Raw genomic sequence first — 141,748 nt, 5'->3', positions numbered from 1 at the left:
TTGTAACCGTTAAACTCCAAGTATAATTTTACTGTTGGGTTTTATATCATTGGTTCATGAGACTTGCTCATTTGAGGACAGTGAAACATGCATATGAGAAGGGACCTAAGTTTGGAACCTTATAGGAGATGAACCTTGTCGAGCCCTTGGCACCTTCCTGGCACATGGTAAACAGTGAATAAAATAAAAATCAGCAAGTTGCAGAGTCAGGTATCAGGTACCGTGTTTAATTTTCACACAATCCTGTCAGCTAAATATTATGTTCATTATTATACCCATTCTGTGGATGAGGAAACTGAGGCTGAGTGCTGTTACATAATTTGCCTTAAGGTCCAAAGGGAGGTATAGGGAATCGGTCCAACGTCCGCCTCATTCTGAATTGCACACAATTGCCACTATCCCATCTGGTTCCCTACATGCTCCAATTCCAGAAACACCATCTCCGTTTCCTGTTGCCTTCAGAGAGCTTAGGTTTTGGAGTGGCCATGTCTGGTGTGCCTACTCTGAGTTCTGGACATTTCACTGCCTATCCAGATTATTAGACTAGGATGCTTTTCCAGTCTTTGCCCTGAGGCATGTGATGGTACACATCTGTCAACTGCCGGCAAAGAAAGAACTATAATCCCATTTCAGGGATTGAAGCTTGCCATCTGCTCAGGGCTCAACTGTGCCTTTGGCGATGTTTCAGTAAACTAATAAGGAATGTGAAGACATTATCTCAAATTTTGGCGAGCTGCTGTGAAGCCATAAATTACATGAAGCACGAGGCTGATGTTCTCACTATGAGACAGCAAGTTTCCTGTCTGGGTATTTGTCGGCTGAGCAATTCTTCTGGGAAGAGAATGAAAATTATTTTATGGATGGGGCTCTGTGTTCATCCCTTGTTGTATAAGACTAAGAACTTGGCATGTGTTCACATGTATCATCTGGTATTTAATATCAAGTATGTGGTTTTATTATCCACATTTTGTAACTGTACATTCCTTCCAGGTGTTCAATCCATCCCTGTCCAGAGAGTTTTAAAAATACAAATTCTAGTGTGAAAGCAAGCTATGGTTGTTAGAGAAAAATTTCAATGACAAAAAGTGAAAAAAAAAAAAAGAAGAGGATGCTTGTGAGGCTTACAAGTGGGTGGGCGAGAGGGTGCCTCCCCGAGACCTTAGGGGGCTACAGTTTTATAATCAAAGGAAAAGTGGGGAGCGGGAGAAGGCCACCTCCTTCCTCATTTTTTTTTTTTTTTTTTTTGCGGTACGCGGGCCTCTCGCTGTTGTGGCCTCTCCCGTTGCGGAGCACAGGCTCCGGACGCACAGGCTCAGCCGCCACGGCTCACGGGCCCAGCCGCTCTGCGGCATGTGGGATCTTCCCGGACCGGGGCTCGAACCCGTGTACCCTGCATCGGCAGGCGGACTCTCAACCACTGCGCCACCAGGGAAGCCCCCTTCCTCATTCTTGAGTAGACGTCCTGCTTTCATCATCAGCTCCGCCTCCAGGTTGGGCAGGGGAGGTTTTTTGTCCCTACATGGTCAAGGCAGGACTGTAAAAATTATTTTAGGTCTCTGTACGATGAGTACCTTTCCATAAATTATTGTTTTTTATGTGTGCAGAGAGCATGCCCTAGGGGGTCATTAACCTACTGAGCTCACTGGGCAGGATGTGGGTCTCACGCCACCATTGTTTTATTGTTTTGGGACACGTCTCAAACTTCTGTCGCACGGTTTTGTTGCTAGGCAAGCCTGCTTGGTTTTGTGGTTAAGTAAACCTGCTTTCTTGAGTGATCATTAACTTACAGGGGTCTCCCACACTTTTTTCTTTACTTACAATACCCTAGTGAGATTAACTATTAATTACCTAATTTGTCCTTTACTCTGTCCCTATCATTGGGACACTTCATTTAAAGGGAGAAGAAAGAGGGATTCCCTGGTGGCGCAGTGGTTGGGAGTCCGCCTGCCGATGCAGGGGACACGGGTTCGTGCCCCGGTCCGGGAAGATCCCACATGCCGCGGAGCAGCTGGGCCCGTGAGCCGTGGCCGCTGAGCCTGCGCGTCCGGAACCTGTGCTCCGTGGCGGGAGAGGCCACAACGGTGAGAGGCCCGCGTACCGCAAAAAAAAAAAAGGGGGGGGAGGAGAAAGAAGAAAAGTCAAGTTAAGAGGAAAATACAATTAGTCGGGACAATGCCAGCAAGCCCAGGTGGGCAGAATTTTCAGGAGGCTTTTCCATCATCAGAAGCATACCCTAGGAAAGTGGGCAGTAGTGGCCATAAAGTAAACAATGGGTCAGATTTCAGGAAATGGAGTGAGGATCTGAAATGAACCTCCTCATTTATGGTAACACGGAAGCATTTCATGGTCACGGGAAGGATAGCCATTAGAAGGGACTATCACACAAAATAACACTGAAAGAACTCAAGTCTACAAATTCATGATTGCACAAGAAAACACATTTCAGACTCAGGGAGAATGGCGATGCTTGGGAAATGAAACGAACGAAAAGTCTGGGACGAATCCTAAGACTGGTAAGAGGGTCAGATTCCTTGAATAACATATTCTCACCCAGCTATTCCTCCATTCATTCAACTCATCCGCCCATCTATACATCCATCCACTTATCCATATTTCCATCCCTCCCGTCACACCTGTATTTCCATATATCCATCCATTCTTCTGTTCATCTCTACCAGGTAAGGTTCAATTACGAAAATGGAAATCACTCTAAGTATTTAAGACAAAAGAAATTTAATCAGTAAAATTGGTTACAATTGGTAGAAGAGATGAAAAATTCAACACAGGACAATAAAGCAATCTTGAAATGAACAACAGCAGACCACCCAGGACAAAGGGAAGGGGCAGTGTGACAGAGCCCAGGGATCTGGACACCCAGAAGAAGCTGGACCATGGCAGGTCTTCCCCTTTGGGAGCTGGAGGCTCAGAGGGGATGCAGCCGCTGCCAGAGAGGTTGCACAATGCAAAGAGAGGGGAAGAAATAAATACCTTGGATTTTACATTTTCCTCCTTGATTTTAATCTCCAGCATTTGACTCAGTAACTGACCCTAGTTGGAAGCCAGCTAATGAAGGTACCTGGAAAATGTAGCCTGCAGGGGTAAATCCATCAGTACAGAGCAGTGTAGGTGAGGGACCGGGAAATGGTCTGAGAGCACACTGGCCAAGGACTGATCTGTCCATCCACCCATCCTCTCCCATAGGTCCAGTTCAGAAGACCAGACATGAAACTGGACAGAGGATATTTCTGGCTGAGAAAAGTCAGCAAGTATGACCTGATACACAGAGGTAAGCTGTGGTGAGAGAGATGCCTGGGAGACAGAGACTCTGTCCCTCTGAGCTTCTGTGCCCTGCCTTTCGCCATGTCCCGAGGAGAGAGAGCGGTTCAACCCACAATCCCAGCCATGCTCCTCTAGGACCCTCCAATTCTGTGGGAAATTGTAAGAGGAGGTTCTGGGCTAGGGCTGCGGAAACAGACAAGGCCACCCTCCCTTGGGATTTGGGGGCTCACGTGTTAGATCATCTGAGGAAGGGGCCCCTCACCTAGATCCAGGTGAATCCACAGGTGAGTACGAAGCTGGTCCCCATGAGGGTCCCCTGAAGCAGGGTCAAACCCAGAGGCTACAAAACACCTTTCTCTACAGACTTAAGAGTCATCTGAGCGAGAAGAGAGAATGAAGTTGAAGAAAGAGAACTGTGGAGATAAAGGGCCTTGGATTTTCAAGGTATGGAAAATAACCCTAAAAGGCAAGAGGAAAGGAGTGTGTATGGAAGTGTGGAGGGCAGAGGCGAAGAGAGGAAACCTTGGCAAGGTTATAGGTAAATATAAATCCAAATTAAACATAAACATAAATATAATTGTGTTCGTGTGCATACGTGTATACATGATGATACATACATTGTCAACCTAAATAAATGTAGGAAGCAATGACCAAGCAGAAAGCATTTATTTGGGATCAAAGATTTGCAATTCAGGGCACACAAATTCAGGTAGCTACCCAAACAGCGCCCCACATGGGAGTAAAAGTCAGGGGTTTTTAAAGGCAAAAAAGGGAGATTTGCACTACAAAGAATTTTTATTGGAGGGACTTCCCTGGTGGTGCAGTGGTTAAGAATCCGCCTGCCAATGCAGGGGACACGGCTTCGAGCCCTGGTCTGGGAGGATCCCACGTGCCGCGGGGGCGGCTGAGCTCGTGCGCCACAACTACTGAAGCCCACGTGCCTGGAGCCCATGCTCCGCAACAAGGAGGGGTCACCGCAATGAGGTCCGCGCACTGCAATGAAGAGTGGACCCCACTCGCCGCAACTGGAGAAAGCCCATGCACAGCAATGAAGACCCAACGCAGCCAAAAATAATAAATAAATAAATAATTTTTTAAAAAAGAATTTTCATTGGAGGCAGAATCTAGTCTTAGATGAACATGGTTGAGTGCTAAGGCTATAACTAGAGGGTGGAAAAAGTTCGTTGCAGTGACAAGTCGCAGGTGTTCTTGCAGTGTTCTTGAAATATCTGTGGTTTGATCCAGTTCAAAAGTTCATGGTTCCACCTGGTGGGGACGTGCGTAAGGTCCACTCCCTTAATGGCCTCCTGGATCCATTTTAAAAACCCTTGACATAAATGACTCCATTTAATTTCACATTTCACAACATCATATATAATCTCAGAGTTGGGAATGGCGGAGTGATAAGCAAAGCGTTATAAACTCATAAGCTTTAAAGCTTAAAGACATAAATTCAACTATATAAAATGAGATGTGGATAGCAAATCCAAGCTAAATGAAACCAAAAGACAATGACAAACGAGGAGGATATATTCATGGTCATGTTATAGACTAATGATTGTATTTCCTAATATAAAAAGAACTTGTCCAGGGGCTTCCCTGGTGGCGCAGTGGTTGAGAATCTGCCTGCCAACGCAGGGGACACGGGTTCGAGCCCTGGTCTGGGAAGATCCCACATGCCGCGGAGGAACTAGGCCTGTGAGCCACAACTACTGAGCCTGCGCGTTTGGAGCCTGTGCTCCGCAACAAGAGAGGCCGCGAGAGTGAGAGGCCCGCGCACCGTGATGAAGAGTGGCCCCCGCTCGCCGCAACTAGAGAAAGCCCTGGCACGGAAACGAAGACCCAACACAGCCAAAAATAAATTAATAAATAAATAAATTAATTAATTAATTAAAAAAAAAGAACTTGTCCAAATCCTTAAGAAAAGAAATATAGGCTAATAATGATGGAAACAGATATGAATAGTCACTTCATTGAATGGCTGAACAGATTAGAATGGAAAATATTAATCATCATGAAACCTATTTAAAAATGCTCACCTTCATGCCTAAAAAGAGAAATTCTAGTTAAAACTATGATGGGGTACATTTTTCATTGTTAAGAATGGAGAGATCAAAATCAGTGCTAATGCAACCTGCTGTTGAGGTTGCAGTGAAGCAGAGACTCTCATCACATTGCAGGAGACAGTGATGCAAATTGGCACAATTTCCTGGAGAGCCATTTGGCCATATCGATCAACACTAGTAATGCACGTGCCCTCTGAGGAATTCAAATTCATACAGACATTTCAGCAGACAGGCATACCTTGGAGATAGTTCAGGTTCAGTTCCAGACCACCACAATAAAGCAAAATAAAGTGAGTCACACAATTTCTTTCTTTTTTGGTTTCCCAGTGCATATATAAAAGTTATGTTTACACTATATAATCTGGTAAGTGTGCAATAGCATTATGTCTAAAATAAAGAAAAAAGGAAAAACAACCCAATATACATACCTTAATTCAAAAATCCTTCACTGCTAAAACATGCAAACCATCACTTGAGCCTCCAGAGAGCTGTCATCTTTTTGCAATAGTAACATCAAAGACCACTATCACAGATCACCGTAAAAACTAAAATGAAAAAGTTTGAAATACTGCGAGAAATACCAAAATGTGACACAGAGACATGAATTGAGCAAATGTTGTTGGAAAAATGGTGCTGATAAACTTGCTCATCGCAGGGCTGCCACAAACCTTCGATGTGTTTTTTTTTTTAAAAAAAAGGTGCAGTATCAGTGAAGCACAATAAACCGGACGCACAATAAAACGAGGAATGCCTGTATATAAAGAGAGAATACATCCTCAAGTGCTCTCCAAAAACCACATTACCATAACAAAGGACACTTTAAAGGCTCTCAAAACTAAGGAAATTTCGAAGTTTTTAGTTCTCTGTCAAGCTCAACACTTCTGGGCTCCCAACATGTCTCCTCTCTGGGCAGAGTTGTGCGAGGGACGAAGGGGCTGGATACCTGGATTCTGAGAGTGGGGCTTTAAATCAGTACAGAGAAAGGGTATTTTTCAGAATATGCTATGCTGTTTTCTCCTAGACCTATATGTACACAAGTATTTAATTGGTCCCTTTCCAACGCGGGACGACTCCAAGACTTTTTAGGAAGGTTGCCTGTTTTCCCTGCCTGTACGGAATGGAAGTTCTTTGAAAATGGCGGCCTCCTTATCATAATCCTTATGGGCGCGGCCATGTCGTCCTCCTGACACAGTCCCCGAAAGAAAACGAACCGCGGAGTAGAGAGACGACGTGACACGCCATGGTAACTATCAGCAGGCAGCGGCTTCAAAGGTTCTAGTGAGCATGCGCACAGTTCAAGTCCTGACCGGAATCCCAAACCGCAAGCGGCCCAGAGCGGCCATTTCGCTTCTGCCGTGAACCGCCTGCGGGATGCTGAGGTGATGTGGAGTATCAGCGATGCGTAATCTGTGGGGTCAATGAGGGGAGATCGGCTTGGCGTGAGTGATGTGGGCGTTTGGGGGCCGAGTGATGGGGGCCCGTGGGACGAGTGATGCCGGGTGTGAGGAGTGGTGGGGATCCATGGGGTGAGCGATGGGGTTCTTAGTGGTGGAGGCTATGGGGTAAGTGGGGTTTTCTAAGTTGAATTCTTGGCTCGCTGATTTTCACTCTTTCTTTGCCTAATTTCTGTATGTATGTAAGTACTTTTGTAACTTGAATTCCAAGTTTTTTTTTCCCCAAGTGTTCTTTAATGCAGATTTTATATTGTTGGGCTGGGAATCTTTCTCATATGAGGACAGTGAACGTGCGTCTCAAGAGGGCCTTGGTATGGTACCGGGAGCCATTTGGGGAAGTGATCCACAGCTTGGGGGGCTGTAGGAGGCAGTGGTTGATTGGGAGCAGGGGCTTCAGGGATCGGAGGGCTTTGAGGCTCACCTTGTGACACACGCAAGGGGGACAGTGATTGAGGGAGGATCTATGAAATAGGAAAGTGGGGTGCTAAGGGTGGCATATGGGAACCAGCGGATGGGAGACCTAGGGGGCCAGTGATGGAGGTTTGCAAGGGTGACAGCATTGCTTTTTGGGCAGTGGGTGTTGGGGTCCTTTGTGAATGGTTGAGTAGGTCCGTGTTGGTCTCCTCGGGTCCCTGTGGACATGGTAAGGGTCAGTGATTGGCTGTTGAGCAGATCAATGATAGTTTCCTACTGGGGTGCGTTATTTGGAACCCTAGGTTGGCGGTTATTTGGGGGGTCCTGTGGAAATCACACTCCCTTTGGAAACACTTATTGGCAGTCAGGGCAGTAATGATTTCAGAAGCCTGGCCGTGGGGTGACTGGGAGGCATTTCATGACCTTCTTTGGTCCACTCATTGGGGACTTCTAGAGGTCAGTGTGGTCAACGACTATATTTTGGTTGGGGCGGGGAGGGAGAAATGGAGAGGCAAGAAATGGTAAGTGATTGGGAGTCCTGGTGCATGTCTGCAGGTTTTCCAGGTGAAGGTGGAGTTCCATATATTGAATTTGAGGGGTTTTTTGGTCAGAAAATGCTGAGCTGTCTATATTATGGATGGGCACTGAAAAGGCCAGAGTGTCGGATTAGGCACTCCAGGTATAGACAGCTGGAAGCCTCAGGAAAATGTAAATGGAATTTCTGGAAATTGACCACGTAGAGGACCACACGGGATAGTGGCGATTGTGTGCACTTTAAAGTGAGGCGGACCTGGGACTCATTCCCTGTTCTTTCTGTAAGGTCGGATCTTAACGAACGGCACCGCGAAACAGAGGAAAGCTTCAAGTGACCTTTATTAGGGAGCGCTCCCGGGCGAGGGTTGGGCAAGATTTTATAGGGGGAGAAGGGAAAGGGGTGTGGTGAATCTGGGAGGGCGCAGGGTATTCCTTATTTGGTGGTCTTTTCGGGTATCCTGGGGGAACCGTTAGTCCCGCCCCTCGAAAGGCGGGAAGGCTGGGCCGGGTTCAAAGTCCCCAGGTCAGTTCCTGGAACTGGGTGGTCCGGAGAATTTCGGTCTGATGCAACCTGTGAATCTGATTGTGTTCCCCTGCCTCGGGCCAGTTGGCCTTACACTTTCCTTTGCACACTGAGTGACCTTAAGGCAAACTATGTAACAGCACTGTTTCCTCATCCACAAAATGGGTATAATAATGATCATAATATTAAGCTGGCAGGGTTGCATGAAAATTAAACAAGATACCTGATACCTGACTCTGCAACTTGCTGGGGTTTTTTTCAGTGTTTCCCATATGCCAGGCAGGTGCTGAGGGGACAAGCCTCCTCTCACGGAAGCTCCCCGATGCCTATGATAAACACCTTCCTTCTCATTTTGGAAACTGCAACTAAAGTACCATCTTCGTCTTCTCACGGTTAAAAGGTGTCAGAGCTGCAATGAAAGCTTCCTTAAGTTCAGCCCAAACCTCTTCATCTTTTCTCATTTTTTCCCCCAATAGCTAGACTCTTCTGAGTTTTGTCTACCCTCATCTTGAACACAGTGACTTTCACCTAATGGCCTCCAGAAGTTCATGTGGAGTGAATATTAGATGAGAACTATGTGGTCGTGGCCTTTCCAGGATTTCTGGTGTCCCCGCAGAGCCCCTGGCTCAGGCCACATCACTGAGGCTGCAGGATCTCCCTTCACAGCTCCAGCCTGACTCTTCCCAGCAGCTTTGATTGGAGCCTTCCGATGCCCACCCAGCTCCAGGCTCCTGGAAAGAGTGGAGCTGTGAGCAAAAGAGACCAAGAATTGAAGCCCGGAAAGGACATGCTTGCTGACGTGAATTTACCGCAGAGGCCCCAGGTCTTGGGTTCAGAAGAGCGGGACGGATCATGTGAGGTAAGCAGGAGCCCCACGGGGACAGTTCTCCAGAACCTGAGGGCAGACACAGGAAGCAGCATATTGGACTCCCTGTGTCTGAGACAATCTGGATTCTCCTGTGTAGAGCAGAGCACACGTGGCCAATGTTTCCTCATCCATGGGCACTGTGTGTCACAGAGGAAACTGAACTGGCTGATGAAGGAGGATGTGTAGTAGAAGAGGGCTGTCCCTGGGGCAAAGGAAGAAGAAAAAGGACATCCAGCCACAGGCGGGGAAATGCTGATTCCTTCCTTCTCAGCACAGGCGAAGATCCTGCATCTTTCATCCACTGCTGGGTCTTCACTGTCTCAGCTGGTCCCCACCTGACTCCTCACCGGAGACTGGCTGGTTTCCCCTTTGTCCTCGTAGTTTATAGTCATTGGATACTAGAGCAAGAACTGGCTTTTAAGGACCATGTTGTTTTTCCTACTTTATTAGATGAATAAAAGTGCCAGAAAATAATGTTTCCAAATTGCCCACAGATATTAATATTTGATATTTTGGAATGAGAAAGCAGGGTTCTTCAGTATACTCAAGATTTCCTGAAATTCCAAGTTATTCTGTGTTTTTCATGACACTTTATTTGCATGTTTTTAAAATAGTAATGACCCACTCCGAAGACCTCATTTTAACTTTGTTACCTCTTTAAATACCTTGTTTCTCCAAATACAGGCACAATTCTGAGGTCCTGGGGGTGAGGACTTAAGCATATGAATTTCGGGTGGGGACACACAGTTCAGTCCACAGCAGTGACACTGTTGTAGAAAAATGTCTTTCATTTAGTACTAAAGTTGGCTGAATTGTTGAGAGCATTTTCAAAAGCACGTTCAGTTATGTGTTAAGATACATGATACTTATTAGCCTTGTTCCTTTTTTAACGTTGAAAATATTTTGTTTGCTTGCCTTGATTCTGCTTTTGCTCGCTGAGATTTTCGAGCAGTTTCTCCGTTCACGCTAGAATGTTCTCCAACAACATTCACATCATCTTGGCTTTGCAGCCTTCCCTCTACTCTGGCCAATACTGTGTTGTTAGGTTTTTTTTCGGTTCTTTTTTTGTTTTTGTTTTTAAATAACTGCTAATTTAATCCAAAGAGATATGTCATTGTTGCTTTGATTTGTATTTTTTTTACAAGCAGGATAATTTTTTTCCCGAAGTTTTATTGGTCAATGATTTTTCTTTTGTGATTTACTTTTCTTGTCCTTTGACAATTTACATTGTAGTTTGTCTTAGCCTCTGGACTTTCAAAGATGTATTATATATTAATAACCCATTTTTCTGTGCATATCTGTGTAAATTTCTTTTACCACTGTTTCCCTTTGAAGTAGTTTTTGGTTTTATGTGCACATGGTTTTGCTGGGCTTGTAAATAAAACAGCTGTCACCACTGTCTTTTCTTCTGAAATCCACCTCCTTAGAGGCAATCAGTTTTTACCTTTTTAACTAAATGTTTTGGTACTTACTTCCTAATCCTTTAACGACACCCTAATATAGCTCCGTCTCAGATTCCCAGGTTTATGTTTGGCCCTCTGTCATATACTCGCACCTGCAGCACTCACACGCATGCTTTTCATGCTTACTTTTCCAAGAGGTGGGTTAAATTTTGATTAGCTCAGTATTCCCTGAAATCAATTTACTTCTCCTGTGTGTCTCTCTCTACATAGAACACCACTTCTGACACTTATGGTCACCAAATGTGCAGGGATTTTTCCCACCCCAAGCAATTCTCTGTGACACCAGCTGGGTGTCCTACAATTCAGTTCAATTCTGATACTGTCTACCTGGAGACAGTGTCAGATCCCATACGTTGTTAAGGGCTCAGTTCTTCAAGACTCCCCCCACCCCCTTTCAAATGCCAATGGCACGTCCACCTGTGCTTCTGACCTATCGGCTATAAGTCAGAGGTTCTCACAACTCCCTCCTTGGGTTCAATTAATTTACTAGGGCGGCTCACACAACTCAGGAAACCAGTTTACTCACTAGATTACCAGTTTGTTACAAAGGATAATTAAAGGACACAAATCAACAGCCAGATAAAGAGTTATATAGGACGAGGTCTGGAACAAAGGAGCCAGTTTGTCACGCGGCCCAGCAGTGAGGCCAGGTAAGAATCATGGGATTAGAGATGTGTGCAGTGTGGCCAATATTCAATTAATAAGTCACTCAGTTTATTGCACACAATTAGCACACAACACAGGTTAGTCAAAATAGGGAGAAAGGGGTGGGGAGTAAGGAGTCACTTGGCCCAGTGCGCTCATTATAAGGAGTCTGTCAGTAGGATGTAATGGTTACACCCCAGGGGATCTTGTCTCGCCCAGTTGCTCCTTCTGTCCCAGTAAAGTCGTTCCTTATCTACCCTTAGTTTATCACTCAGACGCTCCCAGCCCTACACCAGACATTTCGCAACAACTAATGCGGAAGTTTGCATTGGCCACTGTGACTCCATTCTGCACTATTTAACATAGCTTAAATCCTATGAATTTCACACAGAGGAGTAGGAATCATAAAAGAAGTCACATCACTGGAAAGCCATATATATCATGGCGAAAAAAATCATTAAAAACACACCCTTGGGGCTTCCCTGGTGGCACGGTGGTTGAGAGTCCGCCTGCCGATGCAGGGGACACGGGTTCGTGCCCCAATCTGGGAGGATCCCACGTGCCGTGGAGCGGCTGGGCCCGTGAGCCATGGCCGCTGGGCCTGCACGTCCGGAGCCTGTGCTCAGCAACGGGAGAGGCCACAACGGTGAGAGGCCCGCGTGCCACAAAAAACAACACCCCCTTGTATGTAAGTGCCTGTTCACCAATGATGACTAATTCTCATTGAGCTTGGGTATGTTGTTACAGGGCTCCGTATCATTTGAGGACGTGACCATAGACTTCAGCAGGGAGGAGTGGCAGCAACTGGACCCTGCCCAGAGACGCCTGTACCAGGATGTGATGCTGGAGATCTACAGCCACCTCTTCTCCGTGGGTGAGCACATCTGACCTGGGACTCTTGGACGGGCCTCCTTGAGGAGATGTCTTTCCTTCTTGTGGCGTGCAATGGGACATCTGAAGAATGTAGTCAGTTTGCCCTTGGCTTGTCCTAAACTGTTCATTCCTTTTGGGCATCTTTGAGTGTTCCTTTGCTCCTAGTGAAGGGTGTTGAGTTTTCTGATGTGCCAATAAAGCTTCACTGAATGGCCTCTGAAGCCCAAGACCGCGTCCGAATGCAATATCCTTTCTTATTCACAGGGTATCACATGCCCAACCCAGAGATCATTTTCAGGATGGAAAAGAGAAAGGAGCAATGGATGAGGGAGGCTGAACTCCCACGTCAGAGGTATCACGGTGAGTGACTATCAGGTCGTGAAGATCTGAGGGGCCGTTATTCAACCCACCACACTTACCCATTCCCCCAGTGGTGGACACAGGTTACCTCCTACTCCTAGTTTCTAAGGCTAATGCTGCCAAGCATTATTTTGTAAATGTCCCGTAGGGGCCAACATAAGCATTTCTGAGGTGAAGAGTCAGGAGTGGGGTTGCCTGATCACTGGATATGCCTACACTGAATTTATAAGTAAACCATGGGGCTCTTCAGGGGGGCTTCACCATCCACACTGTCACGTGGGAATGCATAAGGATTTGCATTTGTACATCTTGCTTGCCAGCATTTAATATTTACCAAATTTCTCATGTATGGCCTATGTTATGATAGAGCTGTTTCATGTTTTAATTTCATTTTTCTAATAACAGCGTCTCATCATTATGCTACCTGACAGGATATTCCATCTGTATGTTGCTTCTTTGTCATCTTGTTTTATCCCTTTGTGGAGTTTCCTGAAAGCCTTTTTTATTCCTTTTCAGTTGCCCCCTGAATTCAGCAATTTTTTTCCTGTGCTGGATCTTTCTTCGTTACCCCTTAACTGCGATGCCTCCAGCTTGGGCCTCTGTACTTCCCTCTGGTCATCATAGAGGAATTCCTTTAAATTCCTTAAATTTAAAGGAATTCCTTTAAATTCCTTAAATCCCTTTAAAGGGCCCTTCTACTCTCAACACTTAGGCCTACAAATTTTTTTCTGATGATCCCTTTATCAACCCCTCCAGGCCCCGTGCCTAAACTGTGTTCTCTTATTTAGCTACATGGTGGACAGTTCCCATGGGATGACTCACTTCCTTATTTTGGGGAGCTCAGAAACTGGAATCATTACACAAATCAGAAATTCTTCTCGCCTTATACATTTTTTTCAGATTCTTCTGTTTCTTGGCTCTTCCATCTCAGTCTTCTCATTTTCTTATTTTAGAAATTCTGTCACTTTTTTCTCGCCACGCCACTCGGCTTGTGGGATCTTAGTTGCCTGACCAGGGATCGAACCCACACCCTCGGCAATGAAAGTGCAGAGTCCTAACCACTGGACCGCCAGGGAATTTCCCCCATTTTTTCTTTTTTTTTTAAAGGTATTTAAAAAATTTTGTTTATTTTATTTTTGGCTGCAGTGGGTCTTTGTTGCTGTGTGCGGGCTTTCTCTAGCTGCGGTAAGCAGGGGCTACTCTTCGTTGCGGTGGCTTCTCCTGTTGTAGAGCATGGGTTCTAGGCACCCGAGCTTCAGGAGTTGTGGCTTGTGGGCTCTGGAGTGCAGGCTCAGTAGTTGTGGCGCATGGGCTTAGTTGTTCCGCGGCATGTGGGATCTTCCTGGACCAGGGCTCGAACCCATGTCCCCGGCATTGACAGGTGGATTCTTAACCACTGCACCACCAGGGAAGCCCCATTTTTTCTTTCTGAAAGTACAATTTAATTGACCCTTTTCGTTAATTCCACGGGTATCACCATAAACCAGCTCCCTATTTTCTCATGCTTGGGTTATTTTGTTCCTAATGGGATTTGTGGATTCCCGGTCATCATGAGTTCGGTCAAGATGCCATTGACAGATTTTATTACCCCAAAGATTGGTATTTTGTTTCTTTTTTCTCAGATTTTAATAAAAAGAAATATATATATATACACACATATACATATACACACTGAAAGTGATTATAAAGAGCATTCTCATTTTTTAAAAATAGTGATAGATGACTGAGGTTTGGGGACAGGACAAGGGTCTGGGATACAGTTTATCCAAGTGATGGAAAGAGAAAAGAAACAAGACGTGATGGTCTTATCATACTCAGTATTTATCTCTGGTAGGATAAAGTAATAGTAAAATTTAGCCACTTTTTTTTTTTTTTTTAAAGAATCTGTTGTTATGTTCTTACTAACAAATAGGATGATCAGTGACTCCCATTCTTAGGAAAAAATGGCATATTAAGTAGCATAAAGCTGAAAGTGATAACAAAGAGACCAAGGACCAGTATAATTTCCCTCCTATAAAACACTTATAAAAGGCAGGTCAGCAGGAAGCTTTACGTTTTGTATTCATTCGGGTGTTGAAGTTTTTCTCTTGTCATTGCAGTACCATCTTTTATGATGTCACTCTGTGGGACTGAATGCACTGCACCCAAAGCCAGGTTCTACTAGGCAGAAAAGGGGTGGAGGGTATTGAGAAGCTGTGATACATTACCCTGGCCAGAAGTGGTGCATAATGTTGTATGCACATTCCATCAGCAAAAACAGTGTCTGTCACACCTCACTGCAAGAGAAATTGTGAGCTGTTACGTGGCTTGGCTGCCCTGTACCTGGCCACAGTTAACCTCTGTGGAAGAAGGGTGAAACAGATTCTAGGGGACAGCTTGCTTGTCCAGTCTTCCGGCGTACCCTTCTTAGGATATGCATATTCCTAAGTTCAAGAAAACGAACTTCAGTTTCATGGAGAGTTGCAAGTTTGGGTATAGGTATTCTTTCAGTGCTTGGCTATGTTAGGATTGATACTTTAATAGGATTTCAGAGGAATATCTAGGGCTGATGGATTTTGTATTGTTTCTTACGAGTGGGAGGAAGCTGGGAGATTAGTTACAATTTAGATCTGAAAGCTAATGAAGACCTATACAGATGGTCCCTGACTTATGATGGATTGACTTATGAATTTCTCAATAATGTTGCAAAAGCCATACATGTTCAGTAGAAACCATACTCTGAATTGTGAATTTTGATCTTTTCCCAGGATAGTGATGTGCAGTACCTTACTCTTGTGACGCTGCGCAGCAGCTCCCAGTCAGCCATGTGATCACGAGGGGAAACAACCAGTACACTTGCAACCTTTCTGTACCCAGATAACCACTCTGTTTTTAACTTTCAGTATAGTATTCAAGAAATTGCATGAGATATTCAACGCTTTATTATAAAACAGGGCTTGTGTTAGATGGTTTTGCCCAACTGTAGACTAACGTTTAAGTGTTCTGACCACATTTAAAGTAGGCTGGGCTAAGCTACGATGTTCAGTAGGTTAGGTGTATTCAATGCATTTTCAACTTATGATATTTTCAACTTCTGATGGGTTTATCAGGACACAACCCCACTGTAAGTCGAAGAGGCTCTGTACTCTGAGCCCCCTCCTTCAACCTTGGGCTATCCACAGATGCTGCCCTATGACATACTTGACTCTTTTATCCTGTAGTCATCCCACTAGGTCTGGGTATCACGACTGCCTACATGAGTGGAGCCAGTCTGCCCTTGTTCAAATCTAACTTTCCCCAAGGCTGAGCAAAGTGTTTTTGGGTAATTACTTAACCATTGTGTGTTTCCTTTTCTTCATGTGGAAAACCAGGATAATAAGTAGATAGCTTCTGGGGTTGTTGTGAGGATTAAATGAGCTTATGTGTATATCACGTAGAACACTGCCTGGCGAATGCTAAGTGCTATACAGATAAGTGCTTGACATATAATAAGGGCTGTGCAACTGTTTTCTCTCATAATCACCATCAGCACCACCACTGGTATCTGACTCAGCAGTTTCCCTGTGCACAATCTCAATCAGCTCCATGTGACTTTTCCTCTATCCTTTGCTAACTGTTCACTGTATCTATTTCATCTTTTTCTCCTTCTAGAAGGGGAGTCTGGGCTTGAAACCCTACAATGGGAAATTTCTGAAACAGCTTCATTTCACAATGAGATGTTGGATGAAGTCACAAGAGATGGCTCATGGTGTTCCATTTTAGAAAAGCTGTGGGAAGAAGCTGACCAAACAAAGAGAGATCAGAAAAATCAAAGTAAACCTTCACATCAGGGGGCTTTCCTCAACAAGAAAAAATTGAACACAGAGAGGGACTGTAACTATAAGGACCCTGGAAAAATCATCCGTGCGAGGCCCCACCTTGTTTCTTCACAAAAGAGACCTCGTAAACGTTGCTCTCGTGCAAAAAGGTTGAAACCTAACCTAGAAGTAAATCATCAAAATCAAAATCAAAGCAACACCACAGAACACCTTGATGAGATGGTTGAATCTGGTCAGCTATTCACCCATAGCTCTTCCAGTGCCAGCTGCAAAAATACTCATACAGGAGAGAACTTCTGTGAAGGTAATTCATGTACAAAAGGCTTCGGCCATAAACAGTCATTCACACAACATCAAGTTCACACTCAGGAAAAACCAGATAAGTGCACTGAGTGTGGGAGGGACTTTACCCAGAAGTCACACCTCCTTGAACAACAGAGATTCCATAGTGTAGAAAACCTCCAGGAATGTGGTAAATGTGGGAGAGCCTTCAACCCACAACCAAAACTCGGTGTATATGTGACAGATCATACAGGTAACATACCGTATATATGTAAGGAATGTGGAAAAGTCTTTGTTCAGAGGCCAGAACTGGTTACACACCAGAAAACTCACACTAGAAAGAAGCCCCATAAATGCCATGAATGTGGAAAAGCCTTTTTCCAGATGTTATCTCTCTTCAGACATCAGAAAACTCATACTAGAGAAAAACTCTATGAATGCAGTGAATGTGGGAAGGGCTTCTCCCAGAATTCAACCCTCAGTATACATCAGAAAATTCATACCGGCGAGCGACAGTACATATGCAGTGAATGTGGGAAGGCCTTCACCCAGAAGTCAACACTCAGCTTGCACCAGAGGATCCATTCAGGGGATAAGTCTTATGTGTGTATTGAATGTGGCCAGGCCTTTATCCAGAAGGCACACCTGATTGTACATCAGAGAAGTCACACGGGAGAGAAACCTTATCAGTGCCACAACTGTGGAAAATCCTTCATTTCCAAGTCACAACTTGATATACATCATCGAATCCATACTGGGGAGAAACCTTATGAATGTAGTGACTGTGGGAAAACCTTCACCCAAAAGTCACACCTCAACATACACCAGAAAATTCACACTGGAGAAAGACACCACGTGTGCAGTGAATGTGGGAAGGCCTTCAACCAGAAGTCAATACTCAGCATGCATCAGCGAATTCACACCGGAGAGAAGCCTTACAAATGCAGTGACTGTGGGAAAGCCTTTACTTCCAAGTCACAATTCAGAGAGCATCAGCGGATCCACACTGGAGAGAAACCCTATGTATGCACTGCATGTGGGAAGGCTTTCAATGGTAGGTCAAATTTCCATAAACATCAGATGACTCACAGTAGAGAGAGAACTTTTGCCTGTTACAAGTGTGGACACACCTTCACCCAGAAATCAGAGCTGATTACACATCAGAGAACTCATATAGGAGAGAAACCTTACGAATGCTGTGACTGTGGGAAGTCCTTCAGTAGGAAACCACAACTCAAAGTGCATCAACGAATCCACACGGGAGAGAGACCTTACATGTGTTCCAAGTGTGGGAAGAGCTTCAACAACAGATCAAATTTTAATAAACACCAAACAACTCATACCAGAGACAAGTCTTCAGTTCCTAATATGCATATACATAAATGAAATAAACTGAATTTCTTGAAGAAAAAAATCTTATGAGTCAGATTTAGTCATATATTATAGAATTCATGCTTCAGAAAAACTCTAGGGATGCACTGCATGTCACCAAGTTACACATTTTATGCGAAGGAAGTTACTCAGGAAAGAACTTTTAAGAATGAGTGGAAATGTCCATATTTGTACTAGCCTCATTAGAAGTTATAAAATTCACTTGGGGAAGAAACCCTGACTAATGTAGAGTATAGTATAAGACAGAATCTTTAGGTCAGCATATTTATGTATATACACACATACACATACCCTCAATTCTGTAGTGTCTGCTATAGAATTCACTGCAGAACAGGAGGTGTCAATAAATTATATATTTTTTAAAAGAACCTAATATATACACAGATGAATGTACATTTTTTGGTAAGTGTATAAATGTGATTCTAGTCTTCACAGTGTCATTTTTCTCTTCTTTCATGATTAGTTCAGCTCTACCCTCCTCTTTCCACCTCCCCCATCTATGGTGAAACTTTTACTCTATGGACTATCGTATTTTTATACACGCTCCTAAACCATTTAGGCCAAGAGTCAGCAAACTGGCCATCAGCCAAATCTGGTTGGCCACCTGTGTTTTTTAAATAAAGTTTTATTGGAACACAGCCATGTTCATTTGTTTATGTATTGTCTGTGGCTGCTTTTGTACCAGTGGCAGAGCTGAGTAGTCATGGCAAAGGCCGTATGGCCTGCAAGCTGAAAGTATTTACTCTCCGGCCCTTACAGAAGTCTGCCAACACTTGTTATCCACACACACTCATTACTCTGCTCATAAGCATACACCTATATAGGTACTCTTCCCTTTGTTTTATAAATATCAGACCATATCATATACATATGTGCACTTGTTCTTTTCACGCTACAATACAGCTGTTCAGTGACTACATTAGTATTCTGTCAGCATGTGGACATGCTGTAATTTATTCAACCATCCTCACATTTTTTATTATTCATTCTTTCCCCCACCTTTTTTGCTACAAGAAAGCAGAACAGCATTATCTGTCAATGGACAGGCCCAGGAGTCAGGTTTCTGTACTTGCTTCTACATCAATCAGGCAAGATATTTAACTCATCTGTCCTGGTTTTCAAAAGCAAGATGACAACAGTGCTACCCCACGAGTCCTCATGAGAAATAAATGGGTGAATAAGCCTTAACTTTAACTGTGTGGAGAGAACCAGACCTTGGTGAATTTGAGTAGGGCCCTGTGTGACCAAATGAATGGAAATGAAAGGATGGGGGTTAGGGATGGCAGAGTGGAGAAGCAAGTAAAATAAAGCCTCCTTTAATATGAAACCAGGTGCGATGGGTGGGAAGGCTGCCCTGCAGCCCTGGTCTCAGGGATTCTGTTCCTGCCTCCAGATACCCCTCAGCCTGGCACTGGGGCTCCTGGGGATGAGAGGCTGATGTCCACAGTGAGGCTGGTGTAGAGGGGCTGCAGCTCCTTGGGAGAGCAGCCTGTATCCCAGCGAGCTCATGCCATCGTGCGAGGGATCTGGGCCAGAAGGCCAGGACTAGGAGGAGGGGCAGGAGGGGCAGCCGTGTGAGCCGAGGGCTCGAGGGCTTGGGAACAGGCCCAGGACTGGCTACCCCCGCCCCCAACCCTGACCCACCTCTGGGGGCTCTGCTTTTGGCTGCAGTACTGCCCCTCCAGCTTATGGTAGCAGCCAGAGCAGATGGGGCCGTGAGAGGAGCATCCCACTGAGTTTCAGCTTTCCAGGGGAGAGGGCAGGGAGGCCAGACACCTGTCTCCTCTGATAGAGTCCCCATGCCACACCCGGCCCCTCAGGCCAGAGTGGCTTGCGCCTCCCGCAATCCGACATAGCTCGTGTCCCCTCTCAGTCTAGGGCAGCCTGTGTCCGCCACACCATGGAGGGACCTGCTGCCCCCTGTGCTAGGCTCCCTAGAGCAGGGCCCCCTACCTGCAAGTGATGTCATCATCCTCCCGATTCCAGCCCCAGTATGTGTTGGGGAAGCCATTGATCCTGACTTAGTGAATGGGGCGCAGGGCAAACACCCCTCCAAGGTAGCCCCGGTAGGGCAGCCTGCAGAGGCAGGGAGAGTTGGAAGCCCAGGGAATTTCAGGGAACGGTCCCTGGCCCTTTCCTGGCCAGGATCACAAGGTTGACTTCTGGGTTAGCCCTTCTCCACTCGCCCCCATGGGAACCTCTCCCCTGACCCCTAGGATGTCTCCATGCCGGATTCTGGGGCAGTTCTTCCCCTGACCCTTGAGATGGCCCCTCACCTGACCCTGGGAGATCCCCTCCCTGAATCATCTGACAGGCCATTCTTGTGACCCCATTAAGGGCCCCTCCTTTTTTAAGTTCTCCTTCTCTGACCTCTGGTACAACCTCTCTGCCTACTGCCTTATTAAGTGCATCCTGATTCCCCCATTGATAGCCAATCCCACTCCCATCTGACACCCACACCCAGGAGGAAGGTTCTTCACCGTCTACAAGGCCTCTCCTCAGGCCGCATCATCCTCTGCACCATCAGCACCAGGGACCAGGGCCTGGACTACACAGACAAGTGGGGCAAGGCCCAAGGAATTGGGGGCCTGGCCCAGAGTCTCCCACAGGAGGTCCCCTCCCTCGACCTACTTGTACTTGAACCTGTCAATGGTAGGGAAGACGTCACAGATGTAGAGGTTGCGGTCGTCCTTGGGGAGCAGGTTCACATCGTGGAGGAAGACACAGTCCCAGTCCTCCTCCTGCGCGGCCTCCCAGAACCCCACGTTGTCACAGTCCCAGTCCTCCTCCTGCGCGGCCTCCCAGAACCCCACGTTGTCACAGTCCCAGTCCTCCTCCTGCACGGCCTCCCAGAACCCCACGTTGTCACAGTCCCAGTCCTCCTCCTGCGCGGCCTCCCAGAACCCCACGTTGTCAGTCCCAGTCCTCCTCCTGCGCGGCCTCCCAGAACCCCACGTTGTCACAGTCCCAGTCCTCCTCCTGCGCGGCCTCCCAGAACCCCACGTTGTCAGTCCCAGTCCTCCTCCTGCGCGGCCTCCCAGAACCCCACGTTGTCAGTCCCAGTCCTCCTCCTGCCCTGGTGGAAGGCGGTGTGGTTCACCTGCGGTGGACGGAGATGCTCGGCGCTGCCCTCACCACAGGCCGTGGTGGCCCTGCCACCTGCCAGGCCTGTCCTCTCTCACCTTGTCGAGTGCCATTCTCCTGCCTGGAACCCCTTCTTATTCCCACTGTGGAGATGGAAAACCCAGACTTGTCCAGGAAGGTGCAGTTCAAAGGTGACCTCCCCTGAGAAACTTTTCTTGGATCCCCACCCCCATCCTGGTCAGTCAGTATCCTTAGCCTCTCAGCTCTCCCTCCTCGGCCATCTTCAAGGTTCTCAAGGATCATCACCTTCCAGAGGCCATCGGAGGAAGGCAGAGGTCAGGAGTGATAGGGGACCACCTGTGTCTCTGTTTCTCCTCCTACTAGAGAAAGACTAATCATCCCTTATGATTACCATGATGTTCATCATCAGCATCACCACCATCATCACTATCACCATCTTCATCATCTTCACCATCACCAACACAGTCACCTAACCTCCATCATCGCTATTACCAACATCATCACGACCATCACCACTGTGACCATCGCCACCATCATCACTGTCAGCAGCAGCAGCAGCACCTTAGCGATCACCATCATTACCACAATCACCACCATCAACACCACCACCACCGTCATGATCACCACCATCATGATCGCTGTCACTTACTGAGCACCTACTGTGTGCCACGCATTGGCTTCACCGCTTTATACTCATGAACTCAATGAATCTTTGTCTCATGAATGAGAGAACAGTGGCACAGAGCATAAATGCCCCAAGTTTATACACAGTTATACTAAGTAACAGTGTGCTGAATGAATGGCTGGATAAATGGATCGATGGATGGATAGACGGACGATCGGTCCCAACCTCAGATCACACAGGTAAAAATGGACAAGGCCAAGACTCAAACAGGCACCTAACAGACCCCAAACCCAGTGCTTTAATTTACCCCTTAGGTTAACTGCCCAATCTGAACAGCCCTGGTCTCAGAGAGACCCGGAGTCACTGGGATTGAGCCCTTCCCTTAGCTAGCTATTCAAGCTGATTCCAGACTCAGCCAGTCTAGACCAAACCTACAGCCTTTGGTTCTGGTTTCCCCCAGTGCAAGTTCTTCTTGACTCATCAATCCTACCCCCTGGATACTCTCTGGCCCAGACGCTCTCAGCTCAGAGACTGGCAACTCCAGCCCTGACTCTCCAAGGCCAGGTGCAGACCCCTCTGCTCTCTTGCCCCTGCCCCTCCCCATTCCTGCCACACCTGGTTCACTACATAGATGGCGTAGTGCAGTGGCTGGGGCTGCAGGAAGGGGCGCAGGTGGAGGAGCAGGTGCTGCAGGTGCTGGGCTTGCCCGCGGTAGGGCACCACTACCACCATGTGGTGCTGTGTCCAGCAGTCAGGTGGCCAGTATTGGCCTCCCAGCTCCACCAGGGCGTTCTTTTCCACCACCTGCTCCATCGTCAGGTTCTCTGGGATCACCATCTTCAAGGGCCCACCTGAGAGAGGCAGAGGCCAGGGACGGTCAGGGACCCACCCCAGAAACCCCACCACCCAGCTGTATTGGGTTAAATCACGCCCTCCACAAATTCACGTCCACCCAGAAGTCCAGTATGTGACCTCATTTGGAAATAAGGGCTTTGCGGATATAATTGGTTCAAGTGCGGTCATACTGGTTGACGGTGGGCCCTAAATCCAATGCCTGGGGTTCTTATAAGAAGGCCATGCAAAGAACCAGAGAGAAGGTAAGTGGCCACAGAGGCAGAAATTAAAGTGACGCTCCTCCAAGCCCAAGACTGCCAGCAACCACCAGAAGCTAGGACAGAGGCACAGGATGGTGTCTCAGAACTTCCAGAAGCAACCAGCCCTTGACCACACCTTGATTCCAGACTTTTGGCCTCCAGAACCGTGAGGGAGTACATTTCTGCTGCTCTAAGCCACCCAGCGTGTGGTACTTTGTTATGCCAGCCCTGGCACACTAACACGCCAGCCCGAAGGGCTCTGAGCTGGGCCCAGTCCCTTCGCCTCCCCGCACCTCCTTCTGTGTTCCTCCCCTCGTCTCTCCCCTGGCTCCCATGCTTCTCTTGTTCCTCCCCCAGCAAGCTCATCACCTCCTGTTGCTTTTCTCCCTGTGGGCCCTGATGGTCCTCAATCTGTCTCCTGAGCTCCAACCCCAACCTGCCTCCCAAATGTCTCCTCCAGGGTGGTTCTCCGGCCACCCACTCTCCCTACATCTCAACCCAGCCTTCTCAGTTCCCGCTCTCACTGAGGGCTCCACCGACCACTCAGTCGCCCCCAGCCGTACCTCTTCTTTCGGCAGCGGACCATATTTTTTGCCCAAGATGGCCACAACAGTATCGCATATCCAACAGGCCCTTCTTTTTTTTATGGCGGGGGGGGGGGCCACCACACGGCATGTGGGGTCTTAGTTCCCTGACCAGGGACCAAACCCGCACCCCCTGCAGTGGAAGCAAGGAGTCTCAGCCACTGGACCGCCAGGGAAGTCGCCAACACGCCCTTCTCACTGTGGCTCTAACACTCTTCCTGCTTATTGAGAAGTGAGTCTCTGTCCCCACCCCTTAAAACCGGGTGGCCTTTTATGACTGTCCCAGTGAATGGAGGATGGCAGAAGTGACAGACGTTATGTGGCTTTTGAGACTAGATCACATAAAAGTCCATTTGGCTTCTGCCTCGTTTCCATGAAGCCTTCAGCTGCCATAGAAGCTCTGAGGCCACCATGCTGTGAGGAAGCCCAACTAGCCTGTGTGGAGAGACCCTAAGATCACATGAAGAGAGTGAGGCACCCAGCCAGCTCCTGGTTCCTTCTAGCTCCAGCCTCATCTCACAACTGCGTGAAAACGTGGACCACAACTGCCCAGCTGAGCCCCTCTCCCAAATTCCTGACCCCGCCCCCACACTCTGAGAGTTCATGATTGTCTAAAGATGATAAGTTTTGGGGTGGTTCGTTTTGATGCAGCGACAGATAATACATAATCCGTTGTCCCCAGCCACCAAGCCCGCTGCCTTCTGCTTCCTGGTCCTGCCCTACTCCTCAGGGATTCCTGCCAGCTCCCCAAAGCCCGAGGTGTGGCTGGGGGTGTAGGAGGCCCCTGCAAGCTTACTGATGTAGGGAGAGATGATGGGGCAGCTGGGCAGACCCTCCTCACCGATGTCCACAGGGTGGATCTGGCTGAGGTTGGAGTACCCGTCCTGGTGAGGGATTTCCGCAGAGGAGACCTGAACCAGAAAAAGTAGCCCTTCCCCTTCCTCAGGCTTGTCTTGTATGAGGAAGCGCAGGAAGGAGGCGCAGCCGTGGCGGTGGTGGTTCCAGTAGAGGAATGCCCCTGCCGGCAGCAGCTGTACCCCCAGAAATAAGAGGAGCCCCACCGCTGCACCTTTCTGGGAAAGGAAACAGAAGGTTTCTGCTGGAACAGATGTTTCCTCCCTTCTTGCAAACCCCTCACTCTGGCCCCGGGTGGCTCGGTCCCCATCTCCTGCGCCCATCCTTCCCCAACTGGCTCTGCACACGGCACAGAGGGGAGGCCAGAGGAAGAGACTTGCTGAAGCCACTCAGGGCCACCTGCCATGCGCACATCTCCAGCCTCATCCCTCCCACCTCTGGTCACACTGCACGCTGGCTGGGCTGCTCCCCTGGGTGAGTGACCCAATCTCTCTAAGACTCGAAGTCTTCGTCTATGAAAAGGGGCTTATGGCTGGATCAGACTCGCTGTGCGAGGACACGCAATGTGCGGGAGTCAGAGGGTGACACGGACTCAGCATTTTCCCCGGAGTGGGCCAGGTTCTCTCACATCTCCAGCATCCTGTGACGGAAGGGAATAACCCCACTCCTGCTCTTTCTGGGTGCCCTCTCCCCTCTGCCACCACAAGCACCAAGTAGCCCCTCGCAGCTTCCACGGCCCCTGTATCTCCCTCTACCACCATCTAATCATCCTGGATCGTGACCGTCGGTACCAGCCTCCCTCACCAGACGAGGGGCCTGCTGAGAGCAGGGTTCAGGACTAACTCAGTTCTAGGTGCCCAGCATTTCCCGGCACAGCAGGCCCCAGGAAATGGATGCATGAGTGAATGAATGAATGAATGGGTGGACGGATAAGATGCTATTCACCACCTGCTAAACCCTTCCTCCTCCTTCAAGAGCTCCTTGTCTAGGGACTCTTCTCCAAGTCCTTCACTCTCGTCTACACTCTGTCTGGCCTCTCCTGGTCCCAGGCATCTCTGCTGTCACAGCTCTGGTCAGCAGACCTAGACAGATCCGAGTCCACTCGCTCTCCCTCACCCACCCGGGAGCTCTGGGAGGGCAAAGCTCGGCATGACTCCTCTCTGGGTCCCAGCATCACCCAGCACATGAGCTGAGCGTTCACCTATTGATTCAGCCGGGTTTACGAAGCACCCACTCTGTGCCAGGCGTTACAGCGGGAACCAATGAAGCAGCCAGAAAGACAGTCAACGAAAATCTCCACCCCTCCCCCGCCTCCGCCCCCATGAAACCTACACTCTGGTAGAAGAGAGAGGCAAGAAAATGGATAATTTCAGAGAGCGATAAAAGCCTATATATGAAAGAGAGAGGAGGAAGGGGAGTAGAGAGTCAAGATTCAGAGAGGTGACCTCAGCCCTGGTGGCTGGCGAGGCAACATTTAACTGAGCCCTGGAAGACGGGGCGGAGGCAGCCACGGGGAGTGTCTCTGGCAGAGGGAACAGCAAGTGTAAAGGCCCTGAGGCAGGAAGGGGGAGAATACCGGAAAGAGTGGCAGGGGACTGAAGCTAGATCAGAAAGTCTCTTCTGTGGTCTTCCCTGGTGGCGCAGTGCTTAAGAATCTGCCTGCCAATGCAGGGGACACGGGTTCCAGCCCTGGTCCGGGAAGATCCCACATGCTGTGGAGCAACTAAGCCCGTAGGCCACAACTACTGAGCCCGCACGCCACAACTACTGAAGCCCGTGTGCCTAGAGCCTGTGTGCCACAACTACTGAAGCACACGTGGCTAGAGCCCGTGCTCCGCAACAAGAGAAGCCACCGCAATGAGAAGCCTGTGCACCGCAATGAAGAGTAGCCCCTGCTCGCCGCAACTAGAGAAAGCCCGCATGCACGGCAACGAAGACCCAAGGCAGCCCCAAAAATTAATTAATTTAATAATTTTAAAAAAAGAAAGGCTCTTCTAGGTCACGGTGAGGGGGGAGCAGGACAGCGGTGTGATCTGGGTCACACAGATAAAAGATTGCTCTGGAGCGAGGGTTCGCAACTGGGGAAGTTTCTGTCCCCACGCAGAGGACATCTGGCAATGTCTAGAGACATTTTTGATTGTCACAAATGGTAGGGGGATGCTGCTGGCATCTGGTGGGCTAGCAGAGGCCAGGGATGCCCCTGAATATCTTACGGTTTACAAGATGGCCACACCCACACCCCATAAAACCAAGGATGTCAAGTACTGAGGTTGCTAAACTGCTCTACAGGCAATGTGGTATGTTCTTCAGCAATGCAGGGTGACCCAGCGGGGTAGAATGCCTTGGTCTCTTTGTTTCTCCCTCCCTCCCTCCCTCCCCTTCTTCTTCCCTCTCCCCCACCCCCACCTCTCTCTCTTTCCCCAAAGAAACTTCTTGGCCTTGAGACCTGGGTCGCTGTCAGCACTGGTCCCTAAGGAGGACTGGGGAGTGTTCTCATTGCCTGCTCTCGCAAAGACTCACTGATGACAAGGACTGATTCATGGACCGAAGGCTTCCCTCTGGCTGTAGCATGAAGAACAAATCCTGGGGTTTTTTTCCCCTTTCCTTTCTGTGTTTCAAGGGCTCCCAGCTAATGGATGACGAATCCTGTTTTGAATTTACACTTGGAAAGAAGTGGAAAGTGGGGATCTTGCGGAAAGATGGTAGAGAATGAAATGGGATCAGGGGAAGTTCTGCTCCCCAGGTTCATCCCAGGGGACACCTGTCGGCTGGAAGCAAATGGGTCCCATGAACAGAAATGGGTAGGATTTGCACTGGTCCATGCTGGTCCCCGTGATCATTCTGAAGCCAAAGGTGAACAATGTGAATAGAAGCATCAATGAGCTTATCGAAAGGCGCTGAAAAGTTACATACAGGCTGACGTCCTTGTCACTAAACTGGCGCGTATACTTTTAGATGAACTACAAAACGATCTCGTTACAGAAGCAGGCTCAGGACCAAGTCTCAAATGTGGGGCAAGACAGGATGTGATCAGGGATAGACAATCCTCCAACTTAAGGAAACAAGAGCATTACGGAAACAAGAATCCAATCTCGGTAGCAGATTCTGTCGTGGGACAGGCATCAGGTAGAATTTCTCCCAGCCTTTCAGCTGGAAAGGCAGCTTTCAGAGGAGCGCTGTTTCAGAGAATACCATCCAGGCTTTTGAGTGGCACATCTAGAATTAGACACCCATCCTTTAGGCAAAACGAGAACTAGACCCCACGTGTATGGTGGAACTGCACCCTGCTCACACACACACACACACACAAGGTAATCAATAGCCAAAAACATCTCAGGGGCTTCCCTGGTGGCGCAGTGGTTGAGAATCTGCCTGCCGATGCAGGGGACACGGGTTCGAGCCCCGGTCCGGGAGGATCCCACATGCCGCGGAGCAACTGGGCCCATGAGCCGCAACTACGGAGCCTGTGCATCTGGAGACTGTGCTCTACAACAGGAGAGGCCGCCACAGTGAGAGGCCCGCGCACCGCGATGAAGAGTGGTCCCTGCTCGCCGCAACCAGAGAAAGCCCTCGCACAGAAACGAAGACCCAATGCAGCCAAATAAATAAATAAATAAAATGACTTTAAAAACAACAACAAAAAAACATCTCAGGAACTTCAGCCGGATTTGGTGCTGTCCTTCAGAGACCAAGACCAGTCTTTGAAATACCCTGGTAGAGTCAGCCCAGCAGCCATTTATGGACGCGTTTGCTGGGATGAAAAGAGCAGGGCTCATGACATTCCCCATGTCCCAGCTGGGGATGCTGCGGGTGTGGCCCACGCCTGAATCATGCCACACGGGCCAGTGGCCAGCTGCTCTGTGAACAGGGGGTGCCAACAAAGCCTTGAAGGCGATATCTCCCGCTCCGAGGCAGGGCGTCAGTGAGCTCGGAGGAGTGAAGAGCCTCAGGTGGGGCGTGTCCCCTCAGGAGCCTGATTCTTCATGCAGGAGCTGGATGCATCCGTCGTTTCCGGGGAGCCACCAACAGAGCAAGTGTGTTAGTTACACATCACGCTGGTTCCAGAGTTCAGACACCCAGACTCACCTTCCCAGATGTCCTCCTCATGCTGGGAGGGAAAGCCCACTGCTATTGGAAGTGTGGTTTGTCTCTTGGAAAACCCAGTAAAAATGACCCTCAGATTCCACAGGGTACGTGAGAGGCACTTCTAGAGCCTGAGAGTTATGTAGATTTCAAAGGATTGTTTTTTTACTCCTGGTTTTTATAATTAATCTCTATTGTATCCATAGGGATTATGATTTAGTGCGACACAGTGCTACTGTATTTGGGGCTCTTGATGATGTAAGTTTAATTATAAATAATCATTAAAAAAAAAAAAGAATTTGCTAATCCCAAACTCTAGTCCTCAGTATGTCTGTGAGTCCGCTTCTGTTTTGTAGATAGGTTTGTGTCATAGTTAATTCCATATATAAGTGATATCATATGGTATTAGCGGATATAAACTATCATATATAGGACGCATAAACAACAAGGTCCTACTGTATAGCACAGGGAACTATATTCACTATCCTGTGATAAACCATAATGGAAAAGAATATATAAAAAAAGAATGTCTATACGCGTATAACTGAGTCACTTTGCTGTGCAGCAGAGATTGACACAACCCTGTACATCAACTATACTTCAATTTAAAAAATTTAAAAAAAAAAGAATTTGGCAGTATTATCATGTGACTATAGTTGTGGAAGCACAAAGGTGTATTCTTATTACTTCCTCAAAAAACAGAAAAGATTCCATCTCACTACCATTGAAAGGTAAACCAGGTATGATAAAATCAATTTTATGTTTTGTTTCTCAAAGTTATGTAAGATTTCAGGAAAAAATTCTGATGTCTTAAACTAGCAGCAATGTTCGTGCATGGTACATGATTCAAATTAGTAGCGTGTACACCCACATTTTCCAGCTGACACGGTACTGTTTGGTCTAATAATAATCTTATACTTTCATTTGTAGGCAAGAGGGAAGGTGTGGAAAGCAAACCATTGAGAAGCCCCTCTCTCCAAAGAAAATCTCACATTAGAAACATGTCTTCTTTAAGAATGAAAGCCAGGGCTTCCCTGGTAGCGCAGTGGTTGAGAGTCCGCCTGCCGATGCAGGGGACACGGGCTCGTGCCCCGGTCCGGGAGGATCCCACATGCCGCGGAGCAGCTGGTCCCGTGGGCCATGGCCGCTGAGCCTGCGCGTCCGGAGCCTGTGCTCCGCAACGGGAGAGGCCACAACAGTGAGAGGCCCGCGTACCGCAAAAAAAAAAAAAAAAAATGAAAGCCATTTTTTTCAGTCAAAAAAATATCTTTCTGCCTGCATCTGTTAGGTTCAGATATACATGCCCCAGATCAGATTGTGCTTTTTGCCCTAAGGCAATCCCTAAACTCCCTGACCTCCAAGGAGGTAAGAATTGTCTTTGGGGATCTGGAAGCTGTTTCAGCTAGCAAGGTAGAGATCTTCCCAGCGGGGTATATACACAGAACTCCCTGAGGCGGTGGCGTGTGCTTCAAGTCTACTCATTTTGATGAAGGTGAAGCTTGGCTCACGTTGGGATGGTCTGTATTTAGAACAACCAAAAGCATTATAATTAGTGAAGCTGATTTTTTTAAAAGTTTAACTGGAATGTTTTCAGGGACAAATTTTTCAAGTTACACTGAATACAATATCCAGGTAAACTGGTTAGAACTGGTGCACACTATTCTCTAAGATAATTAAAACCTATCTGAGTCATGTCACGAAATATTTATTCCATGAACAGCCTACCCTCATCTCATGTCACCTTATAAGACGTGTGGTTTCTACCTGTAACGATAACAAAAACTTGTTAATGTTGAAAAATTTCAGGTATCAACTTAAAATGAGTTAGGTGGTGGTACAAAGCTTTTCAAAATGGTTTTGGGGTCTCCCAAGCAAAAGTGTTTTAAGATGACTATGATATATGCCACACACACACACTCATTCAGACTTCTTACATCTTAGCTAGTTTCAAGACTTATGAAAAAGTATTTTAGCCATTTTCTAAATCGTAAAACAGAGGCTAACGGGAAAATTCATTTACTGCATCATAAGTACACATATTAAGCTTCTTGGTTAAGGTCCCTTGTCTTGGGGAGTAGAGCAGAATGACTTTGCTATTTGCTAAGACTTACTTTAGTCCAGAACAGGGCTATCCAACACAATAACAGGTCACAGATGTAATTTAAAATTTCCTACTAGCCACATTTGTCGAGTAAAAATAAACAAGTACAATTACTTTTTAATATTACACTTAACCCACTGTATAAAAATATTACCATTTCAACATGCAATTCAGATAAAATATTTTAGTGAGGTATTCCACATTTTTTTTCACATAAAGTCTTCTCATCTGGTAAGTATTTACATTTTCAGCACAGCTCGATTCAGACTATTCACAGTTCAAATACTCATTAGCCACATGTGGCCAATGGGTACCATTCTGAACAGCCACCCCTCAGACGTCTGTACATAGTTCTTGTGCGCCTGGCAAAAACCTGTATGCTCACATCGTTCGGTCCCATTTCTGTCCATGAGTTCAAGCTGGTTAGTGGTCTTGTTCAAATTTTCCACAGCTTCATTGTTTGTCTACTTGATTAATTACCGAGAGAGAGAGGTAATAAAATGTCACAGTGCTTCTGGAATGTGTCAATTTCTTCCTGCAGTCCTGTTAACTTTAGTTTTATTTCTTCCGGGACTATGCTGTTATGTGCATCCCAGTTTAGAACTGTTTCATCATCCTAGTTGTTCCTTTTTCCTCTGTGATGACATTTTATTACTGATAGTGCTTTCTGACTCAAAATGTCTTTTGGTTGGTGGTTAATGTGGCTAAAAGATTTCTCTGAGTTCTTTGTCTGGTGTATCTTTTCCATCCTTTTACTTTCACTTTCTGAGTCTATTCATTACATGTGGACCTCGTGTATATAGCATATAACATCTTTTTTTCTTCTTAATTCTCTTGGTGCTAGAGAAAATTCTGCTTGTTCCTATTTTTTTCTACAGCAAAACGTATTTAAAAACATATTTCTTAACGATTTCCCTCAACCTAAACCAACGTAAGGTAAGCTTTTAGGTTTTATTGACTATACATTCCACAGTGGGAGTCCTGACATGAATCAAACACTTCTCTGGTGCTGGTCCATTTCATCCTCAAAGCCACCCTTTGATTTCACAGAAAAGGATACTGAGGCTCAAAGTCACTCAGGTGTGAGAAAAGAGCATGAATCTGAGTCCAGGCTCATGTGTGTGACTCCCAGGGGTCCCCGCTTAACTGAGGGTGCGTCTTAGGGGGACACGGGTGGTAGAGTTCATGGAAGGCTTCCCCAAAGAGGTAATATCTGGTTAGGTCCTGAAGGATGAGTAGGCATTCAAGCCCCATTCAAAGTGGGCGAAGGGTATTCTGGGCAGAGAGATGGAGGCAACAGAGAGCTTGGTGTATTTAGGTAGTGACGGTAATGGTAGCTAATATCTGCGGAGTGCTTACTGTGGCCCAAACACTGTTCTAAGCACTCAACGTGTACCTCTTCCCAACCTCAGCACTACTGACATTCTGGGCAGGTTAGCTCTCTGCTGGGGAGGCTGTCCTGTGTATTAGAGATCTACTAACATTGCTGGCCTCTACCTACCGGATGCCAGTCCCCCTCAACCCAGTTGTGACAACTAAAACTGCCTGCCAAATGTCCCCTGGGGGACAAAAATCATCCAGGTTGAGAACCACTGCTCTACTCCTGGACTGCACTATTTCATCTCTATCTTACAGGTGAGGAAACGTAACTTGTCCACATTTACACAACTAGATTGGTCATCCGAGGATCTGAACCTCCATCCTTAACCACCACATCCGACAGCAGCAGTCTCCTGCCCGAGCTGAGTGTTCACTGGGGCGCAGATAACAGGAGGATACAAGAAAGGAGAGGTAGGCTAGGAGCAGCTCAGGAAGGGCCTTGAATACCTGGCCTGCTCTGTTCCAGGCTTTCTGCCCAGTGATGCTAGGGACCCAGATGCAAATCCAACCAAACCCTTCTCAAAAAGCACCCAACCCGGGACTTCCCTGGTGGCGCAGTGGTTAAGAATCCGCCTGCCAACGCAGGGGAAACGTGTTTGAGTCCTGGTCCGGGAAGATCCCACACGCCGCGGAGCAACTAAGCCCGTGCGCCACAACTACCGAGCCTGCGCTCTAGAGACCCCGAGCCACAACTACTGAAGTCCACGCGCCTAGAGCCTGTGCTCCGCAGCAAGAGAAGCCACTGCAATGAGAAGCCCATGCACCTGAAGACCCAACGTGGCCAAAAGTAAATTAATTAATACATTTAAAAAAAAAAGAAAGAAAAAGCACCCAACCCAAAGAGATGCTGAAACAGAGGCAGCCACAACCCAAGGTGACAGGGCCTCTGACAAAGTAAGGGACCAGGGGCGTGGGAGCCCAGAGGTGGCTTGTTAACCCAAGGCAGGGGAGAAGGGATCCTGTGGACTTCCTGGGGGAAGTACATCCAAGTGGCTACCTGGAGGAGAAACAGGAATCAGTGTGGCGGGGGAGGAGGAGTGAGGGTTGGAAGGTCTTCAGGAAGGGGAGGGAGCATGTGCAAACACCTGGCAGAAAAAGTTATTTCTCCAGCAAAGGTGGGGACCTGCCAGAGGTGCAGGGGTGAGAGATGAGGCTGCAAAGTCATCAGGGGCCAGGTCACAAACACCAGGCTGAAGGACTCAATCTTCACCCTCTAACTGACAAGCAGTCGACACCAACTCAGTCTCTCCCCTTAGAAACTAAGTTAACATGTTACCACTGCTGCCCCAGGGGAATGACATAAGGAACCAGAACACTGCCCTCCACTCTTTTCACAGCTCTTGCTAAACACCAAGCCCTGTCTTGAACGCTTTACATATATGAAATCATCTAGTTCCTCCAACAGCTGCTCTTATTATCCCCTGAACAGAGGAAGCCCAGAAAGGTTAAGACACCTACTCAAGGTCACACAACTAAGCAAGTGGCACACGGAGTGACGCGGGCAGGCTGGCTTTCACATCCTCTTTTTTTTCACTGAAGCCCAGTTTAAGACGAACCTTTTTTTTTTTTTAAACTAACTTCTCACTCAATATGTGTGAGTGAGTGGTGTGGAGATCCGCTTAAATACTCAAATAAAGAAACTTTCATAGCGAGGGACTAAAACCAACACAGCAACACCTGAATGTATACTAATTTGGGGATAGAAAACCAGGCACAGCAGAATGCCACTTAAGCCAGGGCCTCTCAGCTTCGGCACGACTGCTATTCGGGGCCCGGGTGATTCTTCGCTGTGGGAGGCCATCCTGTGCAGAGTATGCTTACCAGCATCCCTGGCCTCTGCCTGCCTGATACCAGTCACACCCTTCCCCTTGCACCCCCGTCGTCACAATCAAAACTGTCTCCAGACATTGCCAAATGTTCTCTTGGGGATAAACTCACACCCAACTGAGAACTGCCTTAGCTTATCTGTAGGTTGCCTGAGATTTTGAAATTCCCAACTCACGGCTTGCTTTAAAAGAAAACTTAGGCCTAGCCCCCCCAACCCCGAAAAGGCAGCCATGCCTGGTTATGAGACTTTAATGGACGAAAATTATAAAAGTTTATGGCTTGGTCGATAAACACTTTGCTGTTAACTCATTTATTTTCACACACACTCTGTAAGGCAGGTACGATGATTATCACCTCCATTTTACAGACGAGGAACTTGAGATGGTGCAAGGGAAGTGCAGAGCACCGGTGTCTGGCACGTGCTAACTCCTTATTAAGTGGCCCCCACCCCCCATGCCCTGGTTAGCAGCACCTGTGATCTCTGGGCTCCTGCAGCCCCTGACATCTGGAACCTCCACATCAAACTGTGTCGTCCTTATCTCCCCAACCAGGCCTGGTACACCTGTGTCCCAGAGAATAGGACCTGGCACACAGAAAGCCTCAGGAAATGATTAACAAGTGAGTGAACCCGATGACCAGGCTTCAACAAATAGGTCCAGACACCCAAATGTCCCCCATCACTACTCTCTCAAGAGCTTCACAGGAGTAGAGACAAAAGGATCTCAGAATATAACATGCAGGAGAGGCGGCAATTAGGGGGCTGAGGGCTTGGACCTGGGAATCAGGGCTCCGGTAGACTCTTGGGAAGGTGCTCCGTTTTTTGGTTTGGGGGGACTTGTTCCCCGGGGAACCCTCCGTCTTACGGGTCTCACGTGCCCTCCATCCCGAGTTCTGCCTTCAACTCCACCAGGCAGGAGGCGTGAGCACTGGCTCCTGAGCCAGGTGCGCGCATGTCTGCTCACCGCGTTTATGCCCCGAACCCGCGTAGAGAACCGCAAACCACTACTTTTCGGCTCCGCGCAAGCATAACGCCCCCAGCGCGCACGACGGCGGTCCTCAGCCGGGGCGCACACCCGCTCTCACGTCAGTGGGGGCGCGCGCAAGAACCCAAACTGTATCTCCGATCCTTGAAACCGGTCCACCGCCCTCGCTACCTCTCCCTTTCGCACCCCTATCCCCTTCGTACCCCGCCCTGACGCCTCTCCACCCCCACCACAAACTCCACCATGCTCCCACAAGAGCAGAAAATCTAAAAAACATACATCTGTGGAATAAACCACAGCGCGCAGCGCAGGTCAGCACCCAAATCACACGCCTCACCAGCTCCTGCGCAGGCGCACTCGGAAATCGAGCCGCACTGGCATGGAGCACTCTGGGAACCGTAGGCGGGAACGAAAGACAACACCGCGAGGATCGCCGGGAGTTGTAGGCCCAGCTTGTCCGAGAGCCGTAAGCGCTCCAGGCCGAACCGCCGCACGGGCACCTGGGAGTCATTCGCGGGTTGACCCAAAGCTTTCTGGGAGTCGTAGTTATCTTACCTGCTTCCGCGTTTTCTCTGAGCCTGGACCGTCCGGCGCGGGCTCTACTCAGGTGAGTGCCTCCTCCCGCGGCGGGTCGATCTCGGCCCTTGGTCGTGCTGCCGTGGAGGAGTTGATGGTCTCCATATTTCTCTCCCACGCATTCGGTAGGCATCCCTCGGGAGATGGCACTCCCCTCCGTGATCCCCCCAAAGCCGGTCTACCGCCGGCCCTCCACGCGGGAGTGCCCTAAGCCTCTGGTGTCCCTGCTGACCCGCTTTGGACTCTGCCGGCCGGGTCTGACTCCTTGTTCCCACCGCCCAAGCTGGGTGCGGTAGGAGCGCACCCTCTTCTGTCCTGATTACAACCTTAGAGTGGTCAGGGCTGGCCTTCGGTGAGAGTCAGACGGCCGTGGAAGCCCAGAGGAGGCGCCAGACCCAGGCCAGAGTTCTGGAAAGACTTGCAGAGCAAAAGACCTCAAATCTTGCCATGCCCAAAAGAAATTCCAGATTCTTTGCCATAAGCTTACTCCTCTTACAATATTTCCCCAGTCTTCCCTAACCCCCACCACCTCTTTACTAAATGGTCCCGCTACCCTTACAAGTGCTCAAGTCAAAACAAAAGTTGGAGTTGTCCTGAGTCCTCTGTTTCATCCACTGCCGTCCCCCAAGACTTGGCAGAGTCCCATCTACTCTGTCTCCGGAAGCGATCCAGAATGTGACCACTTCTCTCCAATTCCACTGTCTCCACTCTGCTCCGAGCTACCACTGTTGCTTACCTGGATCACTGCAGGAGCCTCCTCACCGGTCTGCCCATGTCTGTCCTTGCCACTCTCCACCCCTCTATTCACACGCAGCCCAAGGGATCCTGTTAAAATAGAAATTAGATCCTGTGACTATACAGCTTAAAACCATCCAACGGTTCCTGTTTCAGTCAGAATAAAGTCCAAGCTCCTCACCCTGCCAATCTCCAAGCCCCCGACCCTCTCCAGTCTTGAACCACCCACACACCTTCCACCCAAAAGAACACAGACAGGACCTGCCCTTTCAGGTCCTTTGCATTTGGTATTAACTCTATCCGGAAAATTCTTACCACCTTGATCTAATGCCTAACTCCTTCTCTTCCTTCTGGTCTGAGCTCAGAGGGTAACCTATTTATATCTGAAAACTATTTTGGGTCGGCCCCTCCACTAGAACTTAGTGCCTGCAACCCTTCCTGTTTTACTCCCTGCTGTGTCCCCAGTGCCTAACCAATGTTGGGCACTTTGGAGGCACTGAGTGGATATCTGTTGAACAAATGAATGAAAGCTTAAACTGAGACTTGAAGGTGCCAGGCCTGCACAGCGCTGAGGGAAGACTGTTCCAGACAATGGGTTTACTCTGGGCACTATTTAGGCATTCTGCCGGGAGGCAACGACCCCTTAATCTGGAATCCACGTGTAACCCGCCTCCCCTCTCCACCCATCCAGGAGAAGCCAACCCTCCCGCCTCGCCAGGACCCCGCGATGCCCGCCCCGCAGTGCGCCTCCTGCCACAAGGCGCGAGCCGCCCTCCGCCGTCCGCGCTCGGGCCAGGCGCTGTGCACCACCTGCTTCTGTGCCGCCTTCGAGGCCGAGGTGCTGCACACGGTGGTCGCGGGCCGCCTGCTGCCGCCCGGCGCTGTGGTGGCCGTGGGCGCCTCGGGCGGCAAGGACTCCACTGTGCTGGCGCACGTGCTGCGCGAGCTGGCCCCGCGCCTGGGCATCTCGCTGCACCTCGTGGCCGTGGACGAGGGCATCGGCGGCTACCGGGACGCGGCGCTGGCGGCCGTGCGGCGGCAAGCAGCACGCTGGGAGCTCCCGCTCACCGTCGTGGCCTACGCAGAGCTCTTCGGGGGCTGGACGATGGACGCCGTGGCCCGCAGCACGGCCGGCTCCGGCCGCAGCCGCTCCTGTTGCACCTTCTGCGGGGTGCTGCGACGCCGGGCGCTAGAGGAAGGGGCGCGCCGCGTGGGAGCCACGCACGTCGTGACGGGTGAGCGCAGGCGCGGCACAGAGGGGCGCGGTGGGAGGAACGGGCGCATGCGCGGGCGAGGGGCAGACACTGTAAGTCCACTGAGGCGCATGCCCCAGAGGTCGTAAAGGAGACTGCGTGTATCCTAATTGGAGACGCTAAAAAAGGAGGAGGGGCTGTGCATGCACACTGAAGGTTCATAGTATGTGCATGTCCTTAGATTGGGCATGGTAAGCTTTTGAGTCACTGCCATCATCTTTGTACACACACGCTGGCAAATAGAGGGGTGGTAGGGTACTCTCTAGGGGCTAGGGCTGTGGTTCTCTGCACTTTTTTTTTATGACATTGTGTCCCTTGTCACAAAAGGAGGGGTATGAAGGGGCATCTCCCATCAGAAGCATCTAGTCTGAACGCAACTGTGTCCTTTTCTCTATTCGCTTCTCCTCTTTGATAACACTTTCTCTGTACCAATCATTACTTAAACAAATAATTGTTGACCATTTATTGTGTGCCAGATGCAAGCTATATAGCCTAGAACAAACTACCTAACCTTGGTTTCCTCTTTTATATAATAGGGATATTAATACTATCTAGGTCGTAGAGTTACTGGGAATTGGATGAATTATGGGAATTACGTATGACGCACTTAGACAAGACACTGAGAAACGGTAAACATATAAATGTTTGCCGTTATGATGATGCACAACACAGTCTCTGCTCCTGTCCGTTTCTCACATATGTAATTATAACCTGATTATAATTATTTCCTGTGCCACTAAGGAAAATGACACAGGAGGACCTAGTGAAGGGAGAAACGTGGGGATTAAGGAAGCGTTTCCTGAGTGAGCGGAGACCTGAAGCCGAGTGGGTAACTAGGTGAAGGACAAAACGGGGGTGGGAGAGGTTCTGAGCAGAGGAAACAGCTTATGCAAAGGCCCTGAGGAGGGAAAGTATGGCCGACTTAAGAAGCCGTAAGACCGGTGTTTTACTATAGACTCAAGTATAAGGTGACAAGTTGCAGAATAAGCAGAGATTCAGCTGCAAATTTATGGTGACTGTTGTGTAACTATGCACTTACTTTCTCCCTGGTCCTTCTAAATACCATAATCTGCATTCCCAGAGGCACTTGTGTCAACAGCCCACTTGAGCATCTCCATCAAATGCCATTTTGATGTCTGTGCGGTCTGAAGTACACTTCACTTGACTGAAATTATATCTGCAGCGTAAAGCAGTGTTACTCACTACCTGAAAGGGCACCGACCACAGAGCCTGGTTTGCAATAAGAGGGGGGCAAATGAGGGCATCCCAAGTTGCTCCACGGGAGCCTGGTGTGTTCCCCTCTCCTTTCTCGCGGGGTTCACCCGCAGCCTCCCCCGGCCGCCCCACGGTACCGCGGGGTCTCCTCCCGCGGACCCGCCGGCTCCCGCGGACCCGCCGGCCCCCGCGCCCCCTCCTCACCGGCTCGCGTCTCTCCCCCAGGACACAACGCCGACGACATGGCGGAGACGGTGCTCATGAACTTCCTGCGGGGCGACGCGGGCCGGCTGGCGCGCGGCGGGGGCCTGGGCTCTCCGGGCGAGGGGGGCGCCCTGCCGCGCTGCCGCCCGCTGCAGCTGGCCTCGCAGAAGGAGGTGGTGCTGTACGCGCACTTCCGCCGCCTGGACTACTTCTCCGAGGAGTGCGTGTACGCGCCCGAGGCCTTCCGCGGCCACGCGCGCGACCTGCTCAAGCTGCTGGAGGCGGCGCGGCCGTCGGCGGTGCTGGACCTCGTGCACTCGGCCGAGCGCCTGGCGCTGGCCCCGGCTGCGCGGCCCCCGCCCCCCGGCGCCTGCTCCCGCTGCGGGGCGCTGGCCAGCCGCGCGCTCTGCCAGGCCTGCGCCCTCCTGGAAGGCCTGAACCGCGGCCGGCCCCGCCTGGCCATCGGCAAGGGCCGCCGGGGGCTGGACGAGGAGGGGTCGCCGCGGGAGCCACAGCCGTCCGGACCCCCGACTTCGGAGCCCATCCCCGGCTTCTAGAGACTCCAGTTCTCCGCTGGGATCCGACGATGTGGGAGTGCGGGGCCGCCTGTAAATGACACTGTGAAGGAACCCGAGTTACCTTAGCCCGGGCTTCGGTGTGAGGTTGGGAAGGGGTAGGAACCCCTTACCTGTGGTCCTGCAGAAGCTGGGGCTCTGGGCTCCTGGGGCTGCGGAGGACTCCTGGGTGTCTGGGGGACCCCTGGGCCTCAGAGAGGAGAGAACTGTACAACTTTGCATTCCTGAGCGAGTGGGAATTAGGGGGCCTCTTGCCTGTACCTCTGTGGGGCCCTGGGCGTGCTCAGATAGTCCTAACCCTTCTTGAGCGCCTACTGTGTGCCTCATGTTTCATGTTTGCCTGCAGTGGGATAAGCAAAACCATGTAACGTGATGGGCACGTCAGTTACAGCAATCGTGATGCTTCTGTGTGAGCGCTGTACACAGGGCAGGCCGTCTCATTTCATCCCCAGCATGATCTCATTGGCTGTAGCCTTGTTACCGAGGCCAAGCTCGCTCTGCTCCCCGCACCACAGGCCAATAAATCGGAGAGGAAGTGTTGAGGCAAGGAATACGACTTTATTCGGGGTTTGGTTGCCAGTTTCTTTTACAGCACAGAGAGGGCGAGAAGATGAGGAAATAAAGTAAAAAGGCCATAAGTTTTGCAAATATCTCCTGGAATGGCCAGCCTCGGGGAGGGGGTGTGTTAATTTCTTCTTTCTTGCAGCCATTCACAGGTGGACAGGGTCCGGATGTTTCCCTGAACAAAGGCACTTTGGTTTAACATTCCGGCAGAGGGGCAGGGTTCCCCGAGGCAGGCCATTATGTATAGATAGTATCCTTTCAGTGAACAAAAGGGGCGGAAAGCAAAGGTTAAAGTAAAAGAAACAGATCCCACACGTAGTCAGAATTGACTCTTCCCTGTTACAGCCTGAGGCCAACTAGCCTGAGGTCACCTCGCTGGAGCCCCAACTAGGGGCTTACACCCAGGGCTGCCTAGGGCTCCTCAAGACAGTGGATTTAGTCCTTACCGTCAATCTCTGTGTGATGGGTGGGGAGCCGCTGGGTGAGCTCCCCAGACCTCAGATTCTAGAGGCAAAGCTGGGTGAGCCTGGGTCAGTGACTTAACCTCTCTGGTCTTCCATTTCCTCCACTGAAAATGGAATCAAAGCCTCCTAGCGAAGCACTGTTGTGAGTATTTGGTAATGGTGTCCGACTTGGTTGTTCGTATTAAAGTTTGGCCACCAGGGGGCTCTGGGTTGCAGGGTTGCCTCCCTGCCAGTCCAGACAGGTGTGAGGCTCAGAAACCTCTTGCCTGACCCCTGGGGAGACTTGGTGTCCTCGGTCCCACCTCCGAGCTTTGCTGGGCTGGTCCCTTGTCAGGAGTGCCCTCCTTTCCCATCTTCTGGCTCACATCCTCCAGGGGACTCCCAGAAGCCTCCCTGATTCCTCCCATCTAGGTGAGGCCGTCTCCTTCCCAGAACCAGCAGCCATGAAGTGGATCTGAGTCCACCTGAGCATTTTGTGGTGGAGAAGGTGCAAGGATGCAGAGCGTCTGCATCTTCACGACCATAAGGTGTGTGTTGGGGGGACTCAGAGACACCCCTTGCCAGTTGTTGGGGGCCCTACCCCGTCAGGATTCTCTTGTGCCCAGATTCCAGGGTCCCCAGGATATAGATGTCAGGTGTCTGGGTCAACACTGGGGCGGGACAGAGAGAACAGGAGCTCAGAAAAGTATGACACTGGGATGAACCTCACGCCATCTCCCAGTGTCCTGCTTGCCCCCATCCTGGCATCTCTGTTGCTCACAGAGCAGTCATAGGAGGAGGTTCTCAAAGAGATGGAAAAGGCCCACGGTCCTTGATCGTCCCTTGCAGCTTTTGACCTGGTCTGTTTGTGGGCATAGGAGGATCGTGGTCTATGTTGGCCCCTTCCATAAATCAGAAGATGTAGACTCTTTTAGAGTAAACCTAGAAATTTCAGGATGAGAGAAGGTCAGAGCATGAAGAAGCACTTTGTCCTACACAGTGTCCCCAATCCTTATACCTGCAGCTCCTACCCTTTGTGCTTCTCCAAGTTGTACCCCAAAGTGGAGACCAAGGACCCTGCATAGAGTCACGTGTTGCAGACCACTTACCCTGCACACTCACAGCCAGGGAAGTGGCAGCAGCTTGGACTTGGATGGGGCAAGTCTGGGATGACTGACACCACCAGATCAGTTCCTTCTATCTGGAGATCAAGGGCAGCTTCAGAAGCAGCAGTCATCCAGAGACTCTTTCTGGACTGGACTGCCCCCACTCCTCCCTCTTTCAGGAGCTCCCCTTCTCCCCAGTGATGACCAGGGAAGTAAAGGCTGAGCTCTTCTTATCCCAGGTCTGATGATAACCTGTCAAGGTGGTTCCTTCCATCCAACTCTCCACTCATGTTGCCTCCCCCAAGTGTCCATCTCCATCCCCTTCAGAAAATGGATGGACTGTGGTCTCTCGCTGCTCTCCTCAAATTCTCTCAGAGCAGGGGAGTGTGGGGGGCACAGGACCTACCTGAAACAGAATCTTCTCAGTCCTGGCTCTTAGCCCAGGCCTGATCACACAAGAAGCTTCAACAAGGGATGGCTGACCTCAAACTCACCTGCAAGGGGCTCCTTCTGGTCAGAGGCTGAAACAGAGCTGGGGTGCTGGGTCCAGACCCAGAACTGGGCGTGATGTGCAGGTTTCTGGTGTCAATTTCAGTTTAGAAAGCCACTGGATTTGCATGTGGCTCTCAGTCCATTCCCAGGTTTCCCATGAGCCCCGCACTCACACCTGCAGAATGAGTTCTAACTTCTGTACAAGCCCTCCAGCCTCAGAAAGTCTGCCCTCCTTATGGTATCTATCGAAGCTTCCTGTCCTTACCACACTATTACTTTTTCCAGACCTCGCCTGGCTTCCTCTGCACTTCATGATAACTCTCTCCATGCTGTGTTCCACTGAGGCCACAAGATCCTCTCCCCAATCTGAAAATTTACCGTTCATGGAGAATAAGGAAAACTTAGAATTTATTTCTGTGACCCATCAGCTAAACCAGACTTCTGATTCCTTTATTTGAGCTGAATCAGGACGTGGCAGAGCACCAGGCTTAGAAAATGGTCATAAACCACGTTCTCCGTCATCCAGAGTTCCATGACAGTATGAGAAAGGGATTAAAAACAAGAACAAACTAGCAACCTACTGGAAAGTGAGGGGAGAAAGGGGAGGAATCTGACACAGGGAAGATTTTCTGCAGGGGGTAGAGTCAGCCCCGAGGGGCAAAGAACTGTGAGAAATGCATTGTGTCTCTGAAGCTAAGTCCCCTCTTCCCTAGGATGAGGAGGTTTTCAGGGGAGACTGAGGAGTTGGCTGTCCCCTGATGAGCACCTCTGTCCTGAGGGACAGAATGTCACGACTCCCATTCCTCCAGCCCTCTTTCCTCTGCAATTGAGACAGGTCAGGGATCTGCCCCCAGGGGGCACTCCAACCACCCTGCCAGACCCCGGGGAGGTCCTAGCTGAACGGTTGACGCTGTCCATGGTTCTGGATCATAGCTGGGCACCGAGTTCAGGAAAACCCCAACTCCGTCAAGGACCCCAGTCCACAGACACAACAAGGTCCTGAGCCTCAGGCCAGCAGGGCACCTAAGTCGGAGGGGCTTCGGAAGGCTTTCTTTTTTAATTAATGTTGTCATAGTATCTAATTTTGTCTGCTTTTACATTTGACCTTCTCTATCCTTATAATTTAGACGCATATATTGTAAAGAGCATACACTTGGAATAAGAATCCAGGCTGACGCTCTGTTTTTAACGGAAGCATTTATCCAGTATCGTCAATGTAGGTACCCCACGTTACATTTTATCTTCTATATGTGCCACCAATTTCACATTATTTTATCTCTCCATTCTTGTCTTCTTTTGATTTACTACGTTCTTATAGGATACTTTTAAAGACTTCTAGTTTGTAAGTCATACATTCTGATTCTATTCTTGTCGTCATTACCATAAAATTCCTGCATGCATAATTAACCTACTAAAGTAAATGAAAACCTCTATCTCCTCCTGGATAATCTGCAGATATTAGGAAATGTAAACTCCACTTGCCTCCCCCCTCCCCCAGCTTTGGACTTAGCTGTTGTTATTGTCAGGAAATCTTTTTAAGTTTTTGGTCGCACCCCACAGCATGTGGGGTCTTAGTTCCCTGACCAGGGATTGAACCCATGCCCCCTGCATTGGCAGGCAGAGTCTTAACCACTGGACCTCTGGGGAAATCCCTACTGTCAGGAATTTTTAAACTATCTTCTATTGTTATTCTACCGGTAGAGAACCTCTCGTGTATTTGTTCTAAATTGTACTGCTTCCTCATTTTTGAATCATCTTTACAGAGTATAGGTTATAAAATTATATTTCAAGACAGTATTTGCTTTCTTCTGCTCTCCATGGTGCTACTTGATAAGTAAGTCAAACTGCTCTTCTTTGGAAGGTAATTGGTCTTTTTTATATATAAATTTATTTATTTAATTTATTTGGCTGCGTTGGGTCTTCGTTGCTGCACGCGGGCTTTCTCTAGATGCGACGAGCGGGGGCTACTCTTTGTTGTGGTGAGCGGGCTTCTCATTGTGGTGGCTTCTCTTGTTGCGGAGCACAGGCTCTAGGCGCACAGGCTTCAGTAGTTGTGGCACGCGGGCTCAGTAGTTGTGGCTCTTGGGCTCTAGAGCACAGGCTAAGTAGTTGTGGTGCACAGGCTTAGTTGCTCCGCAGCATGTGGGATCTTCCAAGACCAGGGATCGAACCTGTGTCCCCTGCATTGGTGGGTGGATTCTTAACCACTGTGCTACCAGGGAAGTCCCCGTGAAGGACTTTAAATGCTGGGACAGATGCTTGCAATGTACTAAGACCAGGAAGCCACAAACAGGTTTGTGCAGGAGAGTAAGGGTCAGCCCTCTGGCTGTTGGGAAGATCCCTTTAGGGTCCATAAATGAGATAGGGAAGGGACTGGAGGTCAGGAGATGGAAATGTGCTGCAAGGATTGACAGATAAAAGTGAGGCAAGGGGCTTCTCTCGTGGCGCAGTGGTTGGGAGTCCGCCTGCCGAGGCAGGGGACACGGGTTCGTGTCCCGGTCCGGGAAGATCCCACATGCCGCGGAGCGGCTAGGCCCGTGAGCCATGGCTGCTGAGCCTGCGCGTCCGGAGCCTGTGCTCCTCAACGGAGAGGCCACAATGGTGAGAGGCCCGCGTACCGCAAAAAAAAAAAAAAAAAAGTGAGGCAAGGAGATAAAGATTATGAACCGAATGTCAGGCTGAGGGGCTGATCTTTCCCTGGGGAGGCTTTGAAGAGTTCTGGGAAGGAGAATGACATCAACAAGTTGCCACCCTGTCCTCTGTGCCTGGTGTACAAAATGAATAAAATGAAGCCTCAGTTTGATAGAGTCAGGAGACCAGAGGCAGACCTCTCACTGCCCGCGATGAGTCGAGCCCAACAGGAAGAAGAAAGACTGCTCTCCTTGCCTGGCAAGGACTCTGCCAATGAAAAGCCAGGGACTCTGTTTACTCTAGCCCCCGACTTCCTTCGCCCCTCTATAAAAGCGGTCTCCTTCCCTTGCTGTGTCAGAACTTGCCCGTGGCTCATAACGGCTGCAGACCCCAAGTTGCCACGCTCAGCTAACGCCGGATAAACCCATGTTTGCTGGAGAAATGTCTGAGGTCAACACTAGTCACCCCCAGCCTCAGGAGAACTTGCCAGGAGGACCTTTCTCTTCAAGGAAGAGAAACCAGCAGACACTCAGCGCACGCCACATGACGGGACCTCTGTTGGTTGATTTTGATGTGTTCTTTCTTTAATTCTCACACAGCTTTGAGGTGAGACACATGATCTCTGATTTACAGACGGAAAACTGAGACACAGAGATAAAGTGAATTGCTTGCTAACGATGCCTCAGGAAGTGCTGGAACCAGCATTTGATTGAGCCCAAGTCTCTAATCCTATCACCTGTCTTCCTTCTGCTCTACCTGGGGACACTCATACAGTAGTTAATGCTAATACTGCCACAAAGGCTTCATCAACTAGTCCCTGACTTCTCCTTTTCCCCACAGAGGCTGTGATTCCTCCAGCCAGGACCAAGCTCTGGGCGAGTCCTCATTAGCTTGTCTTGATCTCTGAGTACTCGGTGGTGCTGGTGGCCTCCTGGTCCAAAGGCTCGCGAGACTTCATCCCGCGAAAGCTGAGGGAGGCGTAATGGAGCTCCTGTTGCTCCCCTGAAGGCGGGGCATCCTCTGCAGGGGACGACGTCTGGTCTGGGGGGCCGTCTGGCCAGGGCTTTTGCCTGGAACCCTGAGTAAAGGGGAGAAAAGGGAGTCAGAGAAGGAGTAAGGCAGGCACTTTCCCCTCCAAGGGAAAGTCGGCCTGAAGGGACATTTATTCATTCATCTTCTCATTCCACACGTGTTTCCTATGAACTCAAATATTCACTCATTCATTTACAGTTTTGTAATACTAAGACTGATTAGGCCACATCAAGGGCTTACGAATCATATTTAACCTTCACAGAAAGCCGCAGTATGAATGATACTCTCATTATCCCCATTTTACAGGTAGGAAAACTGAGGTGGGGAGAGGTAAAGTAACTTGCCCAAGGTCACTCATATAGTAAATGGCAGAGCCAGGACTCAAACCCAGGTCTGCTGTGTTACTGACAGTGTCTCCCGTGCCAAGTCCTGGGCGAGGGGCCAGGTGGACTGTGTGAGAAAACAGACATGGACCCTGACCTCAGGCAGCTTAGTCTGCTAGGAGCACTGGATTAGAGACAAGGAAACAAAGCAAATTTCTAACTTCGTGGTGTACTGTGAGATAGCTTATGCAGAAACCAGAAAAGAGATGGCAATTCTGGTTTCCCTGGTGGTGCAGTGGTTAAGAATCCACCTGCCAATACAAGGGACATGGGTTCGAGCCCTGGTTCAGGAAGATCTCACATGCCATGGAGCAACTAAGCCCGTGTGCCACAACTACTGAGTCTGTGCTCTAGAGCCTGCGAAACACAACTACTGAGCCCGGGTGCCGTAACTACTGAGCCCGCGTGCCACAACTACTGAAGCCTGCATGCCTAGAGCCTGTGCTCTGCAACAAGAGAAGCCACTGCAATGAGAAGCCCACACACTGCAATGAAGAGTAGCCCCTGCTCTCCACAACTAGAGAAAGCCTGCACGCAGCAACGAAGACCCAACACAGCCATAAATAAATAATTTTTAAAAAGAGATGGCAATTCTGGATCCTGGGCCTGGGCTCCATAAAACAAAAATGAAAATAAAGCAGGACCCCCAAGTCTCCCAGCAAAGATGGTACCCAGACACTGGTAAGCCATTCCCTTTTCTCTCTCAAGTCTACCCACACCCCTACATCATCATGCTATAGAAGAGAGTGTTGAAAGCAACATTAGCCTTCAAAAGTAGCTCAGAAAGAAAAAAAAAGAGTTCCAGGTTAGGAACAAATGGTTTTATGACCTCAGCAAAAAAAATAGAATATCCAGACAGAGCTGCCCGTATTAGACATGAGCAAGGTAAAATGAAATGACAAAGCAGCTAGGTGTATTGACGCTACTGCAGCCAAAGAGGGAGAAATAAGGATGTGCGTCCATTAATAATAGCCTTACCATGTATTAAGAAGGGATTAAATTGGTCATCATAAGGCAACATGCAGCTCAGATGAATAAACAGGAGAAAGTGATATGTGCATTCTTTCATTCAATACCTCTTTGCCGAGTGCTGGCTATGAGTTAGGTGCCATTCTTGCAAATGAGGACATAAGAGGAACTGAAACAGCCCAAAATACCTGCCTTCATGCAGTTCCTTATTAGAGGGGGGAATAGTAACATTAGGTAACGGTTGTAAGCAATTTCCCCATGACCTAGGCACATTTCTAAGCATTTCTTGTAACAACCCAATGAAACAGTTACCGCCATATCCACAGTCTTATTTCCAGAAGAGAAAATAAAGAAACAGAGAGGTTAACTAACTTGTCCAAGGTCACACAGCTTGGAAGTGGTTGGATCGAGGACTTGAACACAGGAAGTTGAACTCCAGAGACTATGAAGCTCATCGCTTTACTATTCTGCCCACAGTATGAAAGTTACAGAAAGGTTGAGAGTAAAATAATGGGGAAAACAAAGCTCTCTGTCACAGTTCTGTCAAGATAGTGAATTCACACATGCCACTGGCTCTATTCACCAAGATCCAGCAAAGAAGTACAGATAGAACTACAGGATGACAAAATTTTATAAATCAATTAGTCGATTGCTTGATAATCAGTTGATCACACTGAAGTCCCTAGGGGGAAGTAAAGGCTAATGTGAACAAATGGGGTCGGGGAGGCGATGTGCTGCAGCCCAGGGCTGGGGAATCTGCCTTGTTGATAAGAGGATGTTTCCCCTCAAATGTGCTTGAATTCTGCTCCTTTCTCTCTGCTACTCTTGCCTTGGGACAATCATTGCCTGCAGAATTTAGACAGCGTTGGACAGGACGGTGATATGCAGGTGGCCAGAGGTAAGTGCTGCATCAGCACCGTAGCTTCCCTGGAGTGAAGAGAAGGAGAGCAGAGATGGAGCCTCACTGGCCTCTGGGATTCTTGTCATCATTTTCTCCTTTCCAAACTCCAGAGTCCAGTGGATCAAAATCCACGAAGAGTCCCTGCCCAAAGCTCCTTCTCTCTGAGGGTCAGAAGGCAAAGGGGCGACTTAAGCTGCTTTCTTGGGGGGACAGGAAGTGGGAATGATGGGCAGTGGTTTTGGTGCCTGGGGGAGCTCCACCCTGGGGCTGGTCCCCGTTGCTCCTTTGAGCCGACACAGACTATCATCTGCCTTTCACCTTCACCCAATCAATACTCCAGACTGAGTAACTAACATCGCCAGGGGAATATGCCCTCCCAGCTCACAGAACTGGACACCCGTGGAGTGTAAATGTCCCGGAAGGAAAACAAGCCAACGGAACCTGGGAACTTCCTGTACCTCCAAAGCACAAGTATTAGAACACTTTGATCCAGGGTTTAAACTAAGCACGCTAAATGCACTAAGAGAAGTGAGTGATGATATTACCATTGTGAAAGTGAGAATAAGAAATTAGGTACATCAGTCAATAACTCTGCAATATCTTTGTATGGTGACATATTGTAACTAGACATCATGGTGATCATTTTGAAACATACAGAAATAGCGAATCACTGTGTTGTGTAACAGGAACCAACATAGTGTTGTAGGTCAATTATACTTCAATAATGAGCAAACAAGAAAACTCATAGAAAAAGAGATCCGATTTGTGGTGATCAGAGGCGGGAGACTGGGGGAGGGGGAATTAGATGACGGTGGTCAAAAGGTACAAACTTCCAGTTATAAGATACATAAGTACTAGAAATGTACAACAGGATAATTATAATTGACACTGCTCTATGTTACATACGAAAGTTATTAAGTGAGTAAATCCTGAGTTCTCATCACAAGGAAAAAATTTTCTATCTATATGAGATGATGGATGTTTGCTAAACGTACTGTGCTAATCATTTCATGATATATGTAAGTCAAATCATTATTCTGTACACCTTAAACTTATACAGTGCTGTATGTCAAATATATCTCAAAACTGCGAGGAAAAAATGGAAATTATATACATCAGAAATTATGTACATAAAATGTAAAACAAGAAGTCACGTAATCACGTAAATTATGTGAAAAGGAAATGTGTATGCAGTTCTGTAAAAAGTGGAAATATTATGTCTGAAAAGTAGAACAGGAAGAACCCAATGGCGGAATGAAGAATAGAATGAATACAGTTGAAGACACGTCAGTGAGCTGGAAGGGCCTTTGACGTCTCCCCTGGAAGGAAGTAGGGAAGGATGAAGCACACAACATATGAAAAGAATAGTTGGGACTTCCCTGGTGGTCCAGTAGGTAAGACTCTGCACTCCCAATTCAGGGGGCCAGGGTTCAATCCCTCTTCGGGGAACTAGATCCCGCATGCATGCTGCAACTAGAGCCTGGCACAGCCAAAATAAATAAATATTTTTTAAAAAAAGAAAAGAAAAGTTACAATAGATAGAGGACAGAAATAGAAGATCTCAACTCAGATTATAATAGTCCCCAAATGATATGCTTTTTTTTTTTTTTTTTTTTTGGCCACGCCACACGGCATGTGGGATCTTAGTTCCCCAACCAGGGATCCAACCCTCCGCCCCTGCATTGGAAGCATGGAGTCTTAACCACTGGACCGCCAGGGAAATCCCAACAGTCCCCAAATGAGATAAAAAGGAAATTAAAAGAAGAAGAAATATTTGGACAAAAATAGTGGAGATAAAATTGCCAGAATTAAAGAAAAAATGAACCACTTCAGCTCAAAGGACCCCACAGACACAAGGAAAAAAAAAAAGGAAAAGCCCACATCCAAATAGAGTATTCTTAAAAATATCAAAACCAAGGAGAAACGTATAAACCTTTCCAGGGAGAATGAGTGGATTACCTACCAATGTGCGAGCCCTAAGATTTCTAACAGCGATACTGGGTACAAGAAACAATGAATAAAGTGTTCAAAGCATTGAAGCGAAATCACCTTGATCCTGGAATCAATATCCTGCCAAATGACATTCAACTGTAGGGGCATAAAAATATTTTCAGACACAAGTCTTAATACAGGAAAACCCAAATGAGAACATGTTGGGAGGAAGAATTCAAATAAAAAGAATTCAAATAAAAATAACAAAACTAAGAAGCCACACGCAAGAAATATAGGATACAAAGGTGCTCAAACACCTCAGTAAAATGTGTACCTGTATATATTTTTTTAAGAAGACCAGAGAACGGAAAAATGTTAAGTGTGTTCATAATTACCCAGAATGAAAACTGGAGATCTAGAAAAAGAACCAACATTACAGTAGAAGGTGGACAGAGTGGAAACCAATAGATATGAAAGCACTCGAGTTCTTTCTGTTAGGTGTAAGACAGAGATATTAAATGTTTAAATAAGAAAGGAGAAAATGAAATATTGAAAAAAAATGGAACCAAACAGAAGGGAAAGGTAAAATGGTACAAAGAAATCCACATGTATCAATAACCACAATAAATCCAAAAAGAGTGAACTCAACAGGGGATGTGAAATTGGAGTTTTTAAAACCTGGTTATATACTATTTAAAAGAATCACTGCCAAAGCATAAGTAAAATGTTGGAAGGGGGTGGGGAGAGGAAAGGATGGAGAAATATTATCCTTTCTAACTGACCAATGACAAATTGGTGTATCTGTTTTAAGATCTAACCAAATAGACTTTAAAACAAAAAGTATCAGTAGGCACAAAGACAATCACTACATGTGATTAAATGTGATAAAATGTTCAATTCACTAAGATACAATACTTCTAAAATATACAGTTTTAATTTAAAAATACATCAATTATAAGAAATACATTTGATAGAACTCCAGGGAAAAATTGACAAGTAAACTATCATAATATAAGATTTCAAATATTGACAGGTCAGGAAGACCTATTAGGAAAGATATGGATTTGGATTTGAACAATACAGTTAACACACTGGCCTACTGATCTTACCTGGAATTTATGAAATAGGAAATATTTTTTTTCTGAAGCATATAGGAAATATTTACAAACATTCATCACATACCAGGCCACAGATCAAGTCTCAACAAATTTAAAAAATAGGTATCATAAAAACCATGCACTCTGAGAAAAAACTCAATGTATTTAGAATTTAAGGATGGAAAGACGTTTTAAGATCCCCATACATTTGGAATTTTTTTTAAATCCCCAATAATTTAAGATTCCAAAAAGAAATCACAATAGGGTTTTAGCAATATTTAGAACTGAATGATATTAAAATAACACATTTCAAAATGTGTGGAATGAAATTAAAGTCATATTCTGAGAGAAATTTATCCAAAAATACTTTTATAATGAAAGAAATGTGCTATATATTAATAAGCTAAGTATCCAGCTTAAAAACATAGTGAAAGAGGGCTTCCCTGGTGGTGCAGTGGTTGAGAGTCCGCCTGCCGATGCAGGGGACACGGGTTCGTGCCCCGGTCCGGGAAGATCCCACATGCCGTGGAACGGCTAGGCCCATGAGCCATGGCCGCTGAGCCTGCGCTCCGCAACGGGAGAGGCCACAACGGTGAGAGGCCCACGTACCGCAAAAAAAAAAAAAAAAGTAAAAGGAGCAGCTCTGTGTGGACAAATGGTGGGGAAATGAAAAGAAATTGACTACTGTTCAAACAACCTGCCCACGATCTGAAGTGTCACACGGACTTCCATTACCACACGAGGCAGTCTTGGTGCGCTCACTTCCCCATCATTTATTCAGGGGAGTGAGTCATTTGTTGAAATCTGAAACCTCTCAGAAGAAAAATACACCTGCAGGGGTTGCAGGAGGCTAGGCGTTTCTTCTTCAGTACCTGAAGCCCGAAAGGACCAGCTGATTCTTGAAGGAAACGACATTACATGTGCATCAAATTCAGCTGCTTTGATTCAGCAAGCCACGACCGTTAAAAACAAGAATATTACAAATTTTTCAGATGGTATCTTTATCTCTGAAAAGGAATGGTTCAGCAGGCTTATGGATAAGATCTAAGAATTTTCCAGCTACCAATGCAACACGATTCTAAATGGCACCCAAGACCAATTTGTGATTTTTTTAAATTAATTAATTAATTTATTTTTGGCTATGTTGGGTCTTCGTTTCTGTGTGAGGGCTTTCTCTAGTTGCGGCGAGCGGGGGCCACTCTTCATCATGGTGCGCAGGCCTCTCACTATTGCAGCCTCTCTTGTTGCGGAGCACAGGCTCCAGACGCGCAGGCTCAGTAGTTGTGGCTCACAGGCCTAGTTCCTCCGCGGCATGTGGGATCTTCCCAGACCAGGGCTCGAACCCGTGTCCCCTGCATCGGCAGGCAGATTCTCAACCACTGCGCCACCAGGGAAGCCCCTGTGATTTTTTTTAATTACAAAAACAACCTCATATGTTTTGAAAAAACTTTTTTTTTTCATTCTGCATACCAGCAATGAGCAATCAGAAAATGCACTTTAAAAAAGATAGCATCGGCCTCTTGCCTTCCAAGATGGCCCACACTCTATGGAGTGTGTATCTCCCTGAATAAACCTTCTTTCACTTTGTCTTGCTCTTGAATCCTTGCCTGCGCAAAGCCAAGAACCCACACTGGGCGGCCATCCCAGGGACGCAGACATGACTTGGGATGTGACCATCCTCTCGCACCCCACTCTCTTTCCTGCAACATCTTTCCTGGCACCCAATGCGGGGCCTCCAAGGCCATAATCTCGATCCGCCTACTGGGCTATGGCTCCCCTCTGAAGGGTGGCTGGGACTTACCCTGAGCCACGTAGATTCAAGTAGTCCGTTAAGGGGCAGCTGACGTCGCCTGCAGGGTCTGCCAGGGACCAGTTCTCTGGCCGTGAAGAAGCGCACTGAGGCCAAGGCTTTTCCCCCTCAGTCTTTCTCATTCTCCTATTGCTCTATCTCTTCGGACTTGAAAAGATGCACGCAGACAACCACCAAACATCCAAATTAAGACTGCGCAGCAAGTAATTGACAACCTGGTTGGGTCTAAAGAACTCCTGCCAGGGGTTTTATCTGGTGGCGCAGTGGTTGAGAACCCGCCTGCCGATGCAGGGGACACGGGTTCGAGCCCTGGTCCGGGAGGATCCCACATGCCGCGGAGCAACTAAGCCCGCGTGCCACAACTACTGAAGCCCGCGCACCTAGAGCCCATGCTCCGCAACAAGAGAAGCCACTGCAATGAGAAGCCCGCGCAGCGCAACGAAGAGTAGCCCCCGCTCGCCACAACTAGAGAAAGCCCGCGTGCATCAACGAAGACCCAACGCAGCCAAAAATAATAAATAAATTAAATAAATAAATTAAAAAAAAAGAGATTCAGAGCAGTGGTTACTGAGGATGGATCAGGGAGCAACATGGGTAGATAAAAGTCATCATCAATGTTTGAAGTCTTAGGTTGGACGGGAGGTTTACATTTGCTTATCATATTATGAAAAACAAAGCGAACACTGCATGTTCCAGTGATAATAGCTCGGTCACGAGCAAAGCATTTTGGATAACTCCACTTAGGGCAACGCGAACCCAATTTTAAAAAAGAGAAGGGGGGTCATGCTGGACAGGGACAGTGAGAGAAAATTACAACCCCTGCCCTCTCAAGGACTTTACAAATACGATGAGAGGGTGGAGACAGGTAAATATAGTGATGTTGTGTGATGTGACCCTCAGTACAGGGGTGGACACAGAGCTCTGGGGATATAGAGAAGGGAGGGATGGGCATTGACAGGGAGGGAGAGGACAAAGGTTTCCCAGAGTAAGAGATGTTGATATTGGAGCTAGAAGGAGGAGGCGAGGTGGTCTGGTCGAAATGAGGAAGGAAGGGCATTTCAGGTAGAAGGAACTGTACATTCAAAGGCTCCGAGTCATCAGGTAATAGATTGCTATGGAGACAGTGAGAAGGCCAGTGTAGCTGGACCCTAGGGCAGGACCAGTGGCTGGAGCGGCCATCAGGGGAGACCTCAGGAAGGACTTCGTATATCAGACCAAGGATTAGGACTTGATTCTCTAAGCAATGGTAGCAAACAACAGCTTTGAAACTCCAGAAGGGCTGGAAAGTACTGGTTTGGGGGAGATGGTTCTGGAAGGCTGTATCTGGCAAAGAGGTGAGGTTGGCTCAGTGGTCAGCAGAGCGCCATTGCGTCTGGGGGATGGAGGGGAAGAACAGAAGGGGAGTCAATGCCCAGGTGTCTGCCCGGGGGACCAGGGAGGAGCAGGAAATACTGAGGAACTCAGTCTGGACCCACTGAGTGGACACGCCCAGGGCTCCCACTGCAGGAGAAGACGCCCACATCACTCACCCAGGCGATGGTACCCATGACGGGGTCTTCACCATCCACACCCTCTGGTCTCCCGGCTGCCTGCTTTCTGCGGGCTTTCACTCTAGGAGAAGAAACCAGTGGAAGAGAAGAGAAGAAACTGCAGAAGGCCGGCTCGGGCAAAGACAAGCAGGCTGCCCTCACTCCCTGGTAAGACAACTCAGGCATCCGGACCCTGGAACCGGACTCGGAGGCCTTCCTGACGGGCAAGTGAGTGCTTCATCCTCCTGGATGACCAGGACCTTGGCCAAGACTGAATTTCCATCCCTAAAGACCCCGCTTACACATGAAAACTTGTACGTGAATGTTATTATTATTGGCAAATGATAGCCAAAAAGTGGAAGCAACCCAAATGTCCATCAGTGGATGAGCAGATGGGTAGAAACGTGCTCCATTCATACCAGGGAACATTATTCGGAAATAAAAAGGAACAAAGTACCGACACATGCCACAACGTGCACGAACCTTGAAATCATCACGCTAAGCAAAAGGGGTCAGTCACAAGGGACCACATATTTTATGATTCCACAATGTCCGGAATAGACAACTCTAGACGGACTCAGATTCGTGGTTGTCTAGGGCAGGGGACGGATCAGATGGGATGACAAGGGGTGTGTGTTTCCTTTTGGTTTCATTTCAGGGGCTAATGAAAAAGTTCTATCAAAATCATGGTGATGGACGCACGACTCTGAATAGACTGAAAGCCAATAAATTGTACACCTTAAACGTATGGGAATTCTATCTCACGAAGGCTGTTACCTATTCCCCCCCAACCCCGCAAAAAAAAAAAAAAGACCCCCTCTGGATCTAGTCTACTCAGCGCTGCCTTTCTGGGGTTAAATGACCGTTCTCTGGACTGCCTACCACACACACCCCCCTGTGCACCTCCCCAAGAACACAGGCTTACATGCAAAAGAAGATAACACACAAGCACAGTGACAGCAGGGCCATGGCACCGGCACCTGCAAGGGCCCCACCAACCACTCCGGTCAGGGATGCCGGTTTCCCTGCAGAGGAGAGGGCTGTGAGATGAGCTCACTCCCAAGATTCAGTCTCTTGCCTTCCCACCTCCTTGCAGAACTTGCTGGAGAACCCCTTCAGGTCTGAGATGGGGCACCCTGTCCTAGCAACCACCTTCTGTCCAGGCCCCAGCCCCTCTCCCTCCAAGCATCATCTTCTAGGACCTTAACTCCTTTCCCCCTAAGCCTCTGCCCTCAACAGGTCCCCTAACCTGGCAGCAGCAGGACAGTGGCGCTCTGGGCCCCGTGGACGTTCTGGGCCTCGCAGCTGAGTCGGAGGCCAGAGCTGAGCCCCTCGCGGAGGCTCAGGGAGCTGTTGGCCCAGGGCCCAGCTGAGCTGAAGGTGACCTTGAAGGAGGCTTTGCTGAAATTCCCCTCCAGCAGCCCCTCCCCCAGCCGCCAGCGCAGGGAGGGGGCCGGCTGGGCTCGGGAGGAACAGTCGCAGTGCAGACCCTCCTCCTCCTGGGAGCAGGAGGGTCCCAGCAGCTGCGGGGGGTCTGTACAGAGGGAGGAGTGTCAGCGGTGCCCCTCCCCTCACCTGGGCCCAGGTGTCCTGCCCCCAGGGGTCCCCGCACTCACAGACCACCGAGAGGCTCAGAGACGTATTCTGAGAGCCCAGAGGGTTCTGAGCTCTGCAGGTGAATTCTCTTTCTGCAGCGCCTAAGCCTGGCAGCTCCAGGATCTTGGTGCTGGAGATGCGGGTCGCGTTCAGGGCTGGGGACGTCCGGAACCAGCTCAGCTGGGCAGGGGGGTTGCTGTCAGCCACACAGAGCAGCTGCAGAGCCTGGCTCTCCGAGATGAGAAGGGATGAGCTGTTTTGTAGAGCCTTGAGGGCTTTGGGGGAAAGTGCAGTGAGAGCTGGGGAAGGCTGAGGTCTCATCCCTCCCGCCTTCCTAGGATCTAGTTGGCCTCTCCCTCTCCTCCCCTGGCCCGCTAGCTTGCTTCGGTGTGGGTTCCAAGGCTGGACCCTCACACCCTAAGGAGGTTGACACAACGTGTCTGGGCCTTGTATCTTCAGGGGAAGCTCAGTGTCTCAATGGGACATGCCTGGGCTGTTTGGTGGAAAGAGCACAGAGAGCCTCAAGCCTTGGGAAACTGCTTCAGTGAAGGCACCAGGAAATGGGACGCAGGCGGTTCTGTGGAGGAAAACCACAGAGCACAACCATGGTGAAGTGAAACGGGCTTTGAACAGAGTGTGTGAGTGCGTATGTGTGTGGTGCGTGTGTGTGTGGCCTGTATGTGTGTGTCCATGCGTGTGTAGGTGCATGTGCGTCTGTGCATTTCTGTATGCATCTGTGTGGATGTGTAGAGATGTGGATGTGGATGTGTGTACGTGCATGTATATATGTGTGTGTGTGTATGTGTATATGTGTATTGAATCTGTGTGTGGACTAGCGCCTGGGAGGTGGGGGAGAGGGTGGTGATTTTTATCCTTGCTCTTCCCATATGTGACGGCATTCAAGCCCTAATCCCACCCTCTCTGCTTGGAGGTGGTCCCAGGAGCTGGACCCAGCCCTGGAGAAGAGAGGTCCTTTCCTACCTGTGACATTTCTGAAGCAGAGGTTGATACTGAGGTTCCACGGAGCATCTAGGATGGAAAGATATGGCCTTGCTTCAGAGCTGAGCAGTGGGATGGAAACTGACCCAGCACCCAAGGAAGGAAACCAGGAAGGGGGCATGGCTGTCCTCATGGCCTCTCCCCACCTCGGCTCCCAAGGCGCAGATCCATAAAAGAGTGAGCTGGCCCTCGTTCTATCCCTGCCCTCTACACACACACACACACACACACACACACACACAGCCGACTGCCCTCAGGGACCCAGCCCCCCTCCAAACTCACATGACACATTGAGTCGGATGGTTCTCTCCATGGTCACTTGATCTCCTTGGAGTTCCACTCGACAGGTGAGGTTGGTGCCGTGGTCCTGGGGCCTCGGGGTGAAGGTGAGCACCGAGGAGTGGAGGGTCTCTGGGTCCATGGCATCAAGGGCATCCCCCGCCCAGGAGAATGAGAAAACTCTTCCCCCATCACAGACTAGTGACAAGTGGCAAGTCAGGTTTGTGGGGCGGCCGGACTCCAGAGCCTCCAGAAAATGGATGTCAGGTTTCTCTGTTGGGGCTGACGAGAAGAGAGGGAGATGCCTGGGCCCCAGGGGGGTGGGGGCCCAGAATGTGACCCTGAGAGGGACCAGTGCTTCAGAGCCACGTCTCACCCCAGGTCCTGTGTCTCTTCTGAACCCCTAAACCCCAAGACCTGGAGCAGGGAGTGGTCCTGTGTCCTGTTCCTGTTCTAATACGGGAGTCTCCACGTCCCAGGGTCCTCTCCTGGGCCCCTGCCATACCTGTCACCTGCAAATTCAGCTTCTTATCTCTGTAGCTGTATTTCCTATCACCTCTCTCCACTTGGAAGACGTAGACTCCTGTGTCGCTCATCCTGGCATCTCTGATGTTCAGGGAGCAGTTCTTTTTCCTGCGGTCCCGGAGGAGGTGGAATCGGCCCTGGGTCTCTGGCTTCACTTGTCTACCTGGGTTGTTTGTGGCCACAGGATCACTGCGGGATACGTTGTCCCCTTCCCGGAACCAATAGACGAAGGGTTCTTCATAGGGGTACCACGAACTCCAAGGGTAGGAAAAAGAGCAGGGCACGTAGACATCCAGGCACGCCTGCACCGTCACTGATTCCTGCACTAGGAGCCGGTACCCCCAGTCCTCCTGCAGGGACCCTGGGGGACACAGAGGCTCCGCTGAAGCTCCAGCCCCTCCCCCACCCTTGCCGCCCCTCCTCCCTCGGCCCACTCACCCCCCCAAAGCAGGGGCAGCAGCAGCAGGGGCACCATGTCCGCGTCCGCCAGCGCAGAGCCCGGGTCCAAGTGCCTCAGTCAGGGAAGGAAGCGCCGCGAATGTGGGGAGCAACCGCGGAAGCCCCAACAGGAAGCCAGTGGGTGACAGCGACAGCCTTGGCCAATCAGAAGGGGAACTTGGACGCCACAGGCCACAGGAGGGGGCAGGTCTCTTCCATTTGCAGCTGCAGACTGCGAGCTACTGAAATGTGAGGCTTGTCTAGGCACCCAAGGCCCCACAGCTGTAGCCCTTCCCCCTGCACTGTTGTCTACACGGGGAAGAGAGCATCACCTGTCCAGCTCCCTGGGGATCAGGGCCTCTGGGAGGTCAAAGAGCAAATTCATTATCACATGTTGAAGGGAGCCCAGGCTGAGGGTCCAGGTGATGGAGGCCTGCCCCCAAGTCAGGAGAAAGGTAAGTTCTCAGCAACAAGCATGTCAGTTGGACATGACTCGGTCCACAGTGGTCACAGAGCTGTGGACACCACCAGTCACCCTGGAGCCTCCTGACCCCATGGAGTTAGGTCCCCGTTCCCATCACTGTCCTCGTCCCAGGCAGCCTCAGACTCTGGTCCTGGTGTTGATGCCCAAAGCAGACCGAGCACAGGGTGTTTCGAATGTGGGAGTTGAAGGCAAGGAGTGCCCGGGTTGGAACCCAGACACCTGCCTACCTACCAACTCACCTGCCACCTGTTCAACTTTACCAAAGTTACTTAGCCTCTCTGTGCCTCAGTTTGCTCATCGGAAAAACAGAGACACTAGCAGAAATGCTGTGTGAGGATTAGATGAGTTCATATGTGTCAAGCGCTTAGGACACAGCCTGGCACTGATACTCGCTCATTCAACTAAGGCTTTGAGGACACCTGCTGTGTGCCATGCCCCCATGCAGGGGCTATGTAGGGGCTGGAGATATAACACAGGATAAGCTCCTAGGGTGGAAAAGGTGAGTCAAAAATCTGAGTGGGGAGACTAACATTTAATAAGAAAATTAAGATACACAGTCTCAGGGCTTCCCTGGTGGCGCAGTGGTTGAGAGTCCACCTGCCAATGCAGGGAACGTGGGTTCGTGCCCCGGTCTGGGAAGATCCCACATGCCGTGGAGCGGCTGGGCCCGTGAGCCGTGGCCGCTGGGCCTGCACGTCCGGAGCCTGTGCTCCGCAGCGGGAGAGGCCACAACAGTGAGAGGCCCGCATACCGCAAAAAAAAAAAAAAAAAAAAAAAAAAAGATACACAGTCTCTTGGAGAATAATGTAGTCTGAGGAAACAATTAAAATCAGGAAAGCAGGAACTCGCCTGGTGGCGCAGTGGATAGGACTCCGTGCTCCCAACGCAGGGGGCCCAGGTTCAGTCCCACAGGGAACTAGATCCCACATGCATGCCACAACTAAGAGTTCGCATGCCACAACTAAGGAGCCTCCCTGCCACAACTAAGACCCTGTGCAACCAAATAAATAAATATTGAGAAAAACAGGAAAGCAGAAGAGGAATAGTTGAGAACTGCTGAAAGTTTTAAAAACGTGGCTGGGGCAGGCCTCATGGAGAGGGTGACGTCTGAGTAAACACATGAAGAAAGTAAGAGAATGACGCCTATGGGTATCCAGGCAAAAGTGATCCACCCCGAAGGAAGAGCGCATTCAAAAGTCCCAAGGTGGGAGCCTGTGTGGTGTGTTTAGTGCAGCTGGATGACGGGGTAGCAGAGTGATTAACAGGGTGAATAAGGAGAGTAGGTCTGAGAGGTATCATAGGTCAGATTATGAAGAAATTTTGAGACTATTGTAAGAATTTGGCTTTTACTCTGGGTGTATTAGGGTTCTCTAGAAACAGAACCAACAGCATGTGTATACATACATAAAGAGATTCATTATAAGGAACTGGCTTGTGTGATTACAGAGGTTGACAAGTCCCAAGATCTGTGGTCAGCAAACTGGAGACCCAAGAGTGCTGATGGTGTGGTTCTAGTTTGAAGGTGTGCAGGCTTGAGACCTAGGAAGAGCTGTTGTTTCAAGTTCGAAGGGAGGAAGAAAACTGATATCCCAGCTGGAATGCATTCAGGCAGGAGGAGTTCCCTTACTCATGGGCGGGTCAGCCCTTTTCTTCTATTCGAGCCTTCAACTGATTGGATGAGGCCCACCCACATTCGGGAGAGCAATCTGCTTTACTCAGTCTACTGATTTAAATATCAATCTCATCCATGGGGGGTATATATATATATATATATATATATATATATATATATATATATATACACATGATGGAATACTACTCGGCCATAAAAAAGAACAAAATTTTGCCATTTGTAGCAACATGGCAAACATGGACTTGGAGGGCATTATGTTAAGTGAAATAAGTCAGACAAAGAAAGACAAATACTGTATATCACTTATATGTGAAATCTAAAAAAGAAAACAAACTAGTGAATATAGCAAAAAAGAAGCAGACTCACAGACATAGAGAACAAGCTAATGGTTACCATTGCGGGGGGATATAGAGGTGGGGGAGCGGGTTCGAGCCCTGGTCTGGGAAGATCCCACATGCTGCGGAGCAACTAAGCCCGTGCACCGCAACTACTGAGCCCGTGAGCCACAACTACTGAGCCTGCGTGCCACAACTACTGAGGCCCGCACGCCTAGAGCCCGTGCTCCGCAACAAGAGAAGCCACCACAATGAGAAGCCCATGCACCACAACAAAGAGTAGCCCCCACTCACCGCAACTAGAGAAAGCTGGTGTGTGGCAACAAAGACTCAACGCAGCCTAAAAAAAAAAAAAAAAAAAAGGATGTATTGTGCATTATGGAAAATATAGCCAATATTTTGTAATAACTGTAAATGGAAAGTAACCTTTAAAAACTGTATTAAAAATTTTTAATTTTTTCAATAAATAAAATTAAATTAAAATGTAAACAAAACAAACAAACAAAATGCAAACAAACAAAAATCGGTCTCATCCAAAAACATCTTCACCGAAACACCCAGAATAATGTTTGACCAAATGTCTGGGCACCTCGTGGCCCAGCCAAGTTGACACATAAAGTGAGTCACCACACTGAGTGAGTTGTTATGATTTCAACAGCGATACTGATGTGTGTGTGTGGTTTTCTTCCACATCACCAAGCAATTAACTCAATTCTGACGCCACCTCCCTAAAGATAGCATCCGATCCCACAGGTTAAGGGCTCAGTCCCACAAAACTGCCTCAACTTCAGACACCAATTACAAGTCCAGGTTGTCACCTGTGCTTCTGATCCACTGGCTATAGATCAGAGGTTCCCATGATCTCCTCCTTGGGTTCCATTGATTTGCTAGAGCAACTCACAGAACCCAGAGAAACCAGTTTACTTACTATCTTACCAGTCATCTAGGTTACTAGATTATTACAAAGGATATTAAAGGATACAAATCAACAACCAGATGAAAAGATGCATAAGGCAAGTTATGCGGGAAGGGGCATGGAATTTCTACGCTCTCCTGGGTACACCATTCTCCCTGAATCCCTACCTGTTCACCGGCCTAGAATCTCTCCAAACCCCATGCTTTCGGATGTTTTGGCGACTTCACTACATAGTCATGATTGATGAAATCAGTGGCCATTGGTCATTGATTCAACTTCTGGGGTCCTCTCTCTTCCCTAGAGGTCAAGGGCATGGGACTGAAAGTTCCAACTCTCTAATCACCTCTAGGGCTTCCCTGGCAACCAAGCCCCATCTTAAGTGCGTCTCAAAAGCGGCTTCATTAAAATAACACAAGACCCCTTTATCCCTCTCATTACTTAGGAAATCCCCAGGTTTTTAGGAGCTCTGTGCCAGAAACAGGGATGAAGACCGAACGTACATATTTCTTATTATAAATCACGATATCACAGGTGTGAAGGCAGTTCAGGGCTTGAGAAGAAAAGGGGCAGGCTCTGATTTACTTTCGCCTGATCACTCTACTACTTGCTGTACGGAGCGTAGACTCCTCTGCCAGGGCTGTTGCAAATGCCTGGGATGTGAGATGGGGGTGGCCAGGTCAGACCAGGTGGAGTTGGTGAGAAGCAGACCAGAAGCTGAACGCCAGAACCCTTTCAGAAGCAAAGGGTCTGTTGTCCAGGAAGATCTGGAGCTGAAGCACCCGTTATATATACCTTACCACAAATGACCTCCAATCCAGACCTCCCCTATCACTGGTTCTGCATACCAACCTCCTCCCCTAATTCATAAAACTTTGACCAAACCCCACTTGGGGAGACAGATTTGAGCTTTGCCTCCTGTCTCCTTGCTGGTCGACCACTCAGTCAAGCTTCTTCTTTTCTCAAAAGCCGGTACCATCATACTGGCTTCTAGGTGCATCGAGCAGTGAGCACTTGGCTTGGTTACAGTTGCCGACGTGAAGCCACCATTGCCACAGAGGCAAAAACTTCAAGGGATTTTTAAAAAATATTTATTTATTTATTTTGGTTGCTCCGGGTCTTAGTTGCGGTCTGCGGGATCTTAGTTCCCTGACCAGGGATCGAACCCGGGCCCCCTGCATTGGGAGCACGGAGTCTTAACCACGGGACCACCAGGGACGTCCCTAAGGGATTTTTAAAGAGGATTGGGCGCTCTACTGGGAATGTGTGGAGTGAGAAATGCATATTTGACGCACAAATGGAGAATCAACAGAAGGTACTCATTCTATGAGTCTGGAGTTTAAGGAAAAGTTCTAGCTGGACACACAAACTTGGCCTGTCACCATGCAGACAGCATTTCAAGTCATGGGCCTAAGAGAGATCAGAGAGGGAGCGAGTTTAATTGGAAAAGATAAGGGAGTTCCCTGATGGCGTAGTGGTTAGGATTCCAGGCTTTCGCTCCTGTGGCCCAGGTTCGGGGAACTGAGATCCCGCAAGCTACACTGCGCGACAAAAAAAAAAAGGAAAAGAGATGGGGACCATCTCCAGGGGCTCTATGAGCTGCATATCAGACCCAGCTTCCTGCTGAAAATAACTAAAATCACAATTTCATTTTAAAATAAATAATCATTGTAACTGTTCTGAAAATCCTTGAAGCGCTGGCAGGAGAGAGGAATTTTCAGTCCGAAATCTAGGAGAGGGTGGAAATCCAGAGAGGGAACCCAAGTCACACATGCCCTGGGGGAACTCTGAACATGAAAAACTTGAATTTGGGGCTTCATGGACATGAGGATCAAAGTCAGACTAGACGTCAGGGAAGGGAAAAGCGTGGGACTCGCGGTCACACATAGCTTCTGCACACTCTCAGGCTCTGTCTAGGCGGACGGAAACTAGAGCAGGGCCAGCCCTGCAGGTGGGCCTGCACTCCGCACTCCCCCCCCCCATCCCCGGGGTTACCCAGTCATTAGTAGGGAGGGCAGAAGTACCTCTAGGCTGGAAGGTCAAGACCCTGCCCTTGAGACACTTGGTGACCTGGCATCTGGAACCTGGGACCATTTACTGAAGTGCTTGCACCTGAAGAAATGTCTCACTGAGCAATAAAATACAAAGAAACTATAAGGGACTAAAAATAACTGCATGCATGGGCAAGTGGGGCAAATTATGAACAACAAGATACAAAAAGACCAAAACCCAACTGCCACTTCTGAGGTGTGGGGAGCAAAAGCAGGGTCCTGCGCACGATCCCTGCACCCAGCACCACCAAGGGGGTGGGCGGACCACCTAAGCTACACCTCTGGCCCGACCTGCCGATCTGCCCCTACCCTCACCCCCTTTAAGGGACCAGCTTGCCCCCCTAGAGAGTGAGCAAGGGTACCTTTCTGCAGCACAATAAAGCCCAATACAGCCTTACCTGAATTTCTCATCTGGCCTCTCATCAATTTCTCTTTCTTCTTTTTAACGATTTTTATTTATTTATTTATTTATTTTGGCTGCCCTGGGTCTTCGTTGCTGCACGCGGGCTTTCTCTAGTTGCGGCAAGAGGGGGCTACTCTTTGTTGCCGTGCGCGGGCTTCTCATTGTGGTGGTTTCTCTTGTTGCGGAGCATGGGCTCTAGGCGCACGGGCTTCAGTAGTTGTGGCACGTGGGCTCAGTAGTTGTGGCCTGCAGGCTCAGTAGTTGTGGCACACGGGCTTAGTTGCTCCGCGGCATGTGGGATCTTCCTGGACTAGGGATCAAATCCATGTCCCCTGCTTGGCAGGCGGATTCTTAAACACTGAGCCACCAGGGAAGTCCCTCATCAATTTCTATTGATTAAAGGGTCTAAGGACCTGGGTCTACAACACCCTGGTATTACTTCATTCTCTTACCCCATGTTCTGATTCATCTATCAGGAATGGGAGCACAGACACAATCGGTGAGCGGGAAGGAAGCTGCAGCGCATGGACGGAAGGACTAGACGGAAGGATGCTGACTGAACAGAAAAGGAAGTTTCCCCATAACATTGTTACCAAACGCAAGTTCATGTGCCCGATGCACAGTGAAGGCAAACCCGAAAGTCAGAGTTTGGAGAAAGGTTTATTCCAGGGCAACGCAGGGCGATGGGTGACTCATGCTTAGAAAAACCTGAACTCCACGAAGGGTCTCAGCAAAATTTTTTTTTTTCTTTTTTTTTTTTGCGGTACGCGGGTCTCTCACTGTCGTGGCCTCTCCCGTTGCGGAGCACAGGCTCCGGACGCGCAGGCTCAGCGGCCATGGCTCACGGGCCCAGCCGCTCCACGGCATGTAAGATCTTCATGGACCAGGGCACGAACCCGTGTCACCTGCATCAGGCAGGCGGACTCTCAACCACTGCGCCACCAGGGAAGCCCTCAACAAGGCATTTTTAAAGGTCAGGTGAGTGAGGGGTGTCCCAGGGTGTGTGATCAGCTCGTGCACAATTCTCTCATTGGTTGATGGTGATCAGTACTTAGGCACCAGAAGGGGGCTACAGAGCTCCTGATCATCAGGTAGTTAATTTCTCCCATTTGGTGGTGGTCTTTAGCATCCGGAAAAACTCAGGAAATATACATGAGATACTATTGTCAGCGTACTTCAGAGAAGAGCTACAGCGGAGGGTATGGGGGAGGGGTCTTTCCCAGGAAGGCCCCGTAGGGTCCTGCTCGGTTGCAACATCTCTGGGGAAGGAAGAGGCTGGACTGGACATCCTCAGAGCTCAATACTTGGCGAGAGCCTGCCTGACAACAAGGCCAGCAAAGCTACAGGGTTAATGATTCTCTTTTCTTTTTTCTGTTTTTGGCTGTGCTGCCTGGCATGCGGGATCTTAGTTTCCCCTCTCCCCCCACCCTCTCCCACTCCCACCCTCGCATGGAACTTAGATCCCTAACCAGGGATCAAACCCATGCCCCCTTCAGTGGAAGCACGGAGTCTTAACCACTGGACTGCCAGGGAAGTCCCAACAATTTCTTTTTGAAAATGGAGTTCGATGACACTGACCAAGTCCCGAAACCCTCAGTGCCTGAAGCCAGTATACTTCAGAGCTTTTCAAGCGAAGCGAGGCAACACTTGGATTTGTTTTGTTTTCTCCATCAGGCCAACTTGGGCTGGAAAGATCTCGCGTGTGCCTAACACAACCTCGCCCCTCACTGTCAGGCACACACACCCTTATCTACTCTGTCTCAGCCCCTGAAGCTGCCCCAAACCTCCCCGTGAGACTTGCTTTCAATGTCCCCGTTCACAGCCCTTCTGTGGACTCCTGGGAAACACGCTGACCTATGTTCATAGTTTTTAGCAACTCCTTCTCTGATGCCCATTAATATAAAATAACAATGACCAAAACCTGCCGTAGAAATAAACAAAGACCAACGTCTTCGTTCAGGCTGCCATAATGAAATACTGGGGGGCTTAAACAAAAGGAAGCTATTTCTCACAGTCCTGGAGGCTGGAAAGTCCAAGATCAAGGGGCAGGCTGATTCGGTTCCCTGGTGAGGAAGACCCATTTCCTGGCTTGCAGGTGGCCACCCTCTCACTGTGTCCTCCTGCAGCAGGAAGAGAGAGATTGAGAGAGCAAGCACTGTTCATTCTTCTGATTATAAGGACACTAATTTCGTCATGGGGGCTCTACCCTCATGGCCTCACTTAATCCTGTTTACCTCCCAAAGGCCCTACCTCCAAATACCATCACTTCGTGGGTTAGGGCTCCAACATACAGATTTGGGTGGGGAAACAAACATTCAGTCCAAAACAACCAAACAAATGAGAACAAGCAGGGGCTACTTAGAGCTTGCTGTTGTAACCGGAAGTGGGGTCCGGCTGCTCGCCCCTCAAAAGCCAATAAAGAGGTGAGGTTGGTGGAAAGGAAAGTTTGCTTTATTTATTTATTTATTTATTTATTTTGCTTTATTTTTGATGCTGGTGGGGAGGACACCTGTCCAAAGGCCGACTCCCTGCCTCTGACAATCAGGGGGTGAGAGCTTTTATATACAGAGGGAGGGGGCTACATGCAGAAAGAGCGCTGTCAGCTCGGACAGTCATCTTGAAATTGGTCATCGGTGGTCTGACCAGCATCATCTTAATTGTTTTAGGTAAAGTTAATCTTCAGTTCCAGGGTCGGTTTGTTTCCATTTCTTTGAGGCCAGTTCTCGGAATTGTGGCAGCTTAGGTCATGGCTACAGTCTGGTCATCATGTAGTTCACTTCTGCAACCTGGTGGGGCTTTCAGTATCTATAAGACAGCTCCCAGGATATGGCTCAGAATGTTACCTGTAGCCCTTCAGGAGGAACTAAAGGTCCTTGACTGTGCTTAATGACTAAACTATTATTATTTGGTCTCCTTTGACTGTCTTCCTTTGTTTCTGCATTTTCTCACTTCTCTGAATAAACTTATTATTTGGCTAAAGTTTTTCCACAGACAAAAGGCAGGTGGAGGACATGGCGGGCATAAACCATAGGGTCCTGCCTCATTTCAAGCAGGGGCTACTTACCCAGAGCTTGCTGTGACAAGGGAGTTGGCCACCAGCAAGTACGTTCTGGCAGACACTCAAAGGCAGACAGAGGAGTGGGGAAGATTCATAGAGGAGGAAAGAGAAGGCTTCAGGTGTGCTCTGATTGGGGCTGTGGACCTGGGGGGCTGCGTAGAAGTGGCGCATGCTCTGTGATTGGTTGGGGGTACATATCTGGCTTGTTGTGATTGTTTCTAACTTGGGAGCAGGGACAAAAACTAGGGAAACTGCCATCAAGTTCTGTCCGTCTGGGGCTGATTGATACAGGGGTTGTTGTTTAGCTTCCTGAAAGGTTGCCAGAGATACGGTCTGACTTTCTACAAGTCTGACTTGTTGATAGCAGGCTGGCCTCGTGGGCTGGTTTCGGTAGATGATGGGTTGGTTTCCTGGGCTTGGTGCTGCCCATGGTGCGTTAAGGTTCTATTCTGACCTATGGTCTGAGGTCATCCATTGGTCTATTCAGACTCTCACAGTGTTGTAGAACAAACTCCACATTCCAGAAGAGCTGCAACATCATCTCAGGGCAAGGACCTACACGCTTATGTTTTCAAAACAAATCAGTTACCTTCTTGAATGTCTAAACAGAAGAGGCAGGACTAATCTGGTGGTTGAGCCAAAGAACAGGCTAAAATTTCTCTGCCTGGGCTTCCCTGGTGGTGCAGTGGTGAAGAACCTGCCTGCCAATGCAGGGGACACATGTTCGAGCCCTGGTCCGGGAAGATCCCATGTGCCGCAGAGCAACTAAGCCTGTGCGCCCCAACTATTGAGCCTGCACTCTAGAGCCTGCAAGACACAACTACTGAGCCTGCGTGCCACAACTACTGAAGCCCGTGCACCTGGAGCCCGTGCTCCATGACAAGAGAAGCCACCACAATAAGCCCACGCACTGCAACGAAGAGTAGCCCCTGCTCACCGCAACTAGAGAAAAGCCTGCACGCAGCAATGAAGACCCAACACAGCCAAAAATAAATAAATAATTTTTTTCTTTTTTTTTTTTGCGGTACGCGGGCCTCTCACTGTTGTGGCTTCTCCCGTTGCGGAGCACAGGCTCCAGACGCGCAGGCTCAGCGGCCATGGCTCACGGGCCCAGCCGCTCCGTGGCATGTGGGATCTTCCCGGACCAGGGCACAAACCCATGTCCCCTGCGTTGGCAGGCGGACTCTCAACCACTGCGCCACCAGGGAAGCCCTAAATAAATAAATTTTTAAAAATTTCTCTGCCTAATTAAATTATGTGAAGCCTAAGATTATGGCTTAGGGAAAAAAGGCTGGGCAGCGTTGGTCTCAGTGGCAATGGATGGTGGGGACAGGAGCTCATCTTCTTTCACGAGAGATGAGGTCCCAGCAGCATGGTGACAGGAGACTCACAGCTGGTATGGGGCTTCATGGCGTGGAGATGGACAGTGGGGATTAATATCCCATTTAAGTTGCTTCATTTTTTGTGGGGTCATTCCCTGCTGCAGTCCCCAAACTTTAAGTATGTTACACATAATCCCATTGGACTCATAGTGCTGGAGAATGCAAGAAAGAAGTTTTTGTTCCCATATTGGGAGAAAGGGCATGGCTGCAGATGATAATTAGGAGAATGATGTCATCCATAGAAATCCTCTCAAATAAGATGCAGGGCTGGCAGTCTTGCATTTCCTGTACTTTTTTGGCATGGGAACTTCAGTTATATTCTCCCGATATTAAAATCCTGGAGGGGGGCTTCCCTGGTGGCGCAGTGGTTGAGAGTCCGCCTGCCGATGCAGGGGACACGGGTTTGTGCCCCGGTCCGGGAAGATCCCACATGCCGCGGAGTGGCTGGGCCCGTGAGCCATGGCCGCTGAGCCTGCACGTCTGGAGCCTGTGCTCCGCAACGGGAGAGGCCACAACAGTGAGAGGCCCGCGTACCGCAAAAAATAAATAAATAATAAATTAAAAATAAATAATAAAATCCTGGAGGGCTGCAAGATTTGGAGGACCTCGTTTCGTACCATGCATGATGTTAAAATCCCTGAGGATATCGATCTGTAATATGACAATTTGGACATAATTGAAGGAGGACAGAAGGAGAACCAAGAACAAAGGCATAAGCACTGTCTGAGGACATGGTATGATGTAGTGAAGTTAAAGAGTGGGGAGGAAATTATGCAGGGCTCCATTTAGCAAGGATGTCAACCGTGGGAAAGATGGCATCCACACTCAAGCAGCAATGACTCCAGGGCTGAGGAAAAAACGGGGCACCTGTGAAGACCTAGCTCTGATTTGGCTTCTGGTGAACAGGCAAGGTCTATCTCATATTTGTGTTTCATTTGGCTGAAACAGTTTGGAAACATTTTAACTAAAAAACGTAGAATATTTAAACATTGGGAAATATCTCACCATAACATGAAAGCCTTCTTGAAAAAATCGGAAGGTCTGATATTCTCACAGAGTAGCCATCAGCCGAGGCTGAACAATAAATGATCTCCTTTACTTTGCTGTACTCCCCACCATGCACTATTGCATCCCTCCACTGAAGCCAAATCCAGGTACCATTTGTCAGAACACGTGCCCAGTTGTCTTCCTTACACTAGTCTACTTCACTCATTTACCATAGCTGTCTTGTCCACGTAGAGATTTGATCTGGGAGGCCCTGAACCTACCAAACAAAAATCCCACAAGCTGTAAGGTGTCTCTAACTGGATTTAGCCAAGGTCAAGCACTCCTTGAGAAAGGGGAAGAAACCAAAGTTCAAGGGCTCCCCCTGCTGGACTTGAGGAACTTAGCATTTTTAACATATTTCAGAGGTTAAGTTTAGGGAAACCATGTTCCCAACGTGCAGATGTGATAGGCCCAGCCTCCAACAAAAAGATGACACACACACAGAAAGAGAACAAAAATGACATAGCAAGAGGACTTCTGGTTTCAGTCCTAACATTAAAATTGTTTGGAAGTTGTCAATCTCATTCTTACAATGAGAAAAATGTGAACAAACTGGGAATCAATGATTTTTCTCAGACCCATCAGAGAACTGAGATCACAGAGCAAGCCACCACCTGAAAGCTAGAGAGACTGGAAAATCCAGAAAGTTACAACTGAGATCTTTCTCTTCACTTCTGCTCAGCTTTGCTGTGAACCTAAAACTGCTCTAAAAAACTGTCTATTATAACAACACCACTACTACGGTCTAAAGAGACAAACCAAGCAACAGAACAAGACTCTGAAATGACCCAGATGTTGAAATTATCACACAGGGGATTTAAAATAGCCATCATTACTATGTTAAAAGTTCTAAAAGAAAAAAAAATAGACAACATGCAAAAACAGATGGTAATGCAGCAGAGAGATGGAAGCTCTAAGATAGAATCAAAATGAATTAGGAATCAAAAACACCGTTAACAGAAATGAAGAATTCCTGGTCTGTCTGACTGACAGCAAAGTAATACCTCCCCTGCAACACTGAGACGTGGGTGCAGGAGAGAAAATCCCTCAGCTCCTCGGGTCCTGGCTTGGGGAAATATTGACTTTTTAAAAATATTGAATATTCTAATTCATGAGCACGCTGTATCTCTTATTTAGGGTTTCTTTAATTTCTCTCAGCAACATTTTCCAGTCTTCAGAGTAACAGCCTTGAAACTATTTGTTAGTTTTACTTTTAGGTATATTGTGGATTTTCATTCTTTTTCAAAAGATATTGTATTTTTAATTTAATTTTCTGCTGTTGCTAATATGGATATAGAAGTTATTTCTGCGTATTGATTTTGGTTACAGCTACTCTGCTAAATTACCTACTAATTCTAATAGTTCGCTCGTATATTTTGTTTGTTTTGACTTTTGGCCACGGCACGCAGCTTGAGGGATCTTAGTTCCCCGACCAGGGACTGAACCCGGGCCCATGGCAGTGAAAGCTCAGAGTGCTAACCACTGGACAGCCAGGGAGTTCCCTCACTTGCATACTTTGTGTTTTCTCTGTACACTGTCTTGCCATTGGAAACAATGATGTTTTGCTTCTCTCTTTCCAATCACTATGCCTTTTATTCCTTTTCCTGTTTCACTGCACCCTCTAGTAATTTCATTACAATGTTGAATAAAAGTGGTTGGAATAGACATCCTTGTCTTCTTCTTGACCTTAGAGTAAAAGTGTTCAGTATTTCACTATTTAATATAACTGAAAGCCCATGTTACATAAGTACAGTGAATCCAGGGCTACTCACCAAAAAAAAAAAAATTCTAGATCATAGTTTGTATTTAGTTTACATACAGGTTTTAAAAACTGTTTTAATTCATCAGTCACAGTTTAACACTTGGAGATATCTCGCAACAGTCTGAATGGCTAATGTCTCTTGAAAAATTTAAATATCTGGCATTCCCAAGCGACAGAAATCAGCTGGGGCTGAGTGGGAGCTGCCCAGTTTTATTTTGCCGCATTCTCCCCTGCTGTGGTCTCCCCTGCATGGAGGCCAAAGTTCAGGTACCATTTGTCAGTATACTTGTCCTGTTGTTTTTCTAACCCCAGGCCTCCTGCACTCACTTTTTTAATATATATTTTTAAATTTATTTATTTTCTTTATTTTTTTCCCGCTGCGTCTGGTCTACGTTGCGGCCCGCGGGCTTCTCTCTAGTTGTGGCTTTTGGGTTTTCTCTCTCTAGTTGTGGTGCCCGGGCTCCAGAGCTCATGGGCTCTGCAGTTTTTGCGGCACGCAGGCACGCGGGCTTGCGGACTCTCTCGTTGAAGGCGTGTGAGCTCAGTAGATGTGGTGCGCGGGCTTAGTTGCCCCGTGGCATGTGGGATCTTAGTTCCCTGACCAGGGATCGAACCAGCATCCCCAGCACTGGAAGGGGGATTCTTTACCACTGGACCACCAAGGAAGTCCCTGCACTCACTTTTATACCTGCTTTTCTACTGTGGGGACTTAATTTTGTATCTCCTGGCAAAATAGATGCACTGACCCATCAAACAAAACTTCCTCCAGCCAGAGGCTTACTCTCTAACTTCATTCCTCAAGAGTGGATTTGCTCAAGCTGAGGTAGGAAAACAATCAAAGTCTAAGACCGCCCCCCTGCTGGACAAGGCTCACTCAGCAAGCTTGACTGGTAAATTCAAGGAGAGACCAAGATCTCCAATTTCTTCCAAAACCCTTTTGACAAAATTCTTTAGAAATTTATTTTATTGAGGCATAGTTGATTTACAATGTTGTGTTAATTTCTACTGTAAAGTGATTCAGTTATACATATATATATTCATATATATTCAGTTATACATATATATACATTCTGTTTCCTATTCTTTTCCATTACGGTTTATCACAGGATACTGAATGTAGTTCCCTGTGCTATCCAGTAGGACCTTGTTGGTTATCCATTCTGTACATAATAGTTTGCATCTGCTACTCCCAAACTCCCGATTCATCTTTCCCCCACCCTCTCTCCACTTTTTACAAATAATAAAATATAAAAGGAATATAGCATGAAAAAATTAGAGAGTATTTTAATTGATTAACTGTATCAAACAAAAAATGGTAGGCTGTAGCAGGTTCCCACTTATTGGAAATTAAAGAAAATGTTCTTTTTAGATATAAGCAATGATAAGACACCAAAATCAAAAAAGAACTAGAAAATCTAGGGGAAATAATTAAGGAAAAACAATGACAATTAAAAATTGAAATGGACTTAAGAGAATAAAATACAGTATTTGGCACACAGAAAATAAAAACCAGTGGCGTAGACTCCAGGGTTGGGACAATCACACAGGATGCGGGGGAATGAGCCAAGCGTGAAAATGATGAGAAGACAGGGGATAGCTCTGGAGGAACATAATTACTCGGAGAATTCTTTGTTCGGTTCATTGTTAATAACTAGAAAATTGGGGATAAATGGATGATTTTTCAGGAACATGTAAATTTCAAAAATTCTCAAGAAGAGATGAACATATTAAATAAATTAGTAACTATAAGATGAACTGACAGAATCATTAAATTATTTCAAACTAGCTACAAACAGACAATGCTGATTCAATGTAAACTAAAGATAAAAATGAAAAGTTGGGGACTTCCCTGGCGGTCCAGTGCTTAAGAACCTGTGCTTCCACTGCAGAGGGCGCCAATTCCAGCCCTGGTCGGGGAACTAAGCTCCCACATGCCGCAAGGCACAGCCAAGAAAAGAAAGAAAGAAAGAGAGAAAGAGACAGAGAGAGAGTGAGAGAGAGAGAGGGAGAGAGAGAGGGAGAGAGAGGGAGAGAGGGAGGGAGGGAGGGAGGGAGGGAGGGAGGAAGAAAGAAAGAAAGAAAAAAGGAAGAAACAAAGAAAGAAAGAAAAGAAAGAAAGGTTTCCCAATGATCTGTATAGAGCCAGCATCATGAAATATGAAAACCTAATATGGTAACATGAAAAGCGTTAACTACAGATGAATCTCCCTTTTGAACATTGATGGGGAAATTCCAAAATAGATAACTAGCAATAGAAAACTCCAGTAAATTAAAAATATATACCGTGGGGAGTTCCCTGGTGGCCTAGTGGTTAGAATTCCGGGCTTTCACTGCAGAGGCCCAGGTTCAGTGCCTGGTCAGGGAACTGAAATCCCGCAAGCTGTGGGATCACACACACACACACACACACACACACACACACACACACACACACACACATATATATATCATGGCCAAATGGATATTACCTAGGAATACTGACATGATTGAATATTCGAATATCTATTAAAATAAATTTTCATTTAAATAGATCAAAGGAGGCTATGCATATCACTGTGTTACATGCTGAAAGGGAGCTATTAAAATTCAGGTATCATCTGCAACAAAAATCCCCTTATATAGAATTATTTTCTTAATCTAGAATTCTATTTACCTACCTACCTATCAAGTCACATAAAACCAAAAACAAGCTAAATGCTTCTATGTAAAACACTGAAAAAAAAAAAAAAAAAAAACACTGTATTGGCCTACCCTGGGATTTCTCTTTTCAGTCTTTACTCATTTCCAAAGCAACCTCATCTAGTCCGAAGGCTTTAAATACTATCAAATATTGACAACTCCCAAATGTATATCTATGTATATCTTCATCCTAGCCCTCTTTGCAGAGCTCCAGACTCATAATTTTTTTTTTTTTTTGTGGCTATGTTGGGTCTTCATTGCTACATGCGGGCTTTCTCTAGCTGTAGCGAGTGGGGGCTATGTGGTGCACGGACCTCTCATTGCGGTGGCTTCTCTTTGTTGCAGAGCACAGGCTCTAGGCACATGGGCTTCAGTAGTTGTGGTTCGCAGGCTCTAGAGCGCAGGCTCAGTAGTTGCGGCTCACAGGATTAGTTGCTCCACGGCATGTGGGATCTTCCCAGACCAGGGCTCGAACCCGTGTCCCCTGAATTGTCAGGCAGATTCTTCTTTTGCGGTATACGGGCCTCTCACTGTTGTGGCCTCTCTCGTTGTGGAGCACAGGCTCCGGACGCGCAGGCTCAGCGGCCATGATTCACGGGCCCAGCCGCTCCGCGGCATGTGGGATCTTCCCGGACCGGGGCACGAACCCGTGTCCCGTGCATCGGCAGGCGGACTCTCAACCACTGCGCCACCAGGGAAGCCCTTTGGCAGGCGGATTCTTAACCACTGGACCGCCAGGGAAGTCCCTGTAGATGTATTTCTGATGTATTTGTGGGGGGAGATGAGCTCTACATCCTACTACTCTGCCATCTTGATTCTCCCCCCACTTCTCTTCCTCTTCTGATCAGTAGAGCTCAGGTGTGGCAGAGCAAGATAGATACCTGTGCAGAGAGGTGACCTGAAGTGCAGTGTCTCAAACAGAGTGAGGAGAGTGTCTACCCAAGAATATCAGAGAGAAATGTCAGAACCTCACCTAGGCGAGGAGGGCATTTGCATGTTGAGAGCGTCAGGGTTGGGTGGGGACATCCCAGTAGGGGAAGGGAAGCCAAGCAGGATAAGGACCCCTGCACTGGGAAGGAATAGTGGCTGAGATGGGGAACTAGTTACACTCAGAGGAACTAATCAAGGGAATTCCCTGGTGGTCCAGTGGTTAGGACTCCAAGCTTCCACTGCAGGGAGCACAGGTTCAACCCCTGGTCGGGGAACTAAGATCCCACATGCCATGCGGCAGCCAAAAAAAGAAAAAGAAAAAAAAAGAGGAACTAATCAAATAAGTAAACACATTATGGCTAAGGGGAACAGATTTCCCTTTCTCAGAGAAGGGATTTACACATATGGGAAGGCAGAAAACCAGAATGACCCAAGTGGTATTGGGTAGGAACTAGAGGTAAAGGAGTGAACTCATGAATTTCAATATGTGTTTTATGAATAGATCAATGAATGTGTGCAGACGAGAGACTATTTCCAACTAAGTCAGGAACGAGACAATAAGCTCCCACTGACTGTCACAATTATTATTTAACATTCTAACCGTGGGGTTCTTGGTTGTGAAGGAAACCAATTTGGGTTAACTTAAGCAAAAAGGGAATTCATTCATAGGACATTGGGCAGCTGACAGATAGGATGAGAAAGCTTTAGTTCCAAGTTTAGAAAATGGGTCAAAACCCAAGGAAACAATGGAAGGAGAATCATCGCCAAGTTTGCCGAGGGACAGCCTCGTTCAGTGCCAAGGCCATCAGAGAGAGCACAGGACCCTTCATGATGTCTTTATAAACTCTCAGTTCATTCAGACACGTGCACACTAGCCACTAGTTTCAGGGAAAGCAAGTAGCTAGCCTTCAAGTCCTTGGTGGTGGGAAGTAGAACCTCCCGCAACGATGGAATTCCCAAACAGAGAAATATAGTTCAGCTCCTCAGTGCAAACTATATTTGCACACCCTCATTGTTCTGAGAGTGCTAGCTAAATGCAATTATAAAACAGAAGCAAATAAGAGGTTTAAATACTGGGAAGGATGTATCCTTATTATTTGCAATTAGTGTGATTATATACCTAGAACATTCAAAAAGTAACTGGAAATCTATTAGAAGCATATGATGACGCATTAAGGTGTCAAGTTATACCACAGTTTTTCAACTTTAACACTATTGATATTTGAAACTGGACAATCCCTTGTTCTGGGGGGGGAGAGGGAAAATGTCCTGTAGGATATTTTGCAGATCTCTGTCTTCCACTCACTAGATGCCAGTAGCATCCCTCTCCCCGACTCAGTAAGGACAAGCAAAAATGTCTCCAGACTTTGACAAACGTCCCCTGGAGGGGGAACAAAATCACTCCCATTTGCATCCGATTAATTAATTTATAAAAGTCAATAACTTTCATCCATTAAAAAAGGACCAATGGAAAATTATTTTTGTTCTATCTGGAGTGACATTGTGTATGGTGTGAGATAGGGATCTAATTTTACTTGTTGTTTCTTCATCAGATCTTGATTAGTGTATATAGCTTATATCTTGCCAAGTCAAAGAACTTGATAATGAGTTGTGTTTTTCTGTAAATTCTCTTGGGTTTTCTAGGTAGGGGATCCTATCATCTGTAAAAGATGACAATCTTGTATTTTCATTTCTCACTTTTACACTGCTTGTTTCAATTTCCTGTCTAGCTTCCTTCCCTGGTACTTCAGGAGCAATTATAATTGTGTTAATAGAGAGACCCTGCCCCAGTGTTCATAGTAGCACTATTTATAATAGCCAACACGTGGAAGCAATATAAGTGTCCATCGACAGATAAATGGATAAAGATGTGGTATACACACACACACACACACACACACACACACACACCCCCAATGGAATACTACTCAGGCATAAAAAAGAATGAAATAATGCCAATTGCAGCAACATGGATGGACCTAGAGATTATTATACTAAGTGAAGTAAGTCAGAGAGAGAAAGACAAGTATCATGTGATATCGCTTACATGTGGGATCTAAAAAAGTGATACAAATGAATTTATTTACAAAATGGAAAGAGACCCATAGACATAGAAAACAAACTCATAGTTACCAAAGGGGAAAGGGGAGGGATAAATTAGGGGGGTGGGATTAACACATACACACCCCTATATATAAACTTGATAAACAACAAGGACCTACTGTATAGCACGGGGAACTGAATTCAATATTTTGTAATAACCTATGAGGGAAAAGATATAATTGAATCACTGTGCTGTACACCTGAAACTAACACGACATTGTAAATTGACTATACTTCAATAAAATTAAAAAAATAAAAATAGGGGCTTCCCTGGTGGCACAGTGGTTGAGAGTCCGCCTGCCGATGCAGGGGACGCGGGTTCGTGCCCTGGTCCGGGAGAATCCCACATGCCGCGGAGCGGCTGGGCCCGTGAGCCATGGCTGCTGAGCCTGCACGTCCGGAGCCTGTGCTCCGCAATGGGACAGGCCACAACGGTGAGAGGCCCGCGTACCGCAGAAAAATATATAATAATAATAAAAAAAAAAAATAGGGACTTCTCTGGCGGTCCAGTGCTTAAGACTCCGCATTCCCAGTGCAGGGGACACAGGTTCAAATCCCTGGTCAGGGAACTAAGACCCCACATGCCGCATGGCGCAGCCAAAAAAATGAAATACAATAAAGTAAATTTAAACAAATTTTAAAAATAAAATAAAATAAAAATGAAAATAAAACTTTTTCAAAAGATGAAAAATAAAATCTTAGATTCTAATCAGCTCTGTTGGGGGATCACAAATGAATGAATGTTCTGTTCGGCCCGTATTGGGTCACATGCCCAAGCTATGTGTTTTGGGGGAGGGAGGAAGGGCGTTTTGCTAGAATATTCTTGTTAGAGTCACCTGGAGTGGGTGTCTCACAGGAAAGACAGGCTCTATTACCGGAGGAAGGGGAAGTGGATGGCTTGAAAAAACGGTACCCACTCCCACTCCAGTCTCCTTGAACCTCAGAACCACCTTCCCTCCGTTTTGCTGAGATGTGTAGAGTGGAGCGGCTGAAGGCTTTCGCCAGATGACTAGAAGGCATGGCCCTAAGGGGAAAGAGTTAGGCTGTGCAGAAACCCTCCCTCAAAAATCACACCAACTCCCCAATCCAGGAAAGGGTTAATAGCGGGAGTAAGATTTGTCATCTTCGTCCCACCCACCCCCACCACACACACCAAGGAAAGGTGGCCCTGTCCCCAGTTCGTGCAAGTCCACCAGGGCAAACTGCCACTTGGGATTATTTAACGGCACGATGGGAGTATCTGTTGCATTTGGATCCTCTGGTATTTTCGTGCTCTGCCAGTCTCGGGATCATCGCACCTGCGGGGATTAAGTGGTGCTGCAGGGGATTGTCTTGACTTTGGAGTTTAACCCTCACATGGCAGCACTCTCTCACGGTGCTGTAGGATTATGTCCGGTTGGGGGTTGATTCCTCCCGTGGAAGGCTACTCTGCTACTTGGAAGTTCTTCATAACCTGGTGCCCCCTTCTCTACAGCATTAACAAAGGAGTCCTTGATCCAGACCTACTTCAGGGCAGGTTGAAATGTCTTTCTGGCTAACAGCTCCTGTTCCAGGAATTTGGGGATGGCCTTATGAAGGGTGGGGTGTTTCTATTTTCCATTGGCTTGCTGTTCTGAAGGATAATAGGAAAGGTGGAACTTGTGTCTCAGGAGTTGATGGGAATGGTGGTCTACCTGTATCTTAAGGGGATGGGAATTATGGATGTTGGGTACCAAGGTCTGACAAGAACTGTAGTACTTGTGTGCAAATGTCAGATGGGAGTGGTGGATCCCGAGGCTCAGGGGCTAATGGGAATGAATGGTGAATCCTGAGTCCCAGGGGTTTATGGGAATAGTGATCCTGAGTCTCAGGGGCTGATGGGAAAGATGGATCCTGAGTCTCAGGGGCTGATGGGAAAGATGGATCCTGAGTCTCAGGGATTTGTGGGAATTGCAGTAGCTAAGTCTTAGGTGCCAAGGGATTTGTGAACCCTGTATATCAAAGAATGATGGAAACAGTGGTTCCTGTGAGTCACTAACCAATGGTAATGGAGGCCTTATGTTTCAGGAACTAATGGGAATTATGTTCTTTCATCCCAGAGGCTTAAGCAAGTCCCAGCCTAATCCATAAACCATTTGCTTTTCATCGAACCCTCCATTCATTCATTTAGCAAACATTTTCCTGAGTCTCTGCTCTGAGCCACACCCTATGCTGAGTGATACTGAAAACAGAGATGACTCAGACCTCAATGTTGCCCTCATTGAATTCTCAGAGACAGACCCAGACATCGAGAATTACAGCACAATGGCGGAGGGCGGGGTGGGGGGACCACTTCCCTGGCAGTCCAGTGGTGAAGACACTGCACTTCCATTGCAGGGGGCGGGAGTTCGATTCCTGGCAGGGGAACTAAGATCCCACATGCCACGTGGCGCAGCCAGAAAAAAAAAAAAGAGAGAGAGAGAGAGAAAAAAAAAATACAATGGGATCAGGGCCAGTACCAGGAGACAGCAGGGTGATGCGGTTACTATCCTGACCTGACTGCAGGGTATCTGGGGTGAGTGTAGACTAACAGTAATTCTGGATACCAAATCAAGGTACAGGGTGTGACAAAAGGTCCTTTTATCAAACGTGAATTTGTGTGCATGACAAGTCCAACCTCTGCTGGAGAGCAATCCCAGGTGAGCAGCACATTTTCCCAGAGGCAGCCCATCTCCAAAGAAAGGGCATAGAACTTGGAGCCAGAGAGGCATGGGTTCGAATCCTAGCTCTGCCGTTCACTTTGTGAGCTTGGGTAACTCACTCTTTAGAACTCAGTTCCCTCATCCTTACATGAAGATAAAACAGTTCCTAAAAATAAGACTGCTGTGTTAACTGAATGACATAATGCACAACAAATACCCAGCCCGGGGCTTGTCCCTAAGTAGACGTTCAATAAAAGGTATGGTTGCATCATTATTATTCCTATCATTAGTAATTAATGACAAAATTTAAAGGCCCTAGAAGTATTTATCAAATATCTGGGTTCAGCAGCTTAAGAGCATTGTAAGAAATCAGTTCTTTAAAAAGCCCAGTAATTTGAATATTCATAAGCATTAGTTTCTTTATGTAAAAAAAAAACCCTCCTAATTGATTGAATAAGTAGGGCTGAATAAATTTATACAATGGAATACTATATAGCCGCTAACATGAACGAGGTACCTCTATAAGCTGTGTAGATATAGGAGGATCTTCAGGATATAGTGTTTAAAAAGAAGCAAAGTATAGAATAATATGATCCCACCTGGGGACAAAAAAGGCGGGGTGGTATAATATATGTGTGTAAATGTATAGACTTTCTCTGGAAAGATACACAAGAAACTGGTAAGCATGAGCTGTCCCCAGAGAGAAGTGGGTGGCCAGGGACAGGGTGGGAGGAAACTGCATTTTTCACCGTCTGAGCTCCAGAACGCTATACCCACCACATGTCTTCCCTAAATGTCCTCTGGCCTTTAATGTCGACGAGGTCCCAAGCTGCACACAGCATCTTCCCTCTCCTGTCCTCCCTTCTTCCTCTTGGTTCCCCATCTGGAACAACTCCTGTCCCCTCAGTTTCAGGGCCAGACTTCCGGCTGTTGTATCTTCTTCACCTCTTCCATTACGCCCCTCACGTTCTCTGCCCCACCACCTCCTCTGGGTCCCTAGGGTCCCAGCCCATGATCAAGCGTCCTCCTCCCCAGCCTCCCAGCCTCCAGTAGTCTCTCCCCCTCATCTCATCCCCCACGGCCCTCAGAGGGGTCTTTCTGACACCCAGCTCTGACCCTGTCCCTCCCCTTGCTCACAGCCCTCCAAGGATCCGGGTCACCCTCACGGGAAAGTTCCCAGACCGGCCTTCCGAGCGAAGAGGAACCTGGCCCCGCCCACCACCTCGGCCTCCTCTTCCAGGCTCCTGGGCTCCCGTCAGACCTGACTGCCTGCCCTTCCCCCAGAATGGCCCCTGGTTTCCTGCCTTTGGGTCTCCGCTTGAGCTGTGCCCTCTGCCTGGAACGCCCTTACTGCTGTCTCTCTCTCCCTCTCTCTCTCAACAATTCAGATCTAACTTCTCCCAGGTCTTGGAGGTCACAACCACGGCCTTCCCTGGAGGTCCTTTCCTCCCACAGACGCTGGGTCCTCCCTCTGTCAAACCCCGACCGCCCTGAATTGGAACTGTCTGCGTCTGGGTCTGTCTCCTCCGTAAGACTGTGAGCTCCGTCTGCAAGGGCAGATCTGGGTCTGATTCACCCTTCTCTCCCCAGTGGGTGGGTGGGTGGGTGGAGAGCCCGAAGCCGAGGGAGGGGAAGGAGGCTGGGAGAGCAGGAAGGGGGAGAGAGAAGAGGGGGGAGAGGAGCAGACCCTGATTGGGGGGGGGTTGATGTAAGGAGAAAGAGAGAGACGCGGAGACGAGACAGAGGGGAACGCACAGGGCCAGGAGGAGGCAGGCGGGCAAAGAGAAGGAAAGGGAGGAGAGGTGGAGGGGACGAGAGAAAGCGGAGAGAGAGGAGAGAACCGGCCCCGGCCGAGGGAGGAGGGAGGAGGGAGGAGTGCGAGCGCTGCCGGCTCTGCAGCCTCCCGGCCCCTTTTGTCCCTTCCCTCCTCCCTGCGTCACGCTCCCCGGCCCGGCCTCTCCTCCCTGCTCCCTCCCCCGCCCCGCTCCTCCTCCCCGGGGCTGGATGGAATTTTTTCCCCTGGACCGGGGCCAGCTCCGGGGCGGGGGGGTGTCGGGGGGGGGAAGCCAAGCCGGACTGGGCCTGGCGATGGGGAGGGGCCGGGGCGGGGGCCCCCTGGGGAGGGGGCTGGTCCGGCGGGGTCCCGGGCGGGGGAGCCGGGCCCGCAGAGCCGGGAGGAGGCGCAGGCCGGAGGGAATCGGGGAGGAGGGAAGGAGGATGGCGGGGACGCCGGGAGGAAGAGGAGAGGCCGTCGGGCGGCGGAGGCGGGGAGAGGATGGAGAGCTGTCGGCGGCGGCGGGGCCCGGCTCAGCCCGGCCTGGGCGCTGCCCACCGAGACCCCTTCCCCCCGACGCTGGAGCTGCGGAGCCGTGAGTCTGCGGAGACGGAGGGGGATGGGGCCCGGGACCCGAACTCCAGGGTCCCTAGGAGGAGGAGGCAGCCGGGGGCCTGGATTTCTGGGTTCTTGGAGGAGGAGGGGGCTGGGAACCCAGACTCCTGAATCCTTGGAGGAGGGGACTGGGGGCCTGGATTCCGGGATCCAGGAGGAGGAGCGGGCGGGGAACACCTCCTGGTTTCCATTGGGAGGAGAGAGATGGGGCTGGGGTAGCTGGGTTCGGAGCTGGAGCCGACTAGGGCGAGATGCCCTCCCGCGCCCTCAGGGGAGGTGGAGGGAGAGTCTGGCTTTGGAGGTGCCTGTGGCAACGGAAGGGTTAACGTCTGGCTGGAGGGGAGGGGGAGGGGCAGGGAAGGGGCTGCGGGGCTTTGAGGGGTCAAGGGTGAGCCGTGCAAGTGGGAGGGGGCTGCAGAGGAGTGGGGGAGGCTGTCTGGGCTGCCAGACAGGCCAGGGTCAGCGGCGGGGGCAGGGGATGTCTGGCGGAGGAGAGGCCCAGCATCCAGGCTCCCCTGGGGACCCGGGATTCCAGGCCCCAGCCCCCTCCTCCCTTAGACCTGGGAGTCCGCGACCCAGCCGCCTCCCTCAGAATTCCAGAGTGCGAACCCCTAGCCCCCTTTACCCCAAGATCCAGGAGTCTGGGCCTCCAACCTCTCCTCCCCTCAGACCTGGGGCTCCACGTTCCATCCCCCGCTCTCCACGAAAGCCCGGTGTTCGGGCCCCCAGCCCCTTCCTGCCCAGAACCCAGGAGTCCCCACCTCCTCTTTAGCCCCAGCTGGAGTCCAGCCCTCTGGGGGTTAAGAGGGCGGGGCCAACTGGTTGCCATGGTGCCAGACTGTTTGGGTCTGCTCTCTGACCCTTGGGGGCTCCCCAGGGTCTGCAGAGAGGGGGAGGGGGACCCAGACCTGGGGGAAGTCCAGCGCCAACCTTTTCCCCAAATCCGGCCTATGGGCCCAGGGAGTTCGGGCCTCCACCAAGGCCTTGTCCAGTGACCTTGAACAAGTCCTGACCCTTCTCTCTGGGCCTCAGTTTTCCCGAGGAGAAATGTGTGGGAGGAGTGGGGAGATGCTCAGGTCCTGCAAATCTTTAAGATTCTCAGCTTCCCCTCTGCTCTCACCCCCCTCCTCAGGCCCCAGGCAGCCCCGGGGCATGCTGGGAACCCAGGCCTGGGCTCTGGGCCAGGTTGTTGGGTGGGGGGGCGGCGGGGGCAGCCTCCTCCCTTCCCCTTCCTCCCCACCTTGGCCTGACTCTCGCCCCCGCCTGAGGGTCTGGGAGGTTGGGAAGGAGGGAAGGGGAATGAGAGCTGGGACCGTAGACCCGTCTCTGGCCCCTTCCTCCCCCCTTGCCGCCTCCGCCCCCTTCCCGCCTCTCCTCCCCCTCCTCAGTAGGTCGCTACCCCGGCCCTGGGCCCCTTCTCCAGCCACCCCAGCTCCAGACCTGGCTCCGAGCTGCTGCGAGGGGGAGGGAGAGAGGGAAGGAGAAAGGGAGAGAGAGAGAGAGAGAAGGGGAGGGAGGGAAGGAAGGAGAGAGACCTAGGAGGGAGGGAGGGAGGGAGAAAGGGAGAGAGAAAAGGAGAGAGACAGAGACAGAGGGGAGCGAAGGAGACAGAGGGATGGAGAGAAGGCGGGCAGCGAGAGGGAGGCAAACAGGAAAAAGGGGGAGAGGAGAGTGAGACAGGGAAATTGAGGGAGAGAGAGAAGGAGAGGGACAAAGACGGGGTGGCAGGGAGAAGAGGAGGGTGAAAGACAGAAGGGAAAGGAAAAGAAAGAGAAAAGAGAAAGGAGAGAGAACCAGGAGGCGGGGAGAGGAGAGAGAGAGGACTGAGCAAGGAGAAGGCCGAGCTGAGGGGGAGGGTGGGCAACGCAGAGCGGGGAGAAGCGTGCAGAGGCTGGAGGAAATGGAGACCAGGTAAGACGGAGACTGAGCCAGCGGCAACACGGCAGGATGGGGAGAGAGAACCAGAAAGATGGAGATGGAGCCGGAGACAGTGAGAGCAAGACAGACGAGCGCTGGACAGAGGCGGAGGCTCTCGGGTGCACAGACTCAGCCCAGGGGTGGGGAAGCGTGGGTGCTGGTCCCGCCACCTTGCGGGCCTGGCCCCTCCCACTCACCAGCTGACTGGGGCTCAGCCTTCCCACCTGCAAAATGGGGGTGCTGATGGCACCTTGAGCCCCTGCCTGCCACATGACAGAGGCCTGGGGCGGTATCAGCGCTCAGGGATCCTAGCTGTCAGTGTTGTGCGTGATGAGAGGCCAAAGGAAGGGAGGAGAGAGGGGACACAATACCCAGAAAGGCATGACGGTTTCGTATCCCGTGGGCGGTCTCCACACCGGTCCTGGATTTCTGAATCTGACAGGTAGGTAGGGAACTGTCTTGTCCAAGGAACCAAACTCCAAAACAGGTGAGGTTCCCTCTGACCCGGGATCCAGGAAGCCAGGCTGTGTCTTCTCCAAGGAGGCAGGCCTGGCCGGACTCCCAGGTCTGAGGGAGGGGGCTGGGGGGCCTGGCTTCCTGGGTCCCCAGTGGAGAAGGGGGCTGTGGACTTGGACTTCTGAATCTGGGGGAGGAGAGGAGGCTAGGGGGCCTGGATTGCGGGGACCTGTGGGGAGGAAGGGGCCTGGGGCCTGAACTCTTGGGTCCCTGGTGAGGAAGGGGCCGAGGGGCTGACTCCTGGGTTCCTTGGGGAGGAGGGGGCCGGGGGCCCGCATTCCTGGGTCCTGGCACCCACCCGTAGAACCGACCTTGCGGGGCCTTCGCCGCACACAAGCTCGTGTCTGTGGGTCCGTGTCGGGGGCTCACCATCGCGGCTGGGGCCTCCCCGGCCCTCCCCGCCCTCCCTGGCCCCCGTCTGTCCGTCCAGTCCATCCGTCTGTCTGTCCACCTGCCGCGCCCCCCGGGCTGAGGTAGGAGGTTGTATAGTTGAGGAGGACACCCACGGAGATCACTATACGGCCTCCTAGCTTTCCCCAGGCTGCGCCCTGCACGGGACGGCCCGGCGGGGACCCCTGACCCCGGTCCCCTGCCCCACCCCGCCAGGCTGGGGAGAGGGGCTGCCGCAGGGATCGTGGGAGGAGAGGCTGGGCTGTTCCTCGTGTCCTCGTCCCTACATTCCTTCCTGCCCCTTCCCTCAAAGAGTTTCTCTCCCATCAAGATATCTCTGTTTTGCTTCCTCTCTGTCTCTCCATCTCCGCTGGGTCTCTGCACAGTGACCTCTGAGACCCTGTCTCCATCTGTCTCTTATGGTGCTTTCTGGGTCTCTGACGCTCCCCATGTCTCTCCATGGCTTGGTTTCTGTCTTTCGGGCCCTCACGGTGTCTCTGTGCCATGTCCATTTCTGCTGCACCCCACTACCACACCCCAGGGCTTGGCGGGCCCCCGCACACCGTACTGCCGGCCTCTGGGTCCCTGAGACCCTTTAACCTGTGAGGACGTCCAGGGTCACAGGTGAGGTTCTTGGGAGCCTGGCATCCGGCCCAGCCATCAGCCTGGGGTCCGACCCCTGACCCCTGACCCGACACACCCTTCCTCCCTGAAAACCCTGGAACCTGACATTGGACTGGAGACTGCAACCTGACCTCTGACCCTGTATCTTGAGCCCCTCCCCCACACCACTGTGACCTCACAAAAGTCTCCAGCTTCTCCACAGGCTGAGACCCTCCGCTATGGCCCTTCTGGCCGCAGGGAGCGCTGTGCCGTCCGCCCTGGTGGCCCTCACGGTCTTCCGGGCCTCCGCCTGGGCCTGTCTCCTCTGCTTCACGTCTTACAATGAGCGCCTCCAAATCTGCCAGATCTTCGTCGGCCTGGAGAGCCCCGACCTCGAGAAGTGTGAGGAGGCCTTAACAGATGCCTTTAAGGGCCTCCAGGACACTGAAATCAGTGAGGAGACACCCCACATCCTCCAGGGCCCCGAGGGGGGCATGTGGAGGGAGGGACCAGAGAGGCCTGGAGAGACTGAGGGGAACAAAGTTTCAGAGACGGGAGGATGGAGACTTTGCGGGGGCCAGAGACTCAGAGACGGGAGGACAGAGGCTTTGCGGGGGCCAGAGGCTCAGAGACGGGAGGACAGAGGCTTTGCGGGGGCCAGAGGCTCAGAGACGGGAGGACAGAGGCTTTGCGGGGGCCAGAGGCTCAGAGGCGGGAGGACAGAGGCTTTGCGGAGGCCAGAGGCTCAGAGAGAGGCAGAGGAAGGTCCACTTTGGGGATGTGGTGTTGGGGAACCGCTTCGCCCCAGCTCCTGCCTCCGACCTCCAGACTACGAGGAAAGGAGCCATCTGCACGACGCCTTCACCCAGATGACCCACTCCCTGCAGGAGGTGGCCGCCGCCCAGGGTGAGTGAGGCGGGGCCGGCAGCGGCGGGAGATGCGGGCTTGGAGCCCCCAGGAGATGGATGTTTGTGCGGGGAAAGCCCAGAACTTGACAGCGATCTCGCAGGAGGTGACGCTTGGAAGCTGAGGGAGCTGGGCAGCCTTGTCGGGGAGAGGAGATGGGCAGGGGCTGGTGGAGACAGTGCAGAAGTAACTTAGAGTCTCAAGCCAGCTGGGATCAGGGAGATGTGCGTTCTGACCTCACTGTGTGGCTTGCCCTCTTCCTGGCTATGAGATTCTGGATGCATCATGGCTCCCCCGCCCCCCCGGGCCTCAACTTACCCATCTGAGAGATGGGACAATCTCCTTGCCTCCCAGGGTGGCCTCAGAGCTCAGTGAGAGGCAGGGCTCCCCCAGTGAGACAGACTTCAGGGAAGAGATCTTCCTCTAGGATAAAACACACATATTCCCTACAGTTAACAAAGTAATTCCACATTTTTGACATGTGAGGCTATTAGGGGGCCGGAAGACAGGTAGGAACAGGGAGAGAGAGGATGATTCAGGTGACAGCTGTGAAGGGAGACAGGCACACGTGACAGCCTTGGGGTGGGTGAGACACACACTCTAGAGAAACACATGCATGTGCCGGTGGGGAGGGACCTCAGGGCTGGGGCGACCCTTGCGGCCGAAGGGCAGCATGAGCAGTGATCGCATCAGGCCACCGTGGTCACGTGACACAGGATCCCCCACCCCACCCCCATGCCCGCAGTGTGCTGGAGACTGGGGGTGGGAGCGCTCACTGCTTTGCAGCATAAACTGGCCACGTCAGTGGTCTGGGGGCTCTGCACTTATTTCTACATCTTAGCTGTTACTTCTTTCGCTTCCTGCTCTTGCCACGGAGCTTCTTTGACAAAGATCCCTAAACGTGAGGCGGTTCCCATCTATCCAGGGGGCTCCCGGGGGGTCCAGCATGGAGAAGACTTCAGCTGCGGATCCCCCACCCCCAAAGGGAGAGCTGAGGAACTCAGAGCTGACTGGGGAGGAGGGAGGAAGATTCCAGGAGATGCCTGTTCTCCCCGGTTTAGGCCAACTTGTCACACAAGGTTTTGAAAAGAGCAGAAACAAGTCCAGCTCTGAGTGTAGAAGACCCTGGCGAGGGCTGTGTGTGGGACCGACTGGAGCAGGGGAGAGCGTGGAGGCTGGGAGGCCTGGGTGGAGGCTGCTGTGAAGGAGGCCAGAGCTGGGGTGGGGATTGTGAAGGTGGAGAAGAGGGAATCGGGTCGAGAGAGTCAAGGGCAGGAGGGATGGGGCTTGGATCTGATGAGCTGTTCAGGAAAAGGGGAAGAGGAGGATTAGGGGCCGTGCCCAGGGTCTGCCTCCATGCCTGAGGGGGCAGTGGGTCATCCCTGAGACCGGGAGCCTGGGAGGAAGAGCAGGGGTGGGGGCAGATGGCCAGCTGGGCGAGGATGTAATGACTGCGAGGGGCCTGGGGGACATCCAGGGTTCAGCTGGGAGTCAGGGAGACTTGACACTCTGTCCTGAAGGAGCAGGGCTGTGAGCCGGGGAAGGGCAGGGTCAGCTCTGCGTGTAGGAAGATCCTCTGGGGCCACATGGAGGACGGACTGGAGGGAGATGGGAGGCTGGGAGAAGCTGGTACTCCACAGATATTTATTGAATGTGCCAGGAACACCACCAGGGACACAGCTGTGACCAAAACTGCAAGCCACCTGCCCTCAGGTTGCTTATGTTGATTATTAAACATAACAAGTGAAATGCCATTGATGTCAGTTGGTGATCTGTGCTGTGGAGGAAAACAGAAGGGGAACAGAATGGGGTGGCCATTGGGGTGATCAGGAGAGTTGCAAATGAGAAGGTCCAATTGAGCAAAGACTGGAACGAGGGGACAGTGAGAGCCACGCAGATAACCTGGGGAGAGAGCTTCCAGGCAGAGGGGAGAGCCAGTGCAAAGGCCCTGGGGCCAGTTGTTCTCTAGCCCCACAGTGTATGTCAGACTCTCCTGGGAGCTTATTAAAATGCAGACTCCTGGGCCCCTCCCTCTGTTTCTCAGCAGTAGGTCTGAGGTGGGGCCCAGAAATGGACATTGCTAACAAGTTCCCGGGAGCTGCTGCTGCTGTTCTAGGGACACACTTTGAGAACCACTATGGTGGGCCCTTGGTCTGACCTTAGCCAAGGTGGCTCCTCTTTCCAGCTTATACTCAATGACCATCACTTTAGCCAGTCTCTTCGGCTTTTGCTCTTGATATGGGGAAGCCATTGGAAGATTTTAAGGAAGGAGAGGGTCTGATTAAGGCCACGTGGGTCAAGGGCAGAAGCAGAGAGACCAGTGAGGTCAGTGGTGGCTCGGACCAGACGCAGTGGTTCAGGTGGGCCCAGACCAACCTGCCCCTTATATGGAAGATGCTGTGTTTTGTTTATATATTTTTTTGCTGGCCACGCGGTGTGGCATGCGGGATCTTAGTTCCCTGAACAGGGATCGAACCCGTGCCCCCTGCAGTGGAAGCTCAGAGTCTAAACCACTGGACCACCAGTGAAGTCCTGGCAGAGTTACTTGTTAATTATCTTCCTAAAGGATATCCTTGTATCAGCCCTAGGAGGTGGAGTTTTATAGCCCCATTTTCCAGATGGGCAAGTTGGGGCTCAACTAGACAGGGAGGATGGACCCAGGAGATGTCTGGACCAGTCATATATGGGGTGAGGGGTATGGGGAGAATCGAGGATGACTCCCGGGTCTCTCCCAAATGGAGGACCTGAGAGATGGACGTGCTGACTCAGAGTGGCTCCCGGTGGTGGCAGGTGACACTGTTAGTGTATGTAAACCATGGAATGGATAATATGGTGTCAAGGAGGGCAGTGTATGTACCACAGGTAGTGGTCGCATGTGGAGGCTCTGGAGTTGGACCACCTGGGTTCAAATCTAGCTGTGTGACCTTGGGCTGCCTTCCTAACCTCTCTGTGCCTTGGTTTCCCCATCTCAAACTTGGGGATGGTAATACCAGTAGTTGACCCTTCTATGACACGGTGTGCCAGGCACCATTCCAAGCACTTAGAGACATTATCCCACATGGTCATTAAATGGTACCTGGCACATAGTTTGGAAGGGGAATGCTTTTATGTTGTATGACATTAAATCCTCCCTGCCAACCGTGTGAGGTAGACGCCAATATTGTCCCCGTTTTATGAACGAGGAAACTGAGGATCAGGAAGGTTAAATACTTGGCCGAGGTCACATAGGGAAGAGGATGTGTGGTGGCTAGCTCAGGTGTGCAACAGGTGTGCTTATCATCGGAAGAGACAGGACTCAAACCCAGATGATCAGAAACAGTTGAAGTTCCTAATGAAGCACCTCTTTTGGGGGAGACTTTATAACATCCACCCACGCCCCCTTGTGGTTCAGTTGATATAGCCCCTGCCCCTTGGCCTCTCTGGTTATTTCACTCCATCCCTACTTTCCTCCCATGCTTCTCCCCTGCCCCATGGCTGACTTGGTGTATCCCTTCCCCGTGAGTCATTTGGTTTGGTCCACAGATATTCCTTAGATGCCTCCTCCAACATCCTGGCCTCTCATTTGAGCACACGACTCGGACCACATCCTCCCGACCATCCTGCCATCTCCAGACCACATGCCTGCCTTGTGGCCAAGGAGAGACCACTAAGTCCTTGACCCCTCATTTTGAACCTGCTTCCTGGCTTCAGCGCCCCCTCCAGCTTCTACCCAATGATCATCACTTCAGCCAGTCTCTTGCCAATATTCTCAATTCCCTCCTCTGTTTTGTATGGTTTTAAATTGCAGAGAAACCTGCACTGGCTTAAGTAAGCTAGAAGTTTATTTCTCCCATAAAAAATAAGTCTTGAGTTAGGCACTTAAGGCTAGTATGGCAGCTCCATTTTCCTGGGAACCCAAGCCCCTTCCAGCTTTCTGCCTTACCATCTTAGGGTATACCCCCTTATCCTCATGGTCCTTTATAACTGCTAGAGCGCCAGCCATCAAATCTAAGTTTCAGGCAACAGGATGGAGGAAGGGGAAGGGGTCAATAATATGTCACCATTTCTCTCTTAAGCCTGCTTTCTGTAACTCACACATGACATTTGCACTTAATCTCAGGGAGCAGAAGTTGGTCATATGATCACAGCTAAGTCACATGACCACAACTAGCTGCAAGGGAGGTTGGGAAATGCAGTCTTTTAGCTGAAGCTGGGAAGGGTGCTTTCTCAGCTAAAATGCAGTATTATGTTACTAAAGAGAAAATAGATATTTTGAGGCAACTGGCAATCCCTGTGTATTTGTTTGCTAGGGCTGCTGTAACAAAATACCACAGACCGGGTGGCTTAAATAACAGAAATTTATTTGTTCACAATTTTGGAGGCTAGAAGTCCAAAATCAAGGAGTCAGTGTCAGCAGGGTTGGTTTCTTCTGAGGCCTCTCCCCTTGGCTTGTAGATGACTGGCTTCCCTCTGTGTCTGTGTCCAAATTTCCTATTCTTCTAAGGACATCAGTCATATTGGATTAAGGCCCACCCTAAAGACCTCATTTTAACCTAATTACCTCCTTAAGACTCTATCTCCAAGTACAGTTACATTCTGAAGGACTGGGGGTTAGGACTTCAACATATGAATTTGGGAGGGAGACAATTCAGCCCATAGGACCCTGCCACGTTTCTTGATTTCCAAAACCGCCTCCACCTGTAAATCATTCCACCCGTCCACTTTGACAAAGCCCCAAAACATTATAGCTTGGAGGCCATTTCAGTGGTCAAAACTCAAACATCCATAAGGACAGAGAACATAAAAAGAGTGAGGGACTTCCCTGGTGGTTAGGACTCCACGCTTCCACTGCAGGGGGCACAGGTTCGATACCTGGTCGGGGAACTAAGATCCCACATGGTGCCATGTAGCATGGCCAAAAAAAAAATAAAATAAAATAAAGAAGAGAAAGAAAAGGAAGGGGAAAAAAAGGAGTGAAAGAGGGATAGAAATGAAGAGGCTGGGAGCTCTGTAAAAGTGGGTGTGCGCCCTGTCTGAAGGGGGAGGCTGCTGCTACGCTCCGGCTAACTGCTGCCTCATGGAAATACGGTCTCTCTTACAGCTCTTCCAAGTTTCTTAAAGGGATGCCAAACATTTTATGTGACTTTTCCCAAATTTTATATGATGGCAACTGGTTCATTTTAAAAAACACTTTCCAGGCCAAATATAACACATCCAAAGGATTGGGGTCACTGCCTCCAGCTGTGGTCTCCATTCCAGTTGGATCCTGGAATTCATTCTACACATACTTATTTCTAAGACTCAGGGCCCTCTCCTGGGTTCTGAGGACATAGCACTAAGAGACAGACTTAAATGATCACTATGTGTATATAAAATATGTATTTGTGGGCTTCCCTGGTGGCGCAGCGGTTGAGAGTCTGCCTGCCGATGCAGGGGACACGGCTTCGTGCCCCGGTCCGGGAAGATCCCACATGCCGCAGAGCGGCTGGGCCCGTGAGCCGTGGCCGCTGAGCCTGCGCGTCCAGAGCCTGTGCTCCGCAAAGGGAGAGACCACAGCAGTGAGAAGCCCGCGTACCGGGAAAAAAAAAAAAAATGTATTTGCAAACTGGTGAGAGCTATAATGGAATGAATGCAGCACTATTAGAGACAAAAACAGGGGACTGGATTAGATTATACTTGTCAGGGAAAGCCTCTAAGGCGGTGGCACAAGGTGTGACATGAAGGATGAGTAGGAGTAGGGGCAGAGATGTGCTGGAAACTGAAGGCGGCACGTGCAAAGGCCCTGAAGTGCCAGAGAATGTGGTTCTTTTCATATTAGGGGAAACGAAAGGTGGGTATTAGGGATGGAATAGAGAGGGAGAGTAAGCCAGACCATAGAGCCTCGTAGGCCTTGGAAGACATGTGACCTTTATCCTCCCCTTTCCCCTCAACAAGATAACACAGATGATGCTGAGGGGTTCCATCAGAGAGGTTAGTCCAGAGTCAGCAGAAGGAAGGAGGTTTGGGGATCTGTCAGCCTTTGGGGTAGACAGGGTAGGAGGATGTGGCATATACCAGAGACATGGGGGTGGAGAGGGGTTGGGGGAGGGGCACAGGCACGATGACGGCGAGTTCTGTCAAGCTCGGCCAGCCTTGGGGAAGGGTCTTTACTACAAGGACTCCCTCTACCCTCCAGGGTCCTTTCAGGTTGCCTTTCCTCATGCCGCGGAGAAAATGCAGAAGATTATATTACAGCTTAAAGAAGGTAAAATAGACCATCTCCTTCCCCCAGGCACAGACAATTAGAAAACCCCACTCCCGAGACCCCCATCTGCTCCCTTCAGCGCAAACCCCTGGCCCGATCTCTGAGCCGAGCTTCCCTTGGTGGGTCACTCGGGACACAGCCTCTTCCTCTGCTTGGACCACTCTGGGTCCGGCCCCGCCCCTCCGACGGAAGGTTATCTCTAGCTGGAACGCTTCTTAGGACGGTCCTGTCCCAGATTAGCCCGGGCCTCTTCCTGGATCTCTGTGTCTGGCCCTGTGCACTCTGAAAGGTTTCCTTTCCAACCGGGCCGCCTTAGGGGCTACTTCCAGCCCAACCACACCTCTAACTGGGCCCCCTAGTTAGACTTTGTCCCCTCTGAGCATCGCCCAGGATCTAAGCCCGCCCCGTTTGACGGAATACACCGGAACTGGCCCTGCTTCCTTGGTGAGAGCAGCAGGCCTGCCGCCCTTTTCCCCCCACCCCGTCTTAGACGCTAGCAGCAGGCCTGTGCCTGACCTCTTAGTGGAATGCTGCAGGCCTGGCCCCGCCTACAGGTGGAATGCAGCAGGCTTGGCCCCGCCCCCTAGGTGGACCGCGTCAGGCCTGGCTGTGTCCTCTTGGAGGAATGCATCCGGCCCAGAAACGTTTCCTCTAGGGGAACTTAAGGTGGGCACCTGCCGCGACTTCCAGGGTAGTAACGCTTGCTTTCTCTCCGCAGTCCAGGCCTGCATCCGTCCCTGCGGTAAGCACATCATTCAGAGCTCAGAATTGCGGGGGAAGCGGGGTGGTAGGTGTCGAAACCTGGGACAAATGGGAGAGGACGGGTGGGCCTCTGATCCGAAGGGGGCCAATACGAGCCCCGGGGAAAAGTAAGTAAACCAGGTATTGTTCACAAACCTCATAAAAGGCGGGTCCGAAAACCAAAGCAAACCAATAGGGATCCTAGAGGCTGGAGCGTGGTGAGAGCTGGCCAGTGAGCACAGGGAAGGCGGGGCCCAGATTCTGTCTGGCAGGTAGAATCCAAGGAGGTTAAATAGACCTTAAGGTGGCCGAAGGGACCCGGACTAGGGGAGGCAGATGGAGTCCAGATCCAGCGTTCCCGTCCCATAGGACTCCAGGAGGTCGCCCGGCGTTTCCGCTGCCGAGGATGCTACTCTACGGTCTGCGACCTCCCGTTAGACTGCCCAGGTGAGGGGCGTGGCCTTGAAGGGCAAGAAACCTGAAAAACTGGAAGAGGGAGCTGAGTGCGGAGGAGGCGTGGTCTGGGGGCGGGGCCGGACGTGGGCGGGCCGAGGCGGTGATGAGGACTTGTCTTCAGTTCAGGACTTGACGGTGACTCGGGGTCATCAGGCTATGTTCTTTTGCACTGTGAACTTCCAGCTGCCTAAGGAAGAGATCACCTATTCCTGGAAGTTCGCAGGAGGTGTGAGTCGGGGAGGGTCCAGCATGAAGACAGGAGGCGGGTTATGCTTTACTAGAGGATGGGGAGTCAGGATGCAGAGGGTGGGACTCGGTCTAGATTCAGACTTCGTGCAAGGAGAGGGTCTCGGCATTTAAGGTAAGGGGCAAGCTCACAATGCAGAACCAGAGCTCAGGGGTGGGTTATCCGTAGTTTTCGGCGGGAGAGCAAATACTAGGCCCAAGAGGCGGAGTCAAGACTTAGGAGGCGGGACTATGCGTGAAAGATCGGCGAATAAGAGCTGAGGGTGGGGCCAGGGCTCAGAAAGTCGTGGTCTAGCTCGGGGGCGGGGCTTTACGTTGTGGTTTGGCGAGTCGGGGCGGAGAGAATCTCTTCTGGGCTCGGGGCTGGGGGCCCTCCTCCTCTCGCCGCTCCAGCCCAAGCGTCCCGCAGCTCCGGACTCAGGACCTGTCCTACTTCCGAGAGATACCAAGGGCCCGAGGATACCTGGCTCGGATCCGGCCGGTGCAGCCCACGCACCGCGGCACCTTCTCTTGCGTGATCACACACGATCAGCGGCCCCTGGCGCGGCTCTACTTCTTTCTGAACGGTGCGGGAGGGGCGGAGCTGCGCGGCAGGGGCGGGGCTACGTGAGGGGTGGGGCTCGTGCCCGGCTGACGTGCGCGTCCCCGCAGTGACAGGTCCGCCACCGCGCGGGGAGACTGAGCTCCAGGTCTCTTTTCGGGAAGTGTTGCGCTGGACGCCACGGGAGGGGGAGATGATCGAACCCTGGACGCCCAGCCTGGGCGAGCTGCTGGCCAGGCCCGAGGCTCTAACGCCGGGCAATCAGTGCCTGCTCGCGGCCGCTGTGGCCTTAGCCTCAGCCAGTGCGACCGTGCTGGCGTGGTGAGTCCCTGGGACCCCAGAATCCCAGCATCTGGCTCTCCGTTCCCAGACCCAAGAGTCTGGGTCCCCAGCCCCTCCTCCCTCAGATCCAGAAGTCTGAGTCGCCAGACCCTCTTAGGAGTCCAGGCCCCCACCCCGTCCTTCCTCAGACCAGGAGTCATAACCCCCAACCCCTATTTTCTCAGATCTAAGAGTCCAAGCCCTATCACCACCTTTGGGACCTAGGCTCCAGGACTCAGATTTCTGGTCCCCAGCCTCTCTCACACACACACACGAACATCTCCTTTTTTCCCCAGGATGTTTTTTCGATGGTACTGCAGCGGCGACTAACAAAGCTATTTTTTTTATCCTATTTCCATCCCTAAAATAAAGACTCTATTTCAGCTCTCTAGATTCTTTCATCTTCGAAGGTGGTCACTACTAACTTAGGAGGAAGAGCGGCACACCCCAAAGATGCCCAGGTGCCCATGCCCCCATAACGACGGTAATAGGCGCAGCTGTTGCAGTGCAGGGTCCTGTAATGAGGCGTTAGGTGCAAGCCCAGACCCCTCCCCGGATTTCTGGCAGCATCCTGGACATTTCCGCCTGCAGCAGTCACCCTTCAAGAGTCCTTGATATCGCCCTGAAAGGCTGTTCCTCCCCCCAGACTTTCTTGCTGTCATAAAGGGCACCATCATCCACCCAGCTGCTCAACCAGAAACCGAAGTTGCGTTTAATTCCTCCTCCACTTCCCATCTAGTTCCACATCTCAGCCTTTTCAATTCCTAAATATCTCATGGAGATGCTCCCTCTCTGTGGTCTGCCACCGTCTCTTGTGTGGATCACTGCAGCAGCCAGTCCCCACCGGCCTCCCTGGCTCTGCTCAGCCTTGTGCCAGTGCAGTGCATTCTCCACAAAGCAGCCAGAGTGATTTTTTTTTTTTTTTTTTTTTTTTTTTTGCTACTTTGGCTAAGGTTTTATTTATTTATTTATTTATTTTTGCGGTACGCGGGCCTCTCACTGCTGTGGCCTCTCCCGTTGCGGAGCACATGCTCCGGACACACAGGCTCAGCGGCCGTGGCTCACGGGCCCAGCCACTCCGCGGCATGTGGGATCTTCCCGGACCGGGACACGAACCCGCGTCCCCTGCATCGGCAGGCGGACTCTCAACCACTGCGCCACCAGGGAAGCCCTAAGGTTTTATTTTTTTTAATTTTTATTAGACTGTAGTTGATTTACAATACTGTGTTCCTACTGTACAGCAAAGTGAATCAGTTATACATATACATATATCTACTCCTTTTTAGATTCTTTTCCCATACAGGTCATTACAGAGTATTGAGTAGAGTTCCCTGTGCTATACAGTAGGTCCTTATTAGTTATCTATTTTATATATAGTAGTGTGTATATGTCAATCCCAATCTCTAGAGTGATATTTTGAAGTTTGTCAGATCAGGTCACTCCTCTGCTCAGAACCCTTCAGTGGCTCCCCATTGCTATTGGAACAAAATCCAGTTCCTTGCGAAGGCCTCCAAAGGCCCCCAAGGTTCTGGTTAACTTTGTCCCACCCCACTCTTCCCCCTTGATCTTTCTATCTTGCAGCTCCTCTGGCCTTTGCTCATTCGTTGTATTCATCATGATTCTTCTCATTCTCTCCAGGACCTGGGTACATACTAGTTTCTGCCTAGAATAATGTTCCCTTTTTTGTCTAGTTAACTCAGTTATGATTTCCCCTGAATGGCCTTTACATGCATTGACCCATTTAATCTCCAGGACAAGGCTGTGTGGGCGGACACTGTGTTTATGTGCCTGACTCCACTTCCCTCTCCTCCCCCTCTTTACTCTCTAGCCCCACTGGCCTTTTTTTTTTTTTTGTCCCTTGAACATGCAAAGTTCAGTCCTGTCCCTGGGCCTTTGCACATGCTGTTCTTCCTACTTGAAATGACTTTACTCTGAACCTCACAAAGCCACCTCCCTCTCATTGCACAGGTCCCAGCTCAAATGTCACCTCTGATGACTCCCCTCCTCCCACATGACATCCCCCTATTTTATTTTATTTTTTATTTTTTAATTTTTTTTGGCTGTGCCATGAGGTTTGGTGGATCCTGGTTCCTGACCAGGGATCGAACCCGGGCCCTCAACAATGAAAGCACTGAGCCCTAACCACTGGATCACCAGGGAGTTCCCAACATCCCCCTATTTTAGCTTGTGCATTATACGTGTTCAGATCTAATGTGAACTTATTTTTTAATTTGGTTTTGTGTCTTCCCCACTTAAAAGGTAAGCTCCTTTATATTCTTATTCACCGATGTGTTCCCCTTCAATGATTCATTCAATCAGCAAATATTTACTGAGCGTTTACTATGTGCCAGGTATTTTCAAGGCACTGTAGACACAGCAATGAAGAAATCAGAACAGACAAAAACCTGCACCCTCAAGATAGGCGGAGGGGATTAAGAGATACAAACTATTATGTATAAAATAAATACGCTACAATGATGTAATGTACGGCACAAGGAATATAGCCAATATTTTATAATAACTTTAAATGGAGTATAATCTATAAATTATTGAATCTGTTGTATGCCTGAAAATTATATAATATTGTACATCAGCTGTACTTTAATTTAAAAAAAATCTGCACCCTCATGGAGTTTAGATTCTCATCGATGGTCAAAAAATAAACAAGAAAATTATGTAAAAATGTGCACCAAGGCATATGATGATATATGTGATGGAGAAAATAAAGCAGGGAAACGGGATGTTAGGGGGAGAAGGGTAGCAATAGGATCTTTGGAGAAGGCCCCACCCAAGAAGTTGCCCCTAGAATAAAGGCTTGAAGGGGATGAGGTATGAGCCATGTGAATATATGTGTTAAGAGCGCTCCAGGCAAAAGAAACAGCAGGAGCAAAGGCCCTGAGGCAGGGGTGTGCCTGGTGTGTGCAAGAACAGCCAGGAGTTCAATCCACTGGGAGCAGGGCTTTAGGAAATGAGTATGCAGTGAGGTCAGAGAGAACACGGAGGCCGGGGGGGGGGGGGGGGACCAGTTCATGCAGGACCTTGGCCACCCTAAACTCTTGATTTTCCTCCGCATGAGATCATGGTGGTTTTTTTTTTTTTTTTCATGGTGGTTTTTGAGCCCAGGAATGTCATGATTTGATTTGATTTACATAGCTCCTGCATGGCTAACAGACCATAGGGGGCAAGGATGGAAGCAGAGGTCACTGTTAGGTGGTAGGCCAGGCATGAGGTAGCAACTTTAATCCAGGGAAGAGATGCAGCTCGGGGACAAAGCAGTGACAGTGAAGGTGAGGAGCGGTGGTCCTAGATCTGTCATGTAGGTAGAACCAGTGGGATCTACTGACGGATCAGCGTGTCGGATATGAAAGAAAAGACAAGGGTCAGGATCAATGGTCAGGACAGCAGCAATGTCCAGTAGAACTCTCTGCCCTGATGGAAACGTTCTAGACCTGCCCTGTCCAGTATGGCAGCCACCAGCCACATGTGGCCATGAAGCACCAGAATTGTGGCCAGTGCAACTGAGGAACTGAATTTCTAATCTTTAATAGTTTTCATAATTTAAATCGTCCCACCTCTGTGACAACAGAAGTCATAGAGGCATGTGTCTGGGTATCCTTAACTAGGGATCACAGTCTCTTTGCTTAATTGACTAGGAGCTCCTGGAAGGCAAATTCTGCCTCTTAATTGCTTCTGCATTTGCAAACCTGGCAAAGTGTGTGGAATTCAATAGGAAATTGATAAATGTTTTTGTGGCCGATTGGATCAAAGAATGAATGAAATGAGATGATAGTGTCGGGTACATAGTAGGTGCTCTGTAAGTATCTGAATGAAGAGTTGAGAAATTCCACCCTCAAAACAACCCTGATCCATGGGACTCCTATCACTATGTTCCAAAGAGGGAGTCCAGGCTCCGAGGAAGGAAGGTATCCTGTCTAGTTTCAAACAGCTGGCACCCCAGATGGAGCCACGAGTTCCCAGTTCTCAACCATTCAGCCCCCTTAATTCTGAAAAAAAATAAAGAAAAAGAAGACGAACGGAGGAGGTAGGCTCGGAAGAAAATAAATAAAATTATTATATCCTAATCACACAGTACAAATGGGGGTTAAATAAGAACAGGGAGAAATCGGGGGCCCCAGGACAGCATGTGGGGGCCCCTTTCCCCCCCGCCCCTAAAAACCCACACCCTGTTCAATAAATACCCCTCCCAAGAGACCCAGAATTACCAGCCCCCAAAGAGTCCAGGCTGAAGAGTCTTGGGTCGAGCCCCTCACTTCACAGAGGAGGGCAACTGAGGCCCAGAGGGTCACCCGGCAAGTTCGCGGTTCCGGGGACCCTGGTAGGTCTCCTCTGGCCGCCCCCGGACCCCCCTGAGCGGGCGCCCCGCGCACCTGGACTCACACCTGGACGCGGTAGCCCCCCGCTCGCCTCCGGCAGAGCCTCCGCACCCACACCCAGTAGAAGGTCAGCATGATGGCCCAGTAGCCCACGTAGGCGCCGGCCCCCGCGGCCAGGTGGCGGGCCTCGGCCGCGCGGGAGGGGCCGCTCCAGTCGGCCCGGGCCTCGCGCACCACGCTGCGGACCAGCCCCCCGAGCAGCAGCAGCGCCCAGAGGGCCAGCGGCAGCACCGGGACGTAGTTGGCGGCCAGCTGGCGGCGGCCTGACGTGCCCCAGCCGCTCTGGTTCATGGTCGCCAGCGCCAGGAACTTGGCGGGCAGGAGGCCGCCCATGTAGAGGGGCGCGTAGAGCGAGAGCAGGAGCATCCGCAGGCAGCCGCGCAGCCAGGCCGCGAAGGCCGCCTTGGCCAGCGCCACGCCCTGCACGCACAGCAGCACCCAGAGCAGCGCCCACGGGCGGCCCGCGTAGAAGAGCCGGAGCACCGTGGCCGCCACGAAGAAGGGGAAGAGGCCCGAGACCACCGCCTCGTAGGTCATCCACGCGTGGTGCCGGTGCCACCAGAGCGCGTTGTACAGCCACTCGCGGAAGTACGACTTGGACCAGCGCGTCTGCTGGCTCAGCCAGCGCAGGAAGGATGAGGGCGTCTCCGAGTAGCAGCGGGACCGCGAGGTGTACCTGGACGGGTGGGAGGAGGCAGGGCGGTCAGCGCGGCTCTCCTTGGGGCCCCCGGACGGAGAGCGGGAGCCAGAGATGGCCATGGGGCAAGTTTTCTCGACCTCTGTGGGCCTCGGGGTTCTTGATGCCCACCTGCGTCCTTGGACTCTTTAATCAATAGACATTGATAAAAGGCCAAAGGAGAAATTCAGTAAGGCTTTACTGGGACTCCTGCTGCAAGTAACAGGTTCCCTGGCTCGCTGGGGGAAGGGGGAGGGGACACGGGGACGAGCTGGTCCCTTCCATGGGGTGAAGGTCGGGGCGGATCTGTGGGTGGGCTGGAGGGTGTAGCCTAGGTGGTCCGCCCACCCCCTTGGTGGTGCCCTGGACGGGGATCGTGCGCATGCGCAGGACCCTGCTTTTGCTCCCCACACCTCAGAAGTGGCGGTTGAGTTTGGGCCTTTTTGTATCTTGTTGTTCATAATTTGCCCCAACTGCATATGTGTGCAGTTATTTTTAGTCTCTTATAGTTTCTTTGTATTTTGTTGCTGGAGGAGAGGTTTGTTTAGGCGCAAGCGCTGCAGTAAAGGGCCCCAGGTCCCAGGTCCCAGCCTGTCTCATTCTCCTATGTAAAATGGGGTCAATAACGGTTCCTACCTAATAGATGAGGATTAAACGCTAAGTGCTTAGGACCAGTACATAGTACTTGCTCAATAGATGATAACGACTACTACTATTTTTATTATGACTAATGTAACTACTGGCATTACTAATATCACTGCGGTATTACTAATGCTATCACTAATCTGTTACGAATACTATTCTTGGCAGGCACCATGGTGAGGAACAAGCCGGGCATGGTTCCTACCCAGGGTAACCCATGCGTTAGAGCTTCTCAATGGAACCATTAAGCTCCCTTCCAGTGGCTCTGCCAGACATTACTAATCAATCCCTCCCCGGTTTCCAGCCCAGCCCACGCAAAGCTAGAATCGCTTGTATGGAGCATCACCTTAGGTGGCCTCCAGCAGTCAGTTTGTTAGGAGGGTCTATCCCCGCGGGCACTAGTCTATCCCCGCGGGCACTGTTTGACAGTGTCCAGTCTCCTTCCCCTGTGTCACTTGGCATCCTCAGCGGCCTCCCTGCTAATCCTCTTCCTCCCTGCAGTCTGTACAGCTGGAGGGATCCTGTTAGAACAACATGCCGCCCCTCTGCTCAAACCCCCTCCTCGTGGCTCCCTCATCTTAGTTCACAGTTCTTACTGTGGCGCACAAGCCTTTCATGCGTGGACACCTCCAACCCCACCCCCGTGGACTCTCTGTCCTCTCCTGACACTCTCTCCCTTGCTGCACTATTTCCCGCCCATCCTTATCTTACCCTAATTTAACATTTCACTCCCTATCTGGAAACTTCCTGGCTTTATGTGTCACCTTCGCATGATCGTTATCTAATACACTATATGTTCTACTTACATATTTTATTTATTGTCTGTCTCCCCAATCAACGTAAGCATGAATTTGCATCTCTTTTGTTTGCTGCTGCATCCCCAGAGCTGAAAACATTGGCAGCACTTAAAGAATATTTGTCAAGCGAATGAATGCCCGGGTTCCCTCGGTATACCCCGAGTTGTCTCTGGTGCTGTCACTGAGTCGAACTTCATAGAAATCCCTTTCCCCTGAACTTCACTGGTCTAGCCCATGCACCCCATGAGCCTCATTGAATCACATCTCTTCTTCCTGAAGCACTTACTAGAGTTGAGGCACTCCCCTCCTCTCCCACTTGAATCTTCTCACTCACTCTGTCACTAGTGAGATCCCACTCCGTTGATCTCTTTCTCTCCCCACAGATTGGGGTAATCTGTGCTCTCTGTGGTAGAGCCATCTTGCCACATCTGAGGTTGTACCTTCTAGGTGGAATCCCTACCCTCACCTTGCCCTGCTTAGAAGAGTCCACTTGGTCACATGGTTCAATGCAAATGCCCCTATGGTATCTTCCACTCTCCCCTAATGTCTCACTGGGCGTTCCTCCCTGATTCAACACAAATGCCACTTGTGCTCCATAGGGCTTCTTTTCCTCTCCCCTAAAAGCTCACTTGAAATGTACTTTAGGTTTGGAGAGTTTCCAGCACACGCACACGCACACACACGTGTGGATACTCATTGGCCTCTGCACACACTCAAACACCCTGTCCCCTCAGCTTACTTGGTGGCATAGCCCATGCTGAGCATGCGGTTGGTGAGGTGACGGTCATCCCCAAAGGTGCAGTGGGTGCCCAGGAACTTCTGGTTGTACCAGGCCTCAAGGAACTGCTGCAGGAGGTTGTTCCTATATAGGCCTAGGTGGGGAAGGGGAGTACAGGAGCATCGGCCTCTGCTGTTGCCAACACCATCCCCAGCCCTAGCTCCAAACCAACTCGTCTCCAATCCCAACCCCATCCGTAACCATCTTAATCCTATTCTCAACCTGTCTCCAGTGACAACTCCAGCCCCAGTCCTGTTCTCAACCTCAAATCCTTCCTCACCCCCACACCCATCCCAAACTTGCCCCAGTCCTGTTGCTGACCCACACCCACTTTGACTGCAAACCCATCCTCAATCTCACATCCATTCTCAGCCCCATCCGCTACCCGTCCTCATCCAAAAACCCATCTCCAACCCTAAACCTAGCACCAACACTGTCCTTGACTCCAAACCCATCTCTTCCCCTTCCCCAAACCCTCCCCCTGCCCCAATCCCAATCCCCAACCATACCCTTTCTCCAGCCCATTCCCGACACCAAAAACCATCCCCACCTCCAACTTCCAATCTTATCCCTATCCCCAGTTCCTGCCCCAGCCCCATCTTTGTCCCCAGTCTCAATCACGTCTTCAATCCATTCTGGCTCCCCTTCTCCCTTCCCTCTCTGCCCCATCCATGGCCCTCCCAAGCCCTACCCCTGCTCACCTAGGGGACCACTGATGCAGGACACGCAGTGGAAGTAGCTCTGACAAGCGCGCTCCACGTTGAAGGCCACCCAGTACCGCAGGCTGCTTAGGAAGCTGACCCAGGAGTCCAGAGGGTTAAGGATCCGCACGTCGCCCCCAACAGCCCCTACCCGGGGGTCCTCGTCCAGCACCTGCACCAGCTCCAGCAGTGCCACAGGGTCCAGCCTGGTGTCTGAGTCACAGACCTGTCAGGTGGAAGGGACCAGGGTCAGGTTGGTAATTGAGGGGAGGGCACCAAGGGAAGGGGAGCAGCTGGGACCTCTGCAGCCAATCTGAACACAACTTTGAATGTTTTAGTCACTTTCTTTCTTTTTTTTTTTTTTTGCGGTACTCGGGCCTCTCACTGTTGTGGCCTCTCCCGTTGCGGAGCACAGGCTCCGGACGCGCAGGCTCGGCGGCCATGGCTCACGGGCCCAGCCGCTCCGCGGCATGTGGGATCTTCCCGGACCAGGGCACGAACCCGCGTCCCCTGCCTCGGCAGGCGGACTCCCAACCACTGCGCCACCAGGGAAGTCCTTCTCTTCCTGGTCTTGATGAGGCAAGCTGCCATGAGTTCTATGATGGCAAAGAAACAAATTCTGCCAACAAACACATGAGCTTGGAAGAGGTCCCTGAGCACTAGATAAAACCCAGCTCCAGCTGACGTCATGACTGCAGCCTGATGATACCATGGACAGAGGATCCAGTTAAGCTTTGCCCAGACCCCTAACCCATGGAAACTCTGAGATAATAAATGTGTTTTGTTTCAAGCTGCCACATGTGTGGAAATTTGTTATGCGGCAATTAAAAAAAAATAAGGCAGTGCATTAATGAATGAACCACTACATTGAATGGATGAATGAACGACAAAATGAACAAATAAATCTCTATATTGAATAGATAGGTAAATGGATGGGTAAATGAACAAGAGAATCTCAACACTGAATGAATGAAGAAGGGAAGAAACAGAATGAACCAATCTCTACATTTAATGGATAAGTGAATGAATAAATGATCGCCATATTGGATGGACAGATGGATGCATGAATGAATGAGTAAAAGAAAGAATTTCTACATTAGATGAAGAAAAAATGGAATCTCTGCATTGAATGAGTGAATAAATAAAGGAATGAATGACCTCTATATTGGCTGATTAGATGAATGAATGAGTGAAGAAAAAAAGGACTACAATGAAAGAAGGAAGGGAAAGAGGGAGGGAGACATTCTATATAGAATGGATGAATGAATCTTTATGTTGAATGGATGGATAAATGGATGGATGAGTGAATGAGTGAGTTAAGGAAAGTCTCTGCATCAAATGGATGAATGAATGAAGACACGAGAGAAAGAAGGAAGAAATCTCTTCGTTGAATGGATACATGAATGAATAAAATGAATGAGTGACCTCCCTATTGGATAGGTGGATAAATGGTCGTATGAATGATTGAGCGAAGGAAAGAATCTCTCCACTGAATGGGTGAATGAATAAAGGAAGGAAAGAAGAGGTTCATTCTAATCTCTAAATTGGATGAAGGGTCCGAGGGAAGTGGGATTCGGGGTGTTAGGGCCACGATGCGGTGCGGGTGCCTTCCACTCACCTGCACGTAGTCCACCGAGTCGCCGAGCGCCTTGAAGGCGGTGTACATGACCTCGCGCTTGCCGCCCCAGCGCTGCGCCACGCACACGCACCTGCGCGTCCTCACCAGCGCCTCCACCGCCAGCCGCCCGGGATCCTCGGCCTCCACCTCCCGGTAGGCGCCCTCGCCCGCCGCGCCCGCCGCCGCAGGTTCCCACGGCTGGTGGTAGTTGCTGTCCCACACGTAGGTGGCGGGGTCCTCGTCGGCGAAGACCTCGCGGAACATGTCGACCATGTAGAGGTCCTCGGCGCGGTTGCCGTCCACCACCATGAGGATGTGCAGCCGCGCACGCGGGTACACGAGGGCGCGCGCGGACACCAGGCACTGGCGCAGGTACGCGGGGTCCTCCTGGTATGCGGAGATGGTCAGCGCCACGCTGCGCGCCGTGGCAGCGTCCGGAGGGCCCCGCGCCGCCGCCCGCCGCGCCGCCGCCGCCACCCGCCGGTGCTCCAGGTACGCGAAGAGGCTCTGCGCTACCAGGTGCACCGAGAGGAAGGCCCCGTAGAGGCCGAAGGCCAGGAGGCCGTAGCGATCCGAGGCCAGCGGCACGCTGGCGGCGTAAGCCCAGGTCATGAGGCCCAGGATGAGCAGCGCGAAGGCGATGGTCAGCACCCTCCGGGCCAGGCCGGAGCAGTGGCGGGCTGCAGGGTTGGGCTTGGGCACGTCCTGCCAGGGGGCGGAGAGAGGGGATAGGAAGGGGAAGAGGGTCCTGAAATGCCTCCAAGGGGAAAGAACCCCCTCCCTGGGTTTTGTTCCGAGGCCAGTGATAACATACCCTTTTCGTAAAGAAAATCCCCTGGGTACTGCAAAGTTATTTTCATTAACGAAAATAAATGTGGCAAACGGTTATCGAGGCTGAATGCCTGCTTCTGTTGATTCTAATACATTTTTTTCACATTTTTAACAGCTTTTAAATCCACGAAGATTACACTCAGTGTCACAGTTTAATTAACAAAGGTTTCCCGCCTCCTTCTTAGTGGCACAGAAAATAATGGTTCATCTTATAAAGGTTTCTTAGTGTTAATACTAGTAATACTAATATACATCTAAAAGAAGAGAATGCAATGTGCTATGCGCCAGGCAGTGCTCTAAACCTTTTATAGGAACTGACTTATTTGAATCCTCGCAACAGCCCTGTAAGGTAGGTACAATTATTACCATCCCCATTTTACAGATGAGGCAACTGAGTCACACAGAGATGCAGCAACCTGCCCAAGGTCTGCCTGGAAAGCAGAGAAGCCAAGTTTTTTGTCTGTTGCATTTAAAAAAATTGTTATTGCAGTATAGTTGACTTACAGTGTTGTGTTAATTTCTGCTGTACAGCAGTGATTCAGTTAAACGTCTATATTCTTTTTCATATGCTTTTCCATTATAATTTATCACAGGATATTGAATATAGTTCCCTGTGCTATACAGGAGGACCTTGTTGTTTATCCATTCTATATAGAATAGTTTGCATCTGCTAATCCCAAACTCCCAATCCTTCCCTCCTCCCCCTTGGCAACCACAAGTCTGTCAGAGAAGCCAAGATTTGAACCCTAAGAATCCAATCACTAAACCACAACCTTATATACTGGCTTTACTCCTCAGGAGCGCCCCGGGGCACAGAGAGTGTTTCCTGCTGCCACTATACAGATGGCAAAACTGAGGATTGATTAGCCAGGAGGAGTGGCTGGCAGGGCCAGGTGTCCAGTACATGTGGCTGGAACAGCTCAGAATCAAAGGGGAAGAGGTGCCTCTGTTTTCTCATCTGTAAAATGGGGGTTTAGCCCCTTCCATGTGCCAAACACTGCTCCATGGGAGGTAGGTACTGTTACCCCCTCCTGTTACAAGTGAGGAAACTGAGGCACCAGGAGGTGTATTCTCTCGTCCAAGGTCGCTAGGCTCCACCGTCCTCTACGTTAAACCGCCTCCTCTGTCACCGGTTCCCATCTCTTGGGCTTATGATGAGTTAAATGAATCACTAAGCTGTAGAGCTGCACTGTCCAATAAGGGACCCACCAGCCACACGTGGCTACAGGACACTTGAAATGTAACCAGCGCCACTGAGGAACTGAATTTTTAATTGTATTCGATTTACGTGTTTAAATTTAGATAATGGTCCTTAATTCAGTTACTGGAAAGCTTTTATGCCTGTTTGGAACAAGTAGGGTCTGTGAAGCTTCTCTTTCAACTAAATTTTACGAAATCTAAAAATACAGATCAAGCATCTTCAGTGAAAATATAGCATCTGCATGAGGTGTGCCACACATCTGGACTATGAAGCCTGAATGTGGAGAAAATATAGCATCTGCATGACGTGTGCCACACATCTGGACTATGAAGCCTGAATGTGGAGAAAATATAGCATCTGCATGAGGTGTGCCACACATCTGGACTATGAAGCCTGAATGTGGAGAAAATATAGCATCTGCATGAGGTGTGCCACACATCTGGACTGTGAAGCCTGAATGTGGAGAAAATATAGCATCTGCATGAGGTGTGCCACACATCTGGACTATGAAGCCTGAATGTGGAGAAAATATAGCATCTGCATGAGGTGTGCCACACATCTGGACTATGAAGCCTGAATGTGGAGAAAATATAGCATCTGCATGACGTGTGCCACACATCTGGACTATGAAGCCTGAATGTGGGGAAAATATAGCATCTGCATGAGGTGTGCCACACATCTGGACTATGAAGCCTGAATGTGGGGAAAATATAGCATCTGCATGACGTGTGCCACACATCTGGACTATGAAGCCTGAATGTGGAGAAAATATAGCATCTGCATGACGTGTGCCACACATCTGGACTATGAAGCCTGAATGTGGGGAAAATATAGCATCTGCATGACGTGTGCCACACATCTGGACTATGAAGCCTGAATGTGGAGAAAATATAGCATCTGCATGACGTGTGCCACACATCTGGACTATGAAGCCTGAATGTGGAGAAAATATAGCATCTGCATGACGTGTGCCACACATCTGGACTGTGAAGCCTGAATGTGGGGAAAAAAGAAAGTAAAGTACCCCATTCATGTTTTTGCGTTGATTACATACGGAAATGATAATATTTTTGATATATAGTGAGGGTCGGCATACTATGGCCTCCTTTTTCACTACGGCCCCGCAAGCTAAGATTAGTTTTTATGGTTTTAGAAGGTTGAAAAAAGTGAAAAGAAGAAAAATACTTTGTGGCACATGAAGATTTTATGAATATACACACTATTACGTGTAAAATAAACAACAAGGACCTACTGTATAGCACAGGGAAGTATGTACTCAATATTTTGTAATAACCTATGTGGGAAAAGAATCTGAATAAATATATAACTGAATTACATTGCTGTACACCTGAAACTAAGAGGACATTGTCAATCAACTATACTTCCATAAAAATCAAGAAATAAAGAGAATTATATGAAATTCAAATGTCAGCGTCCTTACGTCATATTATTGGCACACGACGCTCATCTGATTACATATTGTACAAGCTTGATTTCTCACTACGCCAAAGTGGAGTAGTTACAATACTCAATGGTATGGTCCTCAAAACCCCAAATATTGACTGTCTGGCCTGGTACTGAAAAAGTTTGCCGACTCCTGATAGCTTGGGTTAAAGAAAATGTTATTATTAAAATTAATTACACCTGTTTCTTTTTCCCTTTTTAGTGTGGTTACTAGAAAATTTTAAATTATGTATGTGGCTTATATTATGTTTCTCTCTAGGGCAGAGCTAAGGTACAGCTTTGAGCCTGGTTCTAGTAACCGGCCAGTATTAGCAAGTATTATTTCTTCTGGAATCCTCCTTCTCTGTCTCTGCCTGAGTTTCTGGGGGTGGCCCAATTCATGCTGGGGATCAGCGAGATGGCTGGGTATCTGGAGCGTTCTAAACCCAACAACAGTCATGATAACACGTGTCGGCTATGGACGCACAACTCCACACGTATACTCACACACGATGAGAGACACACAGAGCGTGCCCCCATAGGAAAACACTCATGTTCTGAAAGATGACTCCAGACACCTGCCCTTAGAATTTAGTGATCCTGAAACTAACCGACATCAGCCCCCCTCCACCACCACTGACAACCACACAGGTGAACTCCAGGACACATGCCCTTCAGCAGGAAGGAAAAACACCAGGAAGAGATGCCCAGGCGGCGACCAACACACAGACACCCACCCGTGGGTCTGGAGCAATGGGGCAGATGCAAGTTTCAGAAAAAAATAGTAACCGTTGAGACTGAACCATATGAAATTGCTATTTTCACCAGTCAAAGGAGACCGGAGATTGGCGATTTCATTTGGTTCAGCTTCATACTTACTGAACAGCTGAAAGTAAAACCCAGAGCCCCGTGTCAAGCAAAGACAGCTCTCCTCTCCCTTTCCTGGGCACACAGACGTACACGGATTCATAGCCAGGTCGACACCGCCAGGCCACATCTGACACGCGTGCAGGCGGGATGGTACACACTCACAGGGTCGCTGTCCGGCACAGGAGCACACGCGAGCTCCCCAGCACTGGCGGTTCCTCGCACACACGTGGTCACACACGTGCTGGTGGTCCCCCCCGCACAGCCGCAGTCACACACACACACGCACTCACACACACACCTGTCTCATCGCTGTGGGTCCGGCGGGCCTCTCTCCTCTCCTGGTGGCTGCTCCCTGAGTCTCTCTGCTGCCCGAGAGCTGGGGGGTGATTTGAAGAGAAGCGCGGGCGGGGGCGGGAGGAGGGGCTGACGTCAGGGCTGAGCTGGGCCAGGGGCCCTGAGGTCACGGCGGAGAGTCAGGCAGCCCCACCCGCTTCCCGCTACCACTCGCGCCGCGCCAGGCCTCCCTTCCCAGCGCCCCCATCCTCGCCGCCCTTCTCTCTCCCGCTGATCCCCCCCATCGCACCCCCTCCTTTCCCCGTCTCTCCCCTCGATTTCTTCTCCTCTCTCTCTGCTCTCGTCTCTCCCTCCACTTCTGGATTTCTCTCCATCACTTTCTTTCTCCCCACCTCCCTCTTACTCTCACGACCTCTCTTTCCTCCTCTCTCCCGCGTGGCTCTCTCTTTCCCCCTCTCCCAGACCTCCTCGCCTCCCCCCTTCTCCTCCACCTCAGTCTCCGCACACACCGCCCCTCCCGTCGGATCCTCAGAATCCGTCTGGGATTGGGTTCCCCGGGGACTGGTGGCGGCCACTGGCAGATGCAATCAGATGCACACACGTGAGTGCTTGCGGGTGTGACTGTGTGTGCGCTGGCCTGGGAGGCCTTCTGTCTGGAACTGGAGCTGTGAGTGAACGTCTGAACGTTCAGTGCCTAATTGATTCGGGTCCACGTGCGTGTGCTTGTGTGTGTGTGTGTGTGTGTGTGTGTGCGCGCGCGCGTGCGCGCGCCCGTGGCACGAGCGCGTGCATAGGTGCCAGGGTCTGGGACATTGGGATTTGTCTCCTCAGAGCCTCCAGGGTAAACTCAGAGTTGTTGGTCAGCTGCCCCCAGGGAGCCTGGGAAACTGAGTCAGAGCAAAAGAAGTGGACTCGCTCAGAGACCAAAGAGACAGGGGTGCTGGGGTGTCTGAGTCCCCAGCTCCTCAGGGCTAGAAGACTCAGTGATAAATGTCATTGTTTCCATGCCCTTCTTTTCAGGATTTAAAGAAAAAAAAATCTCTGTATCTAGTTCTTTCTCTCTGCTCCTCTTAGTATGAACTGATAACGTCTGTCTCTCTCCCTGTGTCTGTGACTCTGATTATGTATTTCTGTACCTGACCATCTCCTCTCTCTTTGTCTCTGTCTTTCTCTGAGTCTATCATTTTGTCTCTGTCTCCCTGGCTTCGTTTCTCTGTCCATCTCCCTGTCTGGTTCTTTCTCTCTGTGTTCCAGTCTCTCTCCTTGGCTTCCATTTCTAACTGCTTCCTTCCGGGTTTGTGTCTGTCTCTAAATTTCTGACTCTCCATCTCCTGACTTTCTTGTTCTGTGTCCCTCTTTCTTTCTCTCTCTGACTTTTTCATCCTTTTTCTCTCTTTTCTCTCTTCCTTCCTCTGTGTTTCTCTGCCTGTGTCTCTCTTTGTATACTTCTATCTCCTTCTTTCTGTTTCTATCTGTATCCTTAGCTTTTTATTTTTCCCTGTCTCCCAGGTTCTGTTTCTCTGTTTCTCCCTGATCTCTCAGTGGCCGCCTGATTCTCCTTTCTCTGCATCTGTCTGTCTGTCTCTCTCAATCTCTCTCCTACCTCGGTCTCTCTGCATCTCAAGTGTATCTCTGATGCTCTATCTCTGTGTGTGTTTCTCTCTCTCTGACTCTCTCTCTCTCCCTCTCACACTGTTTCTCTCTGTTTTTCTGTCTCTAAGTCCTCATGTCTCCCTGCTGCTTTATCTCTTCCAGCCTGTTCTGGAGCTTTTCCCCTGCAAGATGCCAAGTCCTCACTCCCTGGGTTTCCCAGGACAGGCAGGGTGTGCTGCGCCCACACCAGGTTGGGTCTCTGCCTGAACCTGGCTGTCAGGGAGAAGAAGGCTAGTTCAGGGCCCCAGTCAGGGGCACCCCGCCCACCTCGCCAGGGCGGGGCCGGCCGTTTCTGAGTCTCTGACGCCGTTGCCGGGAGCCTAGGCCACCGCCTGGTGTCTGGCTATGTCAGGATGATGGGTCCTCCAGTGGGGGCCCAGCCCAGAGTAGGGGGGAAGCTGATTCCTCTACCCGGGATGGGGGGGTGGCAGCCCGAGCTCCACTCAGAAGCCGGGCAGTTGGCTGCCCAGCCCTCCACCCCACCCTGCCTGGGTGGAGCAGCTGTATAAAACCAAATGTTTCCAAAACCGGAGTGTGGACGAGGGAGGAGGAACCAGGACTTTAAACCCCAATAGTTTCTTCCACCAGGATCCAGGAGTCCAAGCCCCCAGCCTTTCCTCCCTCAGACGCAGGGGTCCAGGCCCCCGGCCCCTCCCCCCTCAGACCCAGGATCCAGGCCCCCAGCCCCGCCCCCCTCAGACCCAGGATCCAGGCCCCCGGCCCCGCCCCCCTCAGACCCAGGATCCAGGCCCCCGGCCCCGCCCCCCTCAGACCCAGGATCCAGACCCCGGCCCCTCCTCCCTCAGACCCAGGATCCAGGCCCCCAGCCCCGCCCCCCTCAGACCCAGGATCCAGGCCCCCGGCCCCTCCTTCCTAAGACCCAGGAGTCCAGACCCCCGGCCCCTCCCCCCTCAGACCCAGGATCCAGACCCCGGCCCCTCCTCCCTCAGACCCAGGATCCAGGCCCCCGGCCCCTCCTTCCTAAGACCCAGGATCCAGGCCCCCGGCCCCTCCTCCCTCAGACCCAGGATCCAGGCCCCCGGCCCCTCCTTCCTAAGACCCAGGATCCAGGCCCCCGGCCCCTCCTTCCTAAGACCCAGGATCCAGGCCCCCGGCCCCTCCTCCCTCAGACCCAGGATCCAGGCCCCCGGCCCCTCCTTCCTAAGACCCAGGATCCAGGCCCCCGGCCCCTCCTTCCTAAGACCCAGGATCCAGGCCCCCGGCCCCTCCCCCCTCAGACCCAGGATCCAGGCCCCCGGCCCCTCCTCCCTCAGACCCAAGACCCAGGCCCCCAGCCCCTCCCCCTTCAGACCCAGGATCCAGACCCCGGCCCCTCCTCCCTCAGACCCAGAGTCCAGGCCCCCAGCCCCTCCCCCCTCAGACCCAGGATCCAGGCCCCCAGCCCCTCCCCCCTCAGACCCAGGGGTCTGGGCCCCCGGCCCCGCCTCCCTCAGACCCAGGATCCAGGCCCCCGGCCCCGCCCCCCTCAGACCCAGGATCCAGGCCCCCAGCCCCTCCCCCCTCAGACCCAGGAGTCCAGACCCCCGGCCCCTCCCCACTCAGACCCAGGATCCAGGCCCCCAGCCCCTCCCCCCTCAGACCCAGGATCCAGGCCCCCGGCCCCTCCCCCCTCAGACCAGGAGTTCAAAAACCTAACCTCTCCTCCCTCAGACCCAGAAGTCCATTCTCCCAGAATTCCTTGCAGGGAGAGATGACCAAGGCTGGGAGCAGCCACGACAAGAGCTGAAAGACAAGGACAGACCAAGTGGGCACTCCCACAGGAGGCAGGGACCGGTAGCGGCGGGGCCACCTCCTGCTCCCCTCACTAACGGCCATCTCTCCCAGAATCCTCCACTCCAATGGTGGCTGATCTCAGATCCCTACCCTGGGTCCACAGTGGCCGTCCCAAGACTTCCATCAACATCGCAAAACCTCAGGCTGTGGTTTACAGAACACAGGACCAAAGAGCGAAAGTGGGGAGATAATAAGGCCGAAATGGAGAAAAGGCAAGGGAAGGAACATTTGTTCCCTATAGGGACATCTCCTGTGCCCCTCGTGGGCCAAGCTCTCAGCTGGGCGATGCTGGGCATACAGAAATGACTCAGACCCGGGCCCTGCCCTTGAGGAGATGCCAGTCTGGTGGAGGAGACAGCTGTGTAAACAGAGGATCACAGACCAGTTCGAGGACAAGGACGCAAGAACCCAGCAGGAGAGTCAGGGAGGGCTTCCTGGAGAAGGTGATATCCTGGAGGAGGAGAGCCCTGAATGTTGAGAAGTTAGTCAGGGTAAGGACGGCGGCGGTGGGGCTGGGGGTTGAAAGGTAGAACATGAAGGGCATCCAAGACAAGGAATGTCCTAGACAGTCCGGAAAGTACCTGGGAGTTGATGTTGTGGAGGCTGAAAGGGTGACGCACAGGGGTGGGTGCATTGCAGGGTCCACCCCACGCAGGGTTTTGAATGCCAGATTCAGCGGCTGGGACTTTGTCCTGGGTGCTGGGGAGCCATGGGAGGTCTGGGAGCAGGGGAGAGACAGGGTCAGCTCTGGGTGCCTGTGAGGGACACACAGAGTGGAGAGGCTAGGAGCTTTTGGTCCGGGTGTGTGGGTGTCGGGTTCATACCAGGGTCTTCTCTGGGAGAAAGAGAGCAGAGTGTGAGCTTGGATGCAGGCAACAGCGGTGGGACCGGCGGAGTGCTCAGGGACCCGCAGAGTGAGGGAGAACAAAGGCCGGAGAGGAAACCCTGAGGATGGAGGAGACAGGGAGGTGGGCAGCAGATGTGGGGGGCAGACCCACTGAGCCTTTCGTCTGAGCTACTTCTGACTGCCTTTGCCTCCTTTTGGAGCTAGGGAGGGTGAGGATTCTAGGGAAGCAACTTGAAGAAGTCTGTGTTCTGTTAAATGCCTGAGTCCAGGGGTATGATTTCTCTGCAAGGTGTCCTGAGGGGGAGGGAAGTGCTTTGGGAGAATCTAGACACTGAGAGTCAGAGGAGAAAAGAAGAGGGGGAGGAGGTGGGGAGAAGGGAGGGGGGAGGGGGAGGGAGGAGGGAGAAGGGGGAGGGGGGAAGGGGAGGAGGGAAGATGGGAGGGAGGGGGGGAGGAAAGAGGGAGGCTGGCTTACCTGACCACCGTGCTTAATATGGAAACCGGCCCCACCCTGGGACTCCTGACCCTCTCTACCCTCTAATTGTTTTTTCCCCACAGCATTGGTCACCTTCCTACATAAAGTATAACTTGCCTGTTGATTCTCTTTGTATAATATGTGTCTCCCTTGTTAGAATGCAAGCACCACACAGGCAGCAGCCTTTGCCTGTGCTGTTGGTGACTCTGTTTCCTTGGGGTCTGGACCCGTGCCTGGTACACAGTAGGTGCTCAATAGATACGTGGTGAATGAATGAGTGAGATTGGGATGGAGAGTCAGAACGGTTGATGGAGACAGGAAAGAGGAAGAAGAGGAGGAAAAGGGGGGAGGGGAGGGAAGGAGGAAGGGGGGAAGGAGAGAGAGGGGAGGATGGGAAGCGGGGGGGGGGGGGGGGGAGGGAGAAAGACCAGAGCTGGGATTCTACCCCCCTCCCCCGCCGACTACCCAGCAGCTGAGAGGGATAGGATGGGGAGTTCCCAGGGACGTGGGACCCTAGGTAAGGCTTCCCAGGAAGAGTAAAGATCCCAAATCTGGAAGCAGATTGCCTCTGGACTTCCAGGAATTCCAGGGCTTGTGTCCCAGCACTCTTGGCAAAGCCTTGGACAGGCTGCAGCTGGTTACACAGGGCCATTCCTCCCAAACACCCATGTTCTGGGAAACACCTAGGTCTCCAACTTCTGCCGAAATTCTGGGTGGGAGGGAGGGAGGTGGTGACTGTACATCCACCTGCCTCTGGGAAGAAGCTGGGGGACCTTCAAGGCCAGGAGGAGAGGGACAGCCCTGTCTGGCTGTAACCCCATCCCTCCAGCTGAAAACACCGCCACCCTGCTTCCTCTCTGCTCCTACCCTTCTCCCCAGAGGGGAACAGAGACAGAAAGGGCCAGAGAAGGACTCCCTTTTCAGCAGCTCTATCTTCTGCCAGGGAAGCAAGAGAGGAGTCTCGTTTTCCAAAGAGGGAAACTGAGGCCTGGGAAGAGCTGTTTCCTGGCCAGAGTGATACAGCATGGAGTCAGCAGAGCCAGGTAAGTAGGTCACTGGGGAAAGAGGAGGCTGGGGGCTGGACCCCTGGATCTGAAGGGGGAGGGGCTGGGGGCTGGACCCCTGGGTCTGAGGGGGGAGGGGCTGGGCACCCGTACCCCTGGGTGTTGTAGAAGATGCCTGGGCCCTGGACCCTTGGGTCCATCACCTTCAGAGCTCTGACAGAAAAATTTTCGAGGCCCATGTTACTCTTGCATATATGGCTTTGGCTCTGTACCCCTACCCCCGTCTCCCTTCCCAAAGTTCCCGTTGTCCACGTTGAGTCCTGGGTCCGCCTCCACAACAGACCAGGGCCTGAATAGCCTCTCGTGGGAGAAACGCAACAGTCTGAGTCAGAAGATGGAGGAGAGGATGATGGGGGGCCGGAGGGATGGGCTGGGGCCCCCAGGTAGGAGCCGGTTACTTGCGTGTTATTGATTCCCCTGAGCCTCTGTTTCCTCATCTGTAAACTGGGAACATCTCAAATTGGCCCTCACAGGGTAGTCCTTCAGGTTAAGTGAGAGGGTCTGTCCAGCACACTGGAATTTGAGGTGAGTTTTAGCTGTTCCTGAACCAGCAGCAGCTGAGGGTCTGTATGACTGACTCAGGCGGCAACAGGGGGATCCTTGACCTTCCCCGGCAACATCAGCTCTGACCTGGGGACCAGACCCATTGAGGGAAGGTGCCCAAAGGCACACAGCCAGAAACCTCCTCCACCATCTGCTCTTATCACCTATCCAAGCCTCCTGCGAAAGGGTCTGGGGGCACCAGTGCATCCGAATCAGCTGTGTGCATTTGCTAAAAATAGAGATTTCTGGGTCCCACTCCCATATATTCTGACTCAGTGAGCTCAGGACCCCGCAAATGACTTAAACATATGCCCTCCGGAGTTCCCTGGTGGCCTAATGGTTAGGATTCCAACTTTCACTGCCTTGGCCTGGGTTCAATCCCTGGTCAGGGAACTGAGATCCCACAAGCCCCATGTGGCACGGCCAAAAAAAAAAAAATCTCCCAATGGTCCTGAAGTGACATTCCCCCCCCACCAGGCTCCTATTTCACGCCTAGTCTTAATTAACTCCCTTGAAAACCATTTGAGGCAAGTATTATAATCAACTATCCTTCAATAAACAAAAAAAAAATCCTGAAATGTTAACAGATTTCTGTGAGCTAGCACGAGCCGTCTCAACACCCTCTGATACACGGGTTGGGGTTGGGTGGGACAGGCGTGGGGCTTCCATCATGTCAGGGTCCCAGGAATCATGGGCCCTGGCTACTCTGAGGCTTGGGAGACCGAGGCCAGCTCCAGCCCACGGAAACAGTATTGACCACAGAGGGCACTTGTCAATGGCGGCCTCTCTGGCTCAGGTGCTGTCCAGCTGCTTCAGGTCACTGACGACTGTGCTTGGAACCAGGCTATTTCTGTCTGTGGTGCTGCTGTTTCTCCCAGCCTCCAGATGTGGGGACGGGGTTGGGGGGGGAAGGATAAGAAATGATTTCCACTGACTCTACTGAACCCTGCATCAGCTCACCCCACGTCATCCGTTCAGCTGCAGAAGATTCTAAGACGCACCCTTTCTTTACCTTCGCTGTTCCAGGAAAGTGTTCCTTCCTGCCTTCCTTGTTTCTCCATCCCTCTGATCTCTCCTCCCTTTTTTTCTCTCTCTTCCTTTCTCCTTCCCTCCATCTCCTCTCCCTCCCTCCTTCTCTTGTCTCTCCATCGCTCACCTCTCTCTCTCCCTCCCTCCTTTTTCTCTCTCAGTAAAATTTTCACTGGAATGTAATATACACCCAAACCATTGCACATATCATAAATGTCCCACCAATCATTATTCACAATGTTAAGACACCTGAATAACAAGCACCCAGATCAAGAAGCAGAATGTCCCCACTGCCCCCTTCCAGACATCCTACACACACACTTGGGGATGAACAGCGTCCTCACTCCATGTCACGTAAATGGAATCAGACAGTGCGTCCTCTTTTGTGCCTGGCTTCTTTCCCTCTATGTTATGTCCATGAGATTCAGCCACAGTTGTGCATGTTATGATTTGTTCCTTCTCATTCCCATAGAAGAGCATTTTGTGGTGCGAATACACAATGTCTCTTTTCGTTGTGCGGACAATCTTGCACAGGAAGGATTGTTAATAGACCCAATTTACAAGTGAGAAGACAGAGGCTCAAAGAGAGGAAGCCCTCAGTGCTGGGAGTCTGTGTCCCCTGGACTCCCTCTTAGTCACCTGAGAGCTGAAGTTCTCAGTTCTTTACCCCTCATGGATTATTTTCTGACCTGGGCAAAGTTTCCCAAGCTTTAGCGACTTCCGAAGGAGCAGAGCTGAGGGACCAGAAGGGGAGGTAGATCTGGGGCTGCCTGAGTAACAGGATCTGGGAGGGATCACTCCTGGTTTCCAAACAGCTAAGGATATGCTGCCACAATGCCTGTGTTAATGCCTTTTGGGGGTGCGCTGGAACCTCCTCGGAATTTAAACATCCAATTCACTTACCTCCATGTTCCTGATGCCCTGTGACCCTCTGCACTTCTGGGCTGAGGACATACAGGTCTCTTGGAGGTTTTTGTTTGTTTTTTTAAAAATTGCTGACCCCTGATTTTTTTTTTTTTTTTTTTTTTTTGGTCACACCACACACAATGTAGGACCTTAGTTCCCCGACCAGGGGTCAAACCTGCACCCCGTGCAGTGGAAGCTAGGAGTCCTAATCACTGGACCACCAGGATGTCCCTCTTGGAGGTTTTAAAGGTGATCATGAAATGTTAATGACTATATCACAAACACAGTTGTCGAAAGCAGAGAGAAAACTGGGAATACGAAGACAAACAGGAGAGTGTGAGGATGCTTATTCCTTCATGTTCCCTGGGGCCTGTGAGCCAGCTCTCTGGCCAGAACACACAGGCAAACTGGACCCAGAACAGCCTTAATCAGCTCAGATGTGATGGGAGAGGAGAGCGGGCAGCCGTCAGTCACACTGGCCAAGCCCGTGGCCACTAGCTACATGCAGCTATTAGATGTAAATGGATTAAAATTAAATTAAACGTATAATCTAGTTCCTCCACTGGAGACTTAGACTCTGGGAGGGATGCATGGCTGCCGTGAAAAAGAGTTTTGTCAACGAGGAAGAAAGTGGGAAGGGGCTTTTGGGAGGTGTGATGGTCTGATTCTGATCCTAATTCCAATATATGGATTTCTTCCCAAATCAAGCAATTCTCCAACACCAGCTGGGTGTCCTAGTGAAACCGAGCAGGACCCTGTGGGGCTCCTGGACATGGACGCCTTTCTGTGTACCCCGTTTCTTGTTTGTAGGGAATAGACTCCAGCCTCCTCCGTGACCTTCCCTGAGTTCCTGAGTCCAGATTAAATGAGTGGAGTCTGATTTCTATCAGCAACCCCGCCCTTGAACCATTGCTATAAAACTCCTCCCCAAATCCCCCCAGGTTGGGTCCCATAGTTTTTCAGGGCACAAGCCCACTGTGTCCCCCTTTGCCTGGCAAAGCAATAAAGCTGTTCTTTTTCTTTTAAAATAGTTTTTTTTTTTTTTTTTTTTGGCCACACCCCGTGGCATGCAGAACTTCCCCGACCAGGGATCAGACCTGTGCCCCCTGCACTGGAAGTGCAGAGTCTTAACCACTGCACCACCAAGGAAGTCCCAAGCTATCCTTTTCTACTTCACCCAAAACTTTGTCTCCAAGATTCAATTCGGCACCCGTGCACAGAGGCCAAGTTTTGGGCAATCACTGCAATTCAATTCTGACACTCTACCCAGAGATCACATCAGATCCCACAGGTTAAGGGCTCAGTCCCACAAGACTGCTCTCTCCTCCAACTCAGGTGCCAATCACAAGTCCAGGTTGTCATCTGGGCTTCTGACTGACCAACTATAAATCAGAGGTTCCTGTGACATCCCCTTTTCGGGTGTGATTAATTTGCTAGAGTGGCTCACAGAACTCAGGAAACCCATTTACTCACTGCATTACTGGGTTATTACAAAGGATATTAAAGGCTATGAATCAACAGCGAGAGACACATAGGGCGAGGTCCTGAACAAAGGATCTTCCGTACTGTTAAACAACAAAAATTCAACTGAGTAATTTAAAGATCAAATTGGCTTTATTGAACAATTCATGAACCAGGCAGCATCCCATCGAACAAATGGGAAGGAACTTCATTGAGCTGAAGAAAAGGAAAGGTTTGTAAAGGTAGAGGTAGGGGTGGAAGGTGGGGATTATTAACAGCGAATGCATTGTTTCAGGCAAGGTCACCTCCCATAAGGGGAAAGAAAGTGGATTACCTCCTGGTACTAGGCAGGAAATTCCAGGTTGGCTGGTTAAAGGTCACATTTCTGTGGGAAGGGAGATGGGGGAGGGGAAGGGGTGGGGGAGGGGGAGGGGTGGGGGGAGGGTTGAAACTGCAGTTAGGTTAGATATTAAGTCTTGGTTTGCTGGCACAAGTGACTCCATTTGGGGCCAGCTGTCTCCTTTTTTTTCTTTACTAAATTTATTTATTTTATTTATTTATTTTGGCTGTGTTGGGTCTTCGCTGCTGTGCGCGGGCTTTCTTTACTTGCGGCGAGCAGGGGCTACTCTTCGTTGGGGTGCGGTGGCTTCTCTTGTTGTGGAGCACAGGCTCTAGGCTCACGGGCTTCAGTAGTTGTGGCACGCGGGCTCAGTAGTTGTGGCACACGGGCTTAGCTGCTCCGCGGCATGTGGGATCTTCCCCGACCAGGGCTCGAATCCGTGTCCCCTGCATTGGCAAGCGGATTCTTAACCACTGTGCCACCAGGGAAGCCCCAACTGTCTCCTTTTTAACAGTACCCGTGGAGTTTAGGGCTCGCCATGGTGGCACGTGGAAGCCTTCTGGGTTTTCCCCAACCTGGAAGCTCTCCAAACCCTGTCCTTTTGAGTTTTTATGGAGGCTTCATTACATAGGCAAGATTGATTAAATCATTGGCCATTGATGGGGACTGATGGAACTCATTCTCCAGCCACTCATAGGTCCAGGGGTGGGGCTGAAAGTTCCAACCCTCTACTCATACGGTTGGTTCCTCTGGTGACCATCCCCCCATCCTTAGGTGATCTTCAGAAGCCTCCTCATTAACATAACAAAAGGCACCTTTATGGCTCTCCTCACAGGGAATTCCAAGGGCTTGGGGAGCTCTGTGCCAGGAACAGGGATGAGGACCAAATATATATTCATTACTGTCATTACAGTATCACAGAAGTTCCCACAATTGCTAATAGGCAAGACATCTCCCAGGCAGATTACTTAGCTGAAGAAGATAAATTTCTTGTCCTCCAAGAGGACATACTGGGCAAACGGTGCGTAGAAAAAACAGGCACTCCAACGAAAACGTGTGCACAGATGTTCATAGTATCACTCCTCACAATAGCCAGAAGGTGGAAACAACCAAAGCTCCATCAGTGGATGAATGGAGAAACAGATGCACCTGCACCACTGCACCACTGTTCTCTGTCTTCACCTCCGCAATCAGAAAACAAGTATCCCTGCCCAAGACCTGTCCTACTTGTCCTCTGAATCCCACTCATCTCATTTTCTCAAGAACTTCCCTCCCTCACTTACCTGCTATCTCTCCTGCAGCATCAAATCTTTCCCTTCCCTTCCATCATTCCCAACAGCACCCAATAAGGTCTAGAACCTCTTTTTTTTTTTTCTTTTTAAGTTTACCCTTCCACTCCACATTCTTCCTTAGTTTCCAACCAGTTCCTTGGCTCTCCTTCTCCACAGCCAAACATCCCAAAAGAGTTGTGTATGTTTGCAGTATTCATTTCTTCACCTCATAGTTGTCTATGACTCTCTCCAAAGAGTCTTTTGTCCCCACCATTCTACTGAGCGTGCCCTTGTCTAGCTCCACAGCCCCCAGGGATGTTTTTTCACCTGGACTTCGCACCGACTGTGGTCCTTGCTCTGGACAGTTCTAAGCCCTGGTCTCCTGAGGAGAGTGACTCTGGTTCTAAAGGTCTTCATACAAGATACACCAGGGAATTCCCTGTTGGTCCAATGGTTAGGACTCAGCGCTTTCACAGCAGGGGCCCCGGGTTCGATCAATCCCTGGTTGGGAAAGATCCTGCAAGCCATGCATGGTGAACCCCCACCCTCCAAAAAAAAATGATACACCAAAGGAACAGGGAAAGGGAACTGAAACCAGTTGGGTAAGAGAAAACTAGGGCTCTTTCTGCTTCTCAATGGGCCCGAGAATACACCAATACGGTACTTGTTTTAAGAGCATTTGGGGAGTAGACTGGGTCCTTTTAGAGACTCAAACACCTGACTCTTTTTCTCAAGCTCCATCCTCTGTGGGATGCAGAATTCAACCCTCTCAACATCAAGAGTCAAAGAATCTGGGTAGCCAGGTCCCTTCTCTCTCAAGGAATTGGGATAAAGAGAGAGGCAAGGACTGAGGTGAGAAGAATCAGAGATAATAATGAAAGGCAGAGATGAAGATGAGAGAGACAAGAACCAGAAACACAGAGTGCTCTCACAGGTGGGAGGCGGAGAAGCTGACAGTGGGACAGGACAGAACCGTCCCCATCCACTCACCACTACCAAGATTGATGCCATAATCCTCTGCTCCTGTGGGAGCTCATTAGTAGGCTTCTAGACTAAAGACATGGCAGTCTTTCTGAAATTTTAAGAAAGTATCATCCAAGGGTATCATGGTGATATGGGGGAATATGGGAAAATAGAGACAGAGGTAAGGACAGTCCTCCTAAAAACATTATTCCCAAGGTCTTGTATCAATTAGGGTGCTTTCAATTATCAGTAATTTGCAATTTACAATTACACCTAACAATGGCTTAAACCAAGACAACATTTATGGTTTACTTTACAAGCATTCTGGAGATGGGTTAGGTTAGTACTAGGTTAGTCTAAATAATGTCTGAATAATATCATCAAAACCACATTTATTTTATTTTACTTTTTTATTAAAGTATAGTTGATTTACAATGTTGTGTTAATTTCTGCTGTACACGAAAGTGACTCAGTTATACACATATATATTCTTTTTCCTATTCTTTTCCATTCTGATTTATCACAGGATATTGAATATAGTTCCCTGTGCTATACAGTAGGACCTTGTGGTTTGTCCATTCCATATATACTAGTTTGCATCCGCTAACCCCAAGCTCCCAATCTTTCCCTCCCCCGCCCCAAATCCCTCCCCTTGGCAACCAATTTTTACAAATTCCCAGGGACCTCCCTGGCAGTCCAGTGGTTAAGACTCTGCACTTGCATTGCAGGGGTGTGGGTCTTATCCCTGGTCCAGGAACTAAGATCTCACATGCTGCGTGGTGCGGCGAAAAATAAAAATATAATAAAATAAAAAGTTTTAAAAAAGCAAAATACAAATTTCCACGTGCTTTACCTCTTTATGAACACTTCTGGTTTTAAATCTCGGCTTCAAGTAAAGTACCCTTGTTGCCTGATGACTTTGTTTTGAAATAAATCAGTTTACAATAGCACTCAGCCCTTCCCTTGCTTTCTGCAAATAATCACTCACAAATTGCCCGTCATCATATAACACACTCCTGATGAGTTGGCGAAAGACAGAACTCAAAATGAATATTAGCTAGTCTTGTTATCCTTTACCCACTCCACTGTTTTTACTCAGTCATCCTTTTTTCTCCCTTCCCCTCATGTCACCCCTAAGGTTTTTGCATTTTTAATGCAAAGAAGTTTACCCATCTCATTTGCATTCTTGACTCCTAGAAATGCTTTCTAATTCCCAAGAAATGTATACTCTTCAATGCCCAACTAAAATGTGACCATAGAAAATAAGGAACAACTAATAAAGACAAGAGGGCAAAGCCAGGAGTCATGAAGGATGGTGTACATCCTCTAGATAGGAGAACGAGTGCTTCCAAATTGACTGCCAGGACAGAGAACTCTTACTATTCCTGCCCATTGGCCTTGGTTGCAATAGAATAGTGCCTGCTATAACCTCCCCAGTTTTCTGTTCTTCACTGGAAGTTTTCATTGTGGATGCCCATTCTCACTGCACTATTGTATATTGGGTCGCTGAGGAGTCTTTTAAAGTTTATGGACTGCTCGCCACAAATATTTCTAGACCTGATTGAGTCTAAACTCCAAAATAAAACTTTGGAGCTGTCTCCCTTGGGAAGGATAGGGCTAGTTCTGTTTGGGGAGAAGAGTATACAGGGATGTTGTGTAGACAAATGAGTAGGATGTGGTAGAAACTGCCTGCTTCCTACTCGATATTCACCCCTCTCCTTCATGGCCAGAAGTGAGTGGAAATTCATCCGCCTAAAACAATGCTTTTGGCAGCCATCCTTCCAGCTAGATGCGAGTAAATTCTAAGCAATGAGAGGTAACTGGTTGTATCGCATCAGTACATAATTAGGACAGAGCTGAGGGGTCAAAAAGCAGCAGCAGTAAACAATCCTGGCATGACTGGCTTTGGTATCGTTCAGTTTGTCCCAACTGCTAATGAAAAACTAATGAAATCGAGCTCCACCTCGCGGCTGCCTAAAACAGAAAGCAAGAAAATGGGAGTCGCCTCATCCTCAGCTCTCTGACCCTCATTGGGAGAGGACTTTTGGGAGAGTTAGATTATTTTCCCTGGGAGCTTCTAGAGCGAATTTCTAAGACCATCTGAATGAGGAACTTTTTTTTCTTTTCCTTTATGGTTTAATCACAGAATATTGAATACAGTTCCCTGTGTGTCCCAGTAGGACCTTGCTGTTTTTATCCAAGGAACCTTTTTGTTTTGTGTTTAATCCAGGAAGTCCCCTTCATTCCACAACGTACATTTCAGAGACTGGAGATCTCTCCTGTATTTCATCCCACCCTAAGAGTTACCACTGCTACAAGATAAAAGAAAATCTGTGTAAATGTTTCATAATCTTGGGACGCTGCGGATTGCTCAACTGTGTTTTTCCCCTCACATTCCCATCTCATGCCCCTCCCAGCCCCAAATACCATCTAGATAACTGTTTCCCAAATGTTGGATCTACAACTGATACTGTTCCAACAGAATCGCTTGGGGAGGTATTTTTTTAAAAATATGGGTTAGACCACAATATTGTAAATCAACTATCCTCCAATAAAAAAAATTAAATTAAACAATTAAAAATAAAATAAAATATGGGTTAGGTCACTGCAGCATCAAGGCATCTGATTAATAAAGTCTGGTGCTTAATGTAGGAACCTGTTTGGCTTTTTTAAAATAAATTTATTTATTTTTGGCTGCGTTGGGTCTTCATTGCTGCGCGAGGGCTTTTTCTCTAGTTGAGGCGAGCGGGGGGGCTACTCTTCGCTGCGGTGAGCGGGCTTCTTGCGGTGGCTTCTCTTGTTGCGGAGCACGGGCTCTAGGTGCACAGGCTTCAATAGCTGTGGCTCGCGGGCTTTAGAGTGCAGGCCCAGTAGTTGTGGCACACAGGCTTAGTTGCTCCGCGGCATGTGGGATCTTCCCAGACCAGGTCTTGAACCTGTGTCCCCTGCATTGGCAGGAGGATTTTTAACCACTGCGCCACCAGGGAAGTCCTGTATTTTTCTTTTAAATTTATTTTATTTTTGGCTGTGTTGGATCTTCATTGCTGTAGGTGGGCTTTCGCTAGTTGTGGTGAGCGGGGGCTACTCTTTGCTGTGGTGCACGGGCTTCTCATTGCGGTGGCTTCTCTTGTTGCGGAGCACGAGCTCTTGGCGCCCGGGCTTCAGTAGTTGTGGCACACGGGCTCAGTAGTTGTGGCTCGCAGGCTCTAGAGCACAGGCTCAGTAGTTGTGGCTCACGGGCTTAGTTGCTCCGCGGCATGTGGGATCTTCCCAGACCAGGGCTCGAACCCGTGTCCCCTGCATTGGCAGGCGGATTCTTAACCACTGCGCCACCAAGGAAGTCCCAGGAACCTGTATATATTCACAAAGCTCCCTGGTAATTGTAATATGCAACAAGATTCCTCTGATTATTAGCAGTTGAATAAATGTTCTCTTTACAATAGAATAAAAATTAATGGTAGATCTCGCAAACACAGAAACATCTTTATAGCCCACACCCAAGAACAAATGGTCTTCTTCAAGCAAAATAAACTTTGACAGAAAGGCTGTTGTCCCCAATATCTTGTTCAAGGCCCTCTGGGGCTACTCTGGTCTTGAATTGGCAGATGTGGGCAAGTTAAGCTGTCAATATTTTGTTCTTTCGATGAGGTGAGTTTCTCAGGAACAGTTAACAGAACTACTAATCTCTCAGAAAGAAGTCTTCCTCACCCTTTCCACCTCCAAACTCTCAGCTTCCATAATCATGTGAGCCAATACCTTATAATAAATCACACACACACACACTACTGGAGAACCCGAATATATTCAAGAAATACTGTCTATTTTGTTGAGTATAATGGTGACTATAGTCTTTTTAAAATCCTTATCTGTTATTACAGATACACATTAAAGTATTTAAGGAGGAAATTATACTATATGACATTTGATTAAAAATATTCCTGGGGGGGGAGGAAAGGCAATCAGTGAAATCAACAAAAGGTTTAAAATTTTTGAAGCTTTCTACTCTTGCATATTTTTACATTTTCCACTTTAAAGTCTTAAAAATCACTCTATGGCCCAACAAATCCACTCCTAGATATATGCCCCACCAAAAAAAAAAAAAAAAAAAAAAGTGTGCCTATGAACACTAGGATAAATAACAGGTGAGGGAAAAACACAGTTGAACAACAGAGTGTGCCCAAGACGATAAAGTATTATTGCTGCTTCGTCATTATCAATGTATGGGTTGTTATACCTGTAAATAAATGATTTTTTTCACATTACTTTTTCATTTTTGATGCTTAGTGTTAGTAATACATATAACAGCTACAGTGTTTTGTATCATATAATATTGATGTAGATACTGACAGATGATTCAGCTTGTAAACAGATGATGTAAACTTATGGTATTGATAAATACAGTGCAGTACTTTAAACGTATGTTCTCTTCCTTATGCCTTTTCTTTTTGGCCGTGCTGTGTGGCTTGCAGGATCTTAGTTCCCTGACCAGGGACTGAACCTGGGCCCACGGCAATGAAAGCACCGAGTCCTAACCACTGGACCGCCAGAGAATTCCCCCTTATATGACTTTCTCAATTACATTTTCTTTTCTCTAGCTTCATTGTAAGAATACAGTATATAGTACATATAACATATAAAATATGTGTTAATCGACTGTTTGTTATTGGTAAGGCTTCCAATCAATAGAAAGCTATTAGTAGTTAAGTCTTGGAGGAGTGAAAAGTTATATAACGATTCCCAACTGCATAGGGGGACAGCGCCCCTAACCCCTGCAATGATCAAGGGTCAATTGTACTAGGAGTTTTGGATGAATCGTGTATCCACTCCCCCCCAACCGAAAAGAAGTATGTTGAAGTCCTAACTTCCAGTACCTCAGAAAATTGAGTTGTTATAGATGGAGTTTAGTTGAGATGAGCTCCTCCTGGAGTAGGGTGGGCTCCAAATCCAATAACTGGTGTTCTTAGAAGTTGGCCACATGGAGACACAGAGGCACACAGGGACCATGCCATGTGATGACAAAGACAGAGGTTGGAGTTATACAGCTGCAGACTAAGGAAAGCCAATAGTTGCCCATAAATCACCAGGAGCTAGGAAGAGGCAAGGAAGGAATCTTCAACAGGTTTCAGAGGGAGCATGGCCCTGATGACACCCTGACTTTGGACTTCTGGCCTCCAGAACTGAGACAGTAGTAAATTTCTGCTGTTTTAACCCATTCAGTTAATAGTATACTTTGTTACAGCAGCTCTAGGAACAAATAAACTAGGTTTTCATGGAGGAAAGCCGTGGCAAGCACGTCTGGCTATAAGTCTAAGCCATATTCATTCCCCATTTCAGCACAACCACCAAGACAAGTGACATTTTAATCTTCATTTATTTGAAAATAGCAGCTGCTTCCAGTTTTTCAGAACTCATTTGGGGACAGAAGAGTTGTGATTACTTATCACTCTTAAACCTCAATATTTGTAATGGGGCTTTTTCTGGGTTTTGTTTTTTGTTTTTTGAGTGACAACCAGAAGATAATTTGTTTTAAAAAAATGTATCATTCCTAAGGGCTGAAAAGTACCAGATTCATTTACAATACCAGTAACAGTAAAACAAAACCCAAAAAGGTGTAAATGGTGTTATAGTATTGTTTAATGTTAAGCTGAATTATTTCCCTTGTGATTTATATATTTCACTATGTTGGCATTTTTGGTAGATATTAGACATACAAACTGGAACAAGAATTTCGTGGTACACAACTTTCATTACCTTATGAAATTTGAAAATAATCATATACATGTTCTACAAAAATACTCAGACACAAAGCAAATACATACATCTGGGACCTTTCTTAATTTACTTCTTTGACTATACAATATATTCAAACATGAAACAAAGTGTCCTTTGGCATGCTAAAGTTATCTGCTCTTCCTAACTGACTACTTTGTGTTACATTTTCTATAAATACGTGGTATTGCGATGATCAAAATTTTTATTATAAAGTTGTTTATATGTAAATAAACTTTCCCACCATTACACTCTACTAATTCTCCTTAAAAAAATATTATCTGATGCATGATAAGTTTGGACTTCATGCCAGAGGCATCCCTTATCACAAGTCTTCAGCCATCTGTATTCCTTGGTATGAAAACTCATTTGTTTGGAAGCTATTCAAGAATTCACAATATTTGTGAGATTTTTTTCCACAGTGAAAACTAACTACTTTATGATAGCCTATCAAAAATATTTGTTGTACCCAACGGTTTCATTTTGTGTGATGTATAATGGGATCTCTTCTCAAGAAGAGATTTCAACTTTTCATTCATACTGCCTCTTTTCTCATGAAATATGAGGCTACATTGGTAGTAGATAATTTTCCTATATTCACTGTATTTAAAAGATTTCTCTTCTGGGTAAGTTTTGAAACTTACAAAGGCCAAAATTAATGGAAAAGTACCTTAACTTTCCCTGCATTCATAGGGTGACTCTCGTGTGAATTTTCTTATATTCAGGGAGATCTGGCATCTCACTAAAGTCTTCCCAGTGCTGTGTTTCTGGGATTGTTTTCATGTATGAATTTCATCATGTGAAGTGAGAAAGAACTTGACAGAGTAAGTTTTCCCACACTCACCACATTGATAAGGTTTCTGCCCTGCATGACTTCTCTGATGGACACTGAGGTATGATTTCTCAAAAAAGTCTTTCCCACATTGAGTGCACTGATATGGTTTCTCTCCTGTGTGATGTCTCTGATGTCTAATGAGCTGTGACTTCTGGTTGAAGATTTGACCGCATGGAATGCATCCATAGGGTTTCTCTCCAGTATGGCATCGTTGATGGATAATAAGATGGCTTTTTTGGCGGAAAGCCTTCCCACATTCACTGCATCCATGGGGTTTCTCTCCTGTATGAATCAACTGATGTCTACTGAGCATTGCCATACTGCTAAAGGCTTTCTGGCATTCAAGGCATACAAAGGGTTTCTCTCCTGTGTGTGTCCTCTGATGGACAATGAGCATTGCCTTTCGTATGAAAGCTTTTCCACATTCAGTGCATTCATAGGGTCTCTCTCCTGTATGAGTTCTCTGATGGACAATGAGATGGGACTTGTCTATAAAAGCTTTTCCACATTCACTGCATTCATAAGGTTTCTCTCCCGTATGAATTCTCTGATGTGTTATGAGGGATGACTTTTTATTAAAGGCTTTCCCACATTCCTTGCATTCATAAGGTTTCTCTCCCGTATGAGTTCTTCTATGAACAATAAGCTGTGACTTGTCTATAAAAGCCTTCCCACATTCACTGCATTCATAAGGTTTCTCTCCCGTATGAATTCTCTGATGGGTTATGAAGTGCGACTTTTTATTAAAGGCTTTCCCGCATCCCTCGCATTCATAAGGTGTTCTTGCTGTATGATTTCTCTGATGTAGAATGAGCTGTGATGTGTGTACAAAAGCTTTTCCACATTCACTGCATTCATAATGTTTCTCTCTGATATGAATTTTCTGATGTGTTATGAGGTGCAAGTTTTTATTGAAGGCTTTCCCACATTCCCTGCATTCATAGGGTTTTTCTCCTGTATGATTTCGCTGGTGAACAACAAGCTGAGACTTACTACAGAAGGCCTTTCCACATTCTTTACGTCCATAGGGTTTCTCTCCTGTATGAATTCTTTGATGGATAATCAGGTTTGACTTTTGCATAAAACCTTTCCCACAATCACTACACTCAAAATGTTTCTCTCCTGTATGTGTTCTGTAATGTAATCTGAGCTTCGTCTTTTCCCTGTAAGCTTTTCCACATTCTTTGCATTCATAGGGTTTCTCTCCTGTATGAGTCCTATGGTGTAGAATGAGATGATATTTTGTTCTAAAGGATTTCTGACACTCGATACATTCATACGGTTTCTCTCCTGTATGAGTTCTCTGGTGCAGAGTGAGATGACATTTTGTACTGAAACCTTTCTGACATTCACTGCATCTGTATGGCTTCTCTCCCGTATGGGTTCTCTGGTGTATTATGAGCTTTGACTTATACCTGAAGGATTTGGGACATTCACTGCATTCGTAAGGTTTCCCTTCTGTGTGAATCCTGTGATGTCTTTTAAGATTTGTTACTGTGCTGAAAGACCTCACACATAAATTATGTTCATAGTACTGGGCTCGAGGGTGGGAGGTTTCATGTAGAGTACAGAAAAATGACTTCCCATAACCATTTAACTCATCAGAGTTCATTTCTGCATAGCTTTTACTCTGAAAACTTGGGTCTGAATTTTGTTTCAAACTTATTCCTCTTGAGACACATTTATGGGGTCTTTCTGTAAATGAAACAAAGTTTTTGCTCAAAGGAAATATTTTTCCCAATGCATTGTTTTCATGATCTCTCTCCACAGGTCCACCCTTCCCGTTATCTTCCCAATGCCAATCATAAACTTGCCACATTACTTCTAGAAAAACAAAATCAATGAATGCTACCATTATCATGAAATGGAGAGGGATGAAATCTCAAGTCAAAAAGAGATGGAGAAAGTGATACAGCAGGTGCACAACGTAAGTCTGAGGCACCCAATAAAAGAAACAGTAATAAGTAATGAACTGAAGGACATGGGTGTCATCAAACATTGGAACAAATCTATGAATATTTGAAAGCAAAATAGAAGAGGTACATGAATATGGATAAAAGGTAAAAGAGGTTGGTTGTGTCTAATGAGCTACGGTAAAAGAACAACTAAACAAAAAAGGAGAGACCAAATGAACTAGGCAAAGATCTGACCCAGGGTAGATACAAGGAGGTAAGTCTCCTCCTAGGTGGCTAGCAAAAGAGAGTCAGATATGGAAGGGTAGTAAGAGAAGCAGGCAACATTCATACTGAAGACTTCTTTTCATTCAGAGTCACTTCTAAAGGTTCAGAGACTATAAGAAAAAAATATTAAAATGGGGGGAGGGATAAATTAGGAGTTTGGGATTAACAGATACATACTACTATAAATAAAATACACAAACAACAAGGACCTACTGTATAGCACAGGGATCTATATTCAATATCTTGTAATAACCTATAATGGAAAAGAATCTGAAAAAGTATATATATACATATAACTGAATCACTCTGCTGTACATCTGAAACTAACATAACATTGTAAATTAAATATACTTCAATTAAAAAAATATATTAAAATAACAAAGTTCCCAAGCCAACAATGACCAACTGTTACTTTGCTTCCACGAACTCCCACTGCATTGGTTTCACTCACCTGAGCCACACTGACTTGGGAATTCCCTCTCTACTACTGCTTTTTCTTTTTCTTCTCCTTTCTCCAAGTGCATCACTGGTTCTGGCTTTGTAACTTGATAACCTGACAAGGGGGGTAATCACAGAGAATCTGAGCAGTATTGGGTCCTGTGAGGAAAAGTTCTGTTTCAGGGAATGTATAGTTTAAATCTCAGCAAGATTGAAACTTTTCACTTGGAAAATGAAATTAAGTACAGTCACTGTATGATATTAAATAAAATAAGCTCTGTTACCTACCTATACTAGTCCAAGTCCAAAATCATTGACGATATCAGAGTATGCATAAATTGTAGCAATGGAAAAAAGACAGGTAATAAATGGGCTTAAGCTGAGATATTTAGGAAAGTTGTCTTTACCCAATGACATTAGGTTGCTATAATTTTCCAACATCACATCTCGGTAGAGGTTCTTCTGAACAATGTCTAGCAGCTGCCACTCTTCCCAGGTGAAATCCACAGCCACATCATTGAATGACAATAAGACCTGTTGTAACATAATCCTTTTTAATCTGGAGTTAATATAATGGAATAAAATAGTAATGATCTATAGGATATTATTCTATTTTTACTACGAAAATTTATAAACATATATCATTCTGTACCTAGATTTTTTTTTTGTGGTACGCGGGCCTCTCACTGTTGTGGCCTCTCCCGTTGTGGAGCACAGGCTCCGGACGCACAGGCTCAGCGGCCAAGGCTCACGGGCCCAGCCGCTCCGCGGCATGTGGGATCTTCCCGGACCGGGGCACGAACCCGTATCCCCTGCACCGGCAGGTGGACCCTCAACCACTGCGCCACCAGGGAAGCCCTCTACCTAGTTTTGATTGACATTCTGTGGGCTAAATTCATTAAAGCTCTCCTTTCTTTGTGCATTCTTCATTCACTTCTTCACTCATTCACTTACCCAATGTAAAATGTCACTGAAACTTTAAACTACCTAAAGACAATCTGCAACCCACTTTACAAGCATTTAATGTTACTTACTATATATACATTTTAGATTAAAAAAGGAAATAGAGGGCTTCCCTGGTGGCGCAGTGGTTGTGGGTCCGCCTGCCGATGCAGGGGACACGGGTTCGTGCCCTGGTCTCGGAGGATCCCACGTGCCGCAGAGCGGCTGGGCCCGTGAGCCATGGCCGCTGGGCCTGCGCGTCCAGAGCCTGTGCTCCGCAATGGGAGAGGCCATAACAGTGAGAGGCCCGCGTACCTCAAAAAAAAAAAAAAAAAAAAAAGGAAATAGAGCATGGTCCTGCCATCAAATGCCTTCTGATCTATTTGAGTTCAAAGAACTGCATATAGTTCAAAGGGACAGGAGAAGAGGCTGAAAGGGACAGATGCCCAGGTGACAGGCAGGAACACGTCTTGGAGCAAGAATGCACATGTCCTGCAGACACTTGGTAGCCACTGCAGTGTTTTTCATATACAAAAGTATGCTACGCTCAGAACTGCCTATTAGAAATTGGACTACGTATTAAATCACAATACTCAAAAGAAAGCAAACACAAAGCTTTCACTGCATGCTATGTACTGTTCTAAGCACCTTACACACAGTAACACGATGATCTGCACAGTAACCTTTATGTAAGCACTACTATCATCTTTTTTTAACAGGTAAGGGATTTTTAAAGTTTTCTATCTGTGCCTGTTATACCTCCCACATTTCCTTAGGAAGATGACTTTTCACTGGGTCCACTGTCTGGATGAGAAAAAAAAGTAACAGGAAGACCCATCTTCACACTTAAATGTCCAGGAAATCTTTACTGAATTCATGTGCTTCCTTCTTAAATACAAAGTAAATCTTGCAACACATTTTTATCTTTTGTGATGGTTTCCAGTATTAACAGAGAAATGTAGGCAACCCACTTTTGGATCCTGCTGCTTATGTGGCAATGTTCTAATTACCAGCACCTTGCAGGACCCTATGACATGCAGATGAGTTTCCCTTCCTGATTAGCTATTCTGGATCATTTATTCTATCTCCCAATCTAAGCACGTCCCTCCTAGCCACAATGTATCTATATATATTGTTCTCTTTGATTGGATACATTTTAATAAAACTCCAAAAATCAAAAATGCAAAACGAACTGGGAAAAACACCAAACAGCTCACCTGGGACTTGGTCATTTTTAACAGCTTTTACGAAGTGCCCACCACATTTAGGATCTGTCCTGAAATCCTGGTAATGGTGTCTCATCAAGGGTATCCTTAGCAAGGATGAATTTCTGGGCTTGAGACTTACTTTTTTCCTTTACAGGAGTGGCCTTATTCTAGGAAGCTGGCATCTATGGATTCAAGAAAAGATTTGTTTAGTATGGAAGTAATGATAAAAGCAAGTTCCAATATGTGCAAGGAACTGTTTCAAGTATGTTCTTTTCTCACTTAACCCTCACAACAACCCTATAACGTACAGATGATAATTATTCCATTTTAGAGAAAACTAGCAGAGGAAAGGTTAAGCACCTAGCTAAAACCCAACAGCTAGTAACTGGCAGAGAAAGGACTAAAACACAAACCCCCAGAATCAATAAATCCCCTGAGTCTAAGGAGAACTACCAGAATTATCCTTTCATCTTAGCCAACCAACACAAAAAGTAGGAAAAATATCAAGAACAACTATTTTAAGACCCAGAAGTCAGAGAAAAGGAAAATAAACAAGGTGACAATTCTGTGCTGCAGCTCACTGCCTGGAGAGACTTTCCAATCCAGAACACAGGGAGAAGGAATCCCAAAACCGTCCAGCAGTCTTGCTGAGTTAATGATACAGAATTTCAAGTCTGAGAAGCAAAGGTGGCTAGAGTTTGCCAGGCAGTACCTCAGAAAAAAAAGAGAAAAGTCACTCTGTAGATATGCAGAGGGTTCCTCTGAGTCTCTGGCTAAGGATTGGTGAACTGAGGAAATTACCAAGGCCCCTGGAAAGGAGGAGGTGGAACAATTCCTGGAGCTCACACAAGATCAGGAATACTTAGCATTCCCACTAGCCAGGGTAGAAAGACCTTCCACCAGGACTTCAAACAGAGGCCTCAGAAGAGTACTGCCCCAGTAATAGGTACAGAGTAATCACAGACAAAAGACTGTTTCGGCCCCACCTACGAAAGTTGAAAAGAAAGCCTCCGAAGAATCAAACCTTTTCAAAGTAACTTGACTACATGCCAGAGCAAACCTCAAAAGTAGTTAAAGGAATAAAAGAAAATCCTGTAAACAACAATATCAAACTGACAATATCTGACATCCAATCGACAATTACCAGACATGCAAAGAAGCAAAAAAATATGACCCAAAGCCGGGGAAAATTCAAGCTAGGGAGACAGGCCAAAGTGACACAAGGGATAGAATGGGCAGACTAGTGCATTTCTTTAAAATTATACACACACACACACACACACATACATATATAATATGGAATATGTATATATTCCACAAGAGAAAAGCATGAAAATGATGAGAAAAAAATAATAAATTATTTAATAAGTGCCGTTGAAACAAATAGGATATTCATGTTTGCCTCAAACCAAAATTAACTCAAAATGGATTATAAATGTAAGGGTTAAAACTATAAAACTTCTGGAAGAAAGCATAGAAAAATTTTAAGTGAGGCAAAGATTTCTTTTTTCTTTTTTTTTTTTTTTGCGGTACACGGGCCTCTCACCATTGTGGCCTCTCCCGTTGCGGAGCACAGGCTCCGGACGTGCAGGCTTAGCCATGGCTTACGGGCCCAGCCGCTCCGCGGCATGTGGTATCTTCCCGGACCGGGGCATGAACCCGTGTCCCCTGCATCGGCAGGCGGACCCTCAACCACTGCGCCACCAGGGAAGCCCCAAAGATTTCTTAATCAGGGCACAAAATGCATGATAAAAGAAAAAGTTGATAAATTGGACTTCTTCAATACTAAAAATTTGTGATATTCAAAAGACACTGCTAAAAAATGAAGAAGGATCAAGCCACAGGCTAGAGGAAAATATTAACAAAGTATGTCCCTGACTAAAAGACTTCTATTTAAAAAATATGAAGAACTTTTCCAACTTAATAAAAGAAGAGACAATCCAATAAAAAGGAACAGAAGTTTCAAACAGACACTTCATCAAAAAAAAAAAAAAAAAGACGGCAAATAAGCATATGAAAAGTTGCTTTGGGCTTCCCTGGTGGCGCAGTGGTTGAGAGTCCGCCTGCCATTGCAGGGGACACGGGTTCGTGCCCCGGTTCGGGAAGATCCCACATGCCGCGGAGCGGCTGGGCCCGTGAGCCATGGCCGCTGAGCCTGCGCGTCCGGAGCCTGTGCTCCGCAACGAGAGAGGCCACAACAGTGACAGACCCACATATCGAAAAAAAAAAAAAAGTTGCTTTAAATTGCACAATAAAAGCAAATTAAAACCTAGATAAAATATTCCTATAAACCTGCTAGAATTGCTATAATTTAAAAGACTGAATATAGCAAGTACTGACAAGGATGTAAAGAAAAAAGAAAAACCTGTCATGCATTGCTGGTAAACATATAAAATGACAAAATGGTACAACCACTTTGACTTGTACATCAATGTACATTACAGCTTCATTCAAAATATCCAAAACCTACTCCCCCAAATCCAAAACATCCATCAACTGGGGAACAGATAATATTGTGGCGTATTTGTACCACTGAATATTACTCAGTGACAGAAAGGAATGAACTAATGATACATGCAACATCATGGATGACTCTCAAAAGCATTATTTTAAGTGAAAGAAGTCAGACATCAATAACCTCTTACTGTATCATTCAATTTGTATGAAGTATTGGAACATATAAAACTATGGAAAGCATGTGATTGTGAGGGAACAGGGGATGGGGGTATGGTCTCAATGAAAGGAGGCACAAAGGGACTTTTGGGGTTGATGGGAAAGTTCTATACATTGATTCGAGTGATGGATAAAGGATGGTATACCTTTGTGAAACTCATCAAATTATACCTGAAGAACTGGTGAATGTATGTACTGTATGTAAATTTTTAAAATTAAAGTGTAGTTGATTTACAATGTTGTGTAAGTTTCAGGTGTACAGCAAAGTGATTCAGTTATATATATAACTTATGGGTTATTTTCCCTTATAGGTTATTACAAAATATTGAGTATAGTTTCCTGTGCTATACAGTAGGTCTTTGTTGGTTAACTATTTTATATATAGTAGTATGTATATGTTAATCCCAAACTCCTAATTTATTCCCTGTTCCCCTTTGGTAACCATAAGTTTGTTTTCTACGTCTATGGGTCTATTTCTGTTTTGTATATAAGTTCATTTGTATCTTTTTTTTTTTTTTTAGATTCCACATATAAGCGATATCATATGATATTTGTCTTTTTTCTGTCTGGCTTCCTTCACTTAGTATGATAATCTCTATATTGTATATAAATTATACCCCAGTTAAACTAACCTCTTGCCTACAGAAAGCAAAACAAATACAGGCTGTCTGCATCTGAAGACAGAATCCATGACCTTAAAGTCTGCAATGGAGTCTCAACTGAAATCTCAAATTCATGTTTCTTTTTGAGACTTCATCTTCACTCAAAACCCCGGCTGGATCTCTTGGCAACTCTAATCAGTGCTGACTGTTAAAGAATTAACTCTGGTGATGAAAAATTAATTCTAACACTGAGAATAACTTAGAGGTGCCAGGACACCCTAGAAATATATTAATGCAACTTACTCTCAGTATCACATTGCTGAGAACTCCGAAGGACAATGCAACACTGTGTCTTAGGCGGACAGAGAACTGAAGAAAACAGGTCTAGATTTCAAGGACAATATGTGAAAGAAATTTGTGGCCAAAGAAATGAGGCCAATCTCATTTATGAACTTAGTATAAAAATCCTAAATATGTAAAAGATGAGGAAACCATGTTCACTGATAGAGAGGAAGAATACTAAGAAAACTGAACATAGGAAGAATTATACAATGCACAGATAACCTTATTCCAGGAATGCAATAGTGTAGTAAGAACTATTTCATTATCTCAATAGATAAAGAAAAGACATGTAATAAGATACCATAGCCACTCACAATTTTTAAAAATGTTATTAAACTAGAAAGAGACAAGAACTCTGTTAACTTGATAAAGAGTATCTACAAAAAAAAAAAAAATCCACGGCATTTCTTTAAACTCAGGGACATGACAAGGATAGCCATTCTCAGAACATTTAGCCAAAAATGTATCACATTTTGGCTAAATGTAAACTGGGGGAAATAAATGGAAGGAATGAAGGATGGAAAAGAAGAAGCAAGACTGTCACTATGCAAATGCTTTAAGATCAACATAAACATTAACTGCAATTTCATATTCAAACAACAGTAAGATTTATAAGGAAAAAACACTATTCACAATACCAACAAAACGTATAAGGTACCTGAGGGGGAAATGTACAAGAATAAAGTTTTATTACACCAAAAGAATACAAATTATAACCAGTCAAATGGAGAGACACAATAGCGTGAGGTCTAGGAGGGTCCCAAACCAGAAGCTTCCACTGTCCTTTCCTCTTGGAGTCAGGACACGTTGCTCATCCAGCATACCTATGTGTGACAACATGCAGGGTATCGCCAACCACAGAAACTCACCTGAGCTTCAGTGTTTACAGTTTGTATTAGAGTTTCATTAAATACGCATGATGGATCTAATCATTGGCCATGGAACTCAACCTCCAACACCTCTACCCTCCTGGAGGTTGGGCTGATATCACCTGGTTGGTCTTTCTGGCATAAACAGTTCCAACCTGAATCATCTCACCAGCATAAACTACAGACTCACCATGAGTTGCCTCATTAGCACAAACTATCAGGGCCCACCACGAATAATGCAGTCATCTCTATCATTCAGGATATTCCAACAATCTAGAGGCTACCTCCCAGGAACAGGCGACAAAGGACTGCCAATTGTTTATTACAAAATAACCAGCAAAAGACTAGCATTCTATACATGGGACTACTTTCTAAATATGAGTTAGGAAGAGACAAACCTCTCAGGTTTAAAATTGGCCAGTGAACATATAAAAAAGATGACCAACCATGTTAGTGACAAGAACAGTGCTTATGGAGACCACAATGAGATAGATGTCTCTTATACTCAAAAGATGGTCAAAAAGCAAGAATGAAAATACTAAGTATTGGAAAGCCTATGGATCAAAAGGCACTTTTATACATTGCTAATGAGACAGTAAGGTGGTACAAAAGCAATTTGACTTTCCCTTCTGGGTAAAAATTCATCTACTTTATATTAGAAATTTCATTTCTAGGCATACACCCTAGATTAGACAAATTCTCACATCAACTGGGAGACATAAGAACGTTCGGAACTTCACTACTTGCAGTAGCTGAAAGCCAGAAACAATATAAATGTCCAACAACAGGAGAACGGATGTATGAGTTATGTTGTATTTATGCAATGGAATTCATATTAATGAAACAAACCTACCTCCAACACGGATAAACCACACATATGTAGTAAGTCAAGACAAGCAAGCTTCAGGACTTCCCTGGCGGTGCAGTGGTTAGGAATCCGCCTGCCAATGCAGGGGACACGAGTTCAAGCCCTGGTCCGGGAAGATCCCACATGCCACGGAGCAACTATGCCCATGCACCCCAACTACTGAGCCTGCGCTCTAGAGCCTGCGAACCACAACTACTGAGCCCGCGTGCCACAATTACTGGATTCCGCGTGCCTAGAGCAACAAGAGAAACCACCGCAATGAGAAGCCCGTGCACCAAAACGAACAGTAGCCCCCGCTCCCCGCAAGTAAAGCAAGTCTGCATGCAGCAACGAAGACCCAACACAGCCAAAAATAAATAAATTAATTTAAAAAAAAGAAAAGAAAAGAAAAGCAAGCTTCAGAAGATCACATAATAATATCCTTATTATAAAACTTACAACCAAGAAAAACTAGAGTGCACTTTTAAGGTATCCATATACATATGATAAAACTATAAAAGTCAAGGGAATAATGCATTCTAATTTGTGAATAGTGGTTCCAAAGCTTGGGATGGTTAGGTGGGACTCAGAAGATGGAACAAGGATGGAGGACTTTCCCATTTTCCAATGATCAAACATGACATTCATTAAACAAAATTATAAAGAAAAGCCAAGGTAGTCAAATTTCTAAATTGGGCTATCATATTAGAAAAGAATAGAAGGATGACATGCCCATTGTTGCTAAAGATGTAGAAAAATCTGGCACACTGTGTGTAGAAGCATTATAGACTAGAAAGCTATTGGGGAAGTTTGGTAAAACTAAATCAGAAGCCTCTGAAATATGCATTTAATTTGACCTACTTTTATAAATTAAAAACAGAAAAATATCCATAATATATAATTCAGTTAAAAAATACATTTCAAAACATTACAGGTAGTTTACAGATAGTAAATCGGGGGTTAATTTTTTTTTTTTACCACTCTCTGGGGCTTGTGGGATCTTATTTCCCTGACCAGGGATCAAACCCGGGGTCAGGGAATTCTCCGAGGGTGATTTTTATTTCCTGCTTTTTACTGATAATAAACATACAATGATATTCTGATTTTAAAAACTTAGAGATCTCCATTTAATATCATATATAAAGTCACATAGGAAGATGATTTTTTTATTATTCTAACTTAATAAAAATAAGTTGAAAGTATTGTTTTGAGTAGAAAAAAATCCCATTAGAAAGGTATACATTTGAATAATAATAGCTACCTTCTGTCAAATACCTACTTGTTATAGGGACTTAATATTTGTGTCCCTCAAATTCATACGCTGAAGCTTCAATGTGATGGTATTTGTAAATGGGGTCTTTGGGAGGTAATTAGCGTTAGATGAGGTCATGAAGACAGGGCCTTCATGAGAACTGGTGAGGCAGAAATCAATTTGTTTGAATGGGAAAACTGAGACTTATAGAACTTGGTACTTTATCCAGAGTCACAGAAACAAGTGGGAGAACTGACATAAAAAGCTAGGATTAACTTGATTTCAAGTGCGTACAAGCACACGTAAACTCTTAAGTATTCATGGGCACGATTTTAACAATTCATGGATCTAGATGGCAGGTATACAGCAGAACATTTGGCTATTTTTTCGACTTTTCTGTATGCTTGAAATTCTCCAGTATAAAACGTTGGGAAATATAATACCCCAATGCTGAGCACACACCCAAATGTCTGTCCACCTGAGGCCTTTTAATGTCTCAACCCCCCTCAACCTCTCCTAAGGATACCCACACAGCTCCCCAATCTGCACTTCGCTGTCACACCCATTCACAGCTCCCCAGACATCTATTTTTCACCCACTGGCCCCTCCGAAGCTCAAACTCTAACCACAGGAATCGCAGGTGACTAACCCCCAAGCCCTATCCTCACCAACTATCCAGATGGACCCCTTTGATCACTGGCTCTTCCACCTCCTCTTTCCACCGCCTGGGGCGGGGGCGGGGGGCGGGGGCGGCGATCCGGCGCCGACCTGTCATTGTCAACGGCAATGGTCTCTCGTTACTTCCTCAACCCACTCCTCAACACTGATGCTGGCCCAAGCTACCCACAACGCCCCCAAAACTCCGAGGCCACCTTCAACAACAATCCTCCACGAGTACCCACCACAAACCACATCTCAAGTCAGAATTCCCACCACGCGGGATTCTTAAATCCGCTCGCAGAAATCTCACGTAGCCTCAAATGCCAATTCTGTGACAGTACGCCGGAGGAAGCCAAGCTTTGGACGCCACTTCCGTTTCCGCTGACGTGAGTGGCGGGCCCCTGTTAAACACTCACATTCGAGGCCACTTTGGAAGTGAGCGATGGGTTCTGATGCCTGGAGGAATTAGTGCCGTGCAATATGGCCGCGCCCATGGCGTTACATTACGTTGGGAGCGGCCATATTGGCTAGTGCGCCGCCATTTTGGACCTCCTGCCGACCAGTACGGAGAGGCGGAAATTCAACCGGTGTCTCCAAGATTTTTCATCCTGGGCTGTTCCATCTTTGCAGCTGCTCAGCTACATCTTCAGTAGCGTTTCAGCACTCTCGCCTACAGTCTTCCGACCTGACCCGGGAGGTAAACCAGTCACAGGCCAGGCCTAAGCAGAATGGCCGCGCCCACTCTCTTTCAGATCCCTTTTTATGCCGCAGGAAAGACGTGGCCGTGTTGGGAAGGTTGGGGCTTCGGGACAGAGAAATGGGGAGCGTTTGCAGACAGGATGCCGGTTAAACGTTGGAGAGAATGGAGATTAGGAGGCTAGAGCTGTAGCTGAAGGAGCAGTGGTGTTACGAGGAGAGCACTCGTGGATGTACTTCGTGAGGCGAGACCGTGAGGGGGTGAGGACCGGGGCAGATATGTTTTGTGGAGTAGACACTGGCAACCACAATCCCCGCCAAAAGAGTATCACTTCTGTCTCACGGTACAAGGTGACTCTGTAATAGAGGCGGCGCGGGCGCGCAGCACTTAGCTCCAGGGGTTAGAGGTCCCGCTCTGTCGCAGTGGACCACCCGGAAGAGAGTGCGGTGAGAGGCAGATGGGGACCTCTTCCGAGGGACCCTCGAGGACCCCTGGCCTTGGGCCTGGCGGGTGAGGTGGGGGGCCTGGGGACAGTCTGAGGACTGTGTGCTGCAGAGCTGGAGAGCCCTCGCCACTGCCGCCCACTGGCTGGGCCCGGGCCTTGAAACAGACGGGAACCTCTCCCCCATCCCTGCCTCTGGGACCTAATGGCGGCAGTGGTCTCCATGGGTCGGAGTCTGCAGGACCCTGCCCCTGTTTGCGCTGCCAGAGGAGCCTGAAGTCTGACTGAGGCCTGGACACCCGGCTCCCTCAGTGATGACAGCTGGGCAGGGTCTGGAGACCTGGCCCTGAGGGCACCGCCAGCTGAGATCCACGTCTTCAGCCAGGCCTGGGCACTGGCGGGAGCATCTAGTCTGGGTGCTGGACCAACGCTCCTGGGCAGGGCAACCGGCCTGCGCAGGGCAACCCTCCTCTTAGCCAGGGCCTGGACTTGTGAAAGCTGAGCCTTGGGACCTTGCCCTTTCTTGTCAGAACAGAGAATAACATTTGTTTTGGTGGAGGTTTCCAGGAACGTCGTGACCTGACCTCAAGAACAAGGGATCTGACAGCAAGAAGTGTGCAAAAACTAACCACACCCCTCCCTCACCTTTCCTGTAAAGGGGCTTTGCTGAAAGCTTTCTGGGAGTTCAGGGTTTTTATGGCATGAACCACCGGTCTCTTTGCACGGCCCTGCGATAAACCTTTCTCTGCTCCAAACTCCGACGTTTTGGTATTGTTTCGCCTCACTGTGCATGGGGCACATGGACTTGCACTCAGTAACAAATACATTCAAGAAGGATTCT

The 141,748-nt window shown here is 48.8% G+C and overlaps 6 protein-coding genes and 2 long non-coding RNA genes across 14 annotated transcripts in view; 4 read left to right on the top strand and 4 right to left on the bottom strand.

Moving 5' to 3' along the window:
* LOC309836324 (sialic acid-binding Ig-like lectin 14) overlaps window positions 1-38,706 on the bottom strand; it is a 54,895-nt gene extending 16,189 nt beyond the window's left edge. The window contains exons 1-3 of the mRNA XM_082676279.1: window positions 38,571-38,706; window positions 35,900-35,988; window positions 35,143-35,240 (exon numbers count right to left, since the gene is read on the bottom strand). The gene's annotated coding sequence lies outside the window, so the exon portion shown is untranslated. The remainder of the gene's footprint in view (window positions 1-35,142; window positions 35,241-35,899; window positions 35,989-38,570) is intronic.
* Window positions 6,659-18,489, top strand: ZNF175 (zinc finger protein 175). 3 transcript variants are annotated; one of them, XM_082676276.1, is made up of 6 exons: window positions 6,670-6,724; window positions 8,937-9,129; window positions 11,994-12,120; window positions 12,384-12,479; window positions 13,433-13,586; window positions 16,110-16,235. In XM_082676276.1, exons 1-5 carry the CDS (start codon window positions 6,717-6,719, stop codon window positions 13,480-13,482), a joined length of 474 nt encoding a protein of 157 aa, XP_082532402.1. In that variant the 5' UTR covers window positions 6,670-6,716; the 3' UTR covers window positions 13,483-13,586; window positions 16,110-16,235. The 3 variants fall into 3 exon arrangements, with proteins under 3 accessions (XP_082532401.1, XP_082532402.1, XP_082532400.1); XM_082676275.1 differs by lacking the exon at window positions 13,433-13,586 and having other exon boundaries at window positions 6,659-6,724; window positions 8,747-9,129; window positions 16,110-18,489; XM_082676274.1 differs by lacking the exon at window positions 13,433-13,586 and having other exon boundaries at window positions 16,110-18,489.
* LOC309836325 (cytoplasmic tRNA 2-thiolation protein 1) lies at window positions 36,626-39,682 on the top strand (the record flags this gene model as incomplete). Its single annotated transcript, XM_082676280.1, has 2 exons — window positions 36,626-37,133; window positions 38,592-39,682. 2 exons carry the CDS (start codon window positions 36,626-36,628, stop codon window positions 39,125-39,127), a joined length of 1,044 nt encoding a protein of 347 aa, XP_082532406.1. The 3' UTR covers window positions 39,128-39,682.
* A 5,372-nt stretch (window positions 39,683-45,054) lies between these two features.
* On the bottom strand, window positions 45,055-57,947 carry LOC309836323 (sialic acid-binding Ig-like lectin 5). Its single transcript, XM_082676278.1, has 9 exons — window positions 57,872-57,947; window positions 57,414-57,794; window positions 56,912-57,190; window positions 56,612-56,659; window positions 55,651-55,905; window positions 55,284-55,568; window positions 54,960-55,059; window positions 54,035-54,116; window positions 45,055-45,459 (listed from the first exon to the last, which is right to left on the bottom strand). The coding sequence occupies exons 1-9, from the start codon at window positions 57,906-57,908 to the stop codon at window positions 45,268-45,270; spliced, it is 1,659 nt and encodes a 552-aa protein (XP_082532404.1). The 5' UTR covers window positions 57,909-57,947; the 3' UTR covers window positions 45,055-45,267.
* Window positions 57,948-85,330: 27,383 nt separating this feature from the next.
* On the top strand, window positions 85,331-94,934 carry SPACA6 (sperm acrosome associated 6). Its single transcript, XM_082676973.1, has 9 exons — window positions 85,331-85,579; window positions 85,955-86,032; window positions 92,187-92,255; window positions 92,974-92,997; window positions 93,366-93,443; window positions 93,574-93,680; window positions 94,108-94,264; window positions 94,350-94,560; window positions 94,857-94,934. The coding sequence occupies exons 1-9, from the start codon at window positions 85,366-85,368 to the stop codon at window positions 94,888-94,890; spliced, it is 972 nt and encodes a 323-aa protein (XP_082533099.1). The 5' UTR covers window positions 85,331-85,365; the 3' UTR covers window positions 94,891-94,934.
* A 4,020-nt stretch (window positions 94,935-98,954) lies between these two features.
* Window positions 98,955-108,852, bottom strand: HAS1 (hyaluronan synthase 1; the record flags this gene model as incomplete). Its single annotated transcript, XM_082676135.1, has 5 exons — window positions 108,810-108,852; window positions 104,167-104,871; window positions 102,549-102,774; window positions 101,809-101,941; window positions 98,955-99,630 (listed from the first exon to the last, which is right to left on the bottom strand). Exons 1-5 carry the CDS (start codon window positions 108,816-108,818, stop codon window positions 98,955-98,957), a joined length of 1,749 nt encoding a protein of 582 aa, XP_082532261.1. The 5' UTR covers window positions 108,819-108,852.
* Window positions 108,853-109,263: 411 nt separating this feature from the next.
* On the top strand, window positions 109,264-118,021 carry LOC309837393. 2 transcript variants are annotated; one of them, XR_014298247.1, is made up of 3 exons: window positions 109,264-109,406; window positions 114,518-114,617; window positions 117,825-118,021. It is a non-coding gene; the product is annotated as an uncharacterized lncRNA (long non-coding RNA). The 2 variants fall into 2 exon arrangements; XR_014298248.1 differs by lacking the exon at window positions 109,264-109,406 and adding an exon at window positions 113,753-113,817.
* Window positions 118,022-118,754: 733 nt separating this feature from the next.
* Window positions 118,755-140,136, bottom strand: LOC309837204. 4 transcript variants are annotated; one of them, XR_014298228.1, is made up of 6 exons: window positions 140,011-140,136; window positions 132,533-132,705; window positions 130,781-130,907; window positions 130,387-130,488; window positions 130,149-130,188; window positions 126,801-130,045 (listed from the first exon to the last, which is right to left on the bottom strand). It is a non-coding gene; the product is annotated as an uncharacterized lncRNA (long non-coding RNA). The 4 variants fall into 4 exon arrangements; XR_014298226.1 differs by lacking the exons at window positions 126,801-130,045; window positions 130,149-130,188 and adding an exon at window positions 118,755-119,363; XR_014298227.1 differs by lacking the exons at window positions 126,801-130,045; window positions 130,149-130,188 and adding an exon at window positions 126,111-126,238.
* Between the last annotated feature and the right edge of the window lie 1,612 nt (window positions 140,137-141,748).

This window comes from Grampus griseus (assembly GCF_964374135.1).
Source record: "Grampus griseus genome assembly, chromosome: 19".
Lineage (NCBI taxonomy): Eukaryota > Metazoa > Chordata > Mammalia > Artiodactyla > Delphinidae > Grampus > Grampus griseus.
This window is presented reverse-complemented; position numbering and strand designations above follow the sequence as displayed.

Coding starts and splice junctions, on each gene's coding strand:
- LOC309836323 (XM_082676278.1), bottom strand. CDS start 57,908: ATGGTGCCCCTGCTGCTGCTGCCCCTGCTTTGGGGGG. Junction 57,795..57,871: donor GCTGCCCCTGCTTTGGGGGG/GTGAGTGGGCCG, acceptor TGTGTCCCCCAG/GGTCCCTGCAGGAGGACTGG. Junction 55,569..55,650: donor TCTGAGCCTCTCGGTGGTCT/GTGAGTGCGGGG, acceptor CCCTCTGTACAG/ACCCCCCGCAGCTGCTGGGA.
- ZNF175 (XM_082676274.1), top strand. Junction 9,130..11,993: donor AGCGGGACGGATCATGTGAG/GTAAGCAGGAGC, acceptor ATGTTGTTACAG/GGCTCCGTATCATTTGAGGA. Junction 12,121..12,383: donor CAGCCACCTCTTCTCCGTGG/GTGAGCACATCT, acceptor TCTTATTCACAG/GGTATCACATGCCCAACCCA.
- SPACA6 (XM_082676973.1), top strand. CDS start 85,366: ATGGCCCTTCTGGCCGCAGGGAGCGCTGTGCCGTCCGCCCTGGTGGCC. Junction 93,444..93,573: donor CCTCCCGTTAGACTGCCCAG/GTGAGGGGCGTG, acceptor ACTTGTCTTCAG/TTCAGGACTTGACGGTGACT. Junction 94,561..94,856: donor AGTGCGACCGTGCTGGCGTG/GTGAGTCCCTGG, acceptor TTTTTTCCCCAG/GATGTTTTTTCGATGGTACT.